Consider the following 144,179-nt stretch of genomic DNA (forward strand, 5'->3'; position numbering starts at 1 on the left):
TCCCCTTTTCCTCTATGTCATTAAAACAAAATATCATCGAATTGGGCAATATTTTGCCGTTTTTCAATGTTTTTGTGAATTTTCAGTTTATGGGTATTAATTCATTATATATACGATAAAAATGATGGTAACACATAATTGATTAGACAATAACCTTAAATACTTCATTTTCAATCAACTATTTGTTTCTCGTTAAAATACTGAGTAAGATATTGAAAAGGGGAGAAGTTCTGCTTCTATTGCATATATCGAAGTTTTAGCCAGAATAGAGCGGTTTTCGTGTACATCTTCCATCGGTAATATAAACGGAAAATCAGGAACATTTTAATTAATTCTAATGAAAACACATTGGTTTTTATCATTTATATTGGAAACAACATTGTCATATATCTTTTCTTGGATCTAAATAATACGAAACCTCGCTCTATGATTTGAAGTTAAAATCCTCATATATGGTAAAATAGTGACTTTTTTCACGTTTTTCAAGTAGTGTGATTTTACGTAAATATATTCGTTTTTACCAATATTTCGATACTATTTCATGTAGTATCACGATATGTGATTTGGCCTTCAAATCTCAGAATTTCGCATAATATTGCATTTTAAGCAAGTTTTCTTGCATTTTGTTTCGTACGAAAAATCATCGAATTTAGCAATACTTTGACGTTTATCATCTCCTTTTCCTTCATGTGATTTAAACAAAATATCATCGAATTAGGCAATATTTTGCCGTTTTTCCACGTTTTTGTGAATTTTCAGTCTTTGGGTATTAATTCATTAAATATACGATAAAAATGATGCAAACACATAATTGATTGGAAATTATCCTTAAATACTTCATTTCCAATCAACTATTTGTTTCTCGTTAAAATACTGAGTAGGATATTGAAAAGGGGAGAAGTTCGGTTTTTATTGCATATATCGACGTTTCAGCCGGATTAGAGCGGTTTTACGTTTACATCTTCCATCGGTAATATAAACGGAAAATCAGGAACATTCTAATTAATTCTTATGTTAATTCTAATGAAAACAGATTGGTTTTATCATTTGTATTGGAAATAACCTTGTCATATGTCTTTTCTTGGATCTAAATAATACGGAACCTCGCTCTATGATTTGAAGTTAAAATCCTCAAAAATGGTTAAATAGTGACTTTTTCACGTTTTTCACGTAGTTTGACATTACGTAAATATATTCGTTTTTACCAATATTTCGATACTATTTCATGTAGTATCACGATATGTGATTTGGCCTTCAAATCTCAGAATGTCGCATAATATTGCATTTAAGCAAGTTTTCTTGCATTTTGTTTCTTACGAAAAATCATCGAATTTAGCAATATTTTGACGTTTATTATCCCCTTTTCCTCTATGTGATTAAAACAAAATATCATCGAATTAGGCAATATTTTGCGGTTTTTCCACGTTTTTGTGAATTTTCAGTCTACGGGTATTAATTCATTAAATATACGATAAAAATTATGCAAACACATAATTAGTTAGAAATTAACCTTAAATACTTCATTTTCACTCAACTATTTGTTTCTCGTTAAAATACTGAGTAGGATATTGAAAAGGGGAGAAGTTCGGTTTTTATTGCATATATCGACGTTTCAGCCGGATTAGAGAGGTTTTACGTGTACATCTTCCATCGGTAATATAAACGGAAAATCAGGAACATTTTAGTTAATTCTAATGAAAACACATTGGTTTTTATCATTTGTATTGGAAACAACATTGTCATATGTCTTTTCTTGGATCTAAATAATTCGAAACCTCGCTCTATGATTTGAAGTTAAAATCCTCAAATATTATATAATAGTGACTTTTTCACGGTAATTATGTAGTTTGATACTACGTAAATATATTCATATATACCAATATTTCGATACTATTTCATGTAGTATCACGATATGTGATTTGGCCTTCAAATCTCAGAATGTCGCATAATATTGCATTTTAAGCAAGTTTTCTTGCATTTTGTTTCTTACGAAAAATCATCGAATTTAGCAATATTTTGAAGTTTATCATCCCCTTTTCCTCTATGTGATTAAAACAAAATAACATCAAATTAGGCAATATTTTGCCGTTTTTCCACGTTTTTGTGAATTTTCAGTTTATGGGTATTAATTCATTATATTTACGATAAAAATGATGCTAACACATAATTGATTAGATAATAACCTGAAATACTTCATTTTCAATCAACTATTTGTTTCTCGTTAAAATACTGAGTAAGATATTGAAAAGGGGAGAAGTTCTGCTTTTATTGCATATATCGAAGTTTTAGCCGGAATAGAACGATTCTCGTGTACATCTTCCATCGGTAATATAAACGGAAAATCAGGTACATTTTAGTTAATTCTAATGAAAATACATAGGTTTTTATCATTTGTATTGGAAACAACATTGTCATATGTCTTTTCTTGGATCTAAATAATACGAAACCTCGCTCTATGATTTGAAGTTAAAATCCTCATATATGGTATAATAGTGAATTTTTTCACGTTTTTCATGTAGTGTGATTTTACGTAAATATATTCGTTTTTACCAATATTTCGATACTATTTCATGTAGTATCACGATATGTGATTTGGCCTTCAAATCTCAGAATTTCGCATAATATTGCATTTAAGCCAGTTTTCTTGCATTTTGTTTCGTACGAAAAATCATCGAATTTAGAAATATTTTGACGTTTATCATCGCCTTTTCCTTCATGTGATTTAAATAAAATATCATCGAATTAGGAAATATTTTGCCGTTTTTCCACGTTTTTGTGAATTTTCATTCTTTGGGTATTAATTCATTAAATATACGATAAAAATGATGCAAACTCATAATTGATTGGAAATTAACCTTAAATACTTCATTTTCAATCAACTATTTGTTTCTCGTTAAAATACTGAGTAGGATATTGAAAAGGGGAGAAGTTCGGTTTTTATTGCATATATCGACGTTTCAGCCGGATTAGAGCGGTTTTACGTGTACATCTTCCATCGGTAATATAAACGGAAAATCAGGAACATTCTAATTAATTCTAATGTTAATTCTAATGAAAACAGATTAGTTTTATCATTTGTATTGGAAACAACCTTGTCATATGTCTTTTCTTGGATCTAAATAATACGAAACCTCGCTCTATGATTTGAAGTTAAAATCCTCAAATATCGTTAAATAGTGACTGTTTTCACGTTTCTCATGTAGTTTGATACTACGTAAATATATTCATATATACCAATATTTCGATACTATTTCATGTAGTATCACGATATGTGATTTGGCCTTCAAATCTCAGAATGTCACATAATATTGCAATTTAAGCAAGTTTTCTTGTATTTTGTTTCGTACGAAAAATCATCGAATTTAGCAATATTTTGACGTTTATTATCTCCTTTTCCTTCATGTGATTAAAACAAAATATCATCGATTTAGGCAATATTTCGCCGTTTTTCCACGTTTTTGTGAATTTTCAGTTTATGGGTATTAATTCATTATATATACGATAAAAATGATGCAAACACATAATTGATTAGATAATAAGCTTAAATACTTCATTTTCAATCAACTATTTGTTTCTCGTTAAAATACTGAGTAGGATATTTAAAAGGGGAGAAGTTCTGTTTTTATTGCATATATCGATGTTTCAGCTGGAATAGAGCGGTTTTACGTGTACATCTTCCATCGGTAATATAAACGGAAAATCAGGAACATTTTAGTTAATTCTAATGAAAACACATTGGTTTTTATCATTTGTATTGGAAACAACATTGTCATATATCTTTTCTTGGATCTAAATAATACGAAACCTCGCTCTATGATTTGAAGTTAAAATCCTCATATATGGTAAAATAGTGACTTTTTTCACGTTTTTCATGTAGTTTGACATTACGTAAATATATTCATTTTTACCAATATTTCAATACTATTTCATGTAGTATCATGATATGTGATTTGGCCTTGAAATCTCAGAATGTCGCATAATATTGCATTTTAAGCAAGTTTTCTTGTATTTTGTTTCGTACGAAAAATCATCGAATTTAGCAATATTTTGACGTTTATTATCTCCTTTTCCTTCATGTGATTAAAAAAAATATCATCGATTTAGGCAATATTTTGCCGTTTTTCCACGTTTTTGTGAATTTTCAGTTTATGGGTATTAATTCATTATATATACGACAAAAAAGATGCAAACACATAATTGATTGGAAATTATCCTTAAATACTTCATTTTCAATCAACTATTTGTTTCTCGTTAAAATACTGAGTAGGATATTGAAAAGGGGAGAAGTTTGGTTTTTATTGCATATATCGACGTTTCAGCCGGATTAGAGCGGTTTTACGTTTACATCTTCCATCGGTAATATAAACGGAAAATCAGGAACATTCTAATTAATTCTAATGTTAATTCTAATGAAAACAGATTGGTTTTATCGTTTGTATTGGAAACAACCTTGTCATATGTCTTTTCTTGGATCTAAATAATACGAAACCTCACTCTATGATTTGAAGTTAAAATCCTCAAATATGGTTAAATAGTGACTTTTTTCACGTTTTTCATGTAATTTGACATTACGTAATTATATTCATTTTTACCAATATTTAAATACTATTTCATGTAGTATCACGATATGTGATTTGGCCTTGAAATCTCAGAATGTCGCATAATATTGCATTTTAAGCAAGTTTTCTTGCATTTTGTTTCGTAAGAAAAATCATCGAATTTAGCAATATTTTGACGTTCATCATCCCCATTTTCCTCTATGTGATTTAAACAAAATATCATCGAATTAGGCAATATTTTGCCGTTTTTCCACGTTTTTTGTGAATTTTCAGTCTTTGGGTATTAATTCATTAAATATAAGATAAAAATGATGCAAACACATAATTGATTGGAAATTAACCTTAAGTACTTCATTTTCAATCAACTATTTGTTTCTCGGTAAAATACTGAGTAGGATATTGAAAAGGGGAGAAGTTCAATTTTTATTGCATATATCGACGTTTCAGCCGGATTAGAGCGGTTTTACGTGTACATCTTCCATCGGTAATATAAACGGAAAATCAGGAACATTCTAATTAATTCTAAAGTTAATTCTAATGAAAACAGATTGGTTTTTATCATTTGTATTGGAAACAACCTTGTCATATGTCTTTTCTTGGATCTAAATAATACGAAACCTCGCTCTATGATTTGAAGTTAAAATCCTCATATATGGTTAAATAGTGACTTTTTTCACGTTTTTCATGTAGTTTGACATTACGTAAATATATTCATTTTTACCAATATTTCAATACTATTTCATGTAGTATCACGATATGTGATTTGGCCTTGAAATCTCAGAATGTCGCATAATATTGCATTTTAAGCAAGTTTTCTTGTATTTTGTTTCGTACGAAAAATCATCAAATTTAGCAATATTTTGACGTTTATTATCTCCTTTTCCTTTATGTGATTAAAACAAAATATCATTGATTTAGGCAATATTTTGCCGTTTTTCCACGTTTTTGTGAATTTTCAGTTTATGGGTATTAATTCATTATATATACGATAAAAATGATGCAAACGCATAATTGATTAGATAATAACCTTAAATACTTCATTTTCAATCAACTATTTGTCTCTCGTTAAAATACTGAGTAAGATATTGAAAAGGGGAGAAGTTCTGCTTTTATTGCATATATCGAAGTTTTAGCCGGAATAGAGCGGTTTTCGTGTACATCTTCCATCGGTAATATAAACGGAAAATCAGGAACATTTTAGTTAATTCTAATGAAAACACATAGGTTTTTATCATTTGTATTGGAAACAACATTGTCATATGTCTTTTCTTGGATCTAAATAATACGAAACCTCGCTCTATGATTTAAAGTTAAAATCCTCATATATGTTAATATAGTGACTTTTTTCACGTTTTTCATGTAGTTTGACATTACGTAAATATATTAATTTTTACCAATATTTCAATACTATTTCATGTAGTATCACGATATGTGATTTGGCCTTGAAATCTCAGAATGTCGCATAATATTGCATTTTAAGCAAGTTTTCTTGTATTTTGTTTCGTACGAAAAATCATCGAATTTAGCAATATTTTGACGTTTATTATCTCCTTTTCCTTTATGTGATTAAAACAAAATATCATCGATTTAGGCAATATTTTGCCGTTTTTCCACGTTTTTGTGAATTTTCAGTTTATGGGTATTAATTCATTATATATACGATAAAAATGATGCAAACACATAATTGATTAGATAATAACCTTAAATACTTCCTTTTCAATCAACTATTTGTTTCTCGTTAAAATACTGAGTAAGATATTGAAAAGGGGAGAAGTTCTGCTATTATTGCATATATCGAAGTTTTAGCCGGAATAGAGCGGTTTTCGTGTACATCTTCCATCGGTAATATAAACGGAAAATCAGGAACATTTTAGTTAATTCTAATGAAAACACATAGGTTTTTATCATTTTTATTGGAAATAACATTGTCATATGTCTTTTCTTGGATCTAAATAATACGAAACCTCGCTCTATGATTTAAAGTTAAAATCCTCATATATGTTAATATAGTGACTTTTTTCACGTTTTTCAAGTAGTGAGATTTTACGTAAATATATTCGTTTTTACCAATATTTCGATACTATTTCATGTAGTATCACGATATGTGATTTGGCCTTCAAATCTCAGAATTTCGCATAATATTGCAATTTAAGCAAGTTTTCTTGCATTTTGTTTCGTACGAAAAACCGTCGAATTTAGCAATACTTTGACGTTTATCATCTCCTTTTCCTTCATGTGATAAAAACAAAATATCATCGAATTAGGCAATATTTTGCCGTTTTTCCACGTTTTTGTGAATTTTCAGTCTTTGGGTATTAATTCATTAAATATACGATAAAAATGATGCAAACACATAATTGATTGGAAATTATCCCTAAATACTTCATTTTCAATCAACTATTTGTTTCTCGTTAAAATACTGAATAGGATATTGAAAAGGGGAGAAGTTCGGTTTTTATTGCATATATCGACGTTTCAGCCGGATTAGAGCGGTTTTACGTTTACATCTTCCATCGGTAATATAAACTGAAAATCAGGAACATTCTAATTAATTCTAATGTTAATTCTAATGAAAACAGATTGGTTTTATCATTTGTATTGGAAACAACCTTGTCATATGTCTTTTCTTGGATCTAAATAATACGAAACCTCGCTCTATGATTTGAAGTTAAAATCCTCAAATATGGTTAAATAGTGACTTTCTTCACGTTTTTCATGTAGTTTGACATTACGTAAATATATTAATTTTTACCAATATCTCAATACTATTTCATGTAGTATCACGATATGTGATTTGGCCTTGAAATCTCAAAATGTCGCATAGTATTGCATTTTAAGCAAGTTTTCTTGTATTTTGTTTCGTACGAAAAATCATCGAATTTAGCAATATTTTGACGTTTATTATCTCCTTTTCCTTCATGTGATTAAAACAAAATATCATCGATTTAGGCAATATTTTGCCGTTTTTCCACGTTTTTGTGAATTTTCAGTTTATGGGTATTAATTCATTATATATACGATAAAAATGATGCAAACACATAATTGATTAGATAATAACCTTAAATACTTCATTTTCAATCAACTATTTGTTTCTCGTTAAAATACTGAGTAAGATATTGAAAAGGGGAGAAGTTCTGTTTTTATTGCATATATCGACGTTTTAGCCGGAATAGAGCGGTTTTCGTGTACATCTTCCATCGGTAATATAAACGGAAAATCAGGAACATTTTAGTTAATTCTAATGAAAACACATAGATTTTTATCATTTGTATTGGAAACAACATTGTCATATGTCTTATCTTGGATCTAAATAATACGAAACCTCGCTCTATGATTTGAAGTTAAAATCCTCATATATGGTAAAATAGTGACTTTTTTCACGTTTTTCATGTAGTTTGACATTACGTAAATATATTCATTTTTACCAATATTTCAATACTATTTCATGTTGTATCACGATATGTGATTTGGCCTTGAAATCTCAGAATGTCGCATAATATTGCATTTTAAGCAAGTTTTCTTGTATTTTGTTTCGTACGAAAAATCATCGAATTTAGCAATATTTTGACGTTTATTATCTCCTTTTCCTTCATGTGATTAAAACAAAATATCATCGATTTAGGCAATATTTTGCCGTTTTTCCACGTTTTTGTGAATTTTCAGTCTTTGGGTATTAATTCATTAAATATACGATAAAAATGATGCAAACACATAATTGATTGGAAATTATCCCTAAATACTTCATTTTCAATCAACTATTTGTTTCTCGTTAAAATACTGAGTAGGATATTGAAAAGGGGAGAAGTTCGGTTTTTGTTGCATATATCGACGTTTCAGCCGGATTAGAGCGGTTTTACGTTTACATCTTCCATCGGTAATATAAACGGAAAATCAGGAACATTCTAATTAATTCTAAAGTTAATTCTAATGAAAACAGATTGGTTTTATCATTTGTATTGGAAACAACCTTGTCATATGTCTTTTCTTGGATCTAAATAATACGAAACCTCGCTCTATGATTAGAAGTTAAAATCCTCATATATGGTTAAATAGTGACTTTTTTCACGTTTTTCATGTAGTTTGACATTACGTAAATATATTCATTTTTACCAATATTTCAATACTGTTTCATGTAGTATCACGATATGTGATTTGGCCTTGAAATCTCAGAATGTCGCATAATATTGCATTTTAAGCAAGTTTTCTTGTATTTTGTTTCGTACGAAAAATCATCGAATTTAGCAATATTTTGACGTTTATTATCTCCTTTTCCTTCATGTGATTAAAACAAATTATCATCGATTTAGACAATATTTTGCCGTTTTTCCACGTTTTTGTGAATTTTCAGTTTATGGGTATTAATTCATTATATATACGGTAAAAATGATGCAAACACATAATTGATTAGATAATAACCTTAAATACTTCATTTTCAAACAACTATTTGTTTCTCGTTAAAATACTGAGTAAGATATTGAAAAGGGGAGAAGTTCTGTTTTTATTGCATATATCGACGTTTTAGTCGGAATAGAGCGGTTTTCGTGTACATCTTCCATCGGTAATATAAACGGAAAATCAGGAACATTTTAGTTAATTCTAATGAAAACACATAGGTTTTTATCATTTGTATTCGAAACAACATTGTCATATGTCTTTTCTTGGATCTAAATAATACGAAACCTCGCTCTATGATTTGAAGTTAAAATCCTCATATATGGTAAAATAGTAACTTTTTCACGTTTTTCATGTAGTTTGACATTACGTAAATATATTCATTTTTACCAATATTTCAATACTATTTCATGTAGTATCACGATATGTGATTTGGCTTTGAAATCTCAGAATGTCGCATAATATTGCATTTTAAGCAAGTTTTCTTGCATTTTGTTTCGTACGAAAAATCATCGAATTTAGCAATACTTTGACGTTTATCATCTCCTTTTCCTTCATGTGATAAAAACAAAATATCATCGAATTAGGCAATATTTTGCCGTTTTTCCACGTTTTTGTGAATTTTCAGTCTTTGGGTATTAATTCATTAAATATACGATAAAAATGATGCAAACACATAATTGATTGGAAATTAACCTTAAATACTTCATTTTCCATCAACTATTTGTTTCTCGTTAAAATACTGAATAGGATATTGAAAAGGGGAGAAGTTCAATTTTTATTGCATATATCGACGTTTCAGCCGGATTAGAGCGGTTTTACGTGTACATCTTCCATCGGTAATATAAACGGAAAATCAGGAACATTCTAATTAATTCTAAAGTTAATTCTAATGAAAACAGATTGGTTTTATCATTTGTATTGGAAACAACCTTGTCATATGTCTTTTCTTGGATCTAAATAATACGAAACCTCGCTCTATGATTTGACGTTAAAATCCTCAAATATGGTTAAATAGTGACTGTTTTCACGTTTCTCATGTAGTTTGATATTACATAAATATATTCATTTTTACCAATATTTCGATACTATTTTATGTAGTATCACGATATGTGATTTGGCCTTCAAATCTCAGAATATTGCATAATATTACATTTTAAGCAAGTTTTCTTGCATTTTGTTTCGTACGAAAAATCATCGAATTTAGCAATATTTTGACGTTTATTATCTCCTTTTCCTTCATGTTATTAAAACAAAATATCATCGATTTAGGCAATATTTTGCCGTTTTTCCACGTTTTTGTGAATTTTCAGTTTATGGGCATTAATTCATTATATATACGATAAAAATGATGCAAACACATAATTGATTGGAAATTATCCTTAAATACTTCATTTTCAATCAACTATTTGTTTCTCGTTAAAATACTGAGTAGGATATTGAAAAGGGGAGAAGTTTGGTTTTTATTGCATATATCGACGTTTCAGCCGGATTAGAGCGGTTTTACGTTTACATCTTCCATCGGTAATATAAACGGAAAATCAGGAACATTCTAATTAATTCTAATGTTAATTCTAATGAAAACAGATTGGTTTTATCATTTGTATTGGAAACAACCTTGTCATATGTCTTTTCTTGGATCTAAATAATACGAAACCTCGCTCTATGATTTGAAGGTAAAATCCTCAAATACGGTTAAATAGTGACTTTTTTCACGTTTTTCATGTAGTTTGACATTACGTAAATATATTCATTTTTACCAATATTTCAATACTATTTCATGTAGTATCACGATATGTGATTTGGCCTTGAAATCTCAGAATGTCGCATTATATTGCATTTTAAGCAAGTTTTCTTGTATTTTGTTTCGTACGAAAAATCATCGAATTTAGCAATATTTTGACGTTTATTATCTCCTTTTCCTTCATGTGATTAAAACAAAATATCATCGATTTAGGCAATATTTTGCCGTTTTTCCACGTTTTTGTGAATTTTCAGTTTATGGGTATTAATTCTTTATATATACGATAAAAATGATGCAAACACATAATTCATTAGATAATAACCTTAAATACTTCATTTTCAATCAACTATTTGTTTCTCGTTAAAATACTGAGTAAGATATTGAAAAGGGGAGAAGTTCTGTTTTTATTGCATATATCGACGTTTTAGTCGGAATAGAGCGGTTTTCGTGTACATCTTCCATCGGTAAAATAAACGGAAAATCAGGAACATTTTAGTTAATTCTAATGAAAACACATAGGTTTTTATCATTTGTATTCGAAACAACATTGTCATATGTCTTTTCTTGGATCTAAATAATACGAAACCTCGCTCTATGATTTGAAGTTAAAATCCTCATATATGGTAAAATAGTAACTTTTTTTACGTTTTTCATGTAGTTTGACATTACGTAAATATATTCATTTTTACCAATATTTCAATACTATTTCATGTAGTATCACGATATGTGATTTGGCCTTGAAATCTCAGAATGTCGCATAATATTGCATTTTAAGCAAGTTTTCTTGTATTTTGTTTCGTACGAAAAATCATCGAATTTAGCAATATTTTGAAGTCTATTATCTCCTTTTCCTTCATGTGATTAAAACAAAATATCATCGAATTAGGCAATATTTTGCCGTTTTTCCACGTTTTTGTGAATTTTCAGTCTTTGGGTATTAATTCATTAAATATACGATAAAAATGATGCAAACACATAATTGATTGGAAATTAACCTTAAATACTTCATTTTCAATCAACTATTTGTTTCTCGTTAAAATACTGAATAGGATATTGAAAAGGGGAGAAGTTCAATTTTTATTGCATATATCGACGTTTCAGCCGGATTAGAGCGGTTTTACGTGTACATCTTCCATCGGTAATATAAACGGAAAATCAGGAACATTCTAATTAATTCTAAAGTTAATTCTAATGAAAACAGATTGGTTTTATCATTTGTATTGGAAACAACCTTGTCATATGTCTTTTCTTGGATCTAAATAATACGAAACCTCGCTCTATGATTTGACGTTAAAATCCTCAAATATGGTTAAATAGTGACTGTTTTCACGTTTCTCATGTAGTTTGATATTACATAAATATATTCATTTTTACCAATAGTTCGATACTATTTTATGTAGTATCACGATATGTGATTTGGCCTTCAAATCTCAGAATGTTGCATAATATTACATTTTAAGCAAGTTTTCTTGCATTTTGTTTCGTACGAAAAATCATCGAATTTAGCAATATTTTGACGTTTATTATCTACTTTTCCTTCATGTGATTAAAACAAAATATCATCGAATTAGGCAATATTTTGCCGTTTTTCCACGTTTTTGTGAATTTTCAGTTTATGGGTATTAATTAATTATATATACGATAAAAATGATGCAAACACATAATTGATTAGATACTAACCTTAAATACGTCATTTTCAATCAACTATTTGTTTCTCGTTAAATACTGAGTAAGATATTGAAAAGGGGAGAAGTTCTGTTTTTTTGCATATATCGAAATTTCAGCCGGAATAGAGCGGTTTTCGTGTACATCTTTCATCGGTAATATAAACGGAAAATCAGGAACATTTTAATTAATTCTAATGAAAACACATTGGTTTTTATCATTTGTATTGGAAACAACATTGTCATATGTCTTTTCATGGATCTAAATAATACGAAACCTCGCTCTATGATTTGAAGTTAAAATTCTCATATATGGTAAAATAGTGACTTTTTTCACGTTTTTCAAGTAGTGTGATTTTACATAAATATATTCGTTTTTACCAATATTTCGATATTATTTCATGTAGCATCACGATATGTGATTTGGCCTTGAAATCTCAGAATGTCGCATAATATTGCATTTTAAGCAAGTTTTCTTGCATTTTGTTTCGTACGAAAAATCATCGAATTTAGCAATACTTTGACGTTTATCATCTCCTTTTCCTTCATGTGATAAAAACAAAATATCATCGAATTAGGCAATATTTTGCCGTTTTTCAACGTTTTTGTGAATTTTCAGTCTTTGGGTATTAATTCATTAAATATACGATAAAAATGATGCAAACACATAATTGATTGGAAATTAACCTTAAATACTTCATTTTCAATCAACTATTTGTTTCTCGGTAAAATACTGAGTAGGATATTGAAAAGGGGAGAAGTTCAATTTTTATTGCATATATCGACGTTTCAGCCAGATTAGAGCGGTTTTACGTGTACTTCTTCCATCGGTAATATAAACGGAAAATCAGGAACATTCTAATTAATTCTAAAGTTAATTCTAATGAAAACAGATTGGTTTTATCATTTGTATTGGAAACAACCTTGTCATATGTCTTTTCTTGGATCTAAATAATACGAAACCTCGCTCTATGATTAGAAGTTAAAATCCTCATATATGGTTAAATAGTGACTTTTTTCACGTTTTTCAAGTAGTTTGACATTACGTAAATATATTCATTTTTACCAATATTTCAATACTATTTCATGTAGTATCACGATATGTGATTTGGCCTTGAAATCTCAGAATGTCGCATAATATTGCATTTTAAGCAAGTTTTCTTGTATTTTGTTTCGTACGAAAAATCATCGAATTTAGCAATATTTTGACGTTTATTATCTCCTTTTCCTTCATGTGATTAAAACAAAATATCATCGATTTAGGCAATATTTTGCCGTTTTTCCACGTTTTTGTGAATTTTCAGTTTATGGGTATTAATTCATTATATATACGGTAAAAATTATGCAAACACATAATTGATTAGATAATAACCTTAAATACTTCATTTTCAAACAACTATTTGTTTCTCGTTAAAATACTGAGTAAGATATTGAAAAGGGGAGAAGTTCTGTTTTTATTGCATATATCGACGTTTTAGTCGGAATAGAGCGGTTTTCGTGTACATCTTCCATCGGTAATATAAACGGAAAATCAGGAACATTTTAGTTAATTCTAATGAAAACACATAGGTTTTTATCATTTGTATTCGAAACAACATTGTCATATGTCTTTTCTTGGATCTAAATAATACGAAACCTCGCTCTATGATTTGAAGTTAAAATCCTCATATATGGTAAAATAGTAACTTTTTCCCGTTTTTCATGTAGTTTGACATTACGTAAATATATTAATTTTTACCAATATTTCAATACTATTTCATGTAGTATCACGACATGTGATTTGGCTTTGAAATCTCAGAATGTCGCATAATATTGCATTTTAAGCAAGTTTTCTTGCATTTTGTTTCGTACGAAAAATCATCGAATTTAGCAATACTTTGACGTTTATCATCTCCTTTTCCTTCATGTGATAAAAACAAAATATCATCGAATTAGGCAATATTTTGCCGTTTTTCCACGTTTTTGTGAATTTTCAGTCTTTGGGTATTAATTCATTAAATATACGATAAAAATGATGCAAACACATAATTGATTGGAAATTAACCTTAAATACTTCATTTTCAATCAACTATTTGTTTCTCGTTAAAATACTGAATAGGATATTGAAAAGGGGAGAAGTTCAATTTTTATTGCATATATCGACGTTTCAGCCGGATTAGAGCGGTTTTACGTGTACATCTTCCAACGGTAATATAAACGGAAAATCAGGAACATTCTAATTAATTCTAAAGTTAATTCTAATGAAAACAGATTGGTTTTATCATTTGTATTGGAAACAACCTTGTCATATGTCTTTTCTTGGATCTAAATAATACGAAACCTCGCTCTATGATTTGACGTTAAAATCCTCAAATATGGTTAAATAGTGACTGTTTTCACGTTTCTCATGTAGTTTGATATTACATAAATATATTCATTTTTACCAATATTTCGATACTATTTTATGTAGTATCACGATATGTGATTTGGCCTTCAAATCTCAGAATATTGCATAATATTACATTTTAAGCAAGTTTTCTTGCATTTTGTTTCGTACGAAAAATCATCGAATTTAGCAATATTTTGACGTTTATTATCTCCTTTTCCTTCATGTGATTAAAACAAAATATCATCGAATTAGGCAATATTTTGCCGTTTTTCCACGTTTTTGTGAATTTTCAGTTTATGGGTATTAATTAATTATATATACGATAAAAATGATGCAAACACATAATTGATTAGATAATAACCTTACATACTTCATTTTCAATCAACTATTTGTTTCTCGTTAAAATACTGAGTAAGATATTGAAAAGGGGAGAAGTTCTGTTTTTATTGCATATATCGACGTTTTAGTCGGAATAGAGCGGTTTTCGTGTACATCTTCCATCGGTAATATAAACGGAAAATCAGGAACATTTTAGTTAATTCTAATGAAAACACATAGGTTTTTATCATTTGTATTCGAAACAACATTGTCATATGTCTTTTCTTGGATCTAAATAATACGAAACCTCGCTCTATGATTTGAAGTTAAAATCCTCATATATGGTAAAATAGTAACTTTTTCACGTTTTTCATGTAGTTTGACATTACGTAAATATATTCATTTTTACCAATATTTCAATACTATTTCATGTAGTATCACGATATGTGATTCGGCTTTGAAATCTCAGAATGTCGCATAATATTGCATTTTAAGCAAGTTTTCTTGCATTTTGTTTCGTACGAAAAATCATCGAATTTAGCAATACTTTGACGTTTATCATCTCCTTTTCCTTCATGTGATAAAAACAAAATATCATCGAATTAGGCAATATTTTGCCGTTTTTCCACGTTTTTGTGAATTATCAGTCTTTGGGTATTAATTCATTAAATATACGATAAAAATGATGCAAACACATAATTGATTGGAAATTAACCTTAAATACTTCATTTTCAATCAACTATTTGTTTCTCGTTAAAATACTGAATAGGATATTGAAAAGGGGAGAAGTTCAATTTTTATTGCATATATCGACGTTTCAGCCGGATTAGAGCGGTTTTACGTGTACATCTTCCATCGGTAATATAAACGGAAAATCAGGAACATTCTAATTAATTCTAAAGTTAATTCTAATGAAAACAGATTGGTTTTATCATTTGTATTGGAAACAACCTTATCATATGTCTTTTCTTGGATCTAAATAATACGAAACCTCGCTCTATGATTTGACGTTAAAATCCTCAAATATGGTTAAATAGTGACTGTTTTCACGTTTCTCATGTAGTTTGATATTACATAAATATATTCATTTTACCAATATTTCGATACTATTTTATGTAGTATCACGATATGTGATTTGGCCTTCAAATCTCAGAATATTGCATAATATTACATTTTAAGCAAGTTTTCTTGCATTTTGTTTCGTACGAAAAATCATCGAATTTAGCAATATTTTGACGTTTATTTTCTCCTTTTCCTTCATGTGATTAAAACAAAATATCATCGAATTAGGCAATATTTTGCCGTTTTTCCACGTTTTTGTGAATTTTCAGTTTATGGGTATTAATTAATTATATATACGATAAAAATGATGCAAACACATAATTGATTAGATACTAACCTTAAATACTTCATTTTCAATCAACTATTTGTTTCTCGTTAAATACTGAGTAAGATATTGAAAAGGGGAGAAGTTCAATTTTTATTGCATATATCGACGTTTCAGCCGGATTAGAGCGGTCTTACGTGTACATCTTCCATCGGTAATATAAACGGAAAATCAGGAACATTCTAATTAATTCTAAAGTTAATTCTAATGAAAACAGATTGGTTTTATCATTTGTATTGGAAACAACCCTGTCATATGTCTTTTCTTGGATCTAAATAATACGAAACCTCGCTCTATGATTTGACGTTAAAATCCTCAAATATGGTTAAATAGTGACTGTTTTCACGTTTCTCATGTAGTTTGATATTACATAAATATATTCATTTTTACCAATATTTCGATACTATTTTATGTAGTATCACGATATGTGATTTGGCCTTCAAATCTCAGAATATTGCATAATATTACATTTTAAGCAAGTTTTCTTGCATTTTGTTTCGTACGAAAAATCATCGAATTTAGCAATATTTTGACGTTTATTATCTCCTTTTCCTTCATGTGATTAAAACAAAATATCATCGAATTAGGCAATATTTTGCCGTTTTTCCACGTTTTTGTGAATTTTCAGTTTATGGGTATTAATTAATTATATATACGATAAAAATGATGCAAACACATAATTGATTAGATACTAACCTTAAATACGTCATTTTCAATCAACTATTTGTTTCTCGTTAAATACTGAGTAAGATATTGAAAAGGGGAGAAGTTCTGTTTTTTTGCATATATCGAAATTTCAGCCGGAATAGAGCGGTTTTCGTGTACATCTTTCATCGGTAATATAAACGGAAAATCAGGAACATTTTAATTAATTCTAATGAAAACACATTGGTTTTTATCATTTGTATTGGAAACAACATTGTCATATGTCTTTTCATGGATCTAAATAATACGAAACCTCGCTCTATGATTTGAAGTTAAAATTCTCATATATGGTAAAATAGTGACTTTTTTCACGTTTTTCAAGTAGTGTGATTTTACATAAATATATTCGTTTTTACCAATATTTCGATACTATTTCATGTAGCATCACGATATGTGATTTGGCCTTGAAATCTCAGAATGTCGCATAATATTGCATTTTAAGCAAGTTTTCTTGCATTTTGTTTCGTACGAAAAATCATCGAATTTAGCAATACTTTGACGTTTATCATCTCCTTTTCCTTCATGTGATAAAAACAAAATATCATCGAATTAGGCAATATTTTGCCGTTTTTCCACGTTTTTGTGAATTTTCAGTCTTTGGGTATTAATTCATTAAATATACGATAAAAATGATGCAAACACATAATTGATTGGAAATTAACCTTAAATACTTCATTTTCAATCAACTATTTGTTTCTCGTTAAAATACTGAATAGGATATTGAAAAGGGGAGAAGTTCAATTTTTATTGCATATATCGACGTTTCAGCCGGATTAGAGCGGTTTTACGTGTACATCTTCCATCGGTAATATAAACGGAAAATCAGGAACATTCTAATTAATTCTAAAGTTAATTCTAATGAAAACAGATTGGTTTTATCATTTGTATTGGAAACAACCTTGTCATATGTCTTTTCTTGGATCTAAATAATACGAAACCTCGCTCTATGATTTGACGTTAAAATCCTCAAATATGGTTAAATAGTGACTGTTTTCACGTTTCTAATGTAGTTTGATATTACATATATATATTCATTTTTACCAATATTTCGATACTATTTTATGTAGTATCACGATATGTGATTTGGCCTTCAAATCTCAGAATATTGCATAATATTACATTTTAAGCAAGTTTTCTTGCATTTTGTTTCGTACGAAAAATCATCGAATTTAGCAATATTTTGACGTTTATTATCTCCTTTTCCTTCATGTGATTAAAACAAAATATCATCGAATTAGGCAATATTTTGCCGTTTTTCCACGTTTTTGTGAATTTTCAGTTTATGGGTATTAATTAATTATATATACGATAAAAATGATGCAAACACATAATTGATTAGATACTAACCTTAAATACTTCATTTTCAATCAACTATTTGTTTCTCGTTAAATACTGAGTAAGATATTGAAAAGGGGAGAAGTTCTGTTTTTATTGCATATTTCGAAATTTCAGCCGGAATAGAGCGGTTTTCGTGTACATCTTCCATCGGTAATATAAACGGAAAATCAGGAACATTTTAATTAATTCTAATGAAAACACATTGGTTTTTATCATTTGTATTGGAAACAACATTGTCATATGTCTTTTCATGGATCTAAATAATACGAAACCTCGCTCTATGATTTGAAGTTAAAATTCTCATATATGGTAAAATAGTGACTTTTTTCACGTTTTTCAAGTAGTGTGATTTTACATAAATATATTCGTTTATACCAATATTTCGATACTCTTTCATGTAGCATCACGATATGTGATTTGGCCTTGAAATCTCAGAATGTCGCATAATATTGCATTTTAAGCAAGTTTTCTTGCATTTTGTTTCGTACGAAAAATCATCGAATTTAGCAATACTTTGACGTTTATCATCTCCTTTTCCTTCATGTGATAAAAACAAAATATCATCGAATTAGGCAATATTTTGCCGTTTTTCCACGTTTTTGTGAATTTTCAGTCTTTGGGTATTAATTCATTAAATATACGATAAAAATGATGCAAACACATAATTGATTGGAAATTAACCTTAAATACTTCATTTTCAATCAACTATTTGTTTCTCGTTAAAATACTGAATAGGATATTGAAAAGGGGAGAAGTTCAATTTTTATTGCATATATCGACGTTTCAGCCGGATTAGAGCGGTTTTACTTGTACATCTTCCATCGGTAATATAAACGGAAAATCAGGAACATTCTAATTAATTCTAAAGTTAATTCTAATGAAAACAGATTGGTTTTATCATTTGTATTGGAAACAACCTTGTCATATGTCTTTTCTTGGATCTAAATAATACGAACCCTCGCTCTATGATTTGACGTTAAAATCCTCAAATATGGTTAAATAGTGACTGTTTTCACGTTTCTCATGTAGTTTGATATTACATAAATATATTCATTTTTACCAATATTTCGATACTATTTTATGTAGTATCACGATATGTGATTTGGCCTTCAAATCTCAGAATATTGCATAATATTACATTTTAAGCAAGTTTTCTTGCATTTTGTTTCGTACGAAAAATCATCGAATTTAGCAATATTTTGACGTTTATTATCTCCTTTTCCTTCATGTGATTAAAACAAAATATCATCGAATTAGGCAATATTTTGCCGTTTTTCCACGTTTTTGTGAATTTTCAGTTTATGGGTATTAATTAATTATATATACGATAAAAATGATGCAAACACATAATTGATTAGATAATAACCTTACATACTTCATTTTCAATCAACTATTTGTTTCTCGTTAAAATACTGAGTAAGATATTGAAAAGGGGAGAAGTTCTGTTTTTATTGCATATATCGACGTTTTAGTCGGAATAGAGCGGTTTTCGTGTACATCTTCCATCGGTAATATAAACGGAAAATCAGGAACATTTTAGTTAATTCTAATGAAAACACATAGGTTTTTATCATTTGTATTCGAAACAACATTGTCATATGTCTTTTCTTGGATCTAAATAATACGAAACCTCGCTCTATGATTTGAAGTTAAAATCCTCATATATGGTAAAATAGTAACTTTTTCACGTTTTTCATGTAGTTTGACATTACGTAAATATATTAATTTTTACCAATATTTCAATACTATTTCATGTAGTATCACGATATGTGATTTGGCTTTGAAATCTCAGAATGTCGCATAATATTGCATTTTAAGCAAGTTTTCTTGCATTTTGTTTCGTACGAAAAATCATCGAATTTAGCAATACTTTGACGTTTATCATCTTCTTTTCCTTCATGTGATAAAAACAAAATATCATCGAATTAGGCAATATTTTGCCGTTTTTCCACGTTTTTGTGAATTTTCAGTCTTTGGGTATTAATTCATTAAATATACGATAAAAATGATGCAAACACATAATTGATTGGAAATTAACCTTAAATACTTCATTTTCAATCAACTATTTGTTTCTCGTTAAAATACTGAATAGGATATTGAAAAGGGGAGAAGTTCAATTTTTATTGCATATATCGACGTTTCAGCCGGATTAGAGCGGTTTTACGTGTACATCTTCCATCGGTAATATAAACGGAAAATCAGGAACATTCTAATTAATTCTAAAGTTAATTCTAATGAAAACAGATTGGTTTTATCATTTGTATTGGAAACAACCTTATCATATGTCTTTTCTTGGATCTAAATAATACGAAACCTCGCTCTATGATTTGACGTTAAAATCCTCAAATATGGTTAAATAGTGACTGTTTTCACGTTTCTCATGTAGTTTGATATTACATAAATATATTCATTTTACCAATATTTCGATACTATTTTATGTAGTATCACGATATGTGATTTGGCCTTCAAATCTCAGAATATTGCATAATATTACATTTTAAGCAAGTTTTCTTGCATTTTGTTTCGTACGAAAAATCATCGAATTTAGCAATATTTTGACGTTTATTTTCTCCTTTTCCTTCATGTGATTAAAACAAAATATCATCGAATTAGGCAATATTTTGCCGTTTTTCCACGTTTTTGTGAATTTTCAGTTTATGGGTATTAATTAATTATATATACGATAAAAATGATGCAAACACATAATTGATTAGATACTAACCTTAAATACTTCATTTTCAATCAACTATTTGTTTCTCGTTAAATACTGAGTAAGATATTGAAAAGGGGAGAAGTTCAATTTTTATTGCATATATCGACGTTTCAGCCGGATTAGAGCGGTCTTACGTGTACATCTTCCATCGGTAATATAAACGGAAAATCAGGAACATTCTAATTAATTCTAAAGTTAATTCTAATGAAAACAGATTGGTTTTATCATTTGTATTGGAAACAACCCTGTCATATGTCTTTTCTTGGATCTAAATAATACGAAACCTCGCTCTATGATTTGACGTTAAAATCCTCAAATATGGTTAAATAGTGACTGTTTTCACGTTTCTCATGTAGTTTGATATTACATAAATATATTCATTTTTACCAATATTTCGATACTATTTTATGTAGTATCACGATATGTGATTTGGCCTTCAAATCTCAGAATATTGCATAATATTACATTTTAAGCAAGTTTTCTTGCATTTTGTTTCGTACGAAAAATCATCGAATTTAGCAATATTTTGACGTTTATTATCTCCTTTTCCTTCATGTGATTAAAACAAAATATCATCGAATTAGGCAATATTTTGCCGTTTTTCCACGTTTTTGTGAATTTTCAGTTTATGGGTATTAATTAATTATATATACGATAAAAATGATGCAAACACATAATTGATTAGATAATAACCTTACATACTTCATTTTCAATCAACTATTTGTTTCTCGTTAAAATACTGAGTAAGATATTGAAAAGGGGAGAAGTTCTGTTTTTATTGCATATATCGACGTTTTAGTCGGAATAGAGCGGTTTTCGTGTACATCTTCCATCGGTAATATAAACGGAAAATCAGGAACATTTTAGTTAATTCTAATGAAAACACATAGGTTTTTATCATTTGTATTCGAAACAACATTGTCATATGTCTTTTCTTGGATCTAAATAATACGAAACCTCGCTCTATGATTTGAAGTTAAAATCCTCATATATGGTAAAATAGTAACTTTTTCACGTTTTTCATGTAGTTTGACATTACGTAAATATATTCATTTTTACCAATATTTCAATACTATTTCATGTAGTATCACGATATGTGATTCGGCTTTGAAATCTCAGAATGTCGCATAATATTGCATTTTAAGCAAGTTTTCTTGCATTTTGTTTCGTACGAAAAATCATCGAATTTAGCAATACTTTGACGTTTATCATCTCCTTTTCCTTCATGTGATAAAAAGAAAATATCATCGAATTAGGCAATATTTTGCCGTTTTTCCACGTTTTTGTGAATTTTCAGTCTTTGGGTATTAATTCATTAAATATACGATAAAAATGATGCAAACACATAATTGATTGGAAATTAACCTTAAATACTTCATTTTCAATCAACTATTTGTTTCTCGTTAAAATACTGAATAGGATATTGAAAAGGGGAGAAGTTCAATTTTTATTGCATATATCGACGTTTCAGCCGGATTAGAGCGGTTTTACGTGTACATCTTCCATCGGTAATATAAACGGAAAATCAGGAACATTCTAATTAATTCTAAAGTTAATTCTAATGAAAACAGATTGGTTTTATCATTTGTATTATAAACAACCTTATCATATGTCTTTTCTTGGATCTAAATAATACGAAACCTCGCTCTATGATTTGACGTTAAAATCCTCAAATATGGTTAAATAGTGACTGTTTTCACGTTTCTCATGTAGTTTGATATTACATAAATATATTCATTTTACCAATATTTCGATACTATTTTATGTAGTATCACGATATGTGATTTGGCCTTCAAATCTCAGAATATTGCATAATATTACATTTTAAGCAAGTTTTCTTTCATTTTGTTTCGTACGAAAAATCATCGAATTTAGCAATATTTTGACGTTTATTTTCTCCTTTTCCTTCATGTGATTAAAACAAAATATCATCGAATTAGGCAATATTTTGCCGTTTTTCCACGTTTTTGTGAATTTTCAGTTTATGGGTATTAATTAATTATATATACGATAAAAATGATGCAAACACATAATTGATTAGATACTAACCTTAAATACTTTATTTTCAATCAACTATTTGTTTCTCGTTAAATACTGAGTAAGATATTGAAAAGGGGAGAAGTTCAATTTTTATTGCATATATCGACGTTTCAGCCGGATTAGAGCGGTCTTACGTGTACATCTTCCATCGGTAATATAAACGGAAAATCAGGAACATTCTAATTAATTCTAAAGTTAATTCTAATGAAAACAGATTGGTTTTATCATTTGTATTGGAAACAACCCTGTCATATGTCTTTTCTTGGATCTAAATAATACGAAACCTCGCTCTATGATTTGACGTTAAAATCCTCAAATATGGTTAAATAGTGACTGTTTTCACGTTTCTCATGTAGTTTGATATTACATAAATATATTCATTTTTACCAATATTTCGATACTATTTTATGTAGTATCACGATATGTGATTTGGCCTTCAAATCTCAGAATATTGCATAATATTACATTTTAAGCAAGTTTTCTTGCATTTTGTTTCGTACGAAAAATCATCGAATTTAGCAATATTTTGACGTTTATTATCTCCTTTTCCTTCATGTGATTAAAACAAAATATCATCGAATTAGGCAATATTTTGCCGTTTTTCCACGTTTTTGTGAATTTTCAGTTTATGGGTATTAATTAATTATATATACGATAAAAATGATGCAAACACATAATTGATTAGATACTAACCTTAAATACTTCATTTTCAATCAACTATTTGTTTCTCGTTAAATACTGAGTAAGATATTGAAAAGGGGAGAAGTTCAATTTTTATTGCATATATCGACGTTTCAGCCGGATTAGAGCGGTCTTACGTGTACATCTTCCATCGGTAATATAAACGGAAAATCAGGAACATTCTAATTAATTCTAAAGTTAATTCTAATGAAAACAGATTGGTTTTATCATTTGTATTGGAAACAACCCTGTCATATGTCTTTTCTTGGATCTAAATAATACGAAACCTCGCTCTATGATTTGACGTTAAAATCCTCAAATATGGTTAAATAGTGACTGTTTTCACGTTTCTCATGTAGTTTGATATTACATAAATATATTCATTTTTACCAATATTTCGATACTATTTTATGTAGTATCACGATATGTGATTTGGCCTTCAAATCTCAGAATATTGCATAATATTACATTTTAAGCAAGTTTTCTTGCATTTTGTTTCGTACGAAAAATCATCGAATTTAGCAATATTTTGACGTTTATTATCTCCTTTTCCTTCATGTGATTAAAACAAAATATCATCGAATTAGGCAATATTTTGCCGTTTTTCCACGTTTTTGTGAATTTTCAGTTTATGGGTATTAATTAATTATATATACGATAAAAATGATGCAAACACATAATTGATTAGATAATAACCTTACATACTTCATTTTCAATCAACTATTTGTTTCTCGTTAAAATACTGAGTAAGATATTGAAAAGGGGAGAAGTTCTGTTTTTATTGCATATATCGACGTTTTAGTCGGAATAGAGCGGTTTTCGTGTACATCTTCCAACGGTAATATAAACGGAAAATCAGGAACATTTTAGTTAATTCTAATGAAAACACATAGGTTTTTATCATTTGTATTCGAAACAACATTGTCATATGTCTTTTCTTGGATCTAAATAATACGAAACCTCGCTCTATGATTTGAAGTTAAAATCCTCATATATGGTAAAATAGTAACTTTTTCACGTTTTTCATGTAGTTTGACATTACGTAAATATATTCATTTTTACCAATATTTCAATACTATTTCATGTAGTATCACGATATGTGATTCGGCTTTGAAATCTCAGAATGTCGCATAATATTGCATTTTAAGCAAGTTTTCTTGCATTTTGTTTCGTACGAAAAATCATCGAATTTAGCAATACTTTGACGTTTATCATCTCCTTTTCCTTCATGTGATAAAAAGAAAATATCATCGAATTAGGCAATATTTTGCCGTTTTTCCACGTTTTTGTGAATTTTCAGTCTTTGGGTATTAATTCATTAAATATACGATAAAAATGATGCAAACACATAATTGATTGGAAATTAACCTTAAATACTTCATTTTCAATCAACTATTTGTTTCTCGTTAAAATACTGAATAGGATATTGAAAAGGGGAGAAGTTCAATTTTTATTGCATATATCGACGTTTCAGCCGGATTAGAGCGGTTTTACGTGTACATCTTCCATCGGTAATATAAACGGAAAATCAGGAACATTCTAATTAATTCTAAAGTTAATTCTAATGAAAACAGATTGGTTTTATCATTTGTATTATAAACAACCTTATCATATGTCTTTTCTTGGATCTAAATAATACGAAACCTCGCTCTATGATTTGACGTTAAAATCCTCAAATATGGTTAAATAGTGACTGTTTTCACGTTTCTCATGTAGTTTGATATTACATAAATATATTCATTTTACCAATATTTCGATACTATTTTATGTAGTATCACGATATGTGATTTGGCCTTCAAATCTCAGAATATTGCATAATATTACATTTTAAGCAAGTTTTCTTTCATTTTGTTTCGTACGAAAAATCATCGAATTTAGCAATATTTTGACGTTTATTTTCTCCTTTTCCTTTATGTGATTAAAACAAAATATCATCGAATTAGGCAATATTTTGCCGTTTTTCCACGTTTTTGTGAATTTTCAGTTTATGGATATTAATTAATTATATATACGATAAAAATGATGCAAACACATAATTGATTAGATACTAACCTTAAATACTTCATTTTCAATCAACTATTTGTTTCTCGTTAAATACTGAGTAAGATATTGAAAAGGGGAGAAGTTCAATTTTTATTGCATATATCGACGTTTCAGCCGGATTAGAGCGGTCTTACGTGTACATCTTCCATCGGTAATATAAACGGAAAATCAGGAACATTCTAATTAATTCTAAAGTTAATTCTAATGAAAACAGATTGGTTTTATCATTTGTATTGGAAACAACCCTGTCATATGTCTTTTCTTGGATCTAAATAATACGAAACCTCGCTCTATGATTTGACGTTAAAATCCTCAAATATGGTTAAATAGTGACTGTTTTCACGTTTCTCATGTAGTTTGATATTACATAAATATATTCATTTTTACCAATATTTCGATACTATTTTATGTAGTATCACGATATGTGATTTGGCCTTCAAATCTCAGAATATTGCATAATATTACATTTTAAGCAAGTTTTCTTGCATTTTGTTTCGTACGAAAAATCATCGAATTTAGCAATATTTTGACGTTTATTATCTCCTTTTCCTTCATGTGATTAAAACAAAATATCATCGAATTAGGCAATATTTTGCCGTTTTTCCACGTTTTTGTGAATTTTCAGTTTATGGGTATTAATTAATTATATATACGATAAAAATGATGCAAACACATAATTGATTAGATAATAACCTTACATACTTCATTTTCAATCAACTATTTGTTTCTCGTTAAAATACTGAGTAAGATATTGAAAAGGGGAGAAGTTCTGTTTTTATTGCATATATCGACGTTTTAGTCGGAATAGAGCGGTTTTCGTGTACATCTTCCAATCGGTAATATAAACGGAAAATCAGGAACATTTTAGTTAATTCTAATGAAAACACATAGGTTTTTATCATTTGTATTCGAAACAACATTGTCATATGTCTTTTCTTGGATCTAAATAATACGAAACCTCGCTCTATGATTTGAAGTTAAAATCCTCATATATGGTAAAATAGTAACTTTTTCACGTTTTTCATGTAGTTTGACATTACGTAAATATATTCATTTTTACCAATATTTCAATACTATTTCATGTAGTATCACGATATGTGATTCGGCTTTGAAATCTCAGAATGTCGCATAATATTGCATTTTAAGCAAGTTTTCTTGCATTTTGTTTCGTACGAAAAATCATCGAATTTAGCAATACTTTGACGTTTATCATCTCCTTTTCCTTCATGTGATAAAAAGAAAATATCATCGAATTAGGCAATATTTTGCCGTTTTTCCACGTTTTTGTGAATTTTCAGTCTTTGGGTATTAATTCATTAAATATACGATAAAAATGATGCAAACACATAATTGATTGGAAATTAACCTTAAATACTTCATTTTCAATCAACTATTTGTTTCTCGTTAAAATACTGAATAGGATATTGAAAAGGGGAGAAGTTCAATTTTTATTGCATATATCGACGTTTCAGCCGGATTAGAGCGGTTTTACGTGTACATCTTCCATCGGTAATATAAACGGAAAATCAGGAACATTCTAATTAATTCTAAAGTTAATTCTAATGAAAACAGATTGGTTTTATCATTTGTATTATAAACAACCTTATCATATGTCTTTTCTTGGATCTAAATAATACGAAACCTCGCTCTATGATTTGACGTTAAAATCCTCAAATATGGTTAAATAGTGACTGTTTTCACGTTTCTCATGTAGTTTGATATTACATAAATATATTCATTTTACCAATATTTCGATACTATTTTATGTAGTATCACGATATGTGATTTGGCCTTCAAATCTCAGAATATTGCATAATATTACATTTTAAGCAAGTTTTCTTTCATTTTGTTTCGTACGAAAAATCATCGAATTTAGCAATATTTTGACGTTTATTTTCTCCTTTTCCTTCATGTGATTAAAACAAAATATCATCGAATTAGGCAATATTTTGCCGTTTTTCCACGTTTTTGTGAATTTTCAGTTTATGGGTATTAATTAATTATATATACGATAAAAATGATGCAAACACATAATTGATTAGATACTAACCTTAAATACTTTATTTTCAATCAACTATTTGTTTCTCGTTAAATACTGAGTAAGATATTGAAAAGGGGAGAAGTTCAATTTTTATTGCATATATCGACGTTTCAGCCGGATTAGAGCGGTCTTACGTGTACATCTTCCATCGGTAATATAAACGGAAAATCAGGAACATTCTAATTAATTCTAAAGTTAATTCTAATGAAAACAGATTGGTTTTATCATTTGTATTGGAAACAACCCTGTCATATGTCTTTTCTTGGATCTAAATAATACGAAACCTCGCTCTATGATTTGACGTTAAAATCCTCAAATATGGTTAAATAGTGACTGTTTTCACGTTTCTCATGTAGTTTGATATTACATAAATATATTCATTTTTACCAATATTTCGATACTATTTTATGTAGTATCACGATATGTGATTTGGCCTTCAAATCTCAGAATATTGCATAATATTACATTTTAAGCAAGTTTTCTTGCATTTTGTTTCGTACGAAAAATCATCGAATTTAGCAATATTTTGACGTTTATTATCTCCTTTTCCTTCATGTGATTAAAACAAAATATCATCGAATTAGGCAATATTTTGCCGTTTTTCCACGTTTTTGTGAATTTTCAGTTTATGGGTATTAATTAATTATATATACGATAAAAATGATGCAAACACATAATTGATTAGATACTAACCTTAAATACTTCATTTTCAATCAACTATTTGTTTCTCGTTAAATACTGAGTAAGATATTGAAAAGGGGAGAAGTTCAATTTTTATTGCATATATCGACGTTTCAGCCGGATTAGAGCGGTCTTACGTGTACATCTTCCATCGGTAATATAAACGGAAAATCAGGAACATTCTAATTAATTCTAAAGTTAATTCTAATGAAAACAGATTGGTTTTATCATTTGTATTGGAAACAACCCTGTCATATGTCTTTTCTTGGATCTAAATAATACGAAACCTCGCTCTATGATTTGACGTTAAAATCCTCAAATATGGTTAAATAGTGACTGTTTTCACGTTTCTCATGTAGTTTGATATTACATAAATATATTCATTTTTACCAATATTTCGATACTATTTTATGTAGTATCACGATATGTGATTTGGCCTTCAAATCTCAGAATATTGCATAATATTACATTTTAAGCAAGTTTTCTTGCATTTTGTTTCGTACGAAAAATCATCGAATTTAGCAATATTTTGACGTTTATTATCTCCTTTTCCTTCATGTGATTAAAACAAAATATCATCGAATTAGGCAATATTTTGCCGTTTTTCCACGTTTTTGTGAATTTTCAGTTTATGGGTATTAATTAATTATATATACGATAAAAATGATGCAAACACATAATTGATTAGATAATAACCTTACATACTTCATTTTCAATCAACTATTTGTTTCTCGTTAAAATACTGAGTAAGATATTGAAAAGGGGAGAAGTTCTGTTTTTATTGCATATATCGACGTTTTAGTCGGAATAGAGCGGTTTTCGTGTACATCTTCCAACGGTAATATAAACGGAAAATCAGGAACATTTTAGTTAATTCTAATGAAAACACATAGGTTTTTATCATTTGTATTCGAAACAACATTGTCATATGTCTTTTCTTGGATCTAAATAATACGAAACCTCGCTCTATGATTTGAAGTTAAAATCCTCATATATGGTAAAATAGTAACTTTTTCACGTTTTTCATGTAGTTTGACATTACGTAAATATATTCATTTTTACCAATATTTCAATACTATTTCATGTAGTATCACGATATGTGATTCGGCTTTGAAATCTCAGAATGTCGCATAATATTGCATTTTAAGCAAGTTTTCTTGCATTTTGTTTCGTACGAAAAATCATCGAATTTAGCAATACTTTGACGTTTATCATCTCCTTTTCCTTCATGTGATAAAAAGAAAATATCATCGAATTAGGCAATATTTTGCCGTTTTTCCACGTTTTTGTGAATTTTCAGTCTTTGGGTATTAATTCATTAAATATACGATAAAAATGATGCAAACACATAATTGATTGGAAATTAACCTTAAATACTTCATTTTCAATCAACTATTTGTTTCTCGTTAAAATACTGAATAGGATATTGAAAAGGGGAGAAGTTCAATTTTTATTGCATATATCGACGTTTCAGCCGGATTAGAGCGGTTTTACGTGTACATCTTCCATCGGTAATATAAACGGAAAATCAGGAACATTCTAATTAATTCTAAAGTTAATTCTAATGAAAACAGATTGGTTTTATCATTTGTATTATAAACAACCTTATCATATGTCTTTTCTTGGATCTAAATAATACGAAACCTCGCTCTATGATTTGACGTTAAAATCCTCAAATATGGTTAAATAGTGACTGTTTTCACGTTTCTCATGTAGTTTGATATTACATAAATATATTCATTTTACCAATATTTCGATACTATTTTATGTAGTATCACGATATGTGATTTGGCCTTCAAATCTCAGAATATTGCATAATATTACATTTTAAGCAAGTTTTCTTTCATTTTGTTTCGTACGAAAAATCATCGAATTTAGCAATATTTTGACGTTTATTTTCTCCTTTTCCTTTATGTGATTAAAACAAAATATCATCGAATTAGGCAATATTTTGCCGTTTTTCCACGTTTTTGTGAATTTTCAGTTTATGGATATTAATTAATTATATATACGATAAAAATGATGCAAACACATAATTGATTAGATACTAACCTTAAATACTTCATTTTCAATCAACTATTTGTTTCTCGTTAAATACTGAGTAAGATATTGAAAAGGGGAGAAGTTCAATTTTTATTGCATATATCGACGTTTCAGCCGGATTAGAGCGGTCTTACGTGTACATCTTCCATCGGTAATATAAACGGAAAATCAGGAACATTCTAATTAATTCTAAAGTTAATTCTAATGAAAACAGATTGGTTTTATCATTTGTATTGGAAACAACCCTGTCATATGTCTTTTCTTGGATCTAAATAATACGAAACCTCGCTCTATGATTTGACGTTAAAATCCTCAAATATGGTTAAATAGTGACTGTTTTCACGTTTCTCATGTAGTTTGATATTACATAAATATATTCATTTTTACCAATATTTCGATACTATTTTATGTAGTATCACGATATGTGATTTGGCCTTCAAATCTCAGAATATTGCATAATATTACATTTTAAGCAAGTTTTCTTGCATTTTGTTTCGTACGAAAAATCATCGAATTTAGCAATATTTTGACGTTTATTATCTCCTTTTCCTTCATGTGATTAAAACAAAATATCATCGAATTAGGCAATATTTTGCCGTTTTTCCACGTTTTTGTGAATTTTCAGTTTATGGGTATTAATTAATTATATATACGATAAAAATGATGCAAACACATAATTGATTAGATAATAACCTTACATACTTCATTTTCAATCAACTATTTGTTTCTCGTTAAAATACTGAGTAAGATATTGAAAAGGGGAGAAGTTCTGTTTTTATTGCATATATCGACGTTTTAGTCGGAATAGAGCGGTTTTCGTGTACATCTTCCAACGGTAATATAAACGGAAAATCAGGAACATTTTAGTTAATTCTAATGAAAACACATAGGTTTTTATCATTTGTATTCGAAACAACATTGTCATATGTCTTTTCTTGGATCTAAATAATACGAAACCTCGCTCTATGATTTGAAGTTAAAATCCTCATATATGGTAAAATAGTAACTTTTTCACGTTTTTCATGTAGTTTGACATTACGTAAATATATTCATTTTTACCAATATTTCAATACTATTTCATGTAGTATCACGATATGTGATTCGGCTTTGAAATCTCAGAATGTCGCATAATATTGCATTTTAAGCAAGTTTTCTTGCATTTTGTTTCGTACGAAAAATCATCGAATTTAGCAATACTTTGACGTTTATCATCTCCTTTTCCTTCATGTGATAAAAAGAAAATATCATCGAATTAGGCAATATTTTGCCGTTTTTCCACGTTTTTGTGAATTTTCAGTCTTTGGGTATTAATTCATTAAATATACGATAAAAATGATGCAAACACATAATTGATTGGAAATTAACCTTAAATACTTCATTTTCAATCAACTATTTGTTTCTCGTTAAAATACTGAATAGGATATTGAAAAGGGGAGAAGTTCAATTTTTATTGCATATATCGACGTTTCAGCCGGATTAGAGCGGTTTTACGTGTACATCTTCCATCGGTAATATAAACGGAAAATCAGGAACATTCTAATTAATTCTAAAGTTAATTCTAATGAAAACAGATTGGTTTTATCATTTGTATTATAAACAACCTTATCATATGTCTTTTCTTGGATCTAAATAATACGAAACCTCGCTCTATGATTTGACGTTAAAATCCTCAAATATGGTTAAATAGTGACTGTTTTCACGTTTCTCATGTAGTTTGATATTACATAAATATATTCATTTTACCAATATTTCGATACTATTTTATGTAGTATCACGATATGTGATTTGGCCTTCAAATCTCAGAATATTGCATAATATTACATTTTAAGCAAGTTTTCTTTCATTTTGTTTCGTACGAAAAATCATCGAATTTAGCAATATTTTGACGTTTATTTTCTCCTTTTCCTTTATGTGATTAAAACAAAATATCATCGAATTAGGCAATATTTTGCCGTTTTTCCACGTTTTTGTGAATTTTCAGTTTATGGATATTAATTAATTATATATACGATAAAAATGATGCAAACACATAATTGATTAGATACTAACCTTAAATACTTCATTTTCAATCAACTATTTGTTTCTCGTTAAATACTGAGTAAGATATTGAAAAGGGGAGAAGTTCAATTTTTATTGCATATATCGACGTTTCAGCCGGATTAGAGCGGTCTTACGTGTACATCTTCCATCGGTAATATAAACGGAAAATCAGGAACATTCTAATTAATTCTAAAGTTAATTCTAATGAAAACAGATTGGTTTTATCATTTGTATTGGAAACAACCCTGTCATATGTCTTTTCTTGGATCTAAATAATACGAAACCTCGCTCTATGATTTGACGTTAAAATCCTCAAATATGGTTAAATAGTGACTGTTTTCACGTTTCTCATGTAGTTTGATATTACATAAATATATTCATTTTTACCAATATTTCGATACTATTTTATGTAGTATCACGATATGTGATTTGGCCTTCAAATCTCAGAATATTGCATAATATTACATTTTAAGCAAGTTTTCTTGCATTTTGTTTCGTACGAAAAATCATCGAATTTAGCAATATTTTGACGTTTATTATCTCCTTTTCCTTCATGTGATTAAAACAAAATATCATCGAATTAGGCAATATTTTGCCGTTTTTCCACGTTTTTGTGAATTTTCAGTTTATGGGTATTAATTCATTATATATACGATAAAAATGATGCAAACACATAATTGATTAGATACTAACCTTAAATACTTCATTTTCAATCAACTATTTGTTTCTCGTTAAATACTGAGTAAGATTTTGAAAAGGGGAGAAGTTCTGTTTTTATTGCATATTTCGAAATTTCAGCCGGAATAGAGCGGTTTTCGTGTACATCTTCCATCGGTAATATAAACGGAAAATCAGGAACATTTTAATTAATTCTAATGAAAACACATTGGTTTTTATCATTTGTATTGGAAACAACATTGTCATATGTCTTTTCATGGATCTAAATAATACGAAACCTCGCTCTATGATTTGAAGTTAAAATTCTCATATATGGTAAAATAGTGACTTTTTTCACGTTTTTCAAGTAGTGTGATTTTACATAAATATATTCGTTTATACCAATATTTCGATACTATTTCATGTAGCATCACGATATGTGATTTGGCCTTGAAATCTCAGAATGTCGCATAATATTGCATTTTAAGCAAGTTTTCTTGCATTTTGTTTCGTACGAAAAATCATCGAATTTAGCAATACTTTGACGTTTATCATCTCCTTTTCCTTCATGTGATAAAAACAAAATATCATCGAATTAGGCAATATTTTGCCGTTTTTCCACGTTTTTGTGAATTTTCAGTCTTTGGGTATTAATTCATTAAATATACGATAAAAATGATGCAAACACATAATTGATTGGAAATTAACCTTAAATACTTCATTTTCAATCAACTATTTGTTTCTCGTTAAAATACTGAATAGGATATTGAAAAGGGGAGAAGTTCAATTTATATTGCATATATCGACGTTTCAGCCGGATTAGAGCGGTTTTACGTGTACATCTTCCATCGGTAATATAAACGGAAAATCAGGAACATTCTAATTAATTCTAAAGTTAATTCTAATGAAAACAGATTGGTTTTATCATTTGTATTGGAAACAACCTTGTCATATGTCTTTTCTTGGATCTAAATAATACGAAACCTCGCTCTATGATTTGACGTTAAAATCCTCAAATATGGTTAAATAGTGACTGTTTTCACGTTTCTCATGTAGTTTGATATTACATAAATATATTCATTTTTACCAATATTTCGATACTATTTTATGTAGTATCACGATATGTGATTTGGCCTTCAAATCTCAGAATATTGCATAATATTACATTTTAAGCAAGTTTTCTTGCATTTTGTTTCGTACGAAAAATCATCGAATTTAGCAATATTTTGACGTTTATTATCTCCTTTTCCTTCATGTGATTAAATCAAAATATCATCGAATTAGGCAATATTTTGCCGTTTTTCCACGTTTTTGTGAATTTTCAGTTTATGGGTATTAATTAATTATATATACGATAAAAATGATGCAAACACATAATTGATTAGATACTAACCTTAAATACTTCATTTTCAATCAACTATTTGTTTCTCGTTAAATACTGAGTAAGATATTGAAAAGGGGAGAAGTTCTGTTTTTATTGCATATTTCGAAATTTCAGCCGGAATAGAGCGGTTTTCGTGTACATCTTCCATCGGTAATATAAACGGAAAATCAGGAACATTTTAATTAATTCTAATGAAAACACATTGGTTTTTATCATTTGTATTGGAAACAACATTGTCATATGTCTTTTCATGGATCTAAATAATACGAAACCTCGCTCTATGATTTGAAGTTAAAATTCTCATATATGGTAAAATAGTGACTTTTTTCACGTTTTTCAAGTAGTGTGATTTTACATAAATATATTCGTTTATACCAATATTTCGATACTCTTTCATGTAGCATCACGATATGTGATTTGGCCTTGAAATCTCAGAATGTCGCATAATATTGCATTTTAAGCAAGTTTTCTTGCATTTTGTTTCGTACGAAAAATCATCGAATTTAGCAATACTTTGACGTTTATCATCTCCTTTTCCTTCATGTGATAAAAACAAAATATCATCGAATTAGGCAATATTTTGCCGTTTTTCCACGTTTTTGTGAATTTTCAGTCTTTGGGTATTAATTCATTAAATATACGATAAAAATGATGCAAACACATAATTGATTGGAAATTAACCTTAAATACTTCATTTTCAATCAACTATTTGTTTCTCGTTAAAATACTGAATAGGATATTGAAAAGGGGAGAAGTTCAATTTTTATTGCATATATCGACGTTTCAGCCGGATTAGAGCGGTTTTACGTGTACATCTTCCATCGGTAATATAAACGGAAAATCAGGAACATTCTAATTAATTCTAAAGTTAATTCTAATGAAAACAGATTGGTTTTATCATTTGTATTGGAAACAACCTTGTCATATGTCTTTTCTTGGATCTAAATAATACGAACCCTCGCTCTATGATTTGACGTTAAAATCCTCAAATATGGTTAAATAGTGACTGTTTTCACGTTTCTCATGTAGTTTGATATTACATAAATATATTCATTTTTACCAATATTTCGATACTATTTTATGTAGTATCACGATATGTGATTTGGCCTTCAAATCTCAGAATATTGCATAATATTACATTTTAAGCAAGTTTTCATGCATTTTGTTTCGTACGAAAAATCATCGAATTTAGCAATATTTTGACGTTTATTATCTCCTTTTCCTTCATGTGATTAAAACAAAATATCATCGAATTAGGCAATATTTTGCCGTTTTTCCACGTTTTTGTGAATTGTCAGTTTATGGGTATTAATTAATTATATATACGATAAAAATGATGCAAACACATAATTGATTAGATAATAACCTTACATACTTCATTTTCAATCAACTATTTGTTTCTCGTTAAAATACTGAGTAAGATATTGAAAAGGGGAGAAGTTCTGTTTTTATTGCATATATCGACGTTTTAGTCGGAATAGAGCGGTTTTCGTGTACATCTTCCATCGGTAATATAAACGGAAAATCAGGAACATTTTAGTTAATTCTAATGAAAACACATAGGTTTTTATCATTTGTATTCGAAACAACATTGTCATATGTCTTTTCTTGGATCTAAATAATACGAAACCTCGCTCTATGATTTGAAGTTAAAATCCTCATATATGGTAAAATAGTAACTTTTTCACGTTTTTCATGTAGTTTGACATTACGTAAATATATTAATTTTTACCAATATTTCAATACTATTTCATGTAGTATCACGATATGTGATTTGGCTTTGAAATCTCAGAATGTCGCATAATATTGCATTTTAAGCAAGTTTTCTTGCATTTTGTTTCGTACGAAAAATCATCGAATTTAGCAATACTTTGACGTTTATCATCTTCTTTTCCTTCATGTGATAAAAACAAAATATCATCGAATTAGGCAATATTTTGCCGTTTTTCCACGTTTTTGTGAATTTTCAGTCTTTGGGTATTAATTCATTAAATATACGATAAAAATGATGCAAACACATAATTGATTGGAAATTAACCTTAAATACTTCATTTTCAATCAACTATTTGTTTCTCGTTAAAATACTGAATAGGATATTGAAAAGGGGAGAAGTTCAATTTTTATTGCATATATCGACGTTTCAGCCGGATTAGAGCGGTTTTACGTGTACATCTTCCATCGGTAATATAAACGGAAAATCAGGAACATTCTAATTAATTCTAAAGTTAATTCTAATGAAAACAGATTGGTTTTATCATTTGTATTGGAAACAACCTTGTCATATGTCTTTTCTTGGATCTAAATAATACGAAACCTCGCTCTATGATTTGACGTTAAAATCCTCAAATATGGTTAAATAGTGACTGTTTTCACGTTTCTCATGTAGTTTGATATTACATAAATATATTCATTTTTACCAATATTTCGATACTATTTTATGTAGTATCACGATATGTGATTTGGCCTTCAAATCTCAGAATATTGCATAATATTACATTTTAAGCAAGTTTTCTTGCATTTTGTTTCGTACGAAAAATCATCGAATTTAGCAATATTTTGACGTTTATTTTCTCCTTTTCCTTCATGTGATTAAAACAAAATATCATCGAATTAGGCAATATTTTGCCGTTTTTCCACGTTTTTGTGAATTTTCAGTTTATGGGTATTAATTAATTATATATACGATAAAAATGATGCAAACACATAATTGATTAGATAATAACCTTACATACTTCATTTTCAATCAACTATTTGTTTCTCGTTAAAATACTGAGTAAGATATTGAAAAGGGGAGAAGTTCTGTTTTTATTGCATATATCGACGTTTTAGTCGGAATAGAGCGGTTTTCGTGTACATCTTCCATCGGTAATATAAACGGAAAATCAGGAACATTTTAGTTAATTCTAATGAAAACACATAGGTTTTTATCATTTGTATTCGAAACAACATTGTCATATGTCTTTTCTTGGATCTAAATAATACGAAACCTCGCTCTATGATTTGAAGTTAAAATCCTCATATATGGTAAAATAGTAACTTTTTCACGTTTTTCATGTAGTTTGACATTACGTAAATATATTCATTTTTACCAATATTTCAATACTATTTCATGTAGTATCACGATATGTGATTTGGCTTTGAAATCTCAGAATGTCGCATAATATTGCATTTTAAGCAAGTTTTCTTGCATTTTGTTTCGTACGAAAAATCATCGAATTTAGCAATACTTTGACGTTTATCATCTCCTTTTCCTTCATGTGATAAAAACAAAATATCATCGAATTAGGCAATATTTTGCCGTTTTTCCACGTTTTTGTGAATTTTCAGTCTTTGGGTATTAATTCATTAAATATACGATAAAAATGATGCAAACACATAATTGATTGGAAATTAACCTTAAATACTTCATTTTCAATCAACTATTTGTTTCTCGTTAAAATACTGAATAGGATATTGAAAAGGGGAGAAGTTCAATTTTTATTGCATATATCGACGTTTCAGCCGGATTAGAGCGGTTTTACGTGTACATCTTCCATCGGTAATATAAACGGAAAATCAGGAACATTCTAATTAATTCTAATTAATTCTAAAGTTAATTCTAATGAAAACAGATTGGTTTTATCATTTGTATTGGAAACAACCTTGTCATATGTCTTTTCTTGGATCTAAATAATACGAAACCTCGCTCTATGATTTGACGTTAAAATCCTCAAATATGGTTAAATAGTGACTGTTTTCACGTTTCTCATGTAGTTTGATATTACATAAATATATTCATTTTTACCAATATTTCGATACTATTTTATGTAGTATCACGATATGTGATTTGGCCTTCAAATCTCAGAATATTGCATAATATTACATTTTAAGCAAGTTTTCTTGCATTTTGTTTCGTACGAAAAATCATCGAATTTAGCAATATTTTGACGTTTATTTTCTCCTTTTCCTTCATGTGATTAAAACAAAATATCATCGAATTAGGCAATATTTTGCCGTTTTTCCACGTTTTTGTGAATTTTCAGTTTATGGGTATTAATTAATTATATATACGATAAAAATGATGCAAACACATAATTGATTAGATACTAACCTTAAATACTTCATTTTCAATCAACTATTTGTTTCTCGTTAAATACTGAGTAAGATATTGAAAAGGGGAGAAGTTCAATTTTTATTGCATATATCGACGTTTCAGCCGGATTAGAGCGGTCTTACGTGTACATCTTCCATCGGTAATATAAACGGAAAATCAGGAACATTCTAATTAATTCTAAAGTTAATTCTAATGAAAACAGATTGGTTTTATCATTTGTATTGGAAACAACCTTGTCATATGTCTTTTCTTGGATCTAAATAATACGAAACCTCGCTCTATGATTTGACGTTAAAATCCTCAAATATGGTTAAATAGTGACTGTTTTCACGTTTCTCATGTAGTTTGATATTACATAAATATATTCATTTTTACCAATATTTCGATACTATTTTATGTAGTATCACGATATGTGATTTGGCCTTCAAATCTCAGAATATTGCATAATATTACATTTTAAGCAAGTTTTCTTGCATTTTGTTTCGTACGAAAAATCATCGAATTTAGCAATATTTTGACGTTTATTTTCTCCTTTTCCTTCATGTGATTAAAACAAAATATCATCGAATTAGGCAATATTTTGCCGTTTTTCCACGTTTTTGTGAATTTTCAGTTTATGGGTATTAATTAATTATATATACGATAAAAATGATGCAAACACATAATTGATTAGATACTAACCTTAAATACTTCATTTTCAATCAACTATTTGTTTCTCGTTAAATACTGAGTAAGATATTGAAAAGGGGAGAAGTTCTGTTTTTATTGCATATTTCGAAATTTCAGCCGGAATAGAGCGGTTTTCGTGTACATCTTCCATCGGTAATATAAACGGAAAATCAGGAACATTTTAATTAATTCTAATGAAAACACATTGGTTTTTATCATTTGTATTGGAAACAACATTGTCATATGTCTTTTCATGGATCTAAATAATACGAAACCTCGCTCTATGATTTGAAGTTAAAATTCTCATATATGGTAAAATAGTGACTTTTTTCACGTTTTTCAAGTAGTGTGATTTTACATAAATATATTCGTTTATACCAATATTTCGATACTATTTCATGTAGCATCACGATATGTGATTTGGCCTTGAAATCTCAGAATGTCGCATAATATTGCATTTTAAGCAAGTTTTCTTGCATTTTGTTTCGTACGTAAAATCATCGAATTTAGCAATACTTTGACGTTAATCATCTCCTTTTCCTTCATGTGATAAAAACAAAATATCATCGAATTAGGCAATATTTTGCCGTTTTTCCACGTTTTTGTGAATTTTCAGTCTTTGGGTATTAATTCATTAAATATACGATAAAAATGATGCAAACACATAATTGATTGGAAATTAACCTTAAATACTTCATTTTCAATCAACTATTTGTTTCTCGTTAAAATACTGAATAGGATATTGAAAAGGGGAGAAGTTCAATTTTTGTTGCATATATCGACGTTTCAGCCGGATTAGAGCGGTTTTACGTGTACATCTTCCATCGGTAATATAAACGGAAATCAGGAACATTCTAATTAATTCTAAAGTTAATTCTAATGAAAACAGATTGGTTTTATCATTTGTATTGGAAACAACCTTGTCATATGTCTTTTCTTGGATCTAAATAATACGAAACCTCGCTCTATGATTTGACGTTAAAATCCTCAAATATGGTTAAATAGTGACTGTTTTCACGTTTCTCATGTAGTTTGATATTACATAAATATATTCATTTTTACCAATATTTCGATACTATTTTATGTAGTATCACGATATGTGATTTGGCCTTCAAATCTCAGAATATTGCATAATATTACATTTTAAGCAAGTTTTCTTGCATTTTGTTTCGTACGAAAAATCATCGAATTTAGCAATATTTTGACGTTTATTATCTCCTTTTCCTTCATGTGATTAAAACAAAATATCATCGAATTAGGCAATATTTTGCCGTTTTTCCACGTTTTTGTGAATTTTCAGTTTATGGGTATTAATTAATTATATATACGATAAAAATGATGCAAACACATAATTGATTAGATACTAACCTTAAATACTTCATTTTCAATCAACTATTTGTTTCTCGTTAAATACTGAGTAAGATATTGAAAAGGGGAGAAGTTCTGTTTTTATTGCATATTTCGAAATTTCAGCCGGAATAGAGCGGTTTTCGTGTACATCTTCCATCGGTAATATAAACGGAAAATCAGGAACATTTTAATTAATTCTAATGAAAACACATTGGTTTTTATCATTTGTATTGGAAACAACATTGTCATATGTCTTTTCATGGATCTAAATAATACGAAACCTCGCTCTATGATTTGAAGTTAAAATTCTCATATATGGTAAAATAGTGACTTTTTTCACGTTTTTCAAGTAGTGTGATTTTACATAAATATATTCGTTTATACCAATATTTCGATACTCTTTCATGTAGCATCACGATATGTGATTTGGCCTTGAAATCTCAGAATGTCGCATAATATTGCATTTTAAGCAAGTTTTCTTGCATTTTGTTTCGTACGAAAAATCATCGAATTTAGCAATACTTTGACGTTTATCATCTCCTTTTCCTTCATGTGATAAAAACAAAATATCATCGAATTAGGCAATATTTTGCCGTTTTTCCACGTTTTTGTGAATTTTCAGTCTTTGGGTATTAATTCATTAAATATACGATAAAAATGATGCAAACACATAATTGATTGGAAATTAACCTTAAATACTTCATTTTCAATCAACTATTTGTTTCTCGTTAAAATACTGAATAGGATATTGAAAAGGGGAGAAGTTCAATTTTTATTGCATATATCGACGTTTCAGCCGGATTAGAGCGGTTTTACGTGTACATCTTCCATCGGTAATATAAACGGAAAATCAGGAACATTCTAATTAATTCTAAAGTTAATTCTAATGAAAACAGATTGGTTTTATCATTTGTATTGGAAACAACCTTGTCATATGTCTTTTCTTGGATCTAAATAATACGAAACCTCGCTCTATGATTTGACGTTAAAATCCTCAAATATGGTTAAATAGTGACTGTTTTCACGTTTCTCACGTAGTTTGATATTACATAAATATATTCATTTTTACCAATATTTCGATACTATTTTATGTAGTATCACGATATGTGATTTGGCCTTCAAATCTCAGAATATTGCATAATATTACATTTTAAGCAAGTTTTCTTGCATTTTGTTTCGTACGAAAAATCATCGAATTTAGCAATATTTTGACGTTTATTATCTCCTTTTCCTTCATGTGATTAAAACAAAATATCATCGAATTAGGCAATATTTTGCCGTTTTTCCACGTTTTTGTGAATTTTCAGTTTATGGGTATTAATTAATTATATATACGATAAAAATGATGCAAACACATAATTGATTAGATACTAACCTTAAATACTTCATTTTCAATCAACTATTTGTTTCTCGTTAAATACTGAGTAAGATATTGAAAAGGGGAGAAGTTCTGTTTTTATTGCATATTTCGAAATTTCAGCCGGAATAGAGCGGTTTTCGTGTACATCTTCCATCGGTAATATAAACGGAAAATCAGGAACATTTTAATTAATTCTAATGAAAACACATTGGTTTTTATCATTTGTATTGGAAACAACATTGTCATATGTCTTTTCATGGATCTAAATAATACGAAACCTCGCTCTATGATTTGAAGTTAAAATTCTCATATATGGTAAAATAGTGACTTTTTTCACGTTTTTCAAGTAGTGTGATTTTACATAAATATATTCGTTTATACCAATATTTCGATACTATTTCATGTAGCATCCCGATATGTGATTTGGCCTTGAAATCTCAGAATGTCGCATAATATTGCATTTTAAGCAAGTTTTCTTGCATTTTGTTTCGTACGAAAAATCATCGAATTTAGCAATACTTTGACGTTTATCATCTCCTTTTCCTTCATGTGATAAAAACAAAATATCATCGAATTAGGCAATATTTTGCCGTTTTTCCACGTTTTTGTGAATTTTCAGTCTTTGGGTATTAATTCATTAAATATACGATAAAAATGATTCAAACACATAATTGATTGGAAATTAACCTTAAATACTTCATTTTCAATCAACTATTTGTTTTTCGTTAAAATACTGAATAGGATATTGAAAAGGGGAGAAGTTCAATTTTTATTGCATATATCGACGTTTCAGCCGGATTAGAGCGGTTTTACGTGTACATCTTCCATCGGTTATATAAACGGAAAATCAGGAACATTCTAATTAATTCTAAAGTTAATTCTAATGAAAACAGATTGGTTTTATCATTTGTATTGGAAACAACCTTGTCATATGTCTTTTCTTGGATCTAAATAATACGAAACCTCGCTCTATGATTTGACGTTAAAATCCTCAAATATGGTTAAATAGTGACTGTTTTCACGTTTCTAATGTAGTTTGATATTACATAAATATATTCATTTTTACCAATATTTCGATACTATTTTATGTAGTATCACGATATGTGATTTGGCCTTCAAATCTCAGAATATTGCATAATATTACATTTTAAGCAAGTTTTCTTGCATTTTGTTTCGTACGAAAAATCATCGAATTTAGCAATATTTTGACGTTTATTATCTCCTTTTCCTTCATGTGATTAAAACAAAATATCATCGAATTAGGCAATATTTTGCCGTTTTTCCACGTTTTTGTGAATTTTCAGTTTATGGGTATTAATTAATTATATATACGATAAAAATGATGCAAACACATAATTGATTAGATACTAACCTTAAATACTTCATTTTCAATCAACTATTTGTTTCTCGTTAAATACTGAGTAAGATATTGAAAAGGGGAGAAGTTCTGTTTTTATTGCATATTTCGAAATTTCAGCCGGAATAGAGCGGTTTTCGTGTACATCTTCCATCGGTAATATAAACGGAAAATCAGGAACATTTTAATTAATTCTAATGAAAACACATTGGTTTTTATCATTTGTATTGGAAACAACATTGTCATATGTCTTTTCATGGATCTAAATAATACGAAACCTCGCTCTATGATTTGAAGTTAAAATTCTCATATATGGTAAAATAGTGACTTTTTTCACGTTTTTCAAGTAGTGTGATTTTACATAAATATATTCGTTTATACCAATATTTCGATACATTTTCATGTAGCATCACGATATGTGATTTGGCCTTGAAATCTCAGAATGTCGCATAATATTGCATTTTAAGCAAGTTTTCTTGCATTTTGTTTCGTACGAAAAATCATCGAATTTAGCAATACTTTGACGTTTATCATCTCCTTTTCCTTCATGTGATAAAAACTAAAAATCATCGAATTAGGCAATATTTTGCCGTTTTTCCACGTTTTTGTGAATTTTCAGTCTTTGGGTATTAATTCATTAAATATACGATAAAAATGATTCAAACACATAATTGATTGGAAATTAACCTTAAATACTTCATTTTCAATCAACTATTTGTTTCTCGTTAAAATACTGAATAGGATATTGAAAAGGGGAGAAGTTCAATTTTTATTGCATATATCGACGTTTCAGCCGGATTAGAGCGGTTTTACGTGTACATCTTCCATCGGTAATATAAACGGAAAATCAGGAACATTCTAATTAATTCTAAAGTTAATTCTAATGAAAACAGGTTGGTTTTATCATTTGTATTGGAAACAACCTTGTCATATGTCTTTTCTTGGATCTAAATAATACGAAACCTCGCTCTATGATTTGACGTTAAAATCCTCAAATATGGTTAAATAGTGACTGTTTTCACGTTTCTCATGTAGTTTGATATTACATAAATATATTCATTTTTACCAATATTTCGATACTATTTTATGTAGTATCACGATATGTGATTTGGCCTTCAAATCTCAGAATATTGCATAATATTACATTTTAAGCAAGTTTTCTTGCATTTTGTTTCGTACGAAAAATCATCGAATTTAGCAATATTTTGACGTTTATTATCTCCTTTTCCTTCATGTGATTAAAACAAAATATCATCGAATTAGGCAATATTTTGCCGTTTTTCCACGTTTTTGTGAATTTTCAGTCTTTGGGTATTAATTCATTAAATATACGATAAAAATGATTCAAACACATAATTGATTGGAAATTAACCTTAAATACTTCATTTTCAATCAACTATTTGTTTCTCGTTAAAATACTGAATAGGATATTGAAAAGGGGAGAAGTTCAATTTTTATTGCATATATCGACGTTTCAGCCGGATTAGAGCGGTTTTACGTGTACATCTTCCATCGGTAATATAAACGGAAAATCAGGAACATTCTAATTAATTCTAAAGTTAATTCTAATGAAAACAGATTGGTTTTATCATTTGTATTGGAAACAACCTTGTCATATGTCTTTTCTTGGATCTAAATAATACGAAACCTCGCTCTATGATTTGACGTTAAAATCCTCAAATATGGTTAAATAGTGACTGTTTTCACGTTTCTCATGTAGTTTGATATTACATAAATATATTCATTTTTACCAATATTTCGATACTATTTTATGTAGTATCACGATATGTGATTTGGCCTTCAAATCTCAGAATATTGCATAATATTACATTTTAAGCAAGTTTTCTTGCATTTTGTTTCGTACGAAAAATCATCGAATTTAGCAATATTTTGACGTTTATTATCTCCTTTTCCTTCATGTGATTAAAACAAAATATCATCGAATTAGGCAATATTTTGCCGTTTTTCCACGTTTTTGTGAATTTTCAGTTTATGGGTATTAATTAATTATATATACGATAAAAATGATGCAAACACATAATTGATTAGATACTAACCTTAAATACTTCATTTTCAATCAACTATTTGTTTCTCGTTAAATACTGAGTAAGATATTGAAAAGGGGAGAAGTTCTGTTTTTATTGCATATTTCGAAATTTCAGCCGGAATAGAGCGGTTTTCGTGTACATCTTCCATCGGTAATATAAACGGAAAATCAGGAACATTTTAATTAATTCTAATGAAAAGACATTGGTTTTTATCATTTGTATTGGAAACAACATTGTCATATGTCTTTTCATGGATCTAAATAATACGAAACCTCGCTCTATGATTTGAAGTTAAAATTCTCATATATGGTAAAATAGTGACTTTTTTCACGTTTTTCAAGTAGTGTGATTTTACATAAATATATTCGTTTATACCAATATTTCGATACTATTTCATGTAGCATCACGATATGTGATTTGGCCTTGAAATCTCAGAATGTCGCATAATATTGCATTTTAAGCAAGTTTTCTTGCATTTTGTTTCGTACGAAAAATCATCGAATTTAGCAATACTTTGACGTTTATCATCTCCTTTTCCTTCATGTGATAAAAACAAAATATCATCGAATTAGGCAATATTTTGCCGTTTTTCCACGTTTTTGTGAATTTTCAGTCTTTGGGTATTAATTCATTAAATATACGATAAAAATGATTCAAACACATAATTGATTGGAAATTAACCTTAAATACTTCATTTTCAATCAACTATTTGTTTCTCGTTAAAATACTGAATAGGATATTGAAAAGGGGAGAAGTTCAATTTTTATTGCATATATCGACGTTTCAGCCGGATTAGAGCGGTTTTACGTGTACATCTTCCATCGGTAATATAAACGGAAAATCAGGAACATTCTAATTAATTCTAAAGTTAATTCTAATGAAAACAGATTGGTTTTATCATTTGTATTGGAAACAACCTTGTCATATGTCTTTTCTTGGATCTAAATAATACGAAACCTCGCTCTATGATTTGACGTTAAAATCCTCAAATATGGTTAAATAGTGACTGTTTTCACGTTTCTCATGTAGTTTGATATTACATAAATATATTCATTTTTACCAATATTTCGATACTATTTTATGTAGTATCACGATATGTGATTTGGCCTTCAAATCTCAGAATATTGCATAATATTACATTTTAAGCAAGTTTTCTTGCATTTTGTTTCGTACGAAAAATCATCGAATTTAGCAATATTTTGACGTTTATTATCTCCTTTTCCTTCATGTGATTAAAACAAAATATCATCGAATTAGGCAATATTTTGCCGTTTTTCCACGTTTTTGTGAATTTTCAGTTTATGGGTATTAATTAATTATATATACGATAAAAATGATGCAAACACATAATTGATTAGATACTAACCTTAAATACTTCATTTTCAATCAACTATTTGTTTCTCGTTAAATACTGAGTAAGATATTGAAAAGGGGAGAAGTTCAATTTTTATTGCATATATCGACGTTTCAGCCGGATTAGAGCGGTTTTACGTGTACATCTTCCATCGGTAATATAAACGGAAAATCAGGAACATTCTAATTAATTCTAAAGTTAATTCTAATGAAAACAGATTGGTTTTATCATTTGTATTGGAAACAACCTTGTCATATGTCTTTTCTTGGATCTAAATAATACGAAACCTCGCTCTATGATTTGACGTTAAAATCCTCAAATATGGTTAAATAGTGACTGTTTTCACGATTCTCATGTAGTTTGATATTACATAAATATATTCATTTTTACCAATATTTCGATACTATTTTATGTAGTATCACGATATGTGATTTGGCCTTCAAATCTCAGAATATTGCATAATATTACATTTTAAGCAAGTTTTCTTGCATTTTGTTTCGTACGAAAAATCATCGAATTTAGCAATATTTTGACGTTTATTATCTCCTTTTCCTTCATGTGATTAAAACAAAATATCATCGAATTAGGCAATATTTTGCCGTTTTTCCACGTTTTTGTGAATTTTCAGTTTATGGGTATTAATTAATTATATATACGATAAAAATGATGCAAACACATAATTGATTAGATACTAACCTTAAATACTTCATTTTCAATCAACTATTTGTTTCTCGTTAAATACTGAGTAAGATATTGAAAAGGGGAGAAGTTCTGTTTTTATTGCATATTTCGAAATTTCAGCCGGAATAGAGCGGTTTTCGTGTACATCTTCCATCGGTAATATAAACGGAAAATCAGGAACATTTTAATTAATTCTAATGAAAACACATTGGTTTTCATCATTTGTATTGGAAACAACATTGTCATATGTCTTTTCATGGATCTAAATAATACGAAACCTCGCTCTATGATTTGAAGTTAAAATTCTCATATATGGTAAAATAGTGACTTTTTTCACGTTTTTCAAGTAGTGTGATTTTACATAAATATATTCGTTTATACCAATATTTCGATACTATTTCATGTAGCATCACGATATGTGATTTGGCCTTGAAATCTCAGAATGTCGCATAATATTGCATTTTAAGCAAGTTTTCTTGCATTTTGTTTCGTACGAAAAATCATCGAATTTAGCAATACTTTGACGTTTATCATCTCCTTTTCCTTCATGTGATAAAAACAAAATATCATCGAATTAGGCAATATTTTGCCGTTTTTCCACGTTTTTGTGAATTTTCAGTCTTTGGGTATTAATTCATTAAATATACGATAAAAATGATTCAAACACATAATTGATTGGAAATTAACCTTAAATACTTCATTTTCAATCAATTATTTGTTTCTCGTTAAAATACTGAATAGGATATTGAAAAGGGGAGAAGTTCAATTTTTATTGCATATATCGACGTTTCAGCCGGATTAGAGCGGTTTTACGTGTACATCTTCCATCGGTAATATAAACGGAAAATCAGGAACATTCTAATTAATTCTAAAGTTAATTCTAATGAAAACAGATTGGTTTTATCATTTGTATTGGAAACAACCTTGTCATATGTCTTTTCTTGGATCTAAATAATACGAAACCTCGCTCTATGATTTGACGTTAAAATCCTCAAATATGGTTAAATAGTGACTGTTTTCACGTTTCTCATGTAGTTTGATATTACATAAATATATTCATTTTTACCAATATTTCGATACTATTTTATGTAGTATCACGATATGTGATTTGGCCTTCAAATCTCAGAATATTGCATAATATTACATTTTAAGCAAGTTTTCTTGCATTTTGTTTCGTACGAAAAATCATCGAATTTAGCAATATTTTGACGTTTATTATCTCCTTTTCCTTCATGTGATTAAAACAAAATATCATCGAATTAGGCAATATTTTGCCGTTTTTCCACGTTTTTGTGAATTTTCAGTTTATGGGTATTAATTAATTATATATACGATAAAAATGATGCAAACACATAATTGATTAGATACTAACCTTAAATACTTCATTTTCAATCAACTATTTGTTTCTCGTTAAATACTGAGTAAGATATTGAAAAGGGGAGAAGTTCAATTTTTATTGCATATATCGACGTTTCAGCCGGATTAGAGCGGTTTTACGTGTACATCTTCCATCGGTAATATAAACGGAAAATCAGGAACATTCTAATTAATTCTAAAGTTAATTCTAATGAAAACAGATTGGTTTTATCATTTGTATTGGAAACAACCTTGTCATATGTCTTTTCTTGGATCTAAATAATACGAAACCTCGCTCTATGATTTGACGTTAAAATCCTCAAATATGGTTAAATAGTGACTGTTTTCACGTTTCTCATGTAGTTTGATATTACATAAATATATTCATTTTTACCAATATTTCGATACTATTTTATGTAGTATCACGATATGTGATTTGGCCTTCAAATCTCAGAATATTGCATAATATTACATTTTAAGCAAGTTTTCTTGCATTTTGTTTCGTACGAAAAATCATCGAATTTAGCAATATTTTGACGTTTATTATCTCCTTTTCCTTCATGTGATTAAAACAAAATATCATCGAATTAGGCAATATTTTGCCGTTTTTCCACGTTTTTGTGAATTTTCAGTCTTTGGGTATTAATTCATTAAATATACGATAAAAATGATTCAAACACATAATTGATTGGAAATTAACCTTAAATACTTCATTTTCAATCCACTATTTGTTTCTCGTTAAAATACTGAATAGGATATTGAAAAGGGGAGAAGTTCAATTTTTATTGCATATATCGACGTTTCAGCCGGATTAGAGCGGTTTTACGTGTACATCTTCCATCGGTAATATAAACGGAAAATCAGGAACATTCTAATTAATTCTAAAGTTAATTCTAATGAAAACAGATTGGTTTTATCATTTGTATTGGAAACAACCTTGTCATATGTCTTTTCTTGGATCTAAATAATACGAAACCTCGCTCTATGATTTGACGTTAAAATCCTCAAATATGGTTAAATAGTGACTGTTTTCACGTTTCTCATGTAGTTTGATATTACATAAATATATTCATTTTTACCAATATTTCGATACTATTTTATGTAGTATCACGATATGTGATTTGGCCTTCAAATCTCAGAATATTGCATAATATTACATTTTAAGCAAGTTTTCTTGCATTTTGTTTCGTACGAAAAATCATCGAATTTAGCAATATTTTGACGTTTATTATCTCCTTTTCCTTCATGTGATTAAAACAAAATATCATCGAATTAGGCAATATTTTGCCGTTTTTCCACGTTTTTGTGAATTTTCAGTTTATGGGTATTAATTAATTATATATACGATAAAAATGATGCAAACACATAATTGATTAGATACTAACCTTAAATACTTCATTTTCAATCAACTATTTGTTTCTCGTTAAATACTGAGTAAGATATTGAAAAGGGGAGAAGTTCTGTTTTTATTGCATATTTCGAAATTTCAGCCGGAATAGAGCGGTTTTCGTGTACATCTTCCATCGGTAATATAAACGGAAAATCAGGAACATTTTAATTAATTCTAATGAAAACACATTGGTTTTTATCATTTGTATTGGAAACAACATTGTCATATGTCTTTTCATGGATCTAAATAATACGAAACCTCGCTCTATGATTTGAAGTTAAAATTCTCATATATGGTAAAATAGTGACTTTTTTCACGTTTTTCAAGTAGTGTGATTTTACATAAATATATTCGTTTATACCAATATTTCGATACTATTTCATGTAGCATCACGATATGTGATTTGGCCTTGAAATCTCAGAATGTCGCATAATATTGCATTTTAAGCAAGTTTTCTTGCATTTTGTTTCGTACGAAAAATCATCGAATTTAGCAATACTTTGACGTTTATCATCTCCTTTTCCTTCATGTGATAAAAACAAAATATCATCGAATTAGGCAATATTTTGCCGTTTTTCCACGTTTTTGTGAATTTTCAGTCTTTGGGTATTAATTCATTAAATATACGATAAAAATGATTCAAACACATAATTGATTGGAAATTAACCTTAAATACTTCATTTTCAATCAACTATTTGTTTCTCGTTAAAATACTGAATAGGATATTGAAAAGGGGAGAAGTTCAATTTTTATTGCATATATCGACGTTTCAGCCGGATTAGAGCGGTTTTACGTGTACATCTTCCATCGGTAATATAAACGGAAAATCAGGAACATTCTAATTAATTCTAAAGTTAATTCTAATGAAAACAGATTGGTTTTATCATTTGTATTGGAAACAACCTTGTCATATGTCTTTTCTTGGATCTAAATAATACGAAACCTCGCTCTATGATTTGACGTTAAAATCCTCAAATATGGTTAAATAGTGACTGTTTTCACGTTTCTCATGTAGTTTGATATTACATAAATATATTCATTTTTACCAATATTTCGATACTATTTTATGTAGTATCACGATATGTGATTTGGCCTTCAAATCTCAGAATATTGCATAATATTACATTTTAAGCAAGTTTTCTTGCATTTTGTTTCGTACGAAAAATCATCGAATTTAGCAATATTTTGACGTTTATTATCTCCTTTTCCTTCATGTGATTAAAACAAAATATCATCGAATTAGGCAATATTTTGCCGTTTTTCCACGTTTTTGTGAATTTTCAGTTTATGGGTATTAATTAATTATATATACGATAAAAATGATGCAAACACATAATTGATTAGATACTAACCTTAAATACTTCATTTTCAATCAACTATTTGTTTCTCGTTAAATACTGAGTAAGATATTGAAAAGGGGAGAAGTTCAATTTTTATTGCATATATCGACGTTTCAGCCGGATTAGAGCGGTTTTACGTGTACATCTTCCATCGGTAATATAAACGGAAAATCAGGAACATTCTAATTAATTCTAAAGTTAATTCTAATGAAAACAGATTGGTTTTATCATTTGTATTGGAAACAACCTTGTCATATGTCTTTTCTTGGATCTAAATAATACGAAACCTCGCTCTATGATTTGACGTTAAAATCCTCAAATATGGTTAAATAGTGACTGTTTTCACGTTTCTCATGTAGTTTGATATTACATAAATATATTCATTTTTACCAATATTTCGATACTATTTTATGTAGTATCACGATATGTGATTTGGCCTTCAAATCTCAGAATATTGCATAATATTACATTTTAAGCAAGTTTTCTTGCATTTTGTTTCGTACGAAAAATCATCGAATTTAGCAATATTTTGACGTTTATTATCTCCTTTTCCTTCATGTGATTAAAACAAAATATCATCGAATTAGGCAATATTTTGCCGTTTTTCCACGTTTTTGTGAATTTTCAGTTTATGGGTATTAATTAATTATATATACGATAAAAATGATGCAAACACATAATTGATTAGATACTAACCTTAAATACTTCATTTTCAATCAACTATTTGTTTCTCGTTAAATACTGAGTAAGATATTGAAAAGGGGAGAAGTTCTGTTTTTATTGCATATTTCGAAATTTCAGCCGGAATAGAGCGGTTTTCGTGTACATCTTCCATCGGTAATATAAACGGAAAATCAGGAACATTTTAATTAATTCTAATGAAAACACATTGGTTTTTATCATTTGTATTGGAAACAACATTGTCATATGTCTTTTCATGGATCTAAATAATACGAAACCTCGCTCTATGATTTGAAGTTAAAATTCTCATATATGGTAAAATAGTGACTTTTTTCACGTTTTTCAAGTAGTGTGATTTTACATAAATATATTCGTTTATACCAATATTTCGATACTATTTCATGTAGCATCACGATATGTGATTTGGCCTTGAAATCTCAGAATGTCGCATAATATTGCATTTTAAGCAAGTTTTCTTGCATTTTGTTTCGTACGAAAAATCATCGAATTTAGCAATACTTTGACGTTTATCATCTCCTTTTCCTTCATGTGATAAAAACAAAATATCATCGAATTAGGCAATATTTTGCCGTTTTTCCACGTTTTTGTGAATTTTCAGTCTTTGGGTATTAATTCATTAAATATACGATAAAAATGATTCAAACACATAATTGATTGGAAATAAACCTTAAATACTTCATTTTCAATCAATTATTTGTTTCTCGTTAAAATACTGAATAGGATATTGAAAAGGGGAGAAGTTCAATTTTTATTGCATATATCGACGTTTCAGCCGGATTAGAGCGGTTTTACGTGTACATCTTCCATCGGTAATATAAACGGAAAATCAGGAACATTCTAATTAATTCTAAAGTTAATTCTAATGAAAACAGATTGGTTTTATCATTTGTATTGGAAACAACCTTGTCATATGTCTTTTCTTGGATCTAAATAATACGAAACCTCGCTCTATGATTTGACGTTAAAATCCTCAAATATGGTTAAATAGTGACTGTTTTCACGTTTCTCATGTAGTTTGATATTACATAAATATATTCATTTTTACCAATATTTCGATACTATTTTATGTAGTATCACGATATGTGATTTGGCCTTCAAATCTCAGAATATTGCATAATATTACATTTTAAGCAAGTTTTCTTGCATTTTGTTTCGTACGAAAAATCATCGAATTTAGCAATATTTTGACGTTTATTATCTCCTTTTCCTTCATGTGATTAAAACAAAATATCATCGAATTAGGCAATATTTTGCCGTTTTTCCACGTTTTTGTGAATTTTCAGTTTATGGGTATTAATTAATTATATATACGATAAAAATGATGCAAACACATAATTGATTAGATACTAACCTTAAATACTTCATTTTCAATCAACTATTTGTTTCTCGTTAAATACTGAGTAAGATATTGAAAAGGGGAGAAGTTCAATTTTTGTTGCATATATCGACGTTTCATCCGGATTAGAGCGGTTTTACGTGTACATCTTCCATCGGTAATATAAACGGAAAATCAGGAACATTCTAATTAATTCTAAAGTTAATTCTAATGAAAACAGATTGGTTTTATCATTTGTATTGGAAACAACCTTGTCATATGTCTTTTCTTGGATCTAAATAATACGAAACCTCGCTCTATGATTTGACGTTAAAATCCTCAAATATGGTTAAATAGTGACTGTTTTCACGTTTCTCATGTAGTTTGATATTACATAAATATATTCATTTTTACCAATATTTCGATACTATTTTATGTAGTATCACGATATGTGATTTGGCCTTCAAATCTCAGAATATTGCATAATATTACATTTTAAGCAAGTTTTCTTGCATTTTGTTTCGTACGAAAAATCATCGAATTTAGCAATATTTTGACGTTTATTATCTCCTTTTCCTTCATGTGATTAAAACAAAATATCATCGAATTAGGCAATATTTTGCCGTTTTTCCACGTTTTTGTGAATTTTCAGTCTTTGGGTATTAATTCATTAAATATACGATAAAAATGATTCAAACACATAATTGATTGGAAATTAACCTTAAATACTTCATTTTCAATCAACTATTTGTTTCTCGTTAAAATACTGAATAGGATATTGAAAAGGGGAGAAGTTCAATTTTTATTGCATATATCGACGTTTCAGCCGGATTAGAGCGGTTTTACGTGTACATCTTCCATCGGTAATATAAACGGAAAATCAGGAACATTCTAATTAATTCTAAAGTTAATTCTAATGAAAACAGATTGGTTTTATCATTTGTATTGGAAACAACCTTGTCATATGTCTTTTCTTGGATCTAAATAATACGAAACCTCGCTCTATGATTTGACGTTAAAATCCTCAAATATGGTTAAATAGTGACTGTTTTCACGTTTCTCATGTAGTTTGATATTACATAAATATATTCATTTTTACCAATATTTCGATACTATTTTATGTAGTATCACGATATGTGATTTGGCCTTCAAATCTCAGAATATTGCATAATATTACATTTTAAGCAAGTTTTCTTGCATTTTGTTTCGTACGAAAAATCATCGAATTTAGCAATATTTTGACGTTTATTATCTCCTTTTCCTTCATGTGATTAAAACAAAATATCATCGAATTAGGCAATATTTTGCCGTTTTTCCACGTTTTTGTGAATTTTCAGTTTATGGGTATTAATTAATTATATATACGATAAAAATGATGCAAACACATAATTGATTAGATACTAAACTTAAATACTTCATTTTCAATCAACTATTTGTTTCTCGTTAAATACTGAGTAAGATATTGAAAAGGGGAGAAGTTCTGTTTTTATTGCATATTTCGAAATTTCAGCCGGAATAGAGCGGTTTTCGTGTACATCTTCCATCGGTAATATAAACGGAAAATCAGGAACATTTTAATTAATTCTAATGAAAACACATTGGTTTTTATCATTTGTATTGGAAACAACATTGTCATATGTCTTTTCATGGATCTAAATAATACGAAACCTCGCTCTATGATTTGAAGTTAAAATTCTCATATATGGTAAAATAGTGACTTTTTTCACGTTTTTCAAGTAGTGTGATTTTACATAAATATATTCGTTTATACCAATATTTCGATACTATTTCATGTAGCATCACGATATGTGATTTGGCCTTGAAATCTCAGAATGTCGCATAATATTGCATTTTAAGCAAGTTTTCTTGCATTTTGTTTCGTACGAAAAATCATCGAATTTAGCAATACTTTGACGTTTATCATCTCCTTTTCCTTCATGTGATAAAAACAAAATATCATCGAATTAGGCAATATTTTGCCGTTTTTCCACGTTTTTGTGAATTTTCAGTCTTTGGGTATTAATTCATTAAATATACGATAAAAATGATTCAAACACATAATTGATTGGAAATTAACCTTAAATACTTCATTTTCAATCAACTATTTGTTTCTCGTTAAAATACTGAATAGGATATTGAAAAGGGGAGAAGTTCAATTTTTATTGCATATATCGACGTTTCAGCCGGATTAGAGCGGTTTTACGTGTACATCTTCCATCGGTAATATAAACGGAAAATCAGGAACATTCTAATTAATTCTAAAGTTAATTCTAATGAAAACAGATTGGTTTTATCATTTGTATTGGAAACAACCTTGTCATATGTCTTTTCTTGGATCTAAATAATACGAAACCTCGCTCTATGATTTGACGTTAAAATCCTCAAATATGGTTAAATAGTGACTGTTTTCACGTTTCTCATGTAGTTTGATATTACATAAATATATTCATTTTTACCAATATTTCGATACTATTTTATGTAGTATCACGATATGTGATTTGGCCTTCAAATCTCAGAATATTGCATAATATTACATTTTAAGCAAGTTTTCTTGCATTTTGTTTCGTACGAAAAATCATCGAATTTAGCAATATTTTGACGTTTATTATCTCCTTTTCCTTCATGTGATTAAAACAAAATATCATCGAATTAGGCAATATTTTGCCGTTTTTCCACGTTTTTGTGAATTTTCAGTTTATGGGTATTAATTAATTATATATACGATAAAAATGATGCAAACACATAATTGATTAGATACTAACCTTAAATACTTCATTTTCAATCAACTATTTGTTTCTCGTTAAATACTGAGTAAGATATTGAAAAGGGGAGAAGTTCTGTTTTTATTGCATATTTCGAAATTTCAGCCGGAATAGAGCGGTTTTCGTGTACATCTTCCATCGGTAATATAAACGGAAAATCAGGAACATTTTAATTAATTCTAATGAAAACACATTGGTTTTTATCATTTGTATTGGAAACAACATTGTCATATGTCTTTTCATGGATCTAAATAATACGAAACCTCGCTCTATGATTTGAAGTTAAAATTCTCATATATGGTAAAATAGTGACTTTTTTCACGTTTTTTAAGTAGTGTGATTTTACATAAATATATTCGTTTATACCAATATTTCGATACTATTTCATGTAGCATCACGATATGTGATTTGGCCTTGAAATCTCAGAATGTCGCATAATATTGCATTTTAAGCAAGTTTTCTTGCATTTTGTTTCGTACGAAAAATCATCGAATTTAGCAATACTTTGACGTTTATCATCTCCTTTTCCTTCATGTGATAAAAACAAAATATCATCGAATTAGGCAATATTTTGCCGTTTTTCCACGTTTTTGTGAATTTTCAGTCTTTGGGTATTAATTCATTAAATATACGATAAAAATGATTCAAACACATAATTGATTGGAAATTAACCTTAAATACTTCATTTTCAATCAACTATTTGTTTCTCGTTAAAATACTGAATAGGATATTGAAAAGGGGAGAAGTTCAATTTTTATTGCATATATCGACGTTTCAGCCGGATTAGAGCGGTTTTACGTGTACATCTTCCATCGGTAATATAAACGGAAAATCAGGAACATTCTAATTAATTCTAAAGTTAATTCTAATGAAAACAGATTGGTTTTATCATTTGTATTGGAAACAACCTTGTCATATGTCTTTTCTTGGATCTAAATAATACGAAACCTCGCTCTATGATTTGACGTTAAAATCCTCAAATATGGTTAAATAGTGACTGTTTTCACGTTTCTCATGTAGTTTGATATTACATAAATATATTCATTTTTACCAATATTTCGATACTATTTTATGTAGTATCACGATATGTGATTTGGCCTTCAAATCTCAGAATATTGCATAATATTACATTTTAAGCAAGTTTTCTTGCATTTTGTTTCGTACGAAAAATCATCGAATTTAGCAATATTTTGACGTTTATTATCTCCTTTTCCTTCATGTGATTAAAACAAAATATCATCGAATTAGGCAATATTTTGCCGTTTTTCCACGTTTTTGTGAATTTTCAGTTTATGGGTATTAATTAATTATATATACGATAAAAATGATGCAAACACATAATTGATTAGATACTAACCTTAAATACTTCATTTTCAATCAACTATTTGTTTCTCGTTAAATACTGAGTAAGATATTGAAAAGGGGAGAAGTTCAATTTTTATTGCATATATCGACGTTTCAGCCGGATTAGAGCGGTTTTACGTGTACATCTTCCATCGGTAATATAAACGGAAAATCAGGAACATTCTAATTAATTCTAAAGTTAATTCTAATGAAAACAGATTGGTTTTATCATTTGTATTGGAAACAACCTTGTCATATGTCTTTTCTTGGATCTAAATAATACGAAACCTCGCTCTATGATTTGACGTTAAAATCCTCAAATATGGTTAAATAGTGACTGTTTTCACGTTTCTCATGTAGTTTGATATTACATAAATATATTCATTTTTACCAATATTTCGATACTATTTTATGTAGTATCACGATATGTGATTTGGCCTTCAAATCTCAGAATATTGCATAATATTACATTTTAAGCAAGTTTTCTTGCATTTTGTTTCGTACGAAAAATCATCGAATTTAGCAATATTTTGACGTTTATTATCTCCTTTTCCTTCATGGGATTAAAACAAAATATCATCGAATTAGGCAATATTTTGCCGTTTTTCCACGTTTTTGTGAATTTTCAGTTTATGGGTATTAATTAATTATATATACGATAAAAATGATGCAAACACATAATTGATTAGATACTAACCTTAAATACTTCATTTTCAATCAACTATTTGTTTCTCGTTAAATACTGAGAAAGATATTGAAAAGGGGAGAAGTTCTGTTTTTATTGCATTTTTCGAAATTTCAGCCGGAATAGAGCGGTTTTCGTGTACATCTTCCATCGGTAATATAAACGGAAAATCAGGAACATTTTAATTAATTCTAATGAAAACACATTGGTTTTTATCATTTGTATTGGAAACAACATTGTCATATGTCTTTTCATGGATCTAAATAATACGAAACCTCGCTCTATGATTTGAAGTTAAAATTCTCATATATGGTAAAATAGTGACTTTTTTCACGGTTTTCAAGTAGTGTGATTTTACATAAATATATTCGTTTATGCCAATATTTCGATACTATTTCATGTAGCATCACGATATGTGATTTGGCCTTGAAATCTCAGAATGTCGCATAATATTGCATTTTAAGCAAGTTTTCTTGCATTTTGTTTCGTACGAAAAATCATCGAATTTAGCAATATTTTGACGTTTATTATCTCCTTTTCCTTCATGTGATTAAAACAAAATATCATCGAATTAGGCAATATTTTGCCGTTTTTCCACGTTTTTGTGAATTTTCAGTTTATGGGTATTAATTAATTATATATACGATAAAAATGATGCAAACACATAATTGATTAGATACTAACCTTAAATACTTCATTTTCAATCAACTATTTGTTTCTCGTTAAATACTGAGTAAGATATTGAAAAGGGGAGAAGTTCTGTTTTTATTGCATATTTCGAAATTTCAGCCGGAATAGAGCGGTTTTCGTGTACATCTTCCATCGGTAATATAAACGGAAAATCAGGAACATTTTATTTAATTCTAATGAAAACACATTGGTTTTTATCATTTGTATTGGAAACAACATTGTCATATGTCTTTTCATGGATCTAAATAATACGAAACCTCGCTCTATGATTTGAAGTTAAAATTCTCATATATGGTAAAATAGTGACTTTTTTCACGTTTTTCAAGTAGTGTGATTTTACATAAATATATTCGTTTATACCAATATTTCGATACTATTTCATGTAGCATCACGATATGTTATTTGGCCTTGAAATCTCAGAATGTCGCATAATATTGCATTTTAAGCAAGTTTTCTTGCATTTTGTTTCTTTCGAAAAATCATCGAATTTAGCAATATTTTGACGTTTATTATCCCCTTTTCCTCTATGTGATTTAAACAAAATATCATCGAATTAGGCAATATTTTGCGGTTTTTCCACGTTTTTGTGAATTTTCAGTCTATGGGTATTAATTCATTAAATATACGATAAAAATGATGCAAACACATAATTAGTTAGAAATTAACCTTAAATACTTCATTTTCACTCAACTATTTGTTTCTCGTTAAAATACTGAGTAGGATATTGAAAAGGGGAGAAGTTCGGTTTTTATTGCATATATCGACGTTTCAGCCGGATTAGAGCGGTTTTACGTCTACATCTTCCATCGGTAATATAAACGGAAAATCAGGAACATTTTAATTAATTCTAATGAAAACACAGGTTTTTATCATTTGTATTGGAAACAACATTGTCATATGTCTTTTCTTGGATCTAAATAATACGAAACCTCGAACTATGATTTGAAGTTAAAATCCTCATATATGGTAAATTAGTGACTTTTTTCACGTTTTTCATGTAGTGTGATTTTACGTAAATATATTTGTTTATACCAATATTTCGATACTATTTCATGTAGTATCACGATATGTGATTTGTCCTTCAAATCTCAGAATGTCGCATAATATTGCATTTTAAGCAAGTTTTCTTGCATTTTGTTTCTTACGAAAAATCATCGAATTTAGCAATATTTTGAAGCTTATCATCCCCTTTTCCTCTATGTGATTAAAACAAAATATCATCGAATTTGGTAATATTTTGCCGTTTTTCCACGTTTTTGTGAATTTTCAGTTTATGGGTATTAATTCATTATATATACGATAAAACTGATGCTAACACATAATTGATTAGATAATAATCTTAAATACTTCATTTTCAATCAACTATTTGTTTCTCGTTAAAATACTGAGTAAGATATTGAAAAGGGGAGAAGTTCTGCTTTTATTAAATATATCGAAGTTTTAGCCGGAATAGAGCGGTTTTCGTGTACATCTTCCATCGGTAATATAAACGGAAAATCAGGAACATTTTAGTTAATTCTAATGAAAACACATAGGTTTTTATCATTTGTATTGGAAACAACATGGTCATATGTCTTTTCTTGGATCTAAATAATACGGAACCTCGCTCTATGATTTCAAGTTAAAATCCTCAAATATGGTTAAATAGTGACTTTTTTCACGTTTTTCACGTAGTTTGACATTACGTAAATATATTCGTTTTTACCAATATTTCGATACTATTTCATGTAGTATCACGATATGTGATCTGGCCTTCAAATCTCAGAATGTCGCATAATATTGCATTTTAAGCAAGTTTTCTTGCATTTTGTTTCTTACGAAAAATCATCGAATTTTGCAATATTTTGACGTTTATTATCCCCTTTTCCTCTATGTGATTTAAACAAAATATCATCGAATTAGGCAATATTTTGCGGTTTTTCCACGTTTTTGTGAATTTTCAGTCTATGGGTATTAATTCATTAAATATATGATAAAAATAATGCAAACACATAATTAGTTAGAAATTAACCTTAAATACTTCATTTTCACTAAACTATTTGTTTCTCGTTAAAATACTGAGTAGGATATTAAAAAGGGGAGAAGTTCGGTTTTTATTGCATATATCGACGTTTCGGCCGGATTAGAGCGGTTTTACGTGTACATCTTCCATCGGTAATATAAACGGAAAATCAGGAACATTTTAGTTAATTCTAATGAAAACACATAGGTTTTTATCATTTGTATTGGAAACAACATTGTCATATGTCTTTTCTTGGATCTAAATAATACGAAACCTCGCTCTATGATTTGAAGTTAAAATCCTCATATATGGTAAAATAGTGACTTTTTTCACGTTTTTCATGTAGTGTGATTTTACGTAAATATATTCGTTTTTACCAATATTTCGATACTATTTCATGTAGTATCACGATATGTGATTTGGCCTTCAAATCTCAGAATGTCGCATAATATTGCATTTTAAGCAAGTTTTCTTGCATTTTGTTTCGTACGAAAAATCATCGAATTTAGCAATATTTTGACGTTTATCATCTCATTTTCCTTCATGTGATTTAAACAAAATATCATCGAATTAGGCAATATTTTGCCGTTTTTCCACGTTTTTGTGAATTTTCAGTCTTTGGGTATTAATTCATTAAATATACGATAAAAATGATGCAAACACATAATTGATTGGAAATTAACCTTAAATACTTCATTTTCAATCAACTATTTGTTTCTCGTTAAAATACTGAGTAGGATATTGAAAAGGGGAGAAGTTCAATTTTTATTGCATATATCGACGTTTCAGCCGGATTAGAGCGGTTTTACGTGTACATCTTCCATCGGTAATATAAACGGAAAATCAGGAACATTCTAATTAATTCTAAAGTTAATTCTAATGAAAACAGATTGGTTTTATCATTTGTATTGGAAACAACCTTGTCATATGTCTTTTCTTGGATCTAAATAATACAAACCTCGCTCAATGATTTGAAGTTAAACTCCTCAAATATGGTTAAATAGTGACTTTTTTCACGTTTTTCATGTAGTTTGACATTACGTAAATATATTCATTTTTACCAATATTTCGATACTATTTCATGTAGTATCACGATATGTGATTTGGCCTTCAAATCTCAGAATGTCGCATAATATTGCATTTTAAGCAAGTTTTCTTGTATTTTGTTTCGTACGAAAAATCATCGAATTTAGCAATATTTTGACGTTTATTATCTCCTTTTCCTTCATGTGATTAAAACAAAATATCTTCGATTTAGGCAATATTTTGCCGTTTTTCCACGTTTTTGTGAATTTTCAGTTTATGGGTATTAATTCATTATATATACGATAAAAATGATGCAAACACATAATTGATTAGATAACAACCTTAAATACTTCATTTTCAATCAACTATTTGTTTCTCGTTAAAATACTGAGTAAGATATCGAAAAGGGGAGAAGTTCTGTTTTTATTGCATATATCGACGTTTCAGCTGGAATAGAGCGGTTTTCGTGTACATCTTCCATCGGTAATATAAACGGAAAATCAGGAACATTTTAGTTAATTCTAATGAAAACACATTGGTTTTTATCATTTGTATTGGAAACAACATTGTCATATGTCTTTTCTTGGATCTAAATAATACGGAACCTCGCTCTATGATTTCAAGTTAAAATCCTCAAATATGGTTAAATAGTGACTGTTTTCACGTTTCTCATGTAGTTTGATATTACGTAAATATATTCATTTTTACCAATATTTCGATACTATTTTATGTAGTATCACGATATGTGATTTGGCCTTCAAATCTCAGAATGTTGCTTAGTATTGCATTTTAAGCAAGTTTTCTTGCATTTTGTTTCGTACGAAAAATCATCGAATTTAGCAATATTTTGACGTTTATTATCTCCTTTTCCTTCATGTGATTAAAACAAAATATCATCGAATTAGGCAATATTTTGCCGTTTTTCCACGTTTTTGTGAATTTTCAGTTTATGGGTATTAATTAATTATATATACGATAAAAATGATGCAAACACATAATTGATTAGATACTAACCTTAAATACTTCATTTTCAATCAACTATTTGTTTCTCGTTAAATACTGAGTAAGATATTGAAAAGGGGAGAAGTTCTGTTTTTATTGCATTTTTCGAAATTTCAGCCGGAATAGAGCGGTTTTCGTGTACATCTTCCATCGGTAATATAAACGGAAAATCAGGAACATTTTAATTAATTCTAATGAAAACACATTGGTTTTTATCATTTGTATTGGAAACAACATTGTCATATGTCTTTTCATGGATCTAAATAATACGAAACCTCGCTCTATGATTTGAAGTTAAAATTCTCATATATGGTAAAATAGTGACTTTTTTCACGGTTTTCAAGTAGTGTGATTTTACATAAATATATTCGTTTATGCCAATATTTCGATACTATTTCATGTAGCATCACGATATGTGATTTGGCCTTGAAATCTCAGAATGTCGCATAATATTGCATTTTAAGCAAGTTTTCTTGCATTTTGTTTCGTACGAAAAATCATCGAATTTAGCAATATTTTGACGTTTATTATCTCCTTTTCCTTCATGTGATTAAAACAAAATATCATCGAATTAGGCAATATTTTGCCGTTTTTCCACGTTTTTGTGAATTTTCAGTTTATGGGTATTAATTAATTATATATACGATAAAAATGATGCAAACACATAATTGATTAGATACTAACCTTAAATACTTCATTTTCAATCAACTATTTGTTTCTCGTTAAATACTGAGTAAGATATTGAAAAGGGGAGAAGTTCTGTTTTTATTGCATATTTCGAAATTTCAGCCGGAATAGAGCGGTTTTCGTGTACATCTTCCATCGGTAATATAAACGGAAAATCAGGAACATTTTATTTAATTCTAATGAAAACACATTGGTTTTTATCATTTGTATTGGAAACAACATTGTCATATGTCTTTTCATGGATCTAAATAATACGAAACCTCGCTCTATGATTTGAAGTTAAAATTCTCATATATGGTAAAATAGTGACTTTTTTCACGTTTTTCAAGTAGTGTGATTTTACATAAATATATTCGTTTATACCAATATTTCGATACTATTTCATGTAGCATCACGATATGTTATTTGGCCTTGAAATCTCAGAATGTCGCATAATATTGCATTTTAAGCAAGTTTTCTTGCATTTTGTTTCTTTCGAAAAATCATCGAATTTAGCAATATTTTGACGTTTATTATCCCCTTTTCCTCTATGTGATTTAAACAAAATATCATCGAATTAGGCAATATTTTGCGGTTTTTCCACGTTTTTGTGAATTTTCAGTCTATGGGTATTAATTCATTAAATATACGATAAAAATGATGCAAACACATAATTAGTTAGAAATTAACCTTAAATACTTCATTTTCACTCAACTATTTGTTTCTCGTTAAAATACTGAGTAGGATATTGAAAAGGGGAGAAGTTCGGTTTTTATTGCATATATCGACGTTTCAGCCGGATTAGAGCGGTTTTACGTCTACATCTTCCATCGGTAATATAAACGGAAAATCAGGAACATTTTAATTAATTCTAATGAAAACACAGGTTTTTATCATTTGTATTGGAAACAACATTGTCATATGTCTTTTCTTGGATCTAAATAATACGAAACCTCGAACTATGATTTGAAGTTAAAATCCTCATATATGGTAAATTAGTGACTTTTTTCACGTTTTTCATGTAGTGTGATTTTACGTAAATATATTTGTTTATACCAATATTTCGATACTATTTCATGTAGTATCACGACATGTGATTTGTCCTTCAAATCTCAGAATGTCGCATAATATTGCATTTTAAGCAAGTTTTCTTGCATTTTGTTTCTTACGAAAAATCATCGAATTTAGCAATATTTTGAAGCTTATCATCCCCTTTTCCTCTATGTGATTAAAACAAAATATCATCGAATTTGGTAATATTTTGCCGTTTTTCCACGTTTTTGTGAATTTTCAGTTTATGGGTATTAATTCATTATATATACGATAAAACTGATGCTAACACATAATTGATTAGATAATAATCTTAAATACTTCATTTTCAATCAACTATTTGTTTCTCGTTAAAATACTGAGTAAGATATTGAAAAGGGGAGAAGTTCTGCTTTTATTAAATATATCGAAGTTTTAGCCGGAATAGAGCGGTTTTCGTGTACATCTTCCATCGGTAATATAAACGGAAAATCAGGAACATTTTAGTTAATTCTAATGAAAACACATAGGTTTTTATCATTTGTATTGGAAACAACATGGTCATATGTCTTTTCTTGGATCTAAATAATACGGAACCTCGCTCTATGATTTGACGTTAAAATCCTCAAATATGGTTAAATAGTGACTTTTTTCACGTTTTTCACGTAGTTTGACATTACGTAAATATATTCGTTTTTACCAATATTTCGATACTATTTCATGTAGTATCACGATATGTGATTTGGCCTTCAAATCTCAGAATGTCGCATAATATTGCATTTTAAGCAAGTTTTCTTGCATTTTGTTTCTTACGAAAAATCATCGAATTTTGCAATATTTTGACGTTTATTTTCCCCTTTTCCTCTATGTGATTTAAACAAAATATCATCGAATTAGGCAATATTTTGCGGTTTTTCCACGTTTTTGTGAATTTTCAGTCTATGGGTATTAATTCATTAAATATATGATAAAAATTATGCAAACACATAATTAGTTAGAAATTAACCTTAAATACTTCATTTTCACTCAACTATTTGTTTCTCGTTAAAATACTGAGTAGGATATTAAAAAGGGGAGAAGTTCGGTTTTTATTGCATATATCGACGTTTCGGCCGGATTAGAGCGGTTTTACGTGTACATCTTCCATCGGTAATATAAACGGAAAATCAGGAACATTTTAGTTAATTCTAATGAAAACACATAGGTTTTTATCATTTGTATTGGAAACAACATTGTCATATGTCTTTTCTTGGATCTAAATAATACGAAACCTCGCTCTATGATTTGAAGTTAAAATCCTCATATATGGTAAAATAGTGACTTTTTTCACGTTTTTCATGTAGTGTGATTTTACGTAAATATATTCGTTTTTACCAATATTTCGATACTATTTCATGTAGTATCACGATATGTGATTTGGCCTTCAAATCTCAGAATGTCGCATAATATTGCATTTTAAGCAAGTTTTCTTGCATTTTGTTTCGTACGAAAAATCATCGAATTTAGCAATATTTTGACGTTTATCATCTCATTTTCCTTCATGTGATTAAAACAAAATATCTTCGATTTAGGCAATATTTTGCCGTTTTTCCACGTTTTTGTGAATTTTCAGTTTATGGGTATTAATTCATTATATATAAGATAAAAATGATGCAAACACATAATTGATTAGATAACAACCTTAAATACTTCATTTTCAATCAACTATTTGTTTCTCGTTAAAATACTGAGTAAGATATTGAAAAGGGGAGAAGTTCTGTTTTTATTGCATATATCGACGTTTCAGCTGGAATAGAGCGGTTTTCGTGTACATCTTCCATCGGTAATATAAACGAAAAATCAGGAACATTTTAGTTAATTCTAATGAAAACACATTGGTTTTTATCATTTGTATTGGAAACAACATTGTCATATGTCTTTTCTTGGATCTAAATAATACGGAACCTCGCTCTATGATTTCAAGTTAAAATCCTCAAATATGGTTAAATAGTGACTGTTTTCACGTTTCTCATGTAGTTTGATATTACGTAAATATATTCATTTTTACCAATATTTCGATACTATTTTATGTAGTATCACGATATGTGATTTGGCCTTCAAATCTCAGAATGTTGCTTAGTATTGCATTTTAAGCAAGTTTTCTTGCATTTTGTTTCGTACGAAAAATCATCGAATTTAGCAATATTTTGACGTTTATTATCTCCTTTTCCTTCATGTGATTAAAACAAAATATCATCGAATTAGGCAATATTTTGCCGTTTTTCCACGTTTTTGTGAATTTTCAGTTTATGGGTATTAATTCATTATATATGCGATAAAAATGATGCAAACACATAATTCATTAGATAATAACCTTAAATACTTCATTTTCAATCAACTATTTGTTTCTCGTTAAAATACTGAGTAGGATATTGAAAAGGGGAGAAGTTCTGTTTTTATTGCATATATCGACGTTTCAGCTGGAATAGAGCGGTTTTCGTGTACATCTTCCATCGGTAATATAAACGAAAAATCAGGAACATTTTAGTTAATTCTAATGAAAACACATTGGTTTTTATCATATGTATTGGAAACAACATTGTCATGTCTTTTCTTGGATCTAAATAATACGAAACCTCGCTCTATGATTTGAAGTTAAAATTCTCATATATGGTAAAATAGTGACTTTTTTCACGTTTTTCAAGTAGTGTGATTTTACGTAAATATATTCGTTTTTTCCAATATTTCGATACTATTTCATGTAGTATCACGATATGTGATTTGGCCTTCAAATCTCAGAATTTCGCATAATATTGCATTTTATGCAAGTTTTCTTGCATTTTGTTTCGTACGAAAAATCATCGAATTTAGCAATATTTTGACGTTTATTATCTCCTTTTCCTTCATGTGATTAAAACAAAATATGATCGATTTAGGCAATATTTTGCCGTTTTTCCACGTTTTTGTGAATTTTCAGTTTATGGGTATTAATTCATTATATATACGATAAAAATGATGCAAACACATAATTAGTTAGAAATTAACCTTAAATACTTCATTTTCACTCAACTATTTGTTTCTCGTTAAAATACTGAGTAGGATATTGAAAAGGGGAGAAGTTCGGTTTTTATTGCATATATCGACGTTTCAGCCGGATTAGAGCAGTTTTACGTGTACATCTTCCATCTGTAATATAAACGGAAAATCAGGAACATTTTAGTTAATTCTAATGAAAACACATTGGTTTTTATCATTTGTATTGGATACAACATTGTCATATGTCTTTTCTTGGATCTAAATAATATGAAAACTCGCTCTATGATTTGAAGTTAAAATCCTCATATATGGTAAATTAGTGATTTTTTTCACGCTTTTCATGTCGTGTGATTTTACGTAAATATATTTGTTTATACCAATATTTCTATACTATTTCATGTAGTATCACGATATGTGATTTGGCCTTCAAATCTCAGAATGTCGCATAATATTGCATTTTAAGCAAGTTTTCTTGCATTTTGTTTCTTACGAAAAGTCATCGAATTTAGCAATATTTTGAAGTTTATCATCCCCTTTTCCTCTATGTGATTAAAACAAAATATCATCGAATTAGGCAATATTCTGCCGTTTTTCCACGTTTTTGTGAATTTTCAGTTTATGGGTATTAATTCATTATATATACGATAAAAATGATGCTGACACATAATTGATTAGATAATAACCTTAAATACTTCATTTTCAATCAACTATTTTTTTCTCGTTAAAATACTGAGTAGGATATTGAAAAGGGGAGAAGTTCTGTTTTTATTGCATATTTCGACGTTTCAGCCGGAATAGAGCGGTTTTCGTGTACATCTTCCATCGGTAATATAAACGGAAAATCAGGAACATTTTAGTTAATTCTAATGAAAACTCATTGGTTTTTATCATTTGTATTGGAAACAACATTGTCATATGTCTTTTCTTGGATCTAAATAATACGAAACCTCGCTCTATGATTTGAAGTTAAAATCCTCATATATGGTAAAATAGTGACTTTTTTCACGTTTTTCAAGTAGTGTGATTTTACGTAAATATATTCATTTTTACCAATATTTCGATACTATTTCATGTAGTATCACGATATGTGATTTGGCCTTCAAATCTCAGAATTTCGCATAATATTGCATTTTAAGCAAGTTTTCTTGCATTTTGTTTCGTGTGGGAAATTTTTACCCACCATATTTAATAATCATCTAAGAAATGTATAATTTCTATATCATTTCTATATCATATCAAAATCATATCTAAATCGTATAAAAATCATATTAGAATCATTATAGATTCATTACATAGCTTGATCCTGGATGACAATGGCACCATGAACACGTACGCAACAGGGGCCCTTTTGATGCCTACATGACTTTGTACATGATCTCTCAAGGATCCAGAAGCTTCTAGAAGGATTTCTTAATTAAAAAACTATTGGAACATTTATTCGCTTCCGGTAGAGATTAAAAATCGAATCCTTAATAAGATTCAGTGGTACTTTCAAATACTACTTATAATCTTTAAATCTTATATATAATTATATTATAATCACATCTTATCTTAATCATAAGTCTAGACTGTAAAAATAATCAATCAATATTCATTGAAAGCTACCTCTCAAGGGAGAGGGAGGAGGATCTCGGGGGCGAGAAGCACCCACGACGATGCCTCGGGCACTACGCGTTTGTTTACATCTGAGTGAACAAGTGACTGATCCTTAGCGAACATTACCAGCTCAAGGACACCTTATTTAACATTTTTATCGCCAGTGAATACTCTCTAGAACTGGGGGAGTACCTGGACAATATCTACAAGGAAAATCCTAGAACATTTATAAAAATAAGAGTGTAGTGGAGATCACAGTGACGCGGTTTCCACCACCTTCATTCCTATTCTTTATCAAATATCATTCTTCTGCAACGCAGTTAAAGAAAAATCCAAGTAGCAACGCTACCAGATCATCATACAGCAACGCTGTAGCAAAATATAGTGCCTAAACTCGACAAGAGAGTTAATCAGTCTGGCAAACTTATCAGACAAGGCACCCCGACTGGCAGAGAAGTATATTGAGGGTTATTTGGTATATGATTGGCCAATTGTATGCTTGTGTAACTTTAATATCCTATAAATCTGTCTGTTGGTTAAAAAGCGAGGCGAAGCCTCACATTTCAGTAAGTTTATTAAAATTGTAGTGTAGCTGTGAATCTTATCCAAGCACTGAACCTCATGAGTGTCCATTGTGTCAGAAAGAATTCAGCCTCAATAAGTAAGAACCTCACAAGTGTCCATAGTGTTGGAGGAGATTCACTCAAGCTAACTGTGTCATATAAATTGAATATGTCTGCATATATATTTGAATATATAAATAAAGTTATCAATTGCTTGCTTAGTTATTTTTAAGTTATCATATAAGTTCATTTAATTGAATATAATTTCTAGTACTTAGTTAACAGTATTTAGACTACATTTAAGGTCATTTATTATACTTTTACAATTTAATTTGTTGTTTATAGTATAAGTACATATTGGCTGTTAATAGTTATGGTGCTGGGTTAGACTATGTATGTTTAAATCCCTGATTTAAACAGAGCCAGTGTTCAGTCATATAACTGAATTTATTAAATCTTATCCTTGTATAAAATACAAGCTGATGTGAGATCCCTGTCTACAGGTGGACTGCAACTTCTATCAACAAAGTCATTCACCCCACCTGTCCCTTACAGCCCACAGTCTGTCATTAGGAAAAGAGGATCTAGGATTTACAACCCTAGCTAGAGATTTTAGTTGAATTAATTTGCAGACAGTAAATGTTTAATTTAGTTCAGTACAAGTCCCTGGTAGTCTCCTCTTATATCAATCCCAGCAGGTTTTTCCCACATTAATGGTCCTTCGAACCGGATATTAATTGGTCCTTTATACCTAGATATTTATGATCATTCGTTTACCGAATATTTCAATGCCAAATAGATAAGAAACTTCTTAATTTTGCATTGGAATAATTCTTACATATTCTAGCCTAACCTAGCTATCAGCCAATATTTATCATAGCTATATATCTAAGTAAACATATTGTTTGCAGTGGCTTAAGCCACCATATCCATTAACTAGTAAGCATTCATAGCATACTGATACTGTTCAGTGTTAAGAAACCACAGTACTTAATTATATCAGTGTCACAGACACAACTGCATCTTAATCATATATACCAATTACCTACCTCATTGTGGTAACATTACATACGTATTTAAGTGTATTATCTAGCATTATCTCTAATCTACTGATTTTCAGAGCTGCTCATTACATAATAATTTTTAAAAAAGTGTTATCACTGTAAGAGCATCTCATTACAATCTAACTATAATCAACTATATCATACCCTATTACTGGTAAAACCAGTAGACATTCTACTGTATTTTATCAAGCAACTATTAGGGTAACAGATCTTGTAATAACTTTGCAAAAATAGTGCCATTTACTATTTTTAAAAAATTATTACAGGATTTACCAACTTGGTGCATTCGTGCATTCGGGTCACAAATCAAATTATTATAGTACTTTTGATAATTGAACACCTGCTACAACCAGATTCCAGGGAGGAAATGAAGGACGATCTTTGGAATCATTATCTAAGTAGACAGGAAAGCTCATTTATCAAAATACATTAACATCAAACATATTTATCAGAAAAAAAGAGAAAAATCTCGGAATCTCCGAAACTCGGAAAAGGTCAAAATGGCTAACAGTGTTCCACCAGCAGCTGAAACAGGAAATAGGAGGACACTTAATGGTCTGCAAGATCACCTAACTCAACTGATTGACAAATGTCAAAAGTTGGCTAAACAACCATCTCCTGATTTAATAATTCTGAATACCAGAGTAAAAGCAGCTGTGGATAAGTATGAAGAAATCAAACGCCATGCAGAGATTTATCTAACAGAAATGGCTAATGCAGATTTAACCCGAAGGGAACTTCAGGAAATTGTCATTGAAGTGACAATGTATGAAGATAAAATCCAAGATCAACTTGATCCTTTAATCAAACAAATATCTCAAGCAGGAACCCAATCCAATGTGAGCTCATCCACTCAACAGAGCAATGCCACTATCACACATATAGCCGCAGAGCTCCCAAAGGTACAATTACCATATTTTGAGGGCAAGGATGAAGACAATTGGGATACCTTCTGGAGACACTTTGATTCTATAATAAACTCCAAGACCTCTCTCAAAAAGGCGACAAAGTTTCAATATTTGCAAGGCCAGTTACGGGGAGAGGCAAGGCAGGTCATTGCTAATTTGTCATTAACAGATGATGATTACGACCATGCCTTACAGTTGTTACAAGATAACTACAGTGATAAGGAGACTGCAATTGCCCGTCTCTCATACAAATTATTGGATTTACCCTCTCCAAATAAAAGTTATGAGTCACTACAATCATTTCGATTGTCTATAGAATCAATCATCAAAGCCCTCTGTACAAAAGTACCTGTAGGAGATGCAGAGTGGCTTATAAAGTTAATCATTCAAAGGAAACTTCCAAATGAGGTCATAGACAGCCTATGCACTCATTATAACACCAACATCTTATCACAAAGCCAAATCTTTGATGGACTTCGAGCTTACGTACAAAGATTACGAAGCTGAGGAAAACTTAGATCTCAAGAAAAAATCCCCAAAAGTGAATCCACGGACAAAAATAAAAATGTCCAAAATGGCAGTCAAAAATCAAGGCAACAAAATTCCTCTTCTGCAAAGTGGAAACAGAATAATGTTGGCTCTTATGCTATATCCTCCACAGTTAACAGAACTGTAGAAAACCAAGCTCCTAAGACAGATAAGACAAAAGGAGCTACAACTGCCCCAAAATGTTTATTCTGTCAAGAAGCACATACCATTTATCAAGGCACAGTTTATGAAGGCCGTGCCAGTCGAATCGATCGACTGAAATCTCTGAACAGGTGCATCCGTTGTCTACGGAAGCACGATACAAGTGAGTGTAACACTCAATTGCAGAACTGCCAATATTGTCATAAAAGTGTACATCACACAGCACTCTGTGGTGATATTAACACTCAATCCAGATCACAGACTTCCAATAATCAACCTGCATCTCAGGCAAAGCCCAAAGATGATAATACCACCACAGCCGTACAATTCTGTACAGTAATGAGCAATGTCAACGACTTGGATACAGAAATTGTTACAACAGCCATATTGCCTACTGCACAGCTAGAACTATGCAATCAAGGAATTTGTATTGCAACTAGAGGCTTTTTTGATCAAGGGTCACAGAAAACCTTTATCAGTAAAAAGATGGCAGAAGATTTACAACTTAAATCTTCAAAACAAGTATCTACCTCCATATCAGACTTTTTTACTAATTCTGGTCGTAGAACCTTTCCAGTAGTAAAACTCAATGTCTGTCTAGGTACATCCCAAAGGACAGTAGAAGCCATAGTAGTTGATAAAATTCCTACTGAAATGGAAGTGACTGGTCTGACAGCCACAATTAAATTCCTAAAAGAAAAAGGAATACAATTAGCAGATCCTCTGCTTGATTCTGACTACATAGGGGATATCGGAATCCTGATTGGAGCTGACTACTATCATCGATTCATTCTGAGATCAGAAGAATCTATGGGTATGAATATACTCAAATCAGCAGGAGGCATATTGATGACAGGACCTATACTAGATCTTGAACCTTCAACTCCTGAAAAATCACATCATACAGAAACTGTAATAGTGGCATGACTAGGCAAAGAACAGTCACCACTTAAAATCCCCCCCATAATTGATGATGGATTGGAATCTGTACATCAATTGTGGGAACTTGATGCCATAGGAATAATTCCTGAACAACCAAGTCCTGATAATGTCTGTGCATACAATCAATACTTAGAAACTGTACAGTACCATGATGGACAGTACTGGGTAAGGCTACCATGGAAAATTAACCATAAAACCTTACCTACCAATTATCACATGGCTTATAGTCAATTTAAATCTCAACTAGCAAAGCTAAGAAAAAGGCCTGAGCATTTAAAACTCTATCATGAGATTATTGCTCAACAATTAAAGAATAAATTCATCGAAGTCGTGAAACATGACAATAAGTAAACAGGCCATTTTTTACCTCACATGGCTATAATGAGAGAATCAAAAACGACTCCTTTACGGATAGTTTTTAATTGTAGCTCTAAATCTGGACCCCAAGGAACCAGTCTAAATGATTGTTTGCAAACAGGTCCAAGTCTAACTCAGAAATTGTATGACATACTGTTGAAGTTTAGACTTAACAAATATGCGTATTCAGCAGATATAAGTAAGGCCTTTCTCAGAGTTGGCTTGCAGGAAGAAGATAGAGACTTCACTAAGTTTCTATGGGTAGAGAACCCAGAAGATGTCAATAGTCCTGTAGTGACTTTCAGATTCTCATCAGTTCTTTTTGGGGCGACAAGTAGTCCATTTCTATTGCAAGCAACTCTAGATACTCATCTGAAGAAATCATCAAGTCCCTGTAAGACTGAAATCAGTCAGACTCTATATGTAGATAATTTTCAAGGGACAGTTAACAGTACTACTGAACTGTTACAATTATATCAAGAGGCCTACTAGGTGCCAACATGCCACTACAATCTTGGGCCTCTAATAATGCAACATTGAATAATCAAATAGCAAGAGATTACCCTGAATATCACGTACCAGAATCACAAAAGGTGTTAGGTATGGATTGGGATTTAATCTCGGAGACAATTCAAATCAAATCTGTGCCAGTAAATTACAACATCACTACAAAAAGGGATTTGCTTTCACAAGTTAGCAAAGTATTCGACCCACTTGGTCTACTAAATCCTTTGACTATCAAGTGGCGTTTATTGGTGCAAGAAGCATGGAAAGCTATGGTTGGTTGGGATGATCCACTACCAATCCAGTTACAAAAAGCTTGGATGGAAGTGGCTCAAGAACAAACTTTAGTTGAAAAGATAATCTTTCCGAGACACATAGTCGAGGAAAATGAAGATGTATCACTACATGTATTCGCAGACTCGTCAGCCAAAGCTTTTGGAGCTTGTGCTTACTTAGTGACTTCTAATCAATCATATCTTATCACCTCTAAGGCCAGAGTCGCTCCATTAAAAAAGAGGACTTTGCCTCAGATGGAACTAACAGCACTGCTAACTGAAACACGCTTAGCAGTGCATATCAAACAAGTCTTGTCTACCATGAACATCAAAGATGTCATTATATGGTCTGATAATGAAGCTGTCTTACAATGGGTACGAAACGACAACTCTCCAACTCCATATGTAAAAAATCGCGTCTCGGAAATTAAAGAAATTTCCGCAGGCTTTCAATTGTTGCATGTACCAACAAAGGATAATCCAGCTGATCTCTTATCAAGAGGTATGACATTTAAACAGTTTGCAAAGGCAGATATTTGGTGTCATGGGCCTCGATGGTTAGTGAATGGTAGTTGGCCTGAACAAAAGCCACACGTCATTACGACACAAACCATAACTACCACCAGGCAGCAAGCTCAAATATCAGTCTTGGATTGTACTCGTTACTCCTCGCTCATCAAATTAATCAATGTAACACAGAACGTGTTTCATTATCTCAGGAAAAAAGGTATAAAATACACTTTTCCAGATGCACTTATCTATTGGGTAAGACAAGCCCAGAGAGAAACTTATGGGAATAACTATGAAAATCTTCCGCATAAGTTAAAACACAATCTCGGTCTGTGGATAGACCAAGAAAATCACAACATTCTGCGTTGTGGAGGGAGACTTAAACACGCAGATATCAATCTAGATACCGTGCATCCATGGCTTTTACCAAAAAATCATTGGATCACAAGGTTGATTGTGTTGCATACACATCAACAAATCATCAATCATGGAGGAGTGTTAGATACACTCACACAAATCAGACAGCAGAACTGGATTCCTCAGGGAAGACAGTCAGTCAAATCAATCTTGAAGAATTGCATGATATGCCGAAGGTACGATGCAAGAACTTGCTCTTATCCAGGGCCACCACCCCTGCCAAAGGAACGAGTGGTCCATCTACAACCTTTCGAAACGACAGGAGTAGATTATACAGGAGCAATATATCTAACAGGGACTGCAGATAAGCAACCTATCAAGGCATACATCTGTCTGTTCACCTGTGCTACCACCAGGGCAGTACATCTAGAGGTAACACCCGATATGACGGCTCAATCATTTATTCAAGCTTTCCGCAGATTCACAGCACGCCGATCATGCCCTAAGCTGATGATTTCAGATAACGGAGCAAACTTGGTAGCTGGAGAAGCATGTCTACGGGAAATCTGTTCCCATCGTGCAGTTACTTCCACACTGGAACAGCGTCATTGCAGATGGAAATTTATCCCTCCGAGAGCCCCATGGCACGGAGGATTTTATGAACGGTTAATAGGAACTGTAAAAAGATCCTTGAGAAAATCTCTACACCGTCAGAAAATCAATCTTCAAGAACTCCAGACAGTAATCACGGAAATAGAATCAAGGGTGAATAATCGGCCGTTGACTTACTTGTCTGAGGATCCTACTCAACATGAGCCATTAAGTCCTGCCCACCTAATGTATGGAAGACTTCTGACTCCAGTACCATCTCTAGTGGATGATGAGATCAGAGATCCCTCATATGTGGGTCAGAGCGAGTTGGTTCAGGGGTATAAGCATCTGTCCAGCATAATCCAAAAATGGAATGATGTTTGGACAAAAGAATATCTTACATCTCTACGAGAACATCACTATGGGGCCAATGTCCCCCATAATATAGCTAATCTCCAACCTGGCGATATTGTCTTGGTAGACAGTGATGGCCCTAGGGCTGACTGGCCATTAGGTAAAGTTGTCTCAGTCCATCCAGATAGTCAGGGGATTTTGAGAATAGTCAAAATCCTGTCTAAAGGAACAACTTCCCTGAAGACATTGGACAAACTCATCCACATGGAATCAGTGAGCCAGCTGCAGTTAGATCCTGAGAGACCTCAAGACACTCTAACTCCACAAGACCCACAGACTCCTAACAGACACAATCGTCCACAACGGACAGCAGCACAAAAGTGCAAGCATAATTTGCACTTATATTATCAATCCAATGGAGAGTAAATAAATAAATATGGTTACTATTGTCCTAAGTATTGGACTCTGTGCCAGTTCTCTCCCTCTGGAAGATGTGGGAAATTTTTACCCACCATATTTAATAATCATCTAAGAAATGTATAATTTCTATATCATTTCTATATCATATCAAAATCATATCTAAATCGTATAAAAATCATATTAGAATCATTATAGATTCATTACATAGCTTGATCCTGGATGACAATGGCACCATGAACACGTACGCAACAGGGGCCCTTTTGATGCCTACGTGACTTTGTACATGATCTCTCAAGGATCCAGAAGCTTCTAGAAGGATTTCTTAATTAAAAAACTATTGGAACATTTATTCGCTTCCGGTAGAGATTAAAAATCGAATCCTTAATAAGATTCAGTGGTACTTTCAAATACTACTTATAATCTTTAAATCTTATATCTAATTATATTATAATCACATCTTATCTTAATCATAAGTCTAGACTGTAAAAATAATCAATCAATATTCATTGAAAGCTACCTCTCAAGGGAGAGGGAGGAGGATCTCGGGGGCGAGAAGTGCCCACGACGATGCCTCGGGCACTACGCGTTTGTTTACAACTGAGTGAACAAGTGACTGATCCTTAGCGAACATTACCAGCTCAAGGACACCTTATTTAACATTTTTATCGCCAGTGAATACTCTCTAGAACTGGGGGAGTACCTGGACAATATCTACAAGGAAAATCCTAGAACATTTATAAAAATAAGAGTGTAGTGGAGATCACAGTGACACGGTTTCCACCACCTTCATTCCTATTCTTTATCAAATATCATTCTTCTGCAACGCAGTTAAAGAAAAATCTAAGTAGCAACGCTACCAGATCATCATACAGCAACGCTGTAGCAAAATATAGTGCCTAAACTCGACAAGAGAGTTAATCAGTCTGGCAAACTTATCAGACAAGGCACCCCGACTGGCAGAGAAGTATATTGAGGGTTATTTGGTATATGATTGGCCAATTGTATGCTTGTGTAACTTTAATATCCTATAAATCTGTCTGTTGGTTAAAAAGCGAGGCGAAGCCTCACATTTCAGTAAGTTTATTAAAATTGGAGTGTAGCTGTGAATCTTATCCAAGCACTGAACCTCATGAGTGTCCATTGTGTCAGAAAGAATTCAGCCTCAATAAGTAAGAACCTCACAAGTGTCCATAGTGTTGGAGGAGATTCACTCAAGCTAACTGTGTCATATAAATTGAATATGTCTGCATATATATTTGAATATATAAATAAAGTTATCAATTGCTTGCTTAGTTATTTTTAAGTTATCATATAAGTTCATTTAATTGAATATAATTTCTAGTACTTAGTTAACAGTATTTAGACTACATTTAAGGTCATTTATTATACTTTTACAATTTAATTTGTTGTTTATAGTATAAGTACATATTGGCTGTTAATAGTTATGGTGCTGGGTTAGACTATGTATGTTTAAATCCCTGATTTAAACAGAGCCAGTGTTCAGTCATATAACTGAATTTATTAAATCTTATCCTTGTATAAAATACAAGCTGATGTGAGATCCCTGTCTACAGGTGGACTGCAACTTCTATCAACAAAGTCATTCACCCCACCTGTCCCTTACAGCCCACAGTCTGTCATTAGGAAAAGAGGATCTAGGATTTACAACCCTAGCTAGAGATTTTAGTTGAATTAATTTGCAGACAGTAAATTTTTAATTTAGTTCAGTACAAGTCCCTGGTAGTCTCCTCTTATATCAATCCCAGCAGGTTTTTCCCACATTAATGGTCCTTCGAACCGGATATTAATTGGTCCTTTATACCTAGATATTTATGATCATTCGTTTACCGAATATTTCAATGCCAAATAGATAAGAAACTTCTTAATTTTGCATTGGAATAATTCTTACATATTCTAGCCTAACCTAGCTATCAGCCAATATTTATCATAGCTATATATCTAAGTAAACATATTGTTTGCAGTGGCTTAAGCCACCATATCCATTAACTAGTAAGCATTCATAGCATACTGATACTGTTCAGTGTTAAGAAACCACAGTACTTAATTATATCAGTGTCACAGACACAACTGCATCTTAATCATATATACCAATTACCTACCTCATTGTGGTAACATTACATACGTATTTAAGTGTATTATCTAGCATTATCTCTAATCTACTGATTTTCAGAGCTGCTCATTACATAATAATTTTTAAAAAAGTGTTATCACTGTAAGAGCATCTCATTACAATCTAACTATAATCAACTATATCATACCCTATTACTGGTAAAACCAGTAGACATTCTACTGTATTTTATCAAGCAACTATTAGGGTAACAGATCTTGTAATAACTTTGCAAAAATAGTGCCATTTACTATTTTTAAAAAATTATTACAGGATTTACCAACTTGGTGCATTCGTGCATTCGGGTCACAAATCAAATTATTACAGTACTTTTGATAATTGAACACCTGCTACAACCAGATTCCAGGGAGGAAATGAAGGACGATCTTTGGAATCATTATCTAAGTAGACAGGAAAGCTCATTTATCAAAATACATTAACATCAAACATATTTATCAGAAAAAAAGAGAAAAATTTCGGAATCTCCGAAACTCGGAAAAGGTCAAAATGGCTAACAGTGTTCCACCAGCAGCTGAAACAGGAAATAGGAGGACACTTAATGGTCTGCAAGATCACCTAACTCAACTGATTGACAAATGTCAAAAGTTGGCTAAACAACCATCTCCTGATTTAATAATTCTGAATACCAGAGTAAAAGCAGCTGTGGATAAGTATGAAGAAATCAAACGCCATGCAGAGATTTATCTAACAGAAATGGCTAATGCAGATTTAACCCGAAGGGAACTTCAGGAAATTGTCATTGAAGTGACAATGTATGAAGATAAAATCCAAGATCAACTTGATCCTTTAATCAAACAAATATCTCAAGCAGGAACCCAATCCAATGTGAGCTCATCCACTCAACAGAGCAATGCCACTATCACACATATAGCCGCAGAGCTCCCAAAGGTACAATTACCATATTTTGAGGGCAAGGATGAAGACAATTGGGATACCTTCTGGAGACACTTTGATTCTATAATAAACTCCAAGACCTCTCTCAAAAAGGCGACAAAGTTTCAATATTTGCAAGGCCAGTTACGGGGAGAGGCAAGGCAGGTCATTGCTAATTTGTCATTAACAGATGATGATTACGACCATGCCTTACAGTTGTTACAAGATAACTACAGTGATAAGGAGACTGCAATTGCCCGTCTCTCATACAAATTATTGGATTTACCCTCTCCAAATAAAAGTTATGAGTCACTACAATCATTTCGATTGTCTATAGAATCAATCATCAAAGCCCTCTGTACAAAAGTACCTGTAGGAGATGCAGAGTGGCTTATAAAGTTAATCATTCAAAGGAAACTTCCAAATGAGGTCATAGACAGCCTATGCACTCATTATAACACCAACATCTTATCACAAAGCCAAATCTTTGATGGACTTCGAGCTTACGTACAAAGATTACGAAGCTGAGGAAAACTTAGATCTCAAGAAAAAATCCCCAAAAGTGAATCCACGGACAAAAATAAAAATGTCCAAAATGGCAGTCAAAAATCAAGGCAACAAAATTCCTCTTCTGCAAAGTGGAAACAGAATAATGTTGGCTCTTATGCTATATCCTCCACAGTTAACAGAACTGTAGAAAACCAAGCTCCTAAGACAGATAAGACAAAAGGAGCTACAACTGCCCCAAAATGTTTATTCTGTCAAGAAGCACATACCATTTATCAAGGCACAGTTTATGAAGGCCGTGCCAGTCGAATCGATCGACTGAAATCTCTGAACAGGTGCATCCGTTGTCTACGGAAGCACGATACAAGTGAGTGTAACACTCAATTGCAGAACTGCCAATATTGTCATAAAAGTGTACATCACACAGCACTCTGTGGTGATATTAACACTCAATCCAGATCACAGACTTCCAATAATCAACCTGCATCTCAGGCAAAGCCCAAAGATGATAATACCACCACAGCCGTACAATTCTGTACAGTAATGAGCAATGTCAACGACTTGGATACAGAAATTGTTACAACAGCCATATTGCCTACTGCACAGCTAGAACTATGCAATCAAGGAATTTGTATTGCAACTAGAGGCTTTTTTGATCAAGGGTCACAGAAAACCTTTATCAGTAAAAAGATGGCAGAAGATTTACAACTTAAATCTTCAAAACAAGTATCTACCTCCATATCAGACTTTTTTACTAATTCTGGTCGTAGAACCTTTCCAGTAGTAAAACTCAATGTCTGTCTAGGTACATCCCAAAGGACAGTAGAAGCCATAGTAGTTGATAAAATTCCTACTGAAATGGAAGTGACTGGTCTGACAGCCACAATTAAATTCCTAAAAGAAAAAGGAATACAATTAGCAGATCCTCTGCTTGATTCTGACTACATAGGGGATATCGGAATCCTGATTGGAGCTGACTACTATCATCGATTCATTCTGAGATCAGAAGAATCTATGGGTATGAATATACTCAAATCAGCAGGAGGCATATTGATGACAGGACCTATACTAGATCTTGAACCTTCAACTCCTGAAAAATCACATCATACAGAAACTGTAATAGTGGCATGACTAGGCAAAGAACAGTCACCACTTAAAATCCCCCCACATAATTGATGATGGATTGGAATCTGTACATCAATTGTGGGAACTTGATGCCATAGGAATAATTCCTGAACAACCAAGTCCTGATAATGTCTGTGCATACAATCAATACTTAGAAACTGTACAGTACCATGATGGACAGTACTGGGTAAGGCTACCATGGAAAATTAACCATAAAACCTTACCTACCAATTATCACATGGCTTATAGTCAATTTAAATCTCAACTAGCAAAGTTACTAGCAAAGCTAAGAAAAAGGCCTGAGCATTTAAAACTCTATCATGAGATTATTGCTCAACAATTAAAGAATAAATTCATCGAAGTCGTGAAACATGACAATAAGTAAACAGGCCATTTTTTACCTCACATGGCTATAATGAGAGAATCAAAAACGACTCCTTTACGGATAGTTTTTAATTGTAGCTCTAAATCTGGACCCCAAGGAACCAGTCTAAATGATTGTTTGCAAACAGGTCCAAGTCTAACTCAGAAATTGTATGACATACTGTTGAAGTTTAGACTTAACAAATATGCGTATTCAGCACATATAAGTAAGGCCTTTCTCAGAGTTGGCTTGCAGGAAGAAGATAGAGACTTCACTAAGTTTCTATGGGTAGAGAACCCAGAAGATGTCAATAGTCCTGTAGTGACTTTCAGATTCTCATCAGTTCTTTTTGGGGCGACAAGTAGTCCATTTCTATTGCAAGCAACTCTAGATACTCATCTGAAGAAATCATCAAGTCCCTGTAAGACTGAAATCAGTCAGACTCTATATGTAGATAATTTTCAAGGGACAGTTAACAGTACTACTGAACTGTTACAATTATATCAAGAGGCCTACTAGGTGCCAACATGCCACTACAATCTTGGGCCTCTAATAATGCAACATTGAATAATCAAATAGCAAGAGATTACCCTGAATATCACGTACCAGAATCACAAAAGGTGTTAGGTATGGATTGGGATTTAATCTCGGAGACAATTCAAATCAAATCTGTGCCAGTAAATTACAACATCACTACAAAAAGGGATTTGCTTTCACAAGTTAGCAAAGTATTCGACCCACTTGGTCTACTAAATCCTTTGACTATCAAGTGGCGTTTATTGGTGCAAGAAGCATGGAAAGCTATGGTTGGTTGGGATGATCCACTACCAATCCAGTTACAAAAAGCTTGGATGGAAGTGGCTCAAGAACAAACTTTAGTTGAAAAGATAATCTTTCCGAGACACATAGTCGAGGAAAATGAAGATGTATCACTACATGTATTCGCAGACTCGTCAGCCAAAGCTTTTGGAGCTTGTGCTTACTTAGTGACTTCTAATCAATCATATCTTATCACCTCTAAGGCCAGAGTCGCTCCATTAAAAAAGAGGACTTTGCCTCAGATGGAACTAACAGCACTGCTAACTGAAACACGCTTAGCAGTGCATATCAAACAAGTCTTGTCTACCATGAACATCAAAGATGTCATTATATGGTCTGATAATGAAGCTGTCTTACAATGGGTACGAAACGACAACTCTCCAACTCCATATGTAAAAAATCGCGTCTCGGAAATTAAAGAAATTTCCGCAGGCTTTCAATTGTTGCATGTACCAACAAAGGATAATCCAGCTGATCTCTTATCAAGAGGTATGACATTTAAACAGTTTGCAAAGGCAGATATTTGGTGTCATGGGCCTCGATGGTTAGTGAATGGTAGTTGGCCTGAACAAAAGCCACACGTCATTACGACACAAACCATAACTACCACCAGGCAGCAAGCTCAAATATCAGTCTTGGATTGTACTCGTTACTCCTCGCTCATCAAATTAATCAATGTAACACAGAACGTGTTTCATTATCTCAGGAAAAAAGGTATAAAATACACTTTTCCAGATGCACTTATCTATTGGGTAAGACAAGCCCAGAGAGAAACTTATGGGAATAACTATGAAAATCTTCCGCATAAGTTAAAACACAATCTCGGTCTGTGGATAGACCAAGAAAATCACAACATTCTGCGTTGTGGAGGGAGACTTAAACACGCAGATATCAATCTAGATACCGTGCATCCATGGCTTTTACCAAAAAATCATTGGATCACAAGGTTGATTGTGTTGCATACACATCAACAAATCATCAATCATGGAGGAGTGTTAGATACACTCACACAAATCAGACAGCAGAACTGGATTCCTCAGGGAAGACAGTCAGTCAAATCAATCTTGAAGAATTGCATGATATGCCGAAGGTACGATGCAAGAACTTGCTCTTATCCAGGGCCACCACCCCTGCCAAAGGAACGAGTGGTCCATCTACAACCTTTCGAAACGACAGGAGTAGATTATACAGGAGCAATATATCTAACAGGGACTGCAGATAAGCAACCTATCAAGGCATACATCTGTCTGTTCACCTGTGCTACCACCAGGGCAGTACATCTAGAGGTAACACCCGATATGACGGCTCAATCATTTATTCAAGCTTTCCGCAGATTCACAGCACGCCGATCATGCCCTAAGCTGATGATTTCAGATAACGGAGCAAACTTGGTAGCTGGAGAAGCATGTCTACGGGAAATCTGTTCCCATCGTGCAGTTACTTCCACACTGGAACAGCGTCATTGCAGATGGAAATTTATCCCTCCGAGAGCCCCATGGCACGGAGGATTTTATGAACGGTTAATAGGAACTGTAAAAAGATCCTTGAGAAAATCTCTACACCGTCAGAAAATCAATCTTCAAGAACTCCAGACAGTAATCACGGAAATAGAATCAAGGGTGAATAATCGGCCGTTGACTTACTTGTCTGAGGATCCTACTCAACATGAGCCATTAAGTCCTGCCCACCTAATGTATGGAAGACTTCTGACTCCAGTACCATCTCTAGTGGATGATGAGATCAGAGATCCCTCATATGTGGGTCAGAGCGAGTTGGTTCAGGGGTATAAGCATCTGTCCAGCATAATCCAAAAATGGAATGATGTTTGGACAAAAGAATATCTTACATCTCTACGAGAACATCACTATGGGGCCAATGTCCCCCATAATATAGCTAATCTCCAACCTGGCGATATTGTCTTGGTAGACAGTGATGGCCCTAGGGCTGACTGGCCATTAGGTAAAGTTGTCTCAGTCCATCCAGATAGTCAGGGGATTTTGAGAATAGTCAAAATCCTGTCTAAAGGAACAACTTCCCTGAAGACATTGGACAAACTCATCCACATGGAATCAGTGAGCCAGCTGCAGTTAGATCCTGAGAGACCTCAAGACACTCTAACTCCACAAGACCCACAGACTCCTAACAGACACAATCGTCCACAACGGACAGCAGCACAAAAGTGCAAGCATAATTTGCACTTATATTATCAATCCAATGGAGAGTAAATAAATAAATATGGTTACTATTGTCCTAAGTATTGGACTCTGTGCCAGTTCTCTCCCTCTGGAAGATGTGGGAAATTTTTACCCACCATATTTAATAATCATCTAAGAAATGTATAATTTCTATATCATTTCTATATCATATCAAAATCATATCTAAATCATATAAAAATCATATTAGAATCATTATAGATTCATTACATAGCTTGATCCTGGATGACAATGGCACCATGAACACGTACGCAACAGGGGCCCTTTTGATGCCTACGTGACTTTGTACATGATCTCTCAAGGATCCAGAAGCTTCTAGAAGGATTTCTTAATTAAAAAACTATTGGAACATTTATTCGCTTCCGGTAGAGATTAAAAATCGAATCCTTAATAAGATTCAGTGGTACTTTCAAATACTACTTATAATCTTTAAATCTTATATCTAATTATATTATAATCACATCTTATCTTAATCATAAGTCTAGACTGTAAAAATAATCAATCAATATTCATTGAAAGCTACCTCTCAAGGGAGAGGGAGGAGGATCTCGGGGGCGAGAAGTGCCCACGACGATGCCTCGGGCACTACGCGTTTGTTTACAACTGAGTGAACAAGTGACTGATCCTTAGCGAACATTACCAGCTCAAGGACACCTTATTTAACATTTTTATCGCCAGTGAATACTCTCTAGAACTGGGGGAGTACCTGGACAATATCTACAAGGAAAATCCTAGAACATTTATAAAAATAAGAGTGTAGTGGAGATCACAGTGACACGGTTTCCACCACCTTCATTCCTATTCTTTATCAAATATCATTCTTCTGCAACGCAGTTAAAGAAAAATCTAAGTAGCAACGCTACCAGATCATCATACAGCAACGCTGTAGCAAAATATAGTGCCTAAACTCGACAAGAGAGTTAATCAGTCTGGCAAACTTATCAGACAAGGCACCCCGACTGGCAGAGAAGTATATTGAGGGTTATTTGGTATATGATTGGCCAATTGTATGCTTGTGTAACTTTAATATCCTATAAATCTGTCTGTTGGTTAAAAAGCGAGGCGAAGCCTCACATTTCAGTAAGTTTATTAAAATTGGAGTGTAGCTGTGAATCTTATCCAAGCACTGAACCTCATGAGTGTCCATTGTGTCAGAAAGAATTCAGCCTCAATAAGTAAGAACCTCACAAGTGTCCATAGTGTTGGAAGAGATTCACTCAAGCTAACTGTGTCATATAAATTGAATATGTCTGCATATATATTTGAATATATAAATAAAGTTATCAATTGCTTGCTTAGTTATTTTTAAGTTATCATATAAGTTCATTTAATTGAATATAATTTCTAGTACTTAGTTAACAGTATTTAGACTACATTTTAGGTCATTCATTATACTTTTACAATTTAATTTGTTGTTTATAGTATAAGTACATATTGGCTGTTAATAGTTATGGTGCTGGGTTAGACTATGTATGTTTAAATCCCTGATTTAAACAGAGCCAGTGTTCAGTCATATAACTGAATTTATTAAATCTTATCCTTGTATAAAATACAAGCTGATGTGAGACCCTGTCTACAGGTGGACTGGAACTTCTATCAACAAAGTCATTCACCCCACCTGTCCCTTACAGCCCACAGTCTGTCATTAGGAAAAGAGGATCTAAGATTTACAACCCTAGCTAGAGATTTTAGTTGAATTAATTTGCAGACAGTAAACTTTTAATTTAGTTCAGTACAAGTCCCTGGTAGTCTCCTCTTATATAAATCCCAGCAGGTTTTTCCCACAATTCGTACGAAAAATCATCGAATTTAGCAATACTTTGACGTTTATCATCTCCTTTTCCTTCATGTGATTTAAACAAAATATCGAATTAGGCAATATTTTGCCGTTTTTCCACGTTTTTGTGAATTTTCAGTCTTTGGGTATTAATTCATTAAATATACGATAAAAATGATGCAAACACATAATTGATTGGAAATTATCCCTAAATACTTCATTTTCAATCAACTATTTGTTTCTCGTTAAAATACTGAGTAGGATATTGAAAAGGGGAGAAGTTCGGTTTTTATTGCATATATCGACGTTTCAGCCGGATTAGAGCGGTTTTACGTTTACATCTTCCATCGGTAATATAAACGGAAAATCAGGAACATTCTAATTAATTCTAATGTTAATTCTAATGAAAACAGATTGGTTTTATCATTTGTATTGGAAACAACCTTGTCATATGTCTTTTCTTGGATCTAAATAATACAAAACCTCGCTCTATGATTTGAAGTTAAAATCCTCAAATATGGTTAAATAGTGACTTTTTTCACATTTTTCATGTAGTTTGACATTACGTAAATATATTCATTTTTACCTATATTTCGATACTATTTCATGTAGTATCACGATATGTGATTTGGCTTTGAAATCTCAGAATGTCGCTTAATATTGCATTTTAAGCAAGTTTTCTTGTATTTTGTTTCGTACGAAAAATCATCGAATTTAGCAATATTTTGACGTTTATTATCTCCTTTTCCTTCATGTGATTAAAACAAAATATCGATTTAGGCAATATTTTGCCGTTTTTCCACGTTTTTGTGAATTTTCAGTTTATGGGTATTAACTCATTATATATACGATAAAAATGATGCAAACACATAATTGATTAGATAATAAACTTAAATACTTCATTTTCAATCAACTATTTGTTTCTCGTTAAAATACTGAGTAGGATATTGAAAAGGGGAGAAGTTCGGTTTTTATTGCATATATCGACGTTTCAGCCGGATTAGAGCGGTTTTACGTGTACATCTTCCATCGGTAATATAAACGGAAAATCAGGAACATTTTAGTTAATTCTAATGAAAACACATTGGTTTTTATCATTTATATTGGAAACAACATTTTCATATAACTTTTCTTGGATCTAAATAATTCGAAACCTCGCTCTATGATTTGAAGTTAAAATCCTCTAATATTGTATAATAGTGACTTTTTCACGGTAATTATGTAGTTTGATACTATGTAAATATATACCAATATTTCGATACTATTTCATGTAGTATCACGATATGTGATTTGGCCTTCAAATCTCAGAATGCTGCATAATATTGCATTTTAAGCAAGTTTTCTTGCATTTTGTTTCGTACGAATAATCATCGAATTTAGCAATATTTTGACGTTTATCATCCCCTTTTCAAACGGAATATCAGGAACATTTTAGTTAATTCTAATGAAAAAACATTGGTTTTTATCATTTGTACTGGAAAAAACATTGTCATATGTCTTTTCTTGGATCTAAATAATACGAAACCTCGCTCTATGATTTGAAGTTAAAATCCTGAAATATGGTTAAATAGTGAATGTTTTCACGTTTCTCATGTAGTTTGATATTACGTAAATATATTCATTTTTACCAATATTTCGATACTATTTCATGTAGTATCACGATATGTGATTTGGCCTTGAAATCTCAGAATGTCGCATAATATTGCATTTTAAGCAAGTTTTCTTGCACTTTGTTTCGTACGAAAAATCATCAAATTTAGCAATATTTTGACGTTCATCATCCCCCTTTTCCTCTATGTGATTTAAACAAAATATCATCGAATTAGGCAATATTTTGCCGTTTTTCCACCTTTCTGTGAATTTTCAGTTTATGGGTATTAATTCATTATATATACGATAAAAATGATGCAACCATATAATTGATTAGATAATAACCTTAAATACTTCATTTTCAATCAACTATTTGTTTCTCGTTAAAATACTGAGTAGGATATTGAAAAGGGGAGAAGTTCTGTTTTTATTGCATATATCGACGTTTCAGCCGGAATAGAGCGGTTTTCGTGTACATCTTCCAACGGTAATATAAACGGAAAATCAGGAACATTTTAATTAATTCTAATGAAAACACATTGGTTTTTATCATTTGTATTGGAAACAACACTGTCATATGTCTTTTCTTGGATCTAAATAATACGAACCCTCGCTCTATGATTTGAAGTTAAAATCCTCATATATGGTAAATTAAAGACTTTTTTCACGTTTTTCATGTAGTGTGATTTTACGTAAATATATTTGTTTATACCAATATTTTGATACTATTTCATGTAGTATCACGATATGTGATTTGGCCTTCAAATCTCAGAATGTCGCATAATATTGCATTTTAAGCAAGTTTTCTTGCATTTTGTTTCGTACGAAAAGTCATCGAATTTAGCAATATTTTGACGTTTATCATCCCCTTTTCAAACGGAATATCAGGAACATTTTAGTTAATTCTAATGAAAACACATTGGTTTTTATCATTTGTATTGGAAAAAACATTGTCATATGTCTTTTCTTGGATCTAAATAATACGAAACCTCGCTCTATGATTTGAAGTTAAAATCCTCATATCTGGTAAAATAGTGAAATTTTTCACGTTTTTCAAGTAGTGTGATTTTACGTTAATATATTCGTTTTTACCAATATTTCGATACTATTTCATGTAGTATCATGATATGTGATTTGGCCTTCAAATCTCAGAATTTCGCATAATATTGCATTTTAAGCAAGTTTTCTTGCATTTTGTTTCGTACGAAAAGTCATCGAATTTAGCAATACTTTGACGTTTATCATCTCCTTTTCCTTCATGAATTAACCTTAAATACTTCATTTTCAATCAACTATTTATTTCTCGTTAAATACTGAGTAGGATATTGAAAAGGGGAAAAGTTCGGTTTTTATTGCATATATCGACGTTTCAGCCAGATTAGAGCGGTTTTACGTGTACATCTTCCAACGGTAATATAAACGGAAAATCAGGAACATTCTAATTAATTCTAATGTTAATTCTAATGAAAACAGATTGGTTTTATCATTTGTATTGGAAACAACCTTGTCATATGTCTTTTCTTGGATCTAAATAATACGAAACCTCGCTCTATGTTTTGAAGTTAAAATCCTCAAATATGGTTAAATAGTGACTTTTTTCACGTTTTTCATGTAGTTTGACATTACGTAAATATATTCATTTTTACCAATATTTCGATACTATTTCATGTAGTATCACGATATGGGATTTGGCCTTGAAATCTCAGAATGTCGCAAAATATTGCATTTTAAGCAAGTTTTCTTGTATTTTGTTTCGTACGAAAAATCATCGAATTTAGCAATATTTTGACGTTTATTATCTCCTTTCCCTTCATGTTATTAAAACAAAATATCATCGAATTAGGCAATATTTTGCCGTTTTTCCACGTTTTTGTGAATTTTCAGTTTATGGGTATTAATTCATTATATATACGATAAAAATGATGCAAACACATAATTGATTAGATAATAACCTTAAATACTTCATTTTCAATCAACTATTTGTTTCTCGTTAAAATACTGAGTAAGATATTGAAAAAGGGAGAAGTTCTGTTTTTATTGCATATATCGAAATTTCAGCCGGAATAGAGCGGTTTTCGTGTAAATTTTCCAACGGTAATATAAACGGAAAATCAGGAACATTTTAATTAATTCTAATGAAAACACATTGGTTTTTATCATTTGTATTGGAAACAACACTGTCATATGTCTTTTCTTGGATCTTAATAATACGAAACCTCGCTCTATGATTTGAAGTTAAAATCCTCATATATGGTTAAATAGTGACTTTTTTCACGTTTTCACGTTTTTCACGTTTTCATGTAGTTTGACATTACGTAAATATATTCATTTTTACCAATATTTCGATACTATTTCATGTAGTATCACGATATGTGATTTGGCCTTCAAATCTCAGAATGTCGCATAATATTGCATTTGAAGCAAGTTTTCTTGCATTTTGTTTCGTACGAAAAATCATCGAATTTAGCAATATTTTGACGTTTATCATCCCCCTTTTCCTCTATGTGATTTAAACAAAATATCATCGAATTAGGCAATATTTTGCCGTTTTTCCACGTTTTTGTGAATTTTCAGTTTATGGGTATTAATTAATTATATATACGATAAAAATGATGCAAACACATAATTGATTAGATAATAACCTTAAATACTTCATTTTCAATCAACTATTTGTTTCTCGTTAAAATACTGAGTAGGAGATTGAAAAGGGGAGAAGTTCGGTTTTTATTGCATATATCGACGTTTCAGCCGGATTAGAGCGGTTTTACGTTTACATCTTCCATCGGTAATATAAACGGAAAATCAGGAACATTCTAATTAATCCTAATGTTAATTCTAATGAAAACAGATTGGTTTTGTCATTTGTATTGGAAACAACCTTGTCATATGTCTTTTCTTGGATCTAAATAATACGAAACCTCGCTCTATGATTTGAAGTTAAAATCCTCAAATATGGTTAAATAGTGACTGTTTTCACGTTTCTCATGTAGTTTGACATTACGTAAATATATTCATTTTTACCAATATTTCGATACTATTTCATGTAGTATCACGATATGTGATTTGGCCTTGAAATCTCAGAATGTCGCATAATATTGCATTTTAAGCAAGTTTTCTTGTATTTTGTTTCGTACGAAAAATCATCAAATTTAGCAATATTTGTCGCATAATATTGCATTTTAAGCAAGTTTTCTTGCATTTTGTTTCGTACGAAAAATCATCGAATTTAGCAATATTTTGACGTTTATCATCCCCTATTCAAACGGAATATCAGGAACATTTTAGTTAATTCTAATGAAAACACAATGGTTTTTATCATTTGTATTGGAAAAAACATTGTCATATGTCTTTTCTAGGATCTAAATAATACGAAACCTCGCTCTATGATTTGAAGTTAAAATCCTCAAATATGGTTAAATAGTGACTGTTTTCACGTTTCTCATGTAGTTTGATATTACGTAAATATATTCATTTTTACCAATATTTCGATACTATTTCATGTAGTATCACGATATGTGATTTGGCCTTCAAATCTCAGAATTTCGTATAATATTGCATTTTAAGCAAGTTTTCTTACATTTTGTTTCGTACAAAAAATCATCGAATTTAGCAATATTTTGACGTTTATCGTCGCCTTTTCCTTCATGTGATTTAAACAAAATATCATCGAATTAGGAAATATTTAGCCGTTTTTCCACGTTTTTGTGAATTTTCAGTCTTTGGGAATTAATTAATTAAAAATACGATAAAAATGATGCAAACACATAATTGATTGGAAATTATCCTTAAATACTTCATTTTCAATCAACTATTTGTTATTCGTTAAAATACTGAGTAGGATATTGAAAAGGGGAGAAGTTCGGTTTTTATTGCATATATCGACGTTTCAGCCGGATTAGAGCGGTTTTACGTTTACATCTTCCATCGGTAATATAAACGGAAAATCAGGAACATTCTAATTAATTCTTATGTTAATTTTAATGAAAACAGATTGGTTTTATCATTTGTATTGGAAACAACCTTGTCATATGTCTTTTCTTGGATCTAAATAATACGAAACCTCGCTCTATGATTTGAAGTTAAAATCCTCAAATATGGTTAAATAGTGACTTTTTTCACGTTTTTCATGTAGTTTGACATTACGTAAATATATTCATTTTTTCCAATACTTCGATACTATTTCATGTAGTATCACGATATGTGATTTGGCCTTCAAATCTCAGAATGTCGCATAATATTGCATTTTATGCAAGTTTTCTTGCATTTTGTTTCTTACGAAAAATCATCAAATTTAGCAATATTTTGACGTTCATCATCCCCCTTTTCCTCTATGTGATTTAAACAAAATATCATCGAATTAGGCAATATTTTGCCGTTTTTCCACGTTTCTGTGAATTTTCAGTTTATGGGTATTAATTCATTATATTTACGATAAAAATGATGCAACCACATAATTGATTAAATAATAACCTTAAATACTTCATTGTCAATCAACTATTTGTTTCTCGTTAAAATACTGAGTAGGATATTGAAAAGGGGAGAAGTTCTATTTTTATTGCATATATCGACGTTTCAGCCGGAATAGAGCGGTTTTCGTGTACATCTTAAATCGGTAATATAAACGGACAATCAGGAACATTTTAGTTAATTTTAATGAAAACACATTGGTTTTTATCATTTGTATTGGAAAAAACATTGTCATATGTCTTTTCTTGGATCTAAATAATACGAAACCTCGCTCTATAATTTGAAGTTAAAATCCTCAAATATGGTTAAATAGTGACTGTTTTCACGTTTCTCATGTAGTTTGGATATTACGTAAATATATTCATTTTTACCAATATTTCGATACTATTTCATGTAGTATCACGATGTGTGATTTGGCCTTCAAATCTCAGAATTTCGTATAATATTGCATTTTAAGCAAGTTTTCTTACATTTTGTTTCGTACAAAAAATCATCGAATTTAGCAATATTTTGACGTTTATCATCGCCTTTTCCTTCATGTGATTTAAACAAAATATCATCGAATTAGGAAATATTTTGCCGTTTTTCCACGTTTTTGTGAATTTTCAGTCTTTGGGTATTAATTAATTAAATATACGATAAAAATGATGCAAACACATAATTGATTGGAAATTATCCTTAAATACTTCATTTTCAATCAACTATTTGTTTCTCGTTAAAATACTGAGTAGGATATTGAAAAGGGGAGAAGTTCGGTTTTTATTGCATATATCGACGTTTCAGCCGGATTAGAGCGGTTTTACGTTTACATCTTCCATCGGCAATATAAACGGAAAATCAGGAACATTCTAATTAATTCTTATGTTAATTTTAATGAAAACAGATTGGTTTTATCATTTGTATTGGAAACAACCTTGTCATATGTCTTTTCTTGGATCTAAATAATACGAAACCTCGCTCTATGATTTGAAGTTAAAATCCTCAAATATGGTTAAATAGTGACTTTTTTCACGTTTTTCAAGTAGTGTGATTTTACGTAAATATATTCGTTTTTACCAATATTTCGATACTATTTCATGTAGTATCACGATATGTGATTTGGCCTTCAAATCTCAGAATTTCGCATAATATTGCATTTTAAGCAAGTTTTCTTGCATTTTGTTTCGTACGAAAAATCATCGAATTTAGCAATATTTTGACGTTTATCATCGCCTTTTCCTTCATGTGATTTAAACAAAATATCATCGAATTAGGAAATATTTTGCCGTTTTTCCACGTTTTTGTGAATTTTCAGTCTTTGGGTATTAATTCATTATATATACGATAAAAATGATGCAAACACATAATTGATTTAGATAATAACCTTAAATACTTCATTTTCAATCAACTATTTGTTTTTCGTTAAAATACTTAGTAAGATATTGAAAAGGGGAGAAGTTCTGTTTTTATTGAATATATCGAAATTTCAGCCGGAATAGAGCGGTTTTCGTGTACATCTTCCATCGGTAATATAAACGGAAAATCAGGAACATTTTAATTAATTCTAATGAAAACACATTGGTTTTTATCATTTGTATTGGAAACAACATTGTCATATGTCTTTTCTTGGATCTAAATAATACGAAACCTCGCTCTATGATTTGAAGTTAAAATCCTCATATATGGTAAAATAGTGACTTTTTTCACGTTTTTCAAGTAGTGTGATTTTACGTAAATATATTCGTTTTTACCAATATTTCGATACTATTTCATGTAGTATCACGATATGTGATTTGGCCTTCAAATCTCAGAATTTCGCATAATATTGCATTTTAAGCAAGTTTTCTTGTATTTTGTTTCGTACGAAAAATCATCGAATTTAGCAATACTTTGACGTTTATCATCTCCTTTTCCTTCATGTGATTTAAACAAAATATCATCGAATTAGGCAATATTTTGCCGTTTTTCCACGTTTTTGTGAATTTTCAGTCTTTGGGTATTAATTCATTAAATATACGATAAAAATGATGCAAACACATAAATGATTGGAAATTATCCTTAAATACTTCATTTTCAATCAACTATTTGTTTCTCGTTAAAATACTGAGTAGGATATTGAAAAGGGGAGAAGTTCGGTTTTTATTGCATATATCGACGTTTCAGCCGGATTAGAGCGGTTTTACGTTTACATCTTCCATCGGTAATATAAACGGAAAATCAGGAACATTCTAATTAATTCTTATGTTAATTTTAATGAAAACAGATTGGTTTTATCATTTGTATTGGAAACAACCTTGTCATATGTCTTTTCTTGGATCTAAATAATACGAAACCTCGCTCTATGATTTGAAGTTAAAATCCTCAAATATGGTTAAATAGTGACTTTTTTCACGTTTTTCATGTTGTTTGACATTACGTAAATATATTCATTTTAACCAATATTTCGATACTATTTCATGTAGTATAACGATATGTGATTTGGCCTTTAAATCTCAGAATGTCGCATAATATTGCATTTTAAGCAAGTTTTCTTGCATTTTGTTTCTTACGAAAAATCATCATATTTAGCAATATTTTGACGTTCATCATCCCCTTTTTCCTCTATGTGATTTAAACAAAATATCATCGAATTAGGCAATATTTTGCCGTTTTTCCACGTTTTTGTGAATTTTCAGTTAATGGGTATTAATTCATTATATACGATTATATACGATATACACAACCAATTATGTGGTTGCATAAAAATGATGCAACCACATAATTGATTAGATAATAACCTTAAATACTTCATTTTCAATCAACGATTTGTTTCTCGTTAAAATACTGAGTAGGATATTGAAAAGGGGAGAAGTTCTGTTTTTATTGCATATATCGATGTTTCAGCCGGAATAGAGCGGTTTTCGTGTACATCTTCCATCGGTAATATAAACGGAAAATCAGGAACATTTTAGTTAATTCTAATGAAAACACATTGGTTTTTATCATTTGTATTGGAAACAACATTGTCATATGTCTTTTCTTGGATCTAAATAATACGAAACCTCGCTCCATGATTTGAAGTTAAAATCCTCAAATATGGTTAAATAGTGACTTTTTTCACGTTTTTCATGTAGTTTGACATTACGTAAATATATTCATTTTTACCAATATTTCGATACTATTTCATGTAGTATCACGATATGTGATTTGGCCTTGAAATTCCAGAATGTCGCATAATATTGAATTTTAAGCAAGTTTTCTTGCATTTTGTTTCTTACGAAAAATCATCAAATTTAGCAATATTTTGACGTTCATCATCCCCCTTTTCCTCTATGTGATTTAAACAAAATATCATCGAATTAGGCAATATTTTGCCGTTTTTCCACGTTTCTGTGAATTTTCAGTTTATGGGTATTAATTCATTATATATACGATAAAAATGATGCAACCACATAATTGATTAAATAATAACCTTAAATACTTCATTGTCAATCAACTATTTGTTTCTCGTTAAAATACTGAGTAGGATATTGAAAAGGGGAGAAGTTCTATTTTTATTGCATATATCGACGTTTCAGCCGGAATAGAGCGGTTTTCGTGTACGTCTTAAATCGGTAATATAAACGGACAATCAGGAACATTTTAGTTAATTTTAATGAAAACACATTGGTTTTTATCATTTGTATTGGAAAAAACATTGTCATATGTCTTTTCTTGGATCTAAATAATACGAAACCTCGCTCTATAATTTGAAGTTAAAATTCTCAAATATGGTTAAATAGTGACTGTTTTCACGTTTCTCATGTAGTTTGATATTACGTAAATATATTCATTTTTACCAATATTTCGATACTATTTCATGTAGTATCACGATGTGTGATTTGGCCTTCAAATCTCAGAATTTCGTATAATATTGCATTTTAAGCAAGTTTTCTTACATTTTGTTTCGTACAAAAAATCATCGAATTTAGCAATATTTTGACGTTTATCATCGCCTTTTCCTTCATGTGATTTAAACAAAATATCATCGAATTAGGAAATATTTTGCCGTTTTTCCACGTTTTTGTGAATTTTCAGTCTTTGGGTATTAATTAATTAAATATACGATAAAAATGATGCAAACACATAATTGATTGGAAATTATCCTTAAATACTTCATTTTCAATCAACTATTTGTTTCTCGTTAAAATACTGAGTAGGATATTGAAAAGGGGAGAAGTTCGGTTTTTATTGCATATATCGACGTTTCAGCCGGATTAGAGCGGTTTTACGTTTACATCTTCCATCGGTAATATAAACGGAAAATCAGGAACATTCTAATTAATTCTTATGTTAATTTTAATGAAAACAGATTGGTTTTATCATTTGTATTGGAAACAACCTTGTCATATGTCTTTTCTTGGATCTAAATAATACGAAACCTCGCTCTATGATTTGAAGTTAAAATCCTCAAATATGGTTAAATAGTGATTTTTTTCACGTTTTTCATGTAGTTTGACATTAAGTAAATATATTAATTTTTACCAATATTTCGATACTATTTCATGTAGTATCACGATATGTGATTTGGCCTTCAAATCTCAGAATGTCGCATAATATTGCATTTTAAGCAAGTTTTCTTGCATTTTGTTTCGTAAGAAAAATCATCGAATTTAACAATATTTTGACGTTCATCATCCCCATTTTCCTCTATGTGATTTAAACAAAATATCATCGAATTAGGCAATATTTTGCCGTTTTTCCACGTTTCTGTGAATTTTCAGTTTATGGGTTTATTCATTATATATACGATAAAAATGATGCAACCACATAATTGATTAGATAATAACCTTAAATACTTCATTTTCAATCAACTATTTGTTTCTCGTTAAAATACTGAGCAGGATATTGAAAAGAAAAGAAGTTCTGTTTTTATTGCATATATCAACGTTTCAGCCAGAATAGAGCGGTTTTCGTGTACATCTTACATCGGTAATATAAACGGAAAATCAGCAACATTTTAGTTAATTCTAATGAAAACACATTGGTTTTTATCATTTGTATTAGAAACAACATTGTCATCTGTCTTTTCTTGGATCTAAATAATACGAAACCTCGCTCTATGATTTGAAGTTAAAATCCTCATATATGGTAAATTAGTGACTTTTTTCACGTTTTTCATGTAGTGTGATTTTACGTAAATATATTTGTTTATACCAATATTTCGATACTTTTTCATGTAGTATCACGATATGTGATTTGGCCTTCAAATCTCAGAATGTCGCATAATATTGCATTTTAAGCAAGTTTTCTTGCATTTTGTTTCGTACGAAAAATCATCGAATTTAGCAATATTTTGACGTTTATCATCCCCTATTCAAACGGAATATCAGGAACATTTTAGTTAATTCTAATGAAAACACAATGGTTTTTATCATTTGTATTGGAAAAAACATTATCATATGTCTTTTCTTGGATCTAAATAATACGAAACCTCGCTCTATGATTTGAAGTTAAAATCCTCAAATATGGTTAAATAGTGACTTTTTTCACGTTTTTCAAGTAGTGTGATTTTACGTAAATATATTCGTTTTTACCAATATTTCGATACTATTTCATGTAGTATCACGATATGTGATTTGGCCTTCAAATCTCAGAATTTCGCATAATATTGCATTTTAAGCAAGTTTTCTTGCATTTTGTTTCGTACGAAAAATCATCGAATTTAGCAATATTTTGACGTTTATCATCGCCTTTTCCTTCATGTGATTTAAACAAAATATCATCGAATTAGGAAATATTTTGCCGTTTTTCCACGTTTTTGTGAATTTTCAGTCTTTGGGTATTAATTCATTATATATACGATAAAAATGATGCAAACACATAATTGATTTAGATAATAACCTTAAATACTTCATTTTCAATCAACTATTTGTTTTTCGTTAAAATACTGAGTAAGATATTGAAAAGGGGAGAAGTTCTGTTTTTATTGAATATATCGAAATTTCAGCCGGAATAGAGCGGTTTTCGTGTACATCTTCCATCGGTAATATAAACGGAAAATCAGGAACATTTTAATTAATTCTAATGAAAACACATTGGTTTTTATCATTTGTATTGGAAACAACATTGTCATATGTCTTTTCTTGGATCTAAATAATACGAAACCTCGCTCTATGATTTGAAGTTAAAATCCTCATATATGGTAAAATAGTGACTTTTTTCACGTTTTTCAAGTAGTGTGATTTTACGTAAATATATTCGTTTTTACCAATATTTCGATACTATTTCATGTAGTATCACGATATGTGATTTGGCCTTGAAATCTCAGAATGTCGCATAATATTGCATTTTAAGCTAGTTTTCTTGCATTTTGTTTCTTACGAAAAATCATCAAATTTAGCAATATTTTGACGTTCATCATCCCCTTTTTCCTCTATGTGATTTAAACAAAATATCATCGAATTAGGCAATATTTTGCCGTTTTTCGACGTTTTTGTGAATTTTAAGTTTATGGGTATTAATTCATTATATATACGATAAAAATGATGCAACCACATAATTGATTAGATAATAACCTTAAATACTTCATTTTCAATCAACTATTTGTTTCTCGTTAAAATACTGAGTAGGATATTGAAAAGGGGAGAAGTTCTGTTTTTATTGCATATATCGATGTTTCAGCCGGAATAGAGCGGTTTTCGTGTACATCTTCCATCGGTAATATAAACGGAAAATCAGGAACATTTTAGTTAATTCTAATGAAAACACATTGGTTTTTATCATTTGTATTGGAAACAACATTGTCATATGTCTTTTCTTGGATCTAAATAATACGAAACCTCGCTCTATGATTTGAAGTTAAAATCCTCATATATGGTAAATGAGTGACTTTTTTCACGTTTTTCATGTAGTGTGATTTTACGTAAATATATTTGTTTATACCAATATTTCGATACTATTTCATGTAGTATCACGATATGTGATTTGGCCTTCAAATCTCAGAATGTCGCATAATATTGCATTTTAAGCAAGTTTTATTGCATTTTGTTTCGTACGAAAAATCATCGAATTTAGCAATATTTTGACGTTTATCATCCCCTTTTCAAACGGAATATCAGGAACATTTTAGTTAATTTTAATGAAAACACATTGGTTTTTATCATTTGTATTGGAAAAAACATTGTCATGTCTTTTCTTGGATCTAAATAATACGAAACCTCGCTCTATAATTTGAAGTTAAAATCCTCAAATATGGTTAAATAGTGACTGTTTTCACGTTTCTCATGTTGTTTGATATTACGTAAATATATTCATTTTTACCAATATTTCGATACTATTTCATGTAGTATCACGATATGTGATTTGGCCTTCAAATCTCAGAATTTCGCATAATATTGCATTTTAAGCAAGTTTTCTTGTATTTTGTTTCGTACGAAAAATCATCGAATTTAGCAATATTTTGACGTTTATTATCTCCTTTTCCTTCATGTGATTAAAACAAAATATCGATTTAGGCAATATTTTGCTGTTATTCCACGTTTTTGTGAATTTTCAGTTTATGGGTATTAATTCATTATATATACGATAAAAATGATGCAAACACATAATTGATTGGAAATTAACCTTAAATACTTCATTTTCAATCAACTATTTGTTTCTCGTTAAAATACTGAGTAGGATATTGAAAAGGGGAGAAGTTCGGTTTTTATTGCATATATCGACGTTTCAGCCGGATTAGAGCGGTTTTACGTGTACATCTTCCATCGGTAATATAATCGGGAAATCAGGAACATTCTAATTAATTCTAATGCAAATTCTAATGAAAACAGATTGGTTTTATCATTTGTATTGGAAACAACCTTGTCATATGTCTTTTCTTGGATCTAAATAATACGAAACCTCGCTCTATGATTTGAAGTTAAAATCCTCAAATATGGTTAAATAGTGACTTTTTTCACGTTTTTCATGTAGCTTGACATTACGTAAATATATTCATTTTTACCAATATTTCGATACTATTTCATGTAGTATCACGATATGTGATTTGGCCTTGAAATCTCAGAATGTCGCATAATATTGCATTTTAAGCAAGTTTTCTTGTATTTTGTTTCGTACGAAAAATCATCGAATTTAGCAATATTTTGACGTTTATAATCTCTTTTTCCTTCATGTGATTAAAACAAAATATCGATTTAGGCAATAGTTTGCCGTTTTTCCACGTTTTTGTGAATTTTCAGTTTATGGGTATTAATTCATTATAAATACGATAAAAATGATGCAAACACATAATTGATTAGATAATAACCTTAAGTACCTCATTTTCAATCAACTATTTGTTTCTCGTTAAAATACTGAGTAGGATATTGAAAAGGGGAGAAGTTCGGTTTTTATTGCATATATCGACGTTTCAGCCGGATTAGAGCGGTTTTACGTGTACATCTTCCATCGGTAATATAAACGGAAAATCAGGAACATTTTAGTTAATTCTAATGAAAACACATTGGTTTTTATCATTTGTATCGGAAACAACATTGTCATATGTCTTTTCTTGGATCTAAATAATTCGAAACCTCGCTCTATGATTTGAAGTTAAAATCCTCAAATATTGTATAATAGTGACTTTTTCACGGTAATTATGTAGTTTGATACTACGTAAATATATTCATATATACCAATATTTCGATACTATTTCATGTAGTATCACGATATGTGATTTGGCCTTCAAATCTCAGAATGTCGCATAATATTGCATTTTAAGCAAGTTTTCTTGCATTTTGTTTCGTACGAAAAATCATCGAATTTAGCAATATTTTGACGTTTATCATCGCCTTTTCCTTCATGTGATTTAAACAAAATATCATCGAATTAGGAAATATTTTGCCGTTCTTCCACGTTTTTGTGAATTTTCAGTCTTTGGGTATTAATTCATTAAATATACGATAAAAATGATGCAAACACATAATTGATTGGAAATTATCCTTAAATACTTCATTTTCAATCAACTATTTGTTCTCGTTAAAATACTGAGTAGGATATTGAAAAGGGGAGAAGTTCGGTTTTTATTGCATATATCGACGTTTCAGCCGGATTAGAGCGGTTTTACGTTTACATCTTCCATCGGTAATATAAACGGAAAATCAGGAAAATTCGTATTAATTCTTATGTTAATTCTAATGAAAACAGATTGGTTTTATCATTTGTATTGGAAACAACTTTGTCATATGTCTTTTCTTGGATCTAAATAATACGAAACCTCGCTCTATGATTTGAAGTTAAAATCCTCAAATATGGTTAAATAGTGACTTTTTTCACGTTTTTCATGTAGTTTGACATTACGTAAATATATTCATTTTAACCAATATATCGATACTATTTCATGTAGTATCACGATATGTGATTTGGCCTTGAAATCTCAGAATTTCGCATAATATTGCATTTTAAGCAAGTTTTCTTGCATTTTGTTTCGTACGAAAAATCATCGAATTTAGCAATATTTTGACGTTTATCATCGCCTTTTCCTTCATGTGATTTAAACAAAATATCATCGAATTAGGAAATATTTTGCCGTTTTTCCACGTTTTTGTGAATTTTCAGTCGTTGGGTATTAATTCATTAAATATACGATAAAAATGATGCAAACACATAAATGATTGGAAATTATCCTTAAATACTTCATTTTCAATCAACTATTTGTTTCTCGTTAAAATACTGAGTAGGATATTGAAAAGGGGAGAAGTTCGGTTTTTATTGCATATATCGACGTTTCAGCCGGATTAGAACGGTTTTACGTTTACATCTTCCATCGGTAATATAAACGGAAAATCAGGAACATTTTAGTTAATTCTAATGAAAACACATTGGTTTTTATCATTTGTATTGGAAACAACATTGTCATATGTCTTTTCTATGATCTAAATAATACGAAACCTCGCTCTATGATTTGAAGTTAAAATCCTCAAATATGGTTAAATAGTGACTTTTTTCACGTTTTTCATGTAGTTTGACATTACGTAAATATATTCATTTTTACCAATATATCGATACTATTTCATGTAGTATCACGATATGTGATTTGGCCTTGAAATCTCAGAATTTCGCATAATATTGCATTTTAAGCAAGTTTTCTGGCATTTTGTTTCTTACGAAAAATCATCGAATTTAGCAATATTTTGACGTTTATTATCCCCTTTTCCTCTATGTGATTAAAACAAAATATCATCGAATAAGCCAATATTTTGCGGTTTTTCCACGTTTTTGTGAATATTCAGTCTATGGGTATTAATTCATTAAATATACGATAAAAATGATGCAAACACATAATTAGTTAGAAATTAACCTTAAATACTTCATTTTCAATCAACTATTTGTTTCTCGTTAAAATACTGAGTAAGATATTGAAAAGGGGAGAAGTTCTGTTTTTATTGAATATATCGAAATTTCAGCCGGAATAGAGCGGTTTTCGTGTACATCTTCCATCGGTAATATAAATGGAAAATCAGGAACATTTTAATTAATTCTAATGAAAACACATTGGTTTTTATCATTTGTATTGGAAATAACATTGTCATATGTCTTTTCTTGGATCTAAATAATACGAAACCTCGCTCTATGATTTTAAGTTAAAATCCTCATATATGGTAAAATAGTGACTTTTTTCACGTTTTTCAAGTAGTGTGATTTTACGTAAATATATTCGTTTTTACCAATATTTCGATACTATTTCATGTAGTATCACGATATGTATCACGAAACACATTTGGCCTTCAAATCTCAGAATTTCGCATAATATTGCATTTTAATCAAGTTTTCTTGTATTTTGTTTCGTACGAAAAATCATCGAATTTAGCAATATTTTGACGTTTATTATCTCCTTTTCCTTCATGTGATTAAAACAAAATATCGATTTAGGCAATATTTTGCTGTTTTTCCACGTTTTTGTGAATTTTCAGTTTATGGGTATTAATTCATTATATATACGATAAAAATGATGCAAACACATAATTGATTGGAAATTAACCTTAAATACTTCATTTTCAATCAACTATTTGTTTCTCGTTAAAATACTGAGTAGGATATTGAAAAGGGGAGAAGTTCGGTTTTTATTGCATATATCGACGTTTCAGCCGGATTAGAGCGGTTTTACGTGTACATCTTCCATCGGTAATATAATCGGGAAATCAGGAACATTCTAATTAATTCTAATGCAAATTCTAATGAAAACAGATTGGTTTTATCATTTGTATTGGAAACAACCTTGTCATATGTCTTTTCTTGGATCTAAATAATACGAAACCTCGCTCTATGATTTGAAGTTAAAATCCTCAAATATGGTTAAATAGTGACTTTTTTCACGTTTTTCATGTAGCTTGACATTACGTAAATATATTCATTTTTACCAATATTTCGATACTATTTCATATAGTATCACGATATGTGATTTGGCCTTGAAATCTCAGAATGTCGCATAATATTGCATTTTAAGCAAGTTTTCTTGTATTTTGTTTCGTACGAAAAATCATCGAATTTAGCAATATTTTGACGTTTATTATCTCTTTTTCCTTCATGTGATTAAAACAAAATATCGATTTAGGCAATAGTTTGCCGTTTTTCCACGTTTTTGTGAATTTTCAGTTTATGGGTATTAATTCATTATAAATACGATAAAAATGATGCAAACACATAATTGATTAGATAATAACCTTAAATACCTCATTTTCAATCAACTATTTGTTTCTCGTTAAAATACTGAGTAGGATATTGAAAAGGGGAGAAGTTCGGTTTTTATTGCATATATCGACGTTTCAGCCGGATTAGAGCGGTTTTACGTGTACATCTTCCATCGGTAATATAAACGGAAAATCAGGAACATTTTAGTTAATTCTAATGAAAACACATTGGTTTTTATCATTTGTATCGGAAACAACATTGTCATATGTCTTTTCTTGGATCTAAATAATTCGAAACCTCGCTCTATGATTTGAAGTTAAAATCCTCAAATATTGTATAATAGTGACTTTTTCACGGTAATTATGTAGTTTGATACTACGTAAATATATTCATATATACCAATATTTCGATACTATTTCATGTAGTATCACGATATGTGATTTGGCCTTCAAATCTCAGAATGTCGCATAATATTGCATTTTAAGCAAGTTTTCTTGCATTTTGTTTCGTACGAAAAATCATCGAATTTAGCAATATTTTGACGTTTATCATCCCCTTTTCAAACGGAATATCAGGAACATTTTAGTTAATTCTAATGAAAACACATTGGTTTTTATCATTTGTATTGGAAAAAACATTGTCATATGTCTTTTCTTGGATCTAAATAATACGAAACCTCGCTCTATGATTTGAAGTTAAAATCCTCCAATATAGTTAAATAGTGACTGTTTTCACGTTTCTCATGTAGTTTGATATTACGTAAATATATTCATTTTTACCAATATTTCGATACTATTTCATGTAGTATCACGATATGTGATTTGGCCTTCAAATCTCAGAATTTCGCATAATATTGCATTTTAAGCAAGTTTTCTTGCATTTTGTTTCGTACGAAAAATCATCGAATTTAGCAATATTTTGACGTTTATCATCGCCTTTTCCTTCATGTGATTTAAACAAAATATCATCGAATTAGGAAATATTTTTCCGTTTTTCCACGTTTTTGTGAATTTTCAGTCTTTGGGTATTAATTCATTATATATACGATAAAAATGATGCAAACACATAATTGATTAGATAATAACCTTAAATACTTCATTTTCAATCAACTATTTGTTTCTCGTTAAAATACTGAGTAAGATATTGAAAAGGGGAGAAGTTCTGTTTTTATTGAATATATCGAAATTTCAGCCGGAATAGAGCGGTTTTCGTGTACATCTTCCATCGGTAATATAAACGGAAAATCAGGAACATTTTAATTAATTCTAATGAAAACACATTGGTTTTTATCATTTGTATTGGAAACAACCTTGTCATATGTCTTTTCTTGGATCTAAATAATACGAAACCTCGCTCCATGATTTGAAGTTAAAATCCTCAAATATGGTTAAATAGTGACTTTTTCACGTTTTTCATGTAGTTTGACATTACGTAAATATATTCATTTTTACCAATATTTCGATACTATTTCATGTAGTATCACGATATGTGATTTGGCCTTGAAATCTCAGAATTTCGCATAATATTGCATTTTATGCAAGTTTTCTTGCATTTTGTTTCGTACGAAAAATCATCGAATTTAGCAATATTTTGACGTTTATCATCGCCTTTTCCTTCGTGTGATTTAAACAAAATATCATCGAATTAGGAAATATTTTGCCGTTTTTCCACGTTTTTGTGAATTTTCAGTCTTTGGGTATTAATTCATTAAATATACGATAAAAATAATGCAAACACATAATTGATTGGAAATTATCCTTAAATACTTCATTTTCAATCAACTATTTGTTTCTCGTTAAAATACTGAGTAGGATATTGAAAAGGGGAGAAGTTCGGTTTTTATTGCATATTTCGACGTTTCAGCCGGATTAGAGCGGTTTTACGTTTACATCTTCCATCGGTAATATAAACTGAAAATCAGGAAAATTCGTATTAATTCTTATGTTAATTCTAATGAAAACAGATTGGTTTTATCATTTGTATTGGAAACAACTTTGTCATATGTCTTTTCTTGGATCTAAATAATACGAAACCTCGCTCTATGATTTGAAGTTAAAATCCTCAAATATGGTTAAATAGTGACTTTTTCACGTTTTTCATGTAGTTTGACATTACGTAAATATATTCATTTTTACCAATATTTCGATACTATTTCATGTAGTATCACGATATGTGATTTGGCCTTGAAATCTCAGAATTTCGCATAATATTGCATTTTAAGCAAGTTTTCTTGCATTTTGTTTCGTACGAAAAATCATCGAATTTAGCAATATTTTGACGTTTATCATTGCCTTTTCCTTCGTGTGATTTAAACAAAATATCATCGAATTAGGAAATATTTTGCCGTTTTTCCACGTTTTTGTGAATTTTCAGTCTTTGGGTATTAATTCATTAAATATACGATAAAAATGATGCAAACACATAATTGATTGGAAATTATCCTTAAATACTTCATTTTCAATCAACTATTTGTTTCTCGTTAAAATACTGAGTAGGATATTGAAAAGGGGAGAAGTTCGGTTTTTAATGCATATATCGACGTTTCAGCCGGATTAGAGCGGTTTTACGTTTACATCTTCCATCGGTAATATAAACGGAAAATCAGGAACATTCTAATTAATTCTTATGTTAATTCTAATGAAAACAGATTGGTTTTATCATTTGTATTGGAAACAACCTTGTCATATGTCTTTTCTTGGATCTAAATAATACGAAACCTCGCTCTATGATTTGAAGTTAAAATCCTCAAATATGGTTAAATAGTGACTTTTTTCACGTTTTTCATGTTGTTTGACATTACGTAAATATATTCATTTTAAGCAATATTTCGATACTATTTCATGTAGTATCACGATATGTGATTTGGCCTCGAAATCTCAGAATGTCGCATAATATTGCATTTTAAGCAAGTTTTCTTGCATTTTGTTTCTTACGAAAAATCATCAAATTTAGCAATATTTTGACGTTCATCATCCCCTTTTTCCTCTATGTGATTTAAACAAAATATCATCGAATTGGGGCAATATTTTGCCGTTTTTCCACGTTTTTGTGAATTTTCAGTTTATGGGTATTAATTCATTATATATACGATAAAAATGATGCAACCACATAATTGATTAGATAATAACCTTAAATACTTAATTTTCAATCAAATATTTGTTTCTCGTTAAAATACTGAGTAGGATATTGAAAAGGGGAGAAGTTCGGTTTTTATTGCATATATCGACGTTTCAGCCGGATTAGAGAGGTTTTACGCTTACATCTTCCATCGGTAATATAAACGGAAAATCAGGAAAATTCGTATTAATTCTTATGTTAATTCTATTGAAAACAGATTGGTTTTATCATTTGTATTGAAAACAACTTTGTCATATGTCTTTTCTTGGATCTAAATAATACGAAACCTCGCTCTATGATTTGAAGTTAAAATCCTCAAATATGGTTAAATAGTGACTTTTTTCACGTTTTTCATGTAGTTTGACATTACGTAAATATATTCATTTTTACCAATATTTCGATACTATTTCATGTAGTATCACGATATGTGATTTGGCATTCAAATCTCAGAATTTCGCATAATATTGCATTTTAAGCAAGTTTTATTGCTTTTTGTTTCGTACGAAAAATCATCGAATTTAGCAATATTTTGACGTTTATCATCGCCTTTTCCTTCATGTGATTTAAACAAAATATCATCGAATTAGGAAATATTTTGCCGTTTTTCCACGTTTTTGTGAATTTTCAGTCTTTGGGTATTAATTCATTAAATATACGATAAAAATGATGCAAACACATAATTGATTGGAAATTATCCTTAAATACTTCATTTTCAATCAACTATTTGTTTCTCGTTAAAATACTGAGTAGGATATTGAAAAGGGGAGAAGTTCGGTTTTTATTGCATATATCGACGTTTCAGCCGAATTAGAGCGGTTTTACGTTTACATCTTCCATGGGTAATATAAACGGAAAATCAGGAACATTCTAATTAATTCTTATGTTAATTCTGATGAAAACAGATTGGTTTTATCATTTGTATTGGAAACAACCTTGTCATATGTCTTTTCTTGGATCTAAATAATACGAAACCTCGCTCCATGATTTGAAGTTAAAATCCTCAAATATGGTTAAATAGTGACTTTTTTCACGTTTTTCATGTAGTTTGACATTACGTAAATATATTCATTTTTACCAATATTTCGATACTATTTCATGTAGTATCACGATATGTGATTTGGCCTTGAAATCTCAGAATGTCGCATAATATTGCATTTTAAGCAAGTTTTCTTGCATTTTGTTTCCTACGAAAAATCATCATTTTTAGCAATATTTTGACGTTCATCATCCCCCTTTTCCTCTATGTGATTTAAACAAAATATCATCGAATTAGGCAATATTTTGCCGTTTTTCCACGTTTCTGTGAATTTTCAGTTTATGGGTATTAATTCATTATATATACGATAAAAATGATGCAACCACATAATTGATTAGATAATAACCTTAAATACTTCATTTTCAATCAACTATTTGTTTCTCGTTAAAATACTGAGTAGGATATTGAAAAGGGGAGAAGTTCTATTTTTATTGCATATATCGACGTTTCAGCCGGAATAGAGCGGTTTTCGTGTACATCTTAAATCGGTAATATAAACGGACAATCAGGAACATTTTAGTTAATTCTAATGAAAACACATTGGTTTTTATCATTTGTATTGGAAAAAACATTGTCATATGTCTTTTCTTGGATCTAAATAATACGAAACCTCGCTCTATGATTTGAAGTTAAAATCCTCAAATATGGTTAAATAGTGACTGTTTTCACGTTTCTCATGTAGTTTGACATTACGTAAATATATTCATTTTTACCAATATTTCGATACTATTTCATGTAGTATCACGATATGTGATTTGGCCTTCAAATCTCAGAATGTCGCATAATATTGTATTTTTAAGCAAGTTTTCTTGCATTTTGTTTCTTACGAAAAATCATCGAATTTAGCAATATTTTGACGTTTATCATCCCCTTTTCCTCTATGTGATTAAAACAAAATGTCATCGAATTAGGCAATATTTTGCCGTTTTTCCACGTTTTTGTGAATTTTCAGTTTATGGGTATTAATTCATTATATATACGATAAAAATGATGCAACCACATAATTGATTAGATAATAACCTTAAATACTTCATTTTCAATCAACTATTTGTTTCTCGTTAAAATACTGAGTAGGATATTGAAAAGGGGAGAAGTTCTATTTTTATTGCATATATCGACGTTTCAGCCGGAATAGAGCGGTTTTCGTGTACATCTTAAATCGGTAATATAAACGGACAATCAGGAACATTTTAGTTAATTCTAATGAAAACACATTGGTTTTTATCATTTGTATTGGAAAAAACATTGTCATATGTCTTTTCTTGGATCTAAATAATACGAAACCTCGCTCTATGATTTGAAGTTAAAATCCTCAAATATGGTTAAATAGTGACTGTTTTCACGTTTCTCATGTAGTTTGACATTACGTAAATATATTCATTTTTACCAATATTTCGATACTATTTCATGTAGTATCACGATATGTGATTTGGCCTTCAAATCTCAGAATGTCGCATAATATTGTATTTTTAAGCAAGTTTTCTTGCATTTTGTTTCTTACGAAAAATCATCGAATTTAGCAATATTTTGACGTTTATCATCCCCTTTTCCTCTATGTGATTAAAACAAAATGTCATCGAATTAGGCAATATTTTGCCGTTTTTCCACGTTTTTGTGAATTTTCAGTTTATGGGTATTAATTCATTATATATACGATAAAAATGATACTAACACATAATTGATTAGACAATAACCTTAAATACTTCATTTTCAATCAACTATTTGATTCTCGTTAAAATACTGAGTAAGATATTGAAAAGGGGAGAAGTTCTGCTTTTATTGCATATATCGAAGTTTTAGCCGGAATAGAGCGGTTTTCGTATACATCTTCCATCGGTAATATAAACGGAAAATCAGGAACATTCTAATTAATTCTTATGTTAATTCTGATGAAAACAGATTGGTTTTATCATTTGTATTGGAAACAACCTTGTCATATGTCTTTTCTTGGATCTAAATAATACGAAACCTCGCTCCATGATTTGAAGTTAAAATCCTCAAATATGGTTAAATAGTGACTTTTTTCACGTTTTTCATGTAGTTTGACATTACGTAAATATATTCATTTTTACCAATATTTCGATACTATTTCATGTAGTATCACGATATGTGATTTGGCCTTCAAATCTCAGAATGTCGCATAATATTGCATTTTAAGCAAGTTTTCTTGCATTTTGTTTCCTACGAAAAATCATCATTTTTAGCAATATTTTGACGTTCATCATCCCCCTTTTCCTCTATGTGATTTAAACAAAATATCATCGAATTAGGCAATATTTTGCCGTTTTTCCACGTTTCTGTGAATTTTCAGTTTATGGGTATTAATTCATTATATATACGATAAAAATGATGCAACCACATAATTGATTAGATAATAACCTTAAATACTTCATTTTCAATCAACTATTTGTTTCTCGTTAAAATACTGAGTAGGATATTGAAAAGGGGAGAAGTTCTATTTTTATTGCATATATCGACGTTTCAGCCGGAATAGAGCGGTTTTCGTGTACATCTTAAATCGGTAATATAAACGGACAATCAGGAACATTTTAGTTAATTCTAATGAAAACACATTGGTTTTTATCATTTGTATTGGAAAAAACATTGTCATATGTCTTTTCTTGGATCTAAATAATACGAAACCTCGCTCTATGATTTGAAGTTAAAATCCTCAAATATGGTTAAATAGTGACTGTTTTCACGTTTCTCATGTAGTTTGACATTACGTAAATATATTCATTTTTACCAATATTTCGATACTATTTCATGTAGTATCACGATATGTGATTTGGCCTTCAAATCTCAGAATGTCGCATAATATTGTATTTTTAAGCAAGTTTTCTTGCATTTTGTTTCTTACGAAAAATCATCGAATTTAGCAATATTTTGACGTTTATCATCCCCTTTTCCTCTATGTGATTAAAACAAAATGTCATCGAATTAGGCAATATTTTGCCGTTTTTCCACGTTTTTGTGAATTTTCAGTTTATGGGTATTAATTCATTATATATACGATAAAAATGATGCAACCACATAATTGATTAGATAATAACCTTAAATACTTCATTTTCAATCAACTATTTGTTTCTCGTTAAAATACTGAGTAGGATATTGAAAAGGGGAGAAGTTCTATTTTTATTGCATATATCGACGTTTCAGCCGGAATAGAGCGGTTTTCGTGTACATCTTAAATCGGTAATATAAACGGACAATCAGGAACATTTTAGTTAATTCTAATGAAAACACATTGGTTTTTATCATTTGTATTGGAAAAAACATTGTCATATGTCTTTTCTTGGATCTAAATAATACGAAACCTCGCTCTATGATTTGAAGTTAAAATCCTCAAATATGGTTAAATAGTGACTGTTTTCACGTTTCTCATGTAGTTTGACATTACGTAAATATATTCATTTTTACCAATATTTCGATACTATTTCATGTAGTATCACGATATGTGATTTGGCCTTCAAATCTCAGAATGTCGCATAATATTGTATTTTTAAGCAAGTTTTCTTGCATTTTGTTTCTTACGAAAAATCATCGAATTTAGCAATATTTTGACGTTTATCATCCCCTTTTCCTCTATGTGATTAAAACAAAATGTCATCGAATTAGGCAATATTTTGCCGTTTTTCCACGTTTTTGTGAATTTTCAGTTTATGGGTATTAATTCATTATATATACGATAAAAATGATACTAACACATAATTGATTAGACAATAACCTTAAATACTTCATTTTCAATCAACTATTTGATTCTCGTTAAAATACTGAGTAAGATATTGAAAAGGGGAGAAGTTCTGCTTTTATTGCATATATCGAAGTTTTAGCCGGAATAGAGCGGTTTTCGTATACATCTTCCATCGGTAATATAAACGGAAAATCAGGAACATTCTAATTAATTCTTATGTTAATTCTGATGAAAACAGATTGGTTTTATCATTTGTATTGGAAACAACCTTGTCATATGTCTTTTCTTGGATCTAAATAATACGAAACCTCGCTCCATGATTTGAAGTTAAAATCCTCAAATATGGTTAAATAGTGACTTTTTTCACGTTTTTCATGTAGTTTGACATTACGTAAATATATTCATTTTTACCAATATTTCGATACTATTTCATGTAGTATCACGATATGTGATTTGGCCTTCAAATCTCAGAATGTCGCATAATATTGCATTTTAAGCAAGTTTTCTTGCATTTTGTTTCCTACGAAAAATCATCATTTTTAGCAATATTTTGACGTTCATCATCCCCCTTTTCCTCTATGTGATTTAAACAAAATATCATCGAATTAGGCAATATTTTGCCGTTTTTCCACGTTTCTGTGAATTTTCAGTTTATGGGTATTAATTCATTATATATACGATAAAAATGATGCAACCACATAATTGATTAGATAATAACCTTAAATACTTCATTTTCAATCAACTATTTGTTTCTCGTTAAAATACTGAGTAGGATATTGAAAAGGGGAGAAGTTCTATTTTTATTGCATATATCGACGTTTCAGCCGGAATAGAGCGGTTTTCGTGTACATCTTAAATCGGTAATATAAACGGACAATCAGGAACATTTTAGTTAATTCTAATGAAAACACATTGGTTTTTATCATTTGTATTGGAAAAAACATTGTCATATGTCTTTTCTTGGATCTAAATAATACGAAACCTCGCTCTATGATTTGAAGTTAAAATCCTCAAATATGGTTAAATAGTGACTGTTTTCACGTTTCTCATGTAGTTTGACATTACGTAAATATATTCATTTTTACCAATATTTCGATACTATTTCATGTAGTATCACGATATGTGATTTGGCCTTCAAATCTCAGAATGTCGCATAATATTGTATTTTTAAGCAAGTTTTCTTGCATTTTGTTTCTTACGAAAAATCATCGAATTTAGCAATATTTTGACGTTTATCATCCCCTTTTCCTCTATGTGATTAAAACAAAATGTCATCGAATTAGGCAATATTTTGCCGTTTTTCCACGTTTTTGTGAATTTTCAGTTTATGGGTATTAATTCATTATATATACGATAAAAATGATGCAACCACATAATTGATTAGATAATAACCTTAAATACTTCATTTTCAATCAACTATTTGTTTCTCGTTAAAATACTGAGTAGGATATTGAAAAGGGGAGAAGTTCTATTTTTATTGCATATATCGACGTTTCAGCCGGAATAGAGCGGTTTTCGTGTACATCTTAAATCGGTAATATAAACGGACAATCAGGAACATTTTAGTTAATTCTAATGAAAACACATTGGTTTTTATCATTTGTATTGGAAAAAACATTGTCATATGTCTTTTCTTGGATCTAAATAATACGAAACCTCGCTCTATGATTTGAAGTTAAAATCCTCAAATATGGTTAAATAGTGACTGTTTTCACGTTTCTCATGTAGTTTGAAATTACGTAAATATATTCATTTTTACCAATATTTCGATACTATTTCATGTAGTATCACGATATGTGATTTGGCCTTCAAATCTCAGAATGTCGCATAATATTGTATTTTTAAGCAAGTTTTCTTGCATTTTGTTTCTTACGAAAAATCATCGAATTTAGCAATATTTTGACGTTTATCATCCCCTTTTCCTCTATGTGATTAAAACAAAATGTCATCGAATTAGGCAATATTTTGCCGTTTTTCCACGTTTTTGTGAATTTTCAGTTTATGGGTATTAATTCATTATATATACGATAAAAATGATACTAACACATAATTGATTAGACAATAACCTTAAATACTTCATTTTCAATCAACTATTTGATTCTCGTTAAAATACTGAGTAAGATATTGAAAAGGGGAGAAGTTCTGCTTTTATTGCATATATCGAAGTTTTAGCCGGAATAGAGCGGTTTTCGTATACATCTTCCATCGGTAATATAAACGGAAAATCAGGAACATTCTAATTAATTCTTATGTTAATTCTGATGAAAACAGATTGGTTTTATCATTTGTATTGGAAACAACCTTGTCATATGTCTTTTCTTGGATCTAAATAATACGAAACCTCGCTCCATGATTTGAAGTTAAAATCCTCAAATATGGTTAAATAGTGACTTTTTTCACGTTTTTCATGTAGTTTGACATTACGTAAATATATTCATTTTTACCAATATTTCGATACTATTTCATGTAGTATCACGATATGTGATTTGGCCTTCAAATCTCAGAATGTCGCATAATATTGCATTTTAAGCAAGTTTTCTTGCATTTTGTTTCCTACGAAAAATCATCATTTTTAGCAATATTTTGACGTTCATCATCCCCCTTTTCCTCTATGTGATTTAAACAAAATATCATCGAATTAGGCAATATTTTGCCGTTTTTCCACGTTTCTGTGAATTTTCAGTTTATGGGTATTAATTCATTATATATACGATAAAAATGATGCAACCACATAATTGATTAGATAATAACCTTAAATACTTCATTTTCAATCAACTATTTGTTTCTCGTTAAAATACTGAGTAGGATATTGAAAAGGGGAGAAGTTCTATTTTTATTGCATATATCGACGTTTCAGCCGGAATAGAGCGGTTTTCGTGTACATCTTAAATCGGTAATATAAACGGACAATCAGGAACATTTTAGTTAATTCTAATGAAAACACATTGGTTTTTATCATTTGTATTGGAAAAAACATTGTCATATGTCTTTTCTTGGATCTAAATAATACGAAACCTCGCTCTATGATTTGAAGTTAAAATCCTCAAATATGGTTAAATAGTGACTGTTTTCACGTTTCTCATGTAGTTTGACATTACGTAAATATATTCATTTTTACCAATATTTCGATACTATTTCATGTAGTATCACGATATGTGATTTGGCCTTCAAATCTCAGAATGTCGCATAATATTGTATTTTTAAGCAAGTTTTCTTGCATTTTGTTTCTTACGAAAAATCATCGAATTTAGCAATATTTTGACGTTTATCATCCCCTTTTCCTCTATGTGATTAAAACAAAATGTCATCGAATTAGGCAATATTTTGCCGTTTTTCCACGTTTTTGTGAATTTTCAGTTTATGGGTATTAATTCATTATATATACGATAAAAATGATGCAACCACATAATTGATTAGATAATAACCTTAAATACTTCATTTTCAATCAACTATTTGTTTCTCGTTAAAATACTGAGTAGGATATTGAAAAGGGGAGAAGTTCTATTTTTATTGCATATATCGACGTTTCAGCCGGAATAGAGCGGTTTTCGTGTACATCTTAAATCGGTAATATAAACGGACAATCAGGAACATTTTAGTTAATTCTAATGAAAACACATTGGTTTTTATCATTTGTATTGGAAAAAACATTGTCATATGTCTTTTCTTGGATCTAAATAATACGAAACCTCGCTCTATGATTTGAAGTTAAAATCCTCAAATATGGTTAAATAGTGACTGTTTTCACGTTTCTCATGTAGTTTGACATTACGTAAATATATTCATTTTTACCAATATTTCGATACTATTTCATGTAGTATCACGATATGTGATTTGGCCTTCAAATCTCAGAATGTCGCATAATATTGTATTTTTAAGCAAGTTTTCTTGCATTTTGTTTCTTACGAAAAATCATCGAATTTAGCAATATTTTGACGTTTATCATCCCCTTTTCCTCTATGTGATTAAAACAAAATGTCATCGAATTAGGCAATATTTTGCCGTTTTTCCACGTTTTTGTGAATTTTCAGTTTATGGGTATTAATTCATTATATATACGATAAAAATGATACTAACACATAATTGATTAGACAATAACCTTAAATACTTCATTTTCAATCAACTATTTGATTCTCGTTAAAATACTGAGTAAGATATTGAAAAGGGGAGAAGTTCTGCTTTTATTGCATATATCGAAGTTTTAGCCGGAATAGAGCGGTTTTCGTATACATCTTCCATCGGTAATATAAACGGAAAATCGGGAACATTTTAGTTAATTCTAATGAAAACATAGGTTTTTATCATTTGTATTGGAAACAACATTGTCATATGTCTTTTCTTGGATCTAAATAATTCGAAACCTCGCTCTATGATTTGAAGTTAAAATCCTCATATATGGTAAAATAGTGACTTTTTTCACGTTTTTCATGTAGTGTGATTTTACGTAAATATATTTGTTTTTACCAATATTTCGATACTATTTCATGTAGTATCACGATATGTGATTTGGCCTTCAAATCTCAGAATTTCGCATAATATTGCATTTTATGCAAGTTTTCTTGCATTTTGTTTCGTACGAAAAATTATCGAATTTAGCAATATTTTGACGTTTATTATCTCCTTTTCCTTCATGTTATTAAAACAAAATATCATCGAATTAGGCAATATTTTGCCGTTTTTCCACGTTTTTCTGAATTTTCAGTTTACGGGTATTAATTCATTATATATACGATAAAAATGATGCAAACACATAATTGATTAGATAATAACCTTAAATACTTCATTTTAAATCAACTATATGTTTCTCGTTAAAATACTGAGTAAGATATTAAAAGGGGGAGAAGTTCTGTTTTTATTGCATATATCGACATTTCAGCCGGAATAGAGCGGTTTTCGTGTACATCTTCCATCGGTAATATAAACGGAAAATCAGGAACATTTTATTTAATTCTAATGAAAACACATTGGTTTTTATCATTTGTATTGGAAACAACATTGTCATATGTCTTTTCTTCGATCTAAATAATACGAAACCTCGCTCTATGATTTGAAGTTAAAATCCTTATATATGGTTAAATAGTGACTTTTTTCACGTTTTTCAAGTAGTTTGACATTACGTAAATATATTCATTTTTACCAATATTTCGATACTATTTCATGTAGTATCACGATATGTGATTTGGCCTTCAAATCTCAGAATGTCGCATAATATTGCATTTTAAGCAAGTTTTCTTGCATTTTGTTTCGTACGAAAAATCATCGAATTTAGCAATATTTTGACGTTTATCATCCCCCCTTTTCCTCTATGTGATTTAAACAAAATATCATCGAATTAGGCAATATTTTGCCGTTTTTCCACGTTTCTGTGAATTTTAAGTTTATGGGTATTAATTCATTATGTATACGATAAAAATGATGCAAACACATAATTGATTAGATAATAACCTTAAATACTTCATTTTCAATCAACTATTTGTTTCTCGTTAAAATACTGAGTAGACTATTGAAAAGGGGAGAAGTTGTGTTTTTATTGCATATATCGACGTTTCAGCCGGAATAGAGCGGTTTTCGTGTACATCTTCCATCGGTAATATAAACGGAAAATCAAGAACATTTTAGTTAATTCTAATGAAAACACATTGGTTTTTATCATTTGTATTGGAAACAACATTGTCATATGTCTTTTCTTGGATCTAAATAATACGAAACCTCGCTCTATGATTTGAAGTTAAAATCCTCATATATGGTAAAATAGTGACTTTCTTCACGTTTTTCATGTAGTGTGATTTTACGTAAATATATTCGTTTATACCAATATTTCGATACTATTTCATGTAGTATCACGATATATGATTTAGCCTTCAAATCTCAGAATTTCGCATAATATTGCATTTTAAGCAAGTTTTCTTGCATTTTGTTTCGTACGAAAAATCATCGAATTTAGCAATATTTTGACGTTTATCATCTCCTTTTCCTTCATGTGATTTAAACAAAATATCATCGAATTAGGCAATATTTTGCCGTTTTTCCACGTTTTTGTGAATTCTCCGTCTTTGGGTATTAATTAATTAAATATACGATAAAAATGATGCAAACACATAATTGATTGGAAATTATCCTTAAATACTTCATTTTTAATCAACTATTTGATTCTCGTTAAAATACTGAGTAAGATATTGAAAAGGGGAGAAGTTCTGCTTTTATTGCATATATCGAAGTTTTAGCCGGAATAGAGCGGTTTTCGTGTACATCTTCCATCGGTAATATAAACGGAAAATCGGGAACATTTTAGTTAATTCTAATGAAAACATAGGTTTTTATCATTTGTATTGGAAACAACATTGTCATATGTCTTTTCTTGGATCTAAATAATACGAAACCTCGCTCTATGATTTGAAGTTAAAATCCTCATATATGGTAAAATAGTGACTTTTTTCACGTTTTTCATGTAGTGTGATTTTACGTAAATATATTTGTTTTTACCAATATTTCGATACTATTTCATGTAGTATCACGATTTGTGATTTGGCCTTCAAATCTCAGAATTTCGCATAATATTGCATTTTATGCAAGTTTTCTTGCATTTTGTTTCGTACGAAAAATCATCGAATTTAGCAATATTTTGACGTTTATTATCTCCTTTTCCTTCATGTTATTAAACAAAATATCATCGAATTAGGCAATATTTTGCCGTTTTTCCACGTTTTTGTGAAATTTCAGTTTATGGGTATTAATTCATTATATATTCGATAAAAATGATGCAAACACATAATTGATTACCTTAAATACTTCATTTTCGATCAACTATTTGTTTCTCGTTAAAATACTGAGTAGGATATTGAAAAGGGGAGAAGTTCGGTTTTTATTGCATATATCGACGTTTCAGCCGGATTAGAGCAGTTTTACGTGTACATCTTCCATCGGTAATTTAAACGGAAAATCAGGAACATTTTAGTTAATTCTAATGAAAACACATTGTTTTTTTTCATTTGTGTTGGAAACAACATTGTCATATGTCTTTTCTTGGATCTAAATAATTCGAAACCTCGCTCTACGATTTGAAGTTAAAATCTTCATATATTGTATAATAGTGACTTTTTTCACGTTTTTCATGTAGTGTGATTTTACGTAAATATATTCGTTTATACCAATATTTCGATACTATTTCATGTAGTATCACGATATGTGATTTAGCCTTCAAATCTCAGAATTTCGCATAATATTGCATTTTAAGCAAGTTTTCTTGCATTTTGTTTCGTACGAAAAATCATCGAATTTAGCAATATTTTGACGTTTATCATCTCCTTTTCCTTCATGTGATTTAAACAAAATATCATCGAATTAGGCAATATTTTGCCGTTTTTCCACGTTTTTGTGAATTCTCAGTCTTTGGGTATTAATTAATTAAATATACGATAAAAATGATGCAAACACATAATTGATTGGAAATTATCCTTAAATACTTCATTTTCAATCAACTATTTGATTCTCGTTAAAATACTGAGTAAGATATTGAAAAGGGGAGAAGTTCTGCTTTTATTGCATATATCGAAGTTTTAGCCGGAATAGAGCGGTTTTCGTGTACATCTTCCATCGGTAATATAAACGGAAAATCGGGAACATTTTAGTTAATTCTAATGAAAACATAGGTTTTTATCATTTGTATTGGAAACAACATTGTCATATGTCTTTTCTTGGATCTAAATAATTCGAAACCTCGCTCTATGATTTGAAGTTAAAATCCTCATATATGGTAAAATAGTGACTTTTTTCACGTTTTTCATGTAGTGTGATTTTACGTAAATATATTTGTTTTTACCAATATTTCGATACTATTTCATGTAGTATCACGATATGTGATTTGGCCTTCAAATCTCAGAATTTCGCATAATATTGCATTTTATGCAAGTTTTCTTGCATTTTGTTTCGTACGAAAAATTATCGAATTTAGCAATATTTTGACGTTTATTATCTCCTTTTCCTTCATGTTATTAAAACAAAATATCATCGAATTAGGCAATATTTTGCCGTTTTTCCACGTTTTTGTGAATTTTCAGTTTACGGGTAATAATTCATTATATATACGATAAAAATGATGCAAACACATAATTGATTAGATAATAACCTTAAATACTTCATTTTCAATCAACTATATGTTTCTCGTTAAAATACTAAGTAAGATATTGAAAGGGGGAGAAGTTCTGTTTTTATTGCATATATCGACATTTCAGCCGGAATAGAGCGGTTTTCGTGTACATCTTCCATCGGTAATATAAACGGAAAATCAGGAACATTTTATTTCATTCTAATGAAAACACATTGGTTTTTATCATTTGTATTGGAAACAACATTGTCATATGTCTTTTCTTCGATCTAAATAATACGAAACCTCGCTCTATGATTTGAAGTTAAAATCCTTATATATGGTTAAATAGTGACTTTTTTCACGTTTTTCAAGTAGTTTGACATTACGTAAATATATTCATTTTTACCAATATTTCGATACTATTTCATGTAGTATCACGATATGTGATTTGGCCTTCAAATCTCAGAATGTCGCATAATATTGCATTTTAAGCAAGTTTTCTTGTATTTTGTTTCGTACGAAAAATCATCGAATTTAGCAATATTTTGACCTTTATCATCCCCCCTTTTCCTCTATGTGATTTAAACAAAATATCATCGAATTAGGCAATATTTTGCCGTTTTTCCACGTTTCTGTGAATTTTAAGTTTATGGGTATTAATTCATTATATATACGATAAAAATGATGCAAACACATAATTGATTAGATAATAACCTTAAATACTTCATTTTCAATCAACTATTTGTTTCTCGTTAAAATACTGAGTAGACTATTGAAAAGGGGAGAAGTTCGGTTTTTATTGCATATATCGACGTTTCAGCCGGATTTGAGCGGTTTTACGTTTACATCTTCCATCGGTAATATAAACGGAAAATCAGGAACATTCTAATTAATTCTAATGTTAATTCTAATGAAAACAGATTGGTTTTATCATTTGTATTGGTTACAACCTTGTCATATGTCTTTTCTTGGATCTAAATAATACGAAACCTCGCTCTATGATTTGAAGTTAAAATCCTCAAATATGGTTAAATAGTGACTTTTTTCACGTTTCTCATGTAGTTTGATATTACGTAAATATATTCATTTTTACCAATATTTTGATACTATTTCATGTAGTATCACGATATGTGATTTGGCCTTCAAATCTCAGAATTTCGCATGATATTGCATTTTAAGCAAGTTTTCTTGCATTTTGTTTCGTACGAAAAATCATCGAATTTAGCAATAATTTGACGTTTATCATCTCCTTTTCCTTCATGTGATTTAAACAAAATATCATCGAATTAGGCAATATTTTGCCGTTTTTCCACGTTTTTGTGAATTTTCAGTCTTTCGGTATTAACTCATTAAAAATACATTAAAAATTATGCAAACACATAATTGATTGGAAATTAACCTTAAATACTTCATTTTCGATCAACTATTTGTTTCTCGTTAAAATACTGAGTAGGATATTGAAAAGGGGAGAAGTTCGGTTTTTATTGCATATATCGACGTTTCAGCCGGATTAGAGCAGTTTTACGTGTACATCTTCCATCGGTAATTTAAACGGAAAATCAGGAACATTTTAGTTAATTCTAATGAAAACATATTGTTTTTTTTCATTTGTGTTGGAAACAACATTGTCATATGTCTTTTCTTGGATCTAAATAATTCGAAACCTCGCTCTATGATTTGAAGTTAAAATCCTCATATATTGTATATAGTGACTTTTTTCACGTTTTTCATGTAGTGTGATTTTACGTAAATATATTCGTTTATACCAATATTTCGATACTATTTCATGTAGTATCACGATATGTGATTTAGCCTTCAAATCTCAGAATTTCGCATAATATTGCATTTTAAGCAAGTTTTCTTGCATTTTGTTTCGTACGAAAAATCATCGAATTTAGCAATATTTTGACGTTTATCATCTCCTTTTCCTTCATGTGATTTAAACAAAATATCATCGAATTAGGCAATATTTTGCCGTTTTTCCACGTTTTTGTGAATTCTCAGTCTTTGGGTATTAATTAATTAAATATACGATAAAAATGATGCAAACACATAATTGATTGGAAATTATCCTTAAATACTTAATTTTCAATCAACTATTTGATTCTCGTTAAAATACTGAGTAAGATATTGAAAAGGGGAGAAGTTCTGCTTTTATTGCATATATCGAAGTTTTAGCCGGAATAGAGCGGTTTTCGTGTACATCTTCCATCGGTAATATAAACGGAAAATCGGGAACATTTTAGTTAATTCTAATGAAAACATAGGTTTTTATCATTTGTATTGGAAACAACATTGTCATATGTCTTTTCTTGGATCTAAATAATTCGAAACCTCGCTCTATGATTTGAAGTTAAAATCCTCATATATGGTAAAATAGTGACTTTTTTCACGTTTTTCATGTAGTGTGATTTTACGTAAATATATTTGTTTTTACCAATATTTCGATACTATTTCATGTAGTATCACGATATGTGATTTGGCCATCAAATCTCAGAATTTCGCATAATATTGCATTTTATGCAATATTTCTTGCATTTTGTTTCGTACGAAAAATTATCGAATTTAGCAATATTTTGACGTTTATTATCTCCTTTTCCTTCATGTTATTAAAACAAAATATCATCGAATTAGGCAATATTTTGCCGTTTTTCCACGTTTTTGTGAATTTTCAGTTTACGGGTATTAATTCATTATATATACGATAAAAATGATGCAAACACATAATTGATTAGATAATAACCTTAAATACTTCATTTTCAATCAACTATATGTTTCTCGTTAAAATACTGAGTAAGATATTGAAAGGGGGAGAAGTTCTGTTTTTCTTGCATATATCGACATTTCAGCCGGAATAGAGCGGTTTTCGTGTACATCTTCCATCGGTAATATAAACGGAAAATCAGGAACATTTTATTTAATTCTAATGAAAACACATTGGTTTTTATCATTTGTATTGGAAACAACATTGTCATATGTCTTTTCTTCGATCTAAATAATACGAAACCTCGCTCTATGATTTGAAGTTAAAATCCTTATATATGGTTAAATAGTGACTTTTTTCACGTTTTTCAAGTAGTTTGACATTACGTAAATATATTCATTTTTACCAATATTTCGATACTATTTCATGTAGTATCACGATATGTGATTTGGCCTTCAAATCTCAGAATTTCGTATAATATTGCATTTTAAGCAAGTTTTCTTACATTTTGTTTCGTACAAAAAATCATCGAATTTAGCAATATTTTGACGTTTATCATCGCCTTTTCCTTCATGTGATTTAAACAAAATATCATCGAGTTAGGAAATATTTTGCCGTTTTTCCACGTTTTTGTGAATTTTCAGTCTTTGGGTATTAATTAATTAAATATACGATAAAAATGATGCAAACACATAATTGATTGGAAATTATCCATAAATACTTCATTTTCAATCAACTATTTGTTTCTCGTTAAAATACTGAGTAGGATATTGAAAAGGGGAGAAGTTCGGTTTTTATTGCATATATCGACGTTTCAGCCGGATTAGAGCGATTTTACGTTTACATCTTCCATCGGCAATATAAACGGAAAATCAGGAACATTCTAATTAATTCTTATGTTAATTTTAATGAAAACAGATTGGTTTTATCATTTGTATTGGAAACAACCTTGTCATATGTCTTTTCTTGGATCTAAATAATACGAAACCTCGCTCTATGATTTGAAGTTAAAATCCTCAAATATGGTTAAATAGTGACTTTTTTCACGTTTTTCATGTAGTTTGACATTACGTAAATATATTCATTTTTACCAATATTTCGATACTATTTCATGTAGTATCACGATATGTGATTTGGCCTTCAAATCTCAGAATGTCGCATAATATTGCATTTTTAAGCAAGTTTTCTTGCATTTTGTTTCTTACGAAAAATCATCGAATTTAGCAATATTTTGACGTTTATCATCCCCTTTTCCTCTATGTGATTAAAACAAAATATCATCGAATTAGGCAATATTTTGCCGTTTTTCCACGTTTTTGTGAATTTTCAGTTTATGGGTATTAATTCATTATATATACGATAAAAATGATACTAACACATAATTGATTAGACAATAACCTTAAATACTTCATTTTCAATCAACTATTTGATTCTCGTTAAAATACTGAGTAGGATATTGAAAAGGGGAGAAGTTCGGTTTTTATTGCATATATCGACGTTTCAGCCGGATTAGAGCAGTTTTACGTGTACATCTTCAATCGGTAATTTAAACGGAAAATCAGGAACATTTTAGTTAATTCTAATGAAAACACATTGGTTTTTTTCATTTGTATTGGAAACAACATTGTCATATGTCTTTTCTTGGATCTAAATAATACGAAACCTCGCTCTATGATTTGAAGTTAAAATCCTCATATATGGTAAAATAGTGACTTTTTTCACGTTTTTCATGTAGTGTGATTTTACGTAAATATATTTGTTTTTACCAATATTTCGATACTATTTCATGTAGTATCACGATATGTGATTTGGCCATCAAATCTCAGAATTTCGCATAATATTGCATTTTATGCAATATTTCTTGCATTTTGTTTCGTACGAAAAATTATCGAATTTAGCAATATTTTGACGTTTATTATCTCCTTTTCCTTCATGTTATTAAAACAAAATATCATCGAATTAGGCAATATTTTGCCGTTTTTCCACGTTTTTGTGAATTTTCAGTTTACGGGTATTAATTCATTATATATACGATAAAAATGATGCAAACACATAATTGATTAGATAATAACCTTAAATACTTCATTTTCAATCAACTATATGTTTCTCGTTAAAATACTGAGTAAGATATTGAAAGGGGGAGAAGTTCTGTTTTTCTTGCATATATCGACATTTCAGCCGGAATAGAGCGGTTTTCGTGTACATCTTCCATCGGTAATATAAACGGAAAATCAGGAACATTTTATTTAATTCTAATGAAAACACATTGGTTTTTATCATTTGTATTGGAAACAACATTGTCATATGTCTTTTCTTCGATCTAAATAATACGAAACCTTGTAACACGGGTTTGGGTTCCTCTCACTTTACTTCCTTCTTTCTTTGCCCTCTACCCGTATTCTTACTTTTATTTCTAAACCAAGGGACTCCAAAACTTTTACCAAAGCCAACTCCACGCCACGTGGTCCTAAGACGATTGACCGACTTAGGATTCTACACCCAGTATGACGTGACCTAAGCTCTGAACAAAACCCTAGAGTCACCTCTGCTGCCACCACCAGACCAGTAATACACGAGCAATGATCGAGGTCTGGATCGATCACGCTAATTAATCAACCTAGGGGCTTGATCCCCACTATAAACGATGACCTTGAGTGTGGAATAAATTACACGGTAATGATAATTCCGATTCGATGTTAGAATCGGCGCCCAATGCAACTCTGCCTCGTGTGGACCACGTGACCAGGACAAGTATACACATAAAACACATGGAAACAATAAAATGCAAATTAATAACAAATTTAATTTATTAAACGAAAACTAAAACAAAATCTAAATATGTTCACTCCCTATCACTTTAACACTCCCTACTTGACCTGAGTGGCAAATGAGACTATTTCTATACTTAACAATAGCAACTATACCTTGGGCGACCACAGCTCTGGGTGTTGGGGCTGTTCTTGGGGAGAGGTAAGATGTTTTGACCTCTCCCAGCTGCTCGGCAGATCACACTGATTTTTTCCTTGTCTGGACTACCCCAGACAGAGTATTGTATCCTTCCGCATCGCTTACCCAGTTACTTTAGCAAGGTTAAGTTATAACAATTAAACTCTGTTGTACTTAATTGATCCAGACTGGTTGAATTATTTTACTTTAATTAGATTACACAAACATCTAACGGCAAAGCTGTTCCCGATCACAAAAATGGTTATTAAAACTTTGAGAAATATTAGACATGTCAACCCTGCTGACCTATGACCGCCGGTCACTCCGCTTTAAAAGTTAGATCCGATTCGTGACGTCACTGATGGTGACTTAAACTCAATAATTAGAATACTCTTGATATTGTATCCAGTACTATTATACAATACAATTTTAATGCAAAATGAATAAAGGCTAATTTTCTCTAAATTACTGAATACTATAGGATGATTTATTATACGCAGCTATGAACAAAGCGTTGGTTATTTCCACCGCGAATTCCCCTGGGGGTCAGGTCACCATGCGGCTCAGCTTCCCATTCTCTTTTGTCGATAAACCACTCTGGATAATTCTTACAACAGCCTAGTCTGTTACAACCCCCCCCCCGCACAAGCACTTAGTAAACCTTGTTAATTTGTTAAAATTCACGAGGTTTAGTATCCAAACCCACAATTCAACTCATGCCACAAACAAAAGCTAACCTAACTAATAAAATTTGACAAATAATAGTCCAACATCATAATGAACATGTCCATATTTCATAAATTTCTCAGCTGTCAACTGACAGCAATCCTTCAATATCAGGAAACATACATCCTACCCTTACTGACATAGCTAAATAACATGTCCCTACTCTACCATCAAAGACTAGCTATTAAACTCTCTTGGCTCTTCACTAGCCAAGTCCATGTGTCCTCTAGAGCCGGCCACACCGTGCTCAAACAAACATTAAAGTTATATCATCAGACTGAACTTTCAGTCATCCGGGAGCGTACTACGGAACTATCAAGTTCACATCCGTGTACTAACCACTCCCCATCAATGTCAACCTTGACATGTTAAGGAACACACCTAATGTTTATTACATGTATCTAAAAATATAAAAAAAAATCCTATACTATATCACAGGTTACGGCTGACTGTACAGCCAAGTGTTCTCACTCACTAGAAGTGTCAATGTTTATATTGGTCCGCCTCTCCTGTGTTCAAACATTCTGAAAAAAATAGCACAACATAATTTTCCATAACCGTTTGTTCTGGGCTGAGACAATTACACAGGGGCTTCGATTTTGATTACTGACCAATTCATAGAGTAAAATTCATATATTATACCAGAATTATTTTAAATCTGTTTTTCAACATTTAAAACGTATTGTGATTCTAACTCTGTTTTTCAACATTTAAACAAAAGTGTCCAGATGTTCTTTACACAGATGTTCAGAGCCAACTTTGTTGTTTGTATCAATTGTTCATATTGAGTAAACGATAAAAAAAAATCGACGCTGCTGGATGCTGAATGTAGTCGCTGACGATGACGGTGTCGATCTTGCTTCTTCTCATGTGTAAACATCAATACCTGGTCCTCTTGTACTCCCATCCGGTACTCCTGAATGACGACAGAGTGTAGTAGAGCGGAGTGCCAAGTGACCGCTGTAGAATACTGTTACTTCGGCCATTAATCTTGCTCTCGACAGTCCACACGCCTTCGTATCAATCACAGTTCACACGGTAGTCTTGATGTTAAACTTGTCGCAGATGACCACAGCAGAGCAGAACTGGATGTACCAACGGTGTCTCTTAGCAGGAGTGATGTTAGAAGGTCGTAGAGGCGGGTTGCTTGTTTGCAGAACAGGTGAATCTCGTCTTCCATCATTGCTCACGTCATCTCAGGCGTTTCTTGATGTCACCAGGTTACTAGGCCGTAAACACCAACTGTGTATACCCTCGTACCGCCGACTTTAGGCCAAAGGAGACAATTTTGCGACCTTCTATTGGCGAGTCCCGGTACTCTGTAGGGAAACCGTGCCTTCCACCTGTGACCGCCTTACTTCCGCTTTCTCGTTACTTCAGATGACGTAATCATTAATCTTCCGGCGAAATTCTTGAGTACTGCTACGTGCTTTCCATTTCTTGACCTCTCCTCCAACACTGCTGGAATGACTGCAGTCTTGATGACGCAGCAGGTGGGTATTGGTGATCTCGAGACAGCTACCCCGGCGTTGTATGGCACCTCCGGTGACTGCTATAATGTGGACAGCTCGCTGGCCCTGACAACCTCGTTAGTGGCGTGAGGCGTCGGCCGGGTGACTCTTGGACAGTCACCCATCCCCAAAGTAACTGATGTATGGGTTACTGGGTCTAGTGGGGGGAGGGCTTTGTGTAACGTGCCTCCCCCCTCGGTCTTTACAGACAAGGGTTCACGTGTGGCTGGAACAACTGGGTCGGTGTACCAATCAGACCTGGGAACAGACAGACACAACACAGCGGAAGCATAGATATACTCTGGGTTTGGTGGAGGTGGAACCCCAGAGCACGGTAAAAGTTGCTACCTGAGTCAAGTATAGACATAGTACATCTCATTGCCTTTACAGGAAAATCTAATGAATACTAAATTATACTAACCAAGGAAGTTACTTTACTGTATAGCGCGAGATCTCGTCACCATAGGGTGGCGAGACTGCACCTGACTACTGATGAGCGATGACAGAGGGTCATCCTCATCTTCTGACTCGTCGGTGAAGCCATGAGTCAGCACTGCTGAGTCAGGAACTAGACCCGCTGAAGGCAGTTCTAATTCCTCTCTAGCATGATAATGTTTCAATTTATTCACGTGAATTGTCCTTTCCACCTGGTCCTCGAACACTCCTTTTATAACAAGATTAACCGGCCCCGCCCTTTTAATTACTCTATATGGTCCTCGCCACCTCGGAGCTAGTTTCCTGCTCTGATTGGCGGGCGCAGCCTCATTCACTCTCAATACGAGGCTTCCTTCCTTCAACTCAAGAGGGCGCACTTTCTTGTCATAAAAATGAGCATACCGAGTCCGTGCCTTCTTGGACGCTTCAGCTGCAATATTCCATGCATTTCTCATTTTTCCAAGGACCTCTGAAGGATAGTCCTCCCCGTATGCAACATTATGTCTGTTAAGCAGACCTGACGGGAAATTGCATGAATTACCAGTAAACAAATGAAGTGGTTGGGTGTTAATTGATTGGTGGATGGCAGTATTCAAGGCGAACTGAACATAGGGTAGGTGTTCATCCCAGGTGTTTGCATCATGTTCAGCAAGGATTGCAAGCATATCCTTGACTGAACGATTAGTCCGTTCCGTCATTCCGTTTGCTTGTGGGTGGTATGCCGTTGTAAAAGCCGAAGTTGTCTCTAAAATCTTACAAACTTCTCTAAATATATTCCCATTGAATTCTTGACCCCGGTCAGAGACTAAAACTTTAGGAGGTCCGAATACAGTAACGAACCTACGCAAGAACGCATCTGCAACCGTACGAGAATCCTTCTGAGGTAATGCAACTAGTGTAGTGTATCTAGACAGATGGTCAACTAGCACCAACACGTATCTGTTACCCGCATGACTGTGGTGTAAATCAATCAGATCGGCCCCCACACGGTCTAACGGTTCACGAATTTCAGGAAATTCCTGAAGTGGGGCTTGTACCTTAAGGGTACCTTTCCTCCTCTGGCAACGAGGGCACGACTTCACGAAATTGATTACCTCAGAAAGTAATCCTGGAAAATAAAATAGAGACTTTGCTTTTAAGTGCGTTTTAAAGATCCCAGGATGCCCTGCAATTTTTGAAGCATGTGCAAGCTTTAACGCTGATGACCGCAACGCGTCCGGAATAACTAGCTGAAATACTGCCCTATCATTCTGGCTATTAACATAATACAGGACGCCCTGTTTCATCTCAAAATCATGTATAGGTAAATTCTTTTTCTTTTTGGGGTATTTTCCTCCCTCTAAATACTCAATAATCTCTTTCCATCTAGGCTCGTTCATCTGGTATTCTCTCATTTTATCCGATGGAATGGTTTCAATATTTTCATTAATCTGCATTGCCGCTATATTTCTACTTAGCGTATCTGGCACAACATGGGCTGGACCAGGCTTGTACAAAATCTGGAATGAGTGGGCCGAAAGTTCGTGAGACCAGCGTGACATTCGTGGGCATTTCGTTCGCTTTTTAAATATGTGTGTTAATGCTCGATGGTCTGTGTAGATTACAAAATGCCGCTGAAATAGGTAAGGCTCGAAATACCTAACTGATTCTACTACTGCCAGTGCCTCCCGATCCGTAGCTGAATAGCGAACTTCAGGTCCTTTGACCTTCCTACTGAAATAGGCTACTGGATGGGGTAAATTATCTGCGTCTCGCTGAATTAAGCACCCGCCAATAGCAATACCGCTGGCGTCAGTGTGCACTTCCCACTCTTTCTCAAAATCAGGAATAGCCAATACCGGTGTCGTGATTAGTTGGTCTTTCAGTTTGCGATAGGCCTCGTCATGTTCAGATTTCCACACAAACTTCGCATTTTTCTTTGTCAGATCAGTCAGGGGTGCTGAAATGCCAGCGAAACCTTCAATATGACGACGAAAATATCCGGCCGCCCCCAAAAACCTACGCACGTCCTTTGCTGTCCTTGGAGTAGGCATGTCAGCAATGGCGCGGCAAGAATCTGGGTCAGGTCGGATACCGTCTGGGCACACCTGGAACCCCAGAAATTTGAATTTCTGAGCCGCCAGGGTGCACTTCTGAACATTCAGCCTGAAACCTGCCTGATCTAACAATTTCAAAGTCTCAGTCAAGTCCTGTAGGTGTTCCTCAAACGTCCTGGAATATATCACAACATCATCCAGGTACGCTAAAGAATGCCTACCCAGTACCGGACTAAGGATAAAGTTGATGGCCCTCTGAAACGACGAAGGCGCTGTCTTCAAACCAAACGGCATCCTACGGAATTGATAAGTGTGCCTACCATCCGAGAATGCTGTTTTTTCCCTATCCTGTTCTGCCACCGGAATCGCCCAATACGCCGATTTTGCGTCAAGAGTTGAGAAATACTTAGCAGCACCAAATTGATCTATTATCTCCTGTATTCGGGGCAACGGATACACATCACCCTTAGTTAGTTCGTTCACCTTCCGGTAGTCAACACAGAAACGATAACTACCGTCCGGTTTCCGAACTAGCACAACAGGAGAGAGCCATGGTGACGTACTAGGCTCTATCACGCCCTGTCTCAACATTTTCTGGCACTCCTCCCTGATAATGTTCTTTGCCTGTTCCGGCAACCTCCACTGTCTTGTGTACACAGGCAAATGGTCACCAGTTGGAATGGTGTGCTCGATCTTATCAAGGAGACCAATCTGGTCATCCTCTGTCGCAAACAATTTCGGGAATTTTCGTAAAACTCCTCTCAGTGCCTTCCTATCCGCCTGTGCAACATGTTGCAAATCAAGTGCTGAAATTAATTTTTCCACTTCCTCTACATTCTGTGCAACATTTCTCGTCTGGTATTGTACTTTGGATGGTGTTTTAGTGTTCAACATATTTAGTGCACTACATTGTGCAGTGACGGCTGGCGTCTCAGCTGACTCATGGTGAAAGATTTCTGTGTCCTCCACCATGGTTCCCTGAGATACCCTATCACCTGCCCTGAAGCGAAAAGTCTTATGTGAAAGATTGACAACTGGAATGAGTGCACCTTTATCGAGCACTACAACTAAGTGATGAGGAATTAATAAACTATCACATCTCCCGGCCACCTGAAGGGTGGTACCTGGTTGTATGTGACGTCCCACGGCTACTTTAATAAATTTAACAGAATGTGGTGGGCAACTCTGTTTGGTCAATGCATGCAATGCGCATGACCTCTTAACTGTGTCTGGAAGAGACTTAAAAATCAATTTTGGAAAGTGCGCATTATATTTCAGCTTCCGTTTAATTGAAGCTACAACTGGAGGATGGTCGATCATCTCCACTGGGTATGAAGTCTGTCCCAACTGCAACCTGCAGTTCCTAGCCCCTTTTTGAGCAGACAAGGAATAATTAAATCGCGACAGAAAATCAGTTCCCATTAAGATGTGACCAGGAAAATCAATGTTCTCTACGATCGTACATGTGTGAGGCTGCAATGCCCCATCAATCTCAAAATTAACTGTACCTTGACCTACGATCTCAATCTTTTCCCCATTGACTGCTGTTAGTGTCTTTGCGCAACGTTGAAGACGTGCATACTTAAAATTGCTGAAGGCTGACTTTTTAATTACCGTTGCCTGGCTTCCTGTATCAACAAAAGCTGTCAATCTCACACCTTCCACTTTCACCTCAAAAGTAGGCCTACCATCACTAGGAGACTGCTTTCATGCTCTCGTAATAGTGACTTTACAGTCCCTCTGTATGTGACCACGCATCCCGCAGGAGTAACACCTACGCGGATCCCTGTTGTTACCCCGCGCAGGGTGGCTCGAACTTGCCGCTGAGGGCTGCCTCCTGCTTGATGAACCCGCGCCACAGTGACTCGGCTTGGCTCCCTCGCCTTTACTTACCGCCTCTACATATGGCGACAACTGAGTGCCCGATGTCCCTGCGCGCGTCTGCCTGTCTAGGGCTGTGGCGGCCTGTTGGACTAGGTCTTCATAACTCACACCCGCTCTCCCCGCAAGGAACAATGGCCCCATATCGGAAGGTAACGTTTTGCAGAACAACTCTTTAGCGAATTGCTCTGCCTGACTCGAATCGAACCCCAGTTCCTTAGTGAGGTCGTCAACCCTTCTCTTTAATATTGACCCGAAATCCTTGACAGTGCTTCGGTCATCCCTCTTAAGTGACTCGAGATAAAAGTAAGCCTCATCCTCCGAAACCCTGTCTTTGAATCTGCCCCTAATCGCTTGGACAAACTGAGGCCAAGATGTTAGGTGCTGAAACTCTGTAAATCCCGCCAGTGGACCGGCTACGTGCACGCAAGCCCCCATAGCGAGAGCAATTTTCGATCTATCCCCCGGGACAGCTTCCAGCATCGGACCAATTTCACAAAGCCAGTCTTCCACCTGGCGGTTGCGTTCCACCTTAATGAGCGACAACTCCCTACCTCTGAGTGTCGGCAGAGTCAACTTGGGAATCAGACTCACAAGTCCCTCTGCATGTGACGCGGAGCTACTGGCAGTGGGTGGGTCCCGGGGTTGGGGACTGGGTTGAGGTTGGGGTTTGGCCTGAGGTATGGTGTGGGTGGCCTCGGGTTGGGGTGTGGATTGAGGTTGGGGTTGAGGCTGAGGTATGGTGTGGGTGGCCTCGGGTTGGGGTGTGGATTGAGGTTGGGGTGGGTATGGGGTGGCCTGGGGTTGGAATGGGTATGGGGAGGCCTGGGGTTGGAATGGGTATGGGTATGGGTATGGGGTGGCCTGGGGTTGGAATGGGTATGGGGTGGCCTGGGGTTGGAATGGGTATGGGTATGGGTATGGGGTGGCCTGGGGTTGGAATGGGTATGGAGTGGCCTGGGGTTGGGGGAAGGGTTGGTATGGGAATTGAGGATGGGGTAGGTATGGGAATTGAGGATGGGGTAGGTTTTGTTGTAGTGACGGATGAGGTGTACCTAGGTGTTGTGGGTGCTGTGGTATTGGTGTTATGTTGGGTAGTTCCTGCTGTTGGTGTGGTTGTTCATGTTCCCGTTGAACGGGTTGCTGTTCTCTACCGAGCGAAGTGGGACGTCCTGCCATACTAACTGAGGCCCCCTGTCTACCCTGCTGGCATGGCGTCGATGTTATTTGTGGGGGAACCCAAGACGGCTCTCCCCACTCATGGGAAGACTCCTCGCAAGACTCCCCACTCATGTCAATAATAGTATCGCTACCGGGATGGAAAGATACCCTCGACTGCCCAGTCCCATGCAGAACCCGTGAACTCGTCGCTTCAGTCCCACTGACCCCACCTGTGGTGCCAGTTGAGCTACCTGAGCGATCCCCAGTGGTGTCGGAAGAGGTTCTATCCTCTACACTCCCATTCCCACTGGTCCCTACTGACTGGTCATTATCTGGGTTAAACATTTTCTGTGATTCCTGGTGTGCCACGTCTCTTCTAAACTACCCTTTGGTACACCCTCGACCCGGACTCACTACAACCGTGATCTTACACAAATAATAAAAAAAAATCGCAACTCTTTTCCAAGAAACAACTACTAAATCCCCAAAATAGGAAATACACCGATTTATCGAGAGAATCGTTGAAGTGAATCCAATGAATGAGTGTCTACCCCGCACTCGTGTCTGACCGTGAAATATCCCGCAGTTCTATTGCTGAAACCTAAGTCCTTTACGTTAAAAAAATTAAAGAATCTAATTTATATAAAACAATTTAAATGATAACGCAACTAACGCGCAGCACTCGTGATGGATTAATAAAGAATATTTACTGTACTTGAACACTAAACGCACTTGAAGTGAGCAGCGTGGCCACTGATGACTGATGGAGCGGGACCAGCTGCGCTGAAAAAAAACTAAGTCCCGCGCTTTTTCGCTTAAACGCTGAAAAATCAAAATTTTTGTTCTGAAGGAAAATAACTAGTTTTACGTTAATAAACCGCTCTAGCGATTAATATAAACACCCAGGACCTATATATGCCTACCAAAAATTGAATTTTTATCAAAAACTGCGTTTTTACTCAATTGCTGGACTCTGCCAATTTTTCTGACTCTGAGGGAAAAATATTCTATCACCCCAAATATCACAAAACTCCTTTAATTCACAAAAATTTGGGTTTCTCGTTTCCAGATATAAATACGTTATTATTTACTACTGACGTTGTATACAGAACAATACTGACACTTCGGGCGGTTTCAACACTCACTAATTCGATTTTTCGTCAAAATCCGAGATTTTCACCTCAAATGGACTCTGACAAAATTACAACACGATTTTCTCGAAAATAACTAAATTCGGCAAAAAATGTAATTATCACTGTTTAATGTTTTACGAACAGAATTACGTCCCTTGCGCGCACTAGAGAGTAATACTGACCCTAGGATATACACGAAACCTGAAAATTAGAATTTCCGCCAAAAAGTCAGATTCTAGTCCAAGCTGGACTTAGAAAATTTTCCACCTACGTTTCTACTGAAAACAGAATTCTAAGTCTACAAACACAATTTTACCGTCTTACTGGTAAAAACTAGAAAATATCACACGCATCGACTGGGGAATCCTAATGACGCCCAGCACATACACGTGACCCACGAATACAAATTAATTACAGTTAACGACTTTCCGACATCGACTTAGCCGAAAACTTATCCCAAAATACTTAGAAATATTCCGCGGACAAATAACATTTACACGCAACTTACTATCCCTTAAACTCCTTCACTTATCTATCGTGACCGACATATAGCCCTAAGTCCAGAGGATTAACAACGCCTCTGACTTAGACTAATAGAACAGGGAATAACAAGACTTAACGTACGCACTTAGCCTAATATGCAAGAAAACGCTAAACACTTGGGAAAAATTTTAACCGGGGATTGAATTTAGGGGAAAAAAAATTAATCTAGAACAACGCAAATAAACGGAAATTACTTTATAAATTTAAGTATACTTAATTAAAAAAAATGCACTCGACTTAATCCTATAATTGTCCTTACCGGCTCGCCGTACCACACCTAGCCTAGAGGCCACACCATCTAGGTTCCAACAGAGCGACACGCAGCTTTCAGCAACAATTATGACTAGGGACGACTCAACCTCCACTAAGTGTGCGATCACTTAGTTGTTGAATCGCTGCTAGGTAGGTTACTAGTCCGTCCCTCGGAGGCCGCAACGCCCTTCACGGATTACGTTTTTCCTAGCGTTTTGGGTCGTCTAATAACGCCCTCGGACTATCTATTGGCGTCCCTCAGATATATCCGCCCCCGACAGCCCTCAAGGAACTGCTGTTGAGAGTATGGTGGCTCCCAACACCTCTGAATTAATTGCAATGGGTCGAGTATGGTACCCAGTCCAATCAACTCGGAGCGGTCTCCTTTTCAATAAATCTAATTTTAATAGCCTAATCTTACTAACTAACCTTAATCATATCAGCCCGCATGACCCAAGATTCGCCAATCCCCACTCAAACGCACTTGTGGGGCGCACTGCTAATCCTGGCCCGCGGCTGTCTCCTTAGCATCCGCGCACGTGTTCGAACGGCTAGACGCGTGAGCCTTTCAACAATTTCAAACAAAATTGTTGAAACCACCGCTGTGCACCATTGTAACACGGGTTTGGGTTCCTCTCACTTTACTTCCTTCTTTCTTTGCCCTCTACCCGTATTCTTACTTTTATTTCTAAACCAAGGGACTCCAAAACTTTTACCAAAGCCAACTCCACGCCACGTGGTCCTAAGACGATTGACCGACTTAGGATTCTACACCCAGTATGACGTGACCTAAGCTCTGAACAAAACCCTAGAGTCACCTCTGCTGCCACCACCAGACCAGTAATACACGAGCAATGATCGAGGTCTGGATCGATCACGCTAATTAATCAACCTAGGGGCTTGATCCCCACTATAAACGATGACCTTGAGTGTGGAATAAATTACACGGTAATGATAATTCCGATTCGATGTTAGAATCGGCGCCCAATGCAACTCTGCCTCGTGTGGACCACGTGACCAGGACAAGTATACACATAAAACACATGGAAACAATAAAATGCAAATTAATAACAAATTTAATTTATTAAACGAAAACTAAAACAAAATCTAAATATGTTCACTCCCTATCACTTTAACACTCCCTACTTGACCTGAGTGGCAAATGAGACTATTTCTATACTTAACAATAGCAACTATACCTTGGGCGACCACAGCTCTGGGTGTTGGGGCTGTTCTTGGGGAGAGGTAAGATGTTTTGACCTCTCCCAGCTGCTCGGCAGATCACACTGATTTTTTCCTTGTCTGGACTACCCCAGACAGAGTATTGTATCCTTCCGCATCGCTTACCCAGTTACTTTAGCAAGGTTAAGTTATAACAATTAAACTCTGTTGTACTTAATTGATCCAGACTGGTTGAATTATTTTACTTTAATTAGATTACACAAACATCTAACGGCAAAGCTGTTCCCGATCACAAAAATGGTTATTAAAACTTTGAGAAATATTAGACATGTCAACCCTGCTGACCTATGACCGCCGGTCACTCCGCTTTAAAAGTTAGATCCGATTCGTGACGTCACTGATGGTGACTTAAACTCAATAATTAGAATACTCTTGATATTGTATCCAGTACTATTATACAATACAATTTTAATGCAAAATGAATAAAGGCTAATTTTCTCTAAATTACTGAATACTATAGGATGATTTATTATACGCAGCTATGAACAAAGCGTTGGTTATTTCCACCGCGAATTCCCCTGGGGGTCAGGTCACCATGCGGCTCAGCTTCCCATTCTCTTTTGTCGATAAACCACTCTGGATAATTCTTACAACAGCCTAGTCTGTTACAACCTCGCTCTATGATTTGAAGTTAAAATCCTTATATATGGTTAAATAGTGACTTTTTCACGTTTTTCAAGTAGTTTGACATTACGTAAATATATTCATTTTTACCAATATTTCGATACTATTTCATGTAGTATCACGATATGTGATTTGGCCTTCAAATCTCAGAATGTCGCATAATATTGCATTTTAAGCAAGTTTTCTTGCATTTTGTTTCGTACGAAAAATCATCGAATTTAGCAATATTTTGACGTTTATCATCCCCCCTTTTCCTCTATGTGATTTAAACAAAATATCATCGAATTAGGCAATATTTTGCCGTTTTTCCACGTTTCTGTGAATTTTAAGTTTATGGGTATTAATTCATTATATATACGATAAAAATGATGCAAACACATAATTGATTAGATAATAACCTTAAATACTTCATTTTCAATCAACTATTTGTTTCTCGTTAAAATACTGAGTAGACTATTGAAAAGGGGAGAAGTTGTGTTTTTATTGCATATATCGACGTTTCAGCCGGAATAGAGCGGTTTTCGTGTACATCTTCCATCGGTAATATAAACGGAAAATCAGGAACATTTTAGTTAATTCTAATGAAAACACATTGGTTTTTATCATTTGTATTGGAAACAACATTGTCATATGTCTTTTCTTGGATCTAAATAATACGAAACCTCGCTCTATGAATTGAAGTTAAAATCCTCATATATGGTAAAATAGTGACTTTTTTCACGTTTTTCATGTAGTGTGATTTTACGTAAATATATTCGTTTATACCAATATTTCGATACTATTTCATGTAGTATCACGATATGTGATTTAGCCTTCAAATCTCAGAATTTCGCATAATATTGCATTTTAAGCAAGTTTTCTTGCATTTTGTTTCGTACGAAAAATCATCGAATTTAGCAATATTTTGACGTTTATCATCTCCATTTCCTTCATGTGATTTAAACAAAATATCATCGAATTAGGCAATATTTTGCCATTTTTCCACGTTTTTGTGAATTCTCCGTCTTTGGGTATTAATTAATTAAATATACGATAAAAATGATGCAAACACATAATTGATTGGAAATTATCCTTAAATACTTCATTTTCAATCAACTATTTGATTCTCGTTAAAATACTGAGTAAGATATTGAAAAGGGGAGAAGTTCTGCTTTTATTGCATATATCGAAGTTTTAGCCGGAATAGAGCGGTTTTCGTGTACATCTTCCATCGGTAATATAAACGGAAAATCGGGAACATTTTAGTTAATTCTAATGAAAACATAGGTTTTTATCATTTGTATTGGAAACAACATTGTCATATGTCTTTTCTTGGATCTAAATAATACGAAACCTCGCTCTATGATTTGAAGTTAAAATCCTCATATATGGTAAAATAGTGACTTTTTTCACGTTTGTCATGTAGTGTGATTTTACGTAAATATATTTGTTTTTACCAATATTTCGATACTATTTCATGTAGTATCACGATATGTGATTTGGCCTTCAAATCTCAGAATTTCGCATAATATTGCATTTTATGCAAGTTTTCTTGTATTTTGTTTCGTACGAAAAATCATCGAATTTAGCAATATTTTGACGTTTATTATCTCCTTTTCCTTCATGGTATTAAAACAAAATATCATCGAATTAGGCAATATTTTGCCGTTTTTCGACGTTTTTGTGAATTTTCAGTTTATGGGTATTAATTCATTATATATACGATAAAAATGATGCAAACACATAATTGATTAGATAATAACCTTAAATACTTCATTTTCAATCAACTATTTGTTTCTCGTTAAAATACTGAGTAAGATATTGAAAGGGGGGAGAAGTTCTGTTTTTATTGCATATATCGACATTTCAGCCGGAATAGAGCGGTTTTCGTGTACATCTTCCATCGGGAATATAAACGGAAAATCAGGAACATTTTAATTAATTCTAATGAAAACACATTGGTTTTTATCATTTGTATTGGAAACAACATTGTCATATGTCTTTTCTTCGATCTAAATAATACGAAACCTCGCTCTATGATTTGAAGTTAAAATCCTTATATATGGTTAAATAGTGACTTTTTCACGCTTTTCAAGTAGTTTGACATTACGTAAATATATTCATTTTTACCAATATTTCGATACTATTTCATGTAGTATCACGATATGTGATTTGGCCTTCAAATCTCAGAATGTCGCATAATATTGCATTTTAAGCAAGTTTTCTTGCATTTTGTTTCGTACGAAAAATCATCGAATTTAGCAATATTTTGACGTTTATCATCCCCCCTTTTCCTCTATGTGATTTAAACAAAATATCATCGAATTAGGCAATATTTTGCCGTTTTTCCACGTTTCTGTGAATTTTAAGTTTATGGGTATTAATTCATTATATATACGATAAAAATGATGCAAACACATAATTGATTAGATAATAACCTTAAATACTTCATTTTCAATCAACTATTTGTTTCTCGTTAAAATACTGAGTAGACTATTGAAAAGGGGAGAAGTTCGGTTTTTATTGCATATATCGACGTTTCAGCCGGATTTGAGCGGTTTTACGTTTACATCTTCCATCGGTAATATAAACGGAAAATCAGGAACATTCTAATTAATTCTAATGTTAATTCTAATGAAAACAGATTGGTTTTATCATTTGTATTGGTTACAACCTTGTCATATGTCTTTTCTTGGATCTAAATAATACGAAACCTCGCTCTATGATTTGAAGTTAAAATCCTCAAATATGGTTAAATAGTGACTTTTTTCGTGTTTCTCATGTAGTTTGATATTACGTAAATATATTCATTTTTACCAATATTTTGATACTATTTCATGTAGTATCACGATATGTGATTTGGCCTTCAAATCTCAGAATTTCGCATAATATTGCATTTTAAGCAAGTTTTCTTGCATTTTGTTTCGTACGAAAAATCATCGAATTTAGCAATATTTTGACGTTTATCATCTCCTTTTCCTTCATGTGATTTAAACAAAATATCATCGAATTAGGCAATATTTTGCCGTTTTTCCACGTTTTTGTGAATTTTCAGTCTTTCGGTATTAATTCATTAAAAATACATTAAAAATTATGCAAACACATAATTGATTGGAAATTAACCTTAAATACTTCATTTTCGATCAACTATTTGTTTCTCGTTAAAATACTGAGTAGGATATTGAAAAGGGGAGAAGTTCGGTTTTTATTGCATATATCGACGTTTCAGCCGGATTAGAGCAGTTTTACGTGTACATCTTCCATCGGTAATTTAAACGGAAAATCAGGAACATTTTAGTTAATTCTAATGAAAACACATTGTTTTTTTTCATTTGTGTTGGAAACAACATTGTCATATGTCTTTTCTTGGATCTAAATAATTCGAAACCTCGCTCTATGATTTGAAGTTAAAATCCTCATATATTGTATAATAGTGACTTTTTAACGGTAATTATGTAGTTTGATACTACGTAAATATATTCATATATACCAATATTTCGATACTATTTCATGTAGTATCACGATATGTGATTTGGCCTTCAAATCTCAGAATTTCGCATAATATTGCATTTTAAGCAAGTTTTCTTGCACTTTGTTTCGTACGAAAAATCATCGAATTTAGCAATATTTTGACGTTTATCATCTCCTTTTCCTTCATGTGATTTAAACAAAATATCATCGAATTAGGCAATATTTTGCCGTTTTTCCTCGTTTCTGTGAATTTTCAGTTTATGGGTATTAATTCATTATATATACGATAAAAATGATGCAACCACATAATTGATTAGATAATAACCTTAAATACTTCATTTTCAATCAACTATTTGTTTCTCGTTAAAATACTGAGTAAGATATTGAAAAGGGGAGAAGTTCTGTTTTTATTGCATATATCGAAATTTCAGCCGGAATAGAGCGGTTTTCGTAGACATCTTCCATCGGTAATATAAACGGAAAATCAGGAACATTTTAATTAAATCTAATGAAAACACATTGGTTTTTATCATTTGTATTGGAAACAACATTGTCATATGTCTTTTCTTGGATCTAAATAATACGAAACCTCGCTCTATGATTTGAAGTTAAAATCCTCATATATGGTAAAATAGTGACTTTTTTCACGTTTTTCAAGTAGTATGATTTTACGTAAATATATTCGTTTTTACCAATATTTCGATACTATTTCATGTAGTATCACGATATGTGATTTGGCCTTCAAATCTCAGAATTTCGCATAATATTGCATTTTAAGCAAGTTTTCTTGCATTTTGTTTCGTACGAAAAATCATCGAATTTAGCAATATTTTGACGTTTATCATCTTTTCCTTCATGTGATTTAAACAAAATATCATCGAATTAGGCAATATTTTGCCGTTTTTCCACGTTTCTGTGAATTTTCAGTTTATGGGTATTAATTCATTAAATATACGATAAAAATGATGCAAACACATAATTGATTGGAAATTAACCTTAAATACTTCATTTTCAATCAACTATTTGTTTCTCGTTAAAATACTGAGTAGGATATTGAAAAGGGGAGAAGTTCGGTTTTTATTGCATATATCGACGTTTCAGCCGGATTAGAGCGATTTTACGTGTACATCTTCCATCGGTAATATAAACGGAAAATCAGGAACATTTTAATTAATTATAATGTTAATTCTAATGAAAACAGATGTTTTTTCATTTGTATTGGAAACAACCTTGTCATATGTCTTTTCTTGGATCTAAATAATACGAAACCTCGCTCTATGATTTGAAGTTAAAATCCTCAAATATGGTTAAATAGCGACTTTTTTCACGTTTTTCATGTAGTTTGACATTACGTAAATATATTCATTTTTACCAATATTTCGATACTATTTCATGTTGTATCACGATATGTGATTTGGCCTTCAAATCTCAGAATGTCGCATAATATTGCATTTTAAGTAAGTTTTCTTGCATTTTGTTTCGTACGAAAAATCATCGAATTTAGCAATATTTTGACGTTTATCATCCCCCTTTTCCTCTATGTGATTTAAACAAAATATCATCGAATTAGGCAATATTTTGCCGTTTTTCCACGTTTCTGTGAATTTTCAGTTTATGGGTGTTAATTCATTATATATATACGATAAAAATGATGCAAACACATAATTGATTAGATAATAACCTTAAATACTTAATTTTCAATCAACTATTTGTTTCTCGTTAAAATACTGAGTAGGATATTTAAAAGGGGAGAAGTTCTGTTTTTATTGCATATATCGAAGTTTCAGCCGGAATAGAGCGGTTTTCGTGTACATCTTCCATCGGTAATATAAACGGAAAATCAGGAACATATTAGTTAATTCTAATGAAAACACATTGCTTTTTTTAATTTGTATTGGAAACAACATTGTCATATGTCTTTTCTTGGATCTAAATAATACGAAACCTCGCACAATGATTTGAAGTTAAAATTCTCATATATGGTAATATAGTGACTTTTTTCACGTTTTTCAAGTAGTGTGACTTTACGTAAATATATTCGTTTTTACCAATATTTCGATACTATTTCATGTAGTATCACGATATGTGATTTGGCCTTCAAATCTCAGAATTTCGCATAATATTGCATTTTAAGCAAGTTTTCTTGCATTTTGTTTCGTACGAAAAATCATCGAATTTAGCAGTATTTTGACGTTTATCATCCCCCTTTTCCTCTATGTGATTTAAACAAAATATCATCGAATTAGGCAATATTTTGCCGTTTTTCTACGTTTCTGTGAATTTTCAGTTTATGGGTATTAATTCATTATATATACGATAAAAATGATGCAAACACATAATTGATTAGATAATAACCTTAAATACTTCATTTTCAATCAACTATTTGTTTCTCGTTAAAATACTGAGTAGGATATTGAAAAGGGGAAAAGTTCTGTTTTTATTGCATATATCGACGTTTCAGCCGGAATAGAGCGGTTTTCGTGTACATCTTCCATCGGTAATATAAACGGAAAATCAGGAACATTTTAGTTAATTCTAATGAAAACACATTGGTTTTTATCATTTGTATTGGAAACAACCTTGTCATATGTCTTTTCTTGGATCTAAATAATACGAAACCTCGCTCAATGATTTGAAGTTAAAATCCTCAAATATGGTTAAATAGTGACTTTTTTCACGTTTTTCATGTAGTTTGACATTAAGTAAATATATTCATTTTTACCAATATTTCGATACTATTTCATGTAGTATCACGATATGTGATTTGGCCTTCAAATCTCAGAATGTCGCATAATATTGCATTTTAACAAGTTTTCTTTCATTTTGTTTCGTACGAAAAATCATCGAATTTAGCAGTATTTTGACGTTTATCATCCCCCTTTTCCTCTATGTGATTTAAACAAAATATCATCGAATTAGGCAATATTTTGCCGTTTTTCCACGTTT

The sequence above is a fragment of the Procambarus clarkii genome, chromosome 77 (genome assembly GCF_040958095.1).
Source record: "Procambarus clarkii isolate CNS0578487 chromosome 77, FALCON_Pclarkii_2.0, whole genome shotgun sequence".
Lineage (NCBI taxonomy): Eukaryota > Metazoa > Arthropoda > Malacostraca > Decapoda > Cambaridae > Procambarus > Procambarus clarkii.